Genomic DNA, 142,988 nt, shown 5'->3' on the forward strand with positions numbered 1-142,988 from the left:
GACTCAAGGGGATGAATTGCTAGTAGTGACTCCTGGGGGTGGCGGGAGATATTCTGGGAGGAAAAACCAGTCAAATTATACCACCAAGGGGGTGGCCCACTTTGCTTGTCACTGAGACTGGCACTGATTACCATACTACATGGTATTTACTCACTCACCACATTTATGTTTTGGTCTGTAGAGCATGGTCATGCCATTGAAAGCTAATATAACATTAGCTAAAACTACTGTTTATATAAATATATGCTGCATATCCTTGACTCATTTAACTTTCACTGGAGAATAATTATTCTGATTGTAACTGATCTGTTATTTCTCAAGAATAGACATTTTTACTTCGTGTAAATTCATGGCAATATTTTTGACATGTTACTGAACTGGTACACTACCCTTGTTATTCTATTGCAATACTTTATCAGTGATATGCAGAGTTTTCTAATCCCCAATTTAACATATCCAAATATAGAAAATAAACTAAATACGCAGCTTGAACAATTTTTTTTCACAACATTCTTTAAAGAAAATGCTGAAAGACAGAACCTAGGAAATGCCATATTTTACCTTAATTTTAGGTGAAATTATAAAATAGAAATTCATTAATTTATATAAATAAAAATAATATCCCATCAAAAAGACCTTACCACGTTTATACATAATAGTGCAAATTAAATAATTACACAATTATAATAGCCTCAAAATTGTATCTCATTCATTACTCAATTCTAATATCTTCTCGTGGTTTTATAATTATTCTGGAAAGGCTGAAATTTATAAATTCTATTAAAATCAGAGGCCTTCCAGCACACTAAAATAATACTGAGACCATTATAATTTCTTACGAATAATTGTTGTTTTAAATATCTTTGAGTCTTCACATAAAGGATTATGAAAATTAACTCAGAATAAAAATATGCTAATCCTATAATTCATTAAATGAAAAATACAGTGAGCCAGGCCAGTCAGTTTTCTGAAGACCAGTTCCGTTAACGTACTCAAGAGCACTTTCCTTCTTCACTAGGATAGGAAAGTGAAGCAAAATCAGCATCTTACTCCATGACAGAACGTTTACAGCACTTCTAAATGCTTCACTATCTCCAAAAATACACTTCTCACTGTTTTAGAATGCACAAACATTTTATATCTGTGGGTTAGCGTAGTGATTTTTCTTCTTGAGAAGACATTACAAAATGAAGCACTGAAATGAACAAAACCTCACAGGCAAAATTTCAGGAAATCTGAAATCATCTTGCCTGGGTCATAATTCAAAGACAGTAATAAGTGTTTTTAGTCAGTGGGAAAAAAAATCAGTAGAAATATAAAATATGAAAAGTATTTAAAATACAGACAGCAAATATAAAAACAGACAGACTTATGTGAAAGCTGGGAAAGATATTTAAAGAAATGAGGTATGATGGCGTCATAGTGCTACAATATATCTCAAGGTATTACGTTAATAACCTATACCCCAAAGTTGCAAAGTCAGCAAATCATAAAGTATTTGCTGCTGTGTTCACATGACCTTTCTGATCAGATGTTTAATAGTCACTAGTAAATACATTTAAAAGAAGCATTAAGCTAACTGCATGATCATATGGTGAGCATAGATGCCTCTGAAGAAGGCAAGTTTTAAGTAAAAATGTAAGCAATTTTGTATTAATAATAAATACAGCTTCAAGCATTTAACATTATCAATATTTTAAAAATTTAAATAATAAATGCAACTATTTTATACAGAACTGTACCATTTATTATACACACAAGTATATCAGTTCCCTTTGTTTACAAAGGCTGGTTATAGATAATATGGAATGTTACAGTACCATCTTGCATAAAATTTTAGTACAATTTTGTACTTGAAAAAGAGCGCAAAAACACCAGCCTAATAAATCTAACTGAATGAAATATCTTTTCTCTCTTTTTAAAAAGTACATCATTAATACATACACCACAAACTGTACATAAGCTCACTTTTAAATCACAATTGAAGACATGGTAGCAGGTATGTTGTAGTATGAAGCATCTCTCCCATCAGTTTAACTGATTAAAGGCTTGCACTGCTACTATTCAGGAGCCTTGTTGCCGCGTAAGCTTGTCATATGAAGTACTGAACTTAGGTAAGTACAACTGAAAGGAGATCAACAGCAGCTGCCAAGAATTATTGGTAGTAAGAACTGTCCTTCTCAGAGAAGACTCACTGCAGAGCAAACATTCTTTACATATATTTCTTCTTTAATTTTGTTGTAGCTGGTCAAGATTCTCCATTTTGAACTTTGGATGCTGGTGGTTGCATGAAATCCTTAAAGGGAACTAGAGCCTCTTTAAGTGCAGAGGAGACTTCTGAAGATGAGCAGGTGATGCATTCTACTAAAGTTGGGTATAAGGCAATTACTTGTGCCCAGGTATTTCCATCAACTGCAATGCAAAAAGTATAAAACCTTAAAAAAGGGTGGATTTAAATAGCAGAAGTTATCCAATTAACATAAACACAATCCTTTTCCTTTGCATAAACACAATGCAAAGAAAAAACTTTCAAAATATGGAGATTCCACAAGCTTGTACCTTTTCTTTTTTTAATCTTTGGAAGACTTACTACAATACTTAATAAGATATGAGGGAAAAATATATGGTCAGTGCACAGTCAACAATACCAACAAATTTGATAAAGTACATTTTAAATGATACTTCAATTTGTGAAGGCCTTGGAAGCTAACAAAGTAACTTAGAATAATTCAAACCTTTGTCATTTTCAGTATAATTGCCAGAGAACGTAGTGTACATTTCAAGAACAGTTAGAAAATAATTCAATTTTTATGCAGTTGTATGCTAAAAATATATATATCTTAAATGATTTCCCCAGTAATGTCCTTGATGTTAATTTCAAATGACCACACATAGATCCATTCTTCTCTTGTATTGTTTGCTAATCTTTATTGTATAACACTAGATTTAAACTGTAGAGGGGAGGGACATGTCTGCCTTCCTCACCCCTATCATGAACAACTAGTACAGCTGAATGCTATTTGATGAATGGGCAGAAAGTGTTATATTCCAATTAGTTTGTAATTTCCTTATACTCTGAGATAACATATTATATTTCTATTTTACTATAGGAACTGTGCATATTGTTGAGTGCAACACACGATAAAACCTGCTGACAGATTTCTCTTAGGATATGTATATGACACTTTGTGGAACAAATCCGGGAGGCAGTATAGTATAAAGAAATTCATATTACATTAGACTATGCATAAGGAGCCTTGATTCTATTTTTCACTCTAATTTACTGAGTGTCAACTAAGTGCCTAAAAACCTTTCTGAAACAATTAGTGCTGGGTGTCCCTGATTAAGTCATATAATTTTTCTTTATCTCAACTTCTGCAGTAGGATAAAGGAATGAGTTTCTCAAACTAGTATTCTTCAAGTTACCTCTTAAAAAAAAAATCATGGTCAAGTAAATTTGGTAAATGTTGTATATATTATCTTCTCTTTTGGAGATTCATAATTTACATGACTTTATTAAAGTCTTGTAGTAAAAGAACAGGTTTAACGTCATCTAATCCAGAGTTTCCAAAATTAATTTTATTATGGAATTTTTTTCCATGCAATATCTACTGACATCAGTCATCATCATTAATATTCATTCCTTAGCACCTATCTTGGAAAATGCTGAGCTGTTCATTTAATCCCTTCCCCACCCAAACAGGGGCTTCCTCAGTGCAGGGGTGGGAAGAAGAAAAGGGGAGTGGGGCTGATGGGTATCGGTGAGGGAGGGAATGTTAGGCCAGAGCTCTTCTGATTTTATCTGTTTTATATGTTGGGAATCCATATCAGATTTCATTTGTAAAAAGAATTTTGCTGCTTAACAGAAAACAAACAAGAAGTTTAAAAAACACTGGTCTAAGAAGTCTTAAACAGTCTGCTCCAGCTATCTTCTTCGAAACTTTCCACTCATCTTTAACAAAAGATTGCATAGGAGGACTCTGGGAAAATGGCAGTGTAGGAAGCACCAGGAATCTGTCTCCCCACCTAGACAACAACTGCACTGGCAGAATCTGTTTGATGCAACTATTTTGGAACTCTGGAGCCTACTGAAGGCTTGCAACTTCCAGAGGAAGACTGGGGCAGTATACTGCGGTTAACTTTGGTCAATTTCAGCTCTTAGCACAGTAGCAGCGACCCACCCCTCACCCCTAGCCCTGTGGTAGGCGGTTGTGCATGTGTTCCTGGAGCAGCCTGCACGCAGCCTGTGGGAGGCCATTAGGCAAAAGGGACCCTGTCCTCCACATATCAAGGTCTGTGCTCTGATCGCTGCTTCTGATCACAGAGGTGCAGACAAAGAGGCTTCAACAACAAAAAGACAACTTGATTCAAAAATGGGCAAAAGACTTGAATAGACACTTCTCCAAAGGAGATATACAAACGGCCAATAAAGCAGTGAAAAGATGCTCAATATCACTAATCATTAGGGAAATAATACATCAATACTACACAAATCATTACATCAATACTACAATGATTTACTACCTCATACTCATTAGAATGGCTACTAATAAAAAAACCATTGGTGAGGATGTGGAGAAACGGGAACGCTTGTTCACTGCTGGTGGGAATGCAAAATGGTACAGCCACTGTGGAAAACAGTATGGTGGTTCCTCAAAAAATAAAAAATAGAATTACCATATGATCCAGCAATGAGATTTCTGGGTATATACCCAAAAGAACTGAAAGCAGGGTCTCAAAGAGATATCTGTACATCCATGTTCATAGAAGCATTAACCACAATAGCTAAAATGTGGAAGCAACCCAAGTGTCCACCAACGGATGAATGGATAAGGAAAATGTGGTATATACATACATACATACACACATCATGGAATATTATTCAGCCTTAAAAAGGAAATTCTGGAGTATGCTACAATATGGATCAACCTTAAAGTGAAATAAGCCAGTCACAAAAAGACAAATACTGTATGATTCAACTTATACGAGGTACTTAGAGTAGGCAAAATCATAGAGACAGAAAGTAGAGTGGTGGCTGCCAGAGGCTGGGAGGAGTAGGGAATGGGGAGAGATTGTTTAATGAACATAGAGTTTCAGTTACAAGATGAAAAGAGTTATGGAGATGCATGGTGGTAATGGTTGCACAACATTATGAATGTATTTAATACCACTGAATTGTACACTTAAAAATGGTTAAGATGGTAAATTTTATGTTATTTTACCACAATAAAAAAATTTGGAAAAAAAAAAAGATTGCATGGATTGAAATCTACCTAGATTGCCCCAGATGGAGAGTCAACTGACCAAACTAATTCTTGGTTTACTACAAGAAAACACAGAAATACATTATTTTTTGTTTTGTTTTTTGGTTTTTTTTAGCAATACATTATTTAAGATAAAATCAAACTCAGAGGAAGCTACTCAAATTTCTTAAATTAAAATATTTTTTTAAAAACCCACCATAGATCTTGGTGGATACTTGGGACTTGACTATCAAAAAAAATGAAAACACTGCATGTATTTGATATAGAAGAATCTCCATGATATTTTATGAAGTGGAAAAAAATAGAGTGTACAGAACAGTAAGTATAATATGGAGCTATTATGCATTTCATTTGTGTTAAAAACTGGAGGCATAATGGAGTATATATTTTGTATTTACATAATAAACTTATGAGAAAGATTGAGAAACTAATAAAAATGGCTGCCTATGGTTTAAGGTAAGAACTTGGCAGATACAGAATAGGAGAAAGATCATCTTAAAACTTTTCCATATATATCTTTTTATATTTTTGAATTTTTGAACCATGGGTATGTTTACTACCTATTCAAAATTTTAAATAAGGATCGAGAAAAATGATAAAAACAAAATTCCTCCAAACTAAAAATAAGTCCAAGAAATGACTCCTCTCCCACCAGAAAACCCTAAAACAAATAAATGTTCTAAACAGATGTTGAGTGTACACTGGTTCCAAACCTTGTAGTGATCCTCCTGAATTAATTTCAGACTAGCTATGAGCACTCCAACATATTTATGCTGGGAAGGCCTGGCTTTCTCTAAGTTATCTTCTTTTTTTCTGTTTCTTAATGAAGCTAATCATACCTTTCTAATATGTTATAATATCATCATCATTATTTATGGTTATATTTAATTTAAATTTTCATTTCATATGCCCAGAGGCATAATTCAAACTCTCTTAAAAAATTTTTAACATTAATTTAGTTAGATCATCTATCATTACTACACGGCCCTACCCACGGCCCATGGCTTTGTGAAAAAAAAAAAGTTACTGAGTTTTCCTTCCCGTTTCTTCCTTTATACAAATTCTGGTTAAATTCTTGACAGCTGTCTAAAGATCATACAAAATAATGCAAGATCTATGCATTGAAATATACTGACTACGTTTAATATATCTATAGCAATAAGGCGGGAAATAGAGAACTTCCTGTTTATGTCTTAAGTATAATATATTTTAAGAATGAAATCCTATCCTGTGATCTAATAAAGATTTTACTGGTTTCTAGGAAGTCAGTGCATAGTTTCCCTCTCTGAAAAATCAACCAGAATATTTTTTCTAAGCGAACTCATATTTGAACTTGATGGGATGAATTCAGGACACTGCCCTAGGATTTTTCTTAGAAATTCCACCCCTCTCTTTGGATTGAATAAATACAAGTCCACTGCCTCTTAAGATTTAGTATAATACTCAACCTTTCTAGGCCAATGTACAAACAGGTGGATTTTGAAAAATGAAAAATATGCATTTACTTGAATTATATAATAACTGACAGGAACAAATATCCTGTGACTCATTTATTAGGCATTTATTAGGAACCTCCTTTTTTCTTGGGTATTAAAATTAATGCTGCCTAAAGTGCCAGTCTGCTAAGGTGTTTGTGCCAGAACGTAAATCAACACACTTCCTTCTTTAACAAAGTCTTGTAAAAAACTGTCAGCTGAACCAATATGTTTAGTGACACAATTGACTAATATTTTGGTGCCAGGTCTTTATCTTGTCCTGGACCAGTAACAAACTCTTAAGACCTGTGGCTGGTCCAATAAACCACATTTTGTGCAGTAATGTCGTGGAGGATTCAAAATAGAATGAAACATGGTCCAAAAAGCCTCTCAAGAAGTTTACAATTTAAGGGGAGTGAGTCATGCACACGTATAACTAATACAAATAGAGTAATAGACAAAGGAACACATAAAAGTGCTACGAATTCAACGAAAAGAGAAATGACTCACCTTTAAGGATTAAAAACAAGGCTTAAAATGAAGTGGTATTTGAACTAGGTGGATATAGGCAGGAGAATGGAATAAGCAAAGGGGTAGACTGAGTTTGCTGGGAGAGTGGGGAACATGAAGTCTACTGGGAAATAAAGCATGAAGAGAATAGAGTCAGACAGTGGTACTCTTGGCATTTGGTAGGTAACCGTACATGAAAAACATTTTGTTTTGTTTTGTTTTATAAAGTTGGGAAAAAGAATGATCAAAGCTGCACATTTAGAAAAATCTTTTCTGGCAATAATGTAAAGAATGGGTTGGATAGGAATGAGTAACAGAAAGGGGAAACAAATGAGAAAAGGCTATAAAAATGATTCAAAGTTATTTATACAGTTTATACAGTAAATCAGTACAAATGCAACATGGAAGCCTCCCCCCACCCAAAAAGTCAGTGATGTTCTACATTAAAAATATATGAAATATGAATTGTCCATGCAACACCCTGAATTCAGACCAAAAAAAAAGTCAGCCAAACTGTTGTTTAACATAAAGAGGATAAAATATTACATATTAATTTTACTTAATTGACATCTTAATGGATTTGATGCTTTGCTGTCATAACGACTGGAGAAAAGAAAGTCTAATAGCTGTTATGCTCCTAAAATTCAGTTAACTTAACAATAATACAAAAGTACATCACAAATAGAATATAAATACTATGAGCTTAGAATAACTGAGTTTCTAAGCACTTACCATTCTCAGGCTGAGTTTTCTTAAGCGAATCAATGAGAGTACTGACTGCTTTTAAAACAAATATGATTTCAGTTACTTGTTGCCTAAAAGAGAAGGGAAATTATTTCCATCAAGATTTTAAGATATACCATGTGTATTTTTTACTAGGATAATACAAATAGATATATTTTGGAAAAATACTGAACACAATACAATGCGAAGTTAATGTCAGCTTTAAATTCTTATAAAAGAAAAATCATTTTATTTACATGTACTTCAGTGTGCAAATAAGATTTATAGTTATTCTTACCATAAGTTATCAATTTAAAAAAACGGGGGAAGGCAATCTATTCATGCAAATCTAAATTTATTTGTAAGATATTTCATATAACTACTTAAAATTAAAACATAACATATGCTTTTAGAACTTCTCAACAAAAAGTGGGTTTTTTTTTCTTTTCTTTTTAATTAATTAGTACTAAAAGGGATTTGCCAAAGCTTAAATGGGAATAAAGACTACTATTACCTCCTGACACATATTTTATCATGCTGCTAAAAGTACATTTAAAATTACAATAGTACTTATTTAACTTTCTAATACAACAAATTAGAAACATGCTCAAAATCAATCCTCAAGTGGCACTATCTGGAGACATTAGCAATGAAGAATGAACCTGGAGCAAAGGATCAGCAAGAGCAGCTCGATTCCCTTCTTTCTCCTGCCAATAAAGCTCTTCTGCTGTCCAGTGTCCCCCGCCCTATTCCTGGTATGACTCTCTGTTATTATTTTACAGATAAGATTTTCCTAATACTATGACAGGGTCCTATTTCAAGCCTCCCTATGTAAACACAGAAGTATTTTATTGTGTTGCAATGTAGCTTTTTAGAAAATAATATAATGAGAGTGCAAATATAGGATGATACAATATAACACTTCGGAGGACAACTAAAAATAAGACTCAGTTTAAAAGCAATAAACAAAACATAAAAAATGAAGAAAAAGTTGCTTTCTGAAATCAAATAATTTGTTATAATCTAATAAATAAAGATTCTAAGCAAAGCAACTTTATTACTGCTTTTCCAAGTATACTTCAGACATCAATTTTGATAAATCAATTTTCAATCATGCCCATAATCAAATTACTTAACACCTGCCTTTGGAATGTTTTTGTACATAAATCTGAATATGGGGAGGTATAACTCATGTTCTAGAAATTAAAAAACAGTGGATCCTAAAAGTAGTAAAACAACCATTGGTATTAAAAACAAGCAAACTACTATGTATTTTTCATTCATCAAATTTAAAAAGAAAAAAATGATAAACTGGTAAATAATTTTAAAATGCTAAAAATTGAGAAAAAGGATATTCATATACTCCTGGGAGAATGTAAATTGGTATAAATCTCTGGTAGGCAATTTGTAACACACATCAAAAGCTTTTAAAATGTCTATATATCTTTTGACAGGTCAATTCCAACTCCAGAAAGGTCAATTTCAACTCTAGAAATTTATTATAAGTAAATAAGAATGTGCACACATTAGCTCAGGGCTAATCTTCCTCACCAAACAAAAACAAAAACAAAAACAAAACAGATTGGCAACATAACCCTTTTTTACGATTGCATTTTTTGATGAATTCTGATCTATACACCAACTCTGATTAGCCTTGACTTAGCAGAAAGGCCTAGAGTCCCTTCCACTAGCATGTCTTGGCTAAATGAGAAGCAAATCAATTTAGGTACAAGCACTTAATTAAGCAAATTAGATGAAAAGAGCATCTCAGATATGGCTAGCTGACTTACAGAGAAACCTAGAAATGACTGTAAAACAAACTAGGAAGTTCCTAGAGTATGATTTATCTATTATTTTCTCTGTCTCTCTCTCTCTCTCTCTCTCTCTCTCTCTCTCTCTCCAGTGCTCACAGAGATCCACAAGTCCTTATCCAGAAATCCTTAAAAGAAGATATATTTTAGAATTCAAATATTTTTTCAAATTCAAAAAGCTAATTTGAAAAATCATATTTATTTAACCTCCATGAGGAGTCTGAAAAAGCATCCCATAATAAAACACATTAATATATTTGCAGCAAAACTTACGAATATTTACATTGTATGGGATAAATAAAATTATAAACAGCCTCAGCTTAAGTTCCGATCACTTATAAAAACACTTGGTTTTCAGAGCTTTTTTTGTTATTACTATGATAGTGTTTTTCCTTCTTCAATAAAATAAAATATATACCTTGGAAGAGGGCATTTACCACTTAATCTTTCATCCTCTATATAGCGATGTAGTACATCTTGAGATCTCTTCAAAAGCACTGAGAGTGCCATTCGTGAGATGTAGCCTTCTTGAGGGGTTGTGACTTTATTACTGAAGGAAAACTGGAGTAATGTTTCGAAACACATTTTAGAAAATTCCTCTCTCAAACGAATATCAATCTCTGCTTCTGTAAAATTAACAATTTTTCATGGTTAATAAAAGGTTAAATTAATACACCTTAATGATTGACAACTCTTAGCAAACTAGGAATAGAAGGAAATTCTTAAACTGATGAAAGGCGTCTATGAAAAACCTATAGATAACAGCTTATATATATAAAACAGATTTACTATATATATATAACTCTCTATATATAAATATATTGAGAGTTACTATTCTACACTCATACTTGGCCAACAGTGTACCTAGGTATGAAACTCCTTATTAAAAATCCTTTCCACTTATAACTCTGAAACTACTGCCTCAATGTCTTTTAGCATCCGATGTTGCTACTGAAAATTCCAAAGTCATTTTGATACAAATTTTTTGTGTTGAACTTTTTTTCCTTTCCGAAATCTTTTAGAGTCTTCTCTTTATCTCCAATATTTTGATATGGCATGGCTGCATGTCTTTCTTTGGGTCTTTTTCCTTTCACTGCTCTGGGTACTGAGTAACCATTTTAATCTGGAGATTTATTTCTTCAGTATGTTTCTTTGCAAATTCCTCTCCTAGCTTTTCTCTATTCTCTCTTTCTGGAAGACCTATTGTCAGATGTCATCAGACCCCTTGGATTTAGTTTTTCTTTCTTCTCATACCGTCTACTTTTTTGTCTTTGCTCTATTTTCTAAGTTATTTCCTTAATGTTTGCTTCCAACTCTTCACTGAACTTGGTATTTTAGCTGCCACATTTTTAGTTTCTATAAGCTCCTTCTTGTTCTGATTGTTCCTTTTTAACAGCAGTTTTTCTTGTTTCATGGATGTGAAATCCTTTTGCTCTTTGAGCATCCTAATCATAATTGTGCTTTTTTTAAAAAAATGTTTTCTATGGCTCTGCATTTTATCTTTTTCCTTCCAGTTTCTTTTATTCCCTCTTCATTTGTTTTGGTCTTTCTGTGTTGGAGGATTTCCTCAAATGTCAGTGAGCTTTGGCTGTCAGATCATACTTAAAAAGCAGGAGACCAAAAATGATCACTGGAACCTCTGTGTTTATAGGTTGTCTTGTTTAGCAAGGAAGGCTTTGTACGTATATGTGTAAAGAAAACTCCAAGTTAAAACTGCGAAGTTTGTGTCCTATGGCAAAGTCACTGGAAGAATGTCCTTATACCTTCTTTATCTTGGTACATTTATAATTTTATTTATTTATTTATTTTTTCCCCCAAAGCCCCAGTACATAGTTGTATGTCATAGCTGCACATCCTTCTAGTTGCTGGATGTGGGACGCGGCCTCAGCATGGCCAGAGAAGCGGTGCGTCGGTGCACGCCCGGGATCCGAACCCGGGCCGCCAGTAGCGGAGCGCGCGCACTTAACCGCTAAGCCACGGGGCCGGCCCAATACATTTAATACTATGAATGGCAGGAGATATCATCAGAAAACTGCTAGAAAAAGTATACATGGTAACTCAGTAGTCCTTATTTAGCTTAGAACATTTATATCTAATTATAAATATTATTCTTAACATGTATTTTATAAAAATTTACCTTTAATTTTTTATATACTCTTAATAATAAAAAGTTGACTACATTAAGATACTGTAAGTGAACTTCAAAATTTTTTTCTCTGAGGTTCTCATGTTTGTTAAATTTGCACTTTACCAGATCAGTTTTAAAAATTGGGCTTGGAAAAAGAAATAATTTGTAAAGTAAGCAGCATAAGAGACATCTAGTGGTCAAACTGTGCGCATAAATGCTCTTTAAAGTGTTCAGCCCAGCTTAGTAAAAGTTAGTCACGGCTCCGGTAAATTCTGGGGATTAAGGATATGCATGACACAAATCTACAATTTTTTAATCATCTCACAGAAAAATCACATTTTGATGCCATAATTACATTTAATACTTGAGCACAGGTTGATAAAAAGAGAAATAATAGCAAAAAGTAACTTATATATCATCTCCCAGTAAGGTAGCATGATATAATCAAAAGAAGCAGGTAGTTCTTTTTAAGGATGAATTTTGCCCTCCAGCCTTAAGATTGTGGGCAATTTTTTCAACCTTTCGAAACCTATTTCCCCTTCTGTAATAGGATGGAACCTATCCTCACAGAAATGTCGTGAGGAATGAGATTAATATTCTGGCATAATACCCTGCACATAGTAGGTATTCACTAAATGTTAATACCCTTAACAAATTTTAAAGCATCTTGTTTTTTTTTAATGGATTAACTCTGCAATTTATAGTCCTGAGAGGCTGCTATTAATATCTTCATTTTACAGATGACAAAATCAAGACTCAGAGAAGTTAACCAACTACTAAGTGGCAGAACTCACTGTCATGACTGCCCAATAATCCATGACTTCACAAAACTGGTAACCTGTGTCAGCCTGCAATGACTCAAGCAGATTCCATAAGTGCCTTGCAATTTAATTCATCCCACATAATTCACAGAGTTTACCACATTTTCCTCTTGTAAAGCTTAATGTTCTGTATCACATTCTTAAAAATTACCTTACCATTCTCCCGTTTACATTTACCACAATCATAGGAGTAAACATTTCTACAGTCATCTTCTTGAAAACTACTTCAATACTTACTAATATTTTTAAAAAAATCATTGAAATAACCTACCTGTAAATGAAGACGACTGAGAATGTATTGAGCCCTTATTAAGCATAGTCATTATCTGACCAACAAATTCCTTAGGAATAAAATTGGCATAAGGTAGTATCTCAGTGCTGATTAGCTGAACTACCTAAAACAAAAGAGGCAACTTCAAATGCATTTTTTTTCTTGAAAGAGACTGACCCAAATGATAATTTCTAGAGTAAAATTTAAATTTTATTTTAAAAGAAAATCAGTTAAAGAATCTTCCTTAATAGAAGTATACAAACATTTTAATGTTAATATACAGGATGACTAGTCTGTTTCCCTCACCTGTCTTAGTAAATAACTTTATTACAAAACAGTCAATACTGTAGTCAATAGTATAAATTGTTTACTATGCAATAATTTTAATAAATGTTCATCTTCAACATGGTAAACGCAAATAGTGCTAATTTATCCATGTTAGAATAAAATATCCAAAACAGAATTAAGAATAAGATTTAAATCACCTTTTAGAACCATAAACATGAGCTATGAGAGAAGGCAAAGTTATTTTATTCATTTTTGTTAAGTAGCTTATTTCTAACACAATATATTATTTTGCCTTTTGAAGAAAAGTTTGAAGGTACAAGAGTTTTAATATAGTAATGGGACAAAAGGCAATATTTTGTATCTGTATGATGACGCCTATGTTTTTTACGTGCACTTTATTTTTTTTAAGTTTTTTTTAAATTTTATTTATTTTTTTCCCCCAAAGCCCCAGTAGATAGCTGTACATCATAGTTGCACATCCTTCTAGCTGCTGTATGTGGGACGCGGCCTCAGCATGGCCAGAGAAACGGTGCGTTGCTGTGCGCCTGGGATCCGAACCCAGGCTGCCAGCGGCAGAGCGAGCGCACTTAACCACTAAGCCACGGAGCTGGCCCTACGTGCACTTTAAAGTAACTGATTTGATTTGATTTGCTTAAAAGTTTTCTATCCTACTTACAGGAAAAAAAAATAAAAACCACCCACCCCAAGAAAAAATCCATAACCAAATACTACTTCTTTAACTCCATTTATAATCAACAAAATATATTCTTTAAAAAATACTCATTATTTGCTTCAAGAATTCTAGAGGCCATATCTATAGCTGATTAAAAACAGAAAAATCTAAGCAACTTACTAATTTGAACAACAAACATCTGATTTGTCAAACCGTAGAGTAAGCTCTTGAATATATGCTTTCACTGACTGATGGATTTACTTTATTGAATCAAGGGCTTTTTTAAGTTTTTTTTTTTTTTTTTAATTTACCATCTTAACCATTTATTTATTTATTTATTTGTGAGGAAGATCAGCCCTGAGCTAACATCCATGCCAATCCTCCTCTTTTTGCCGATGAAGACTGGCCCTGAGCTAATATCCGTGCCCATCTTCCTCCACTTTATGTGGGACGCTGCCACAGCAGGGCCTGACAAGCGGTGCGTTGGTACGTGCCCGGCATCCGAACCCGGGCCGCCAACAGCAGAGTGCGTGCACTTAGCCGCTACGCCACGGGCGGGGCTGGCCCCTTTTTTAAGTTATTAAATGGACACGACTAAGTATCTAGACAACATGCACACAGCACAAATCTAAAAAATACAAAGAAGTAATTTTTAAAACGTCAGTGCTTTAAAAATTAACCTCTGTGAGAGTTTAACTCTTTTAGGTTCAAGCTTAACCTATTTATTCTTTCAGCAATTTTATAGTTTCAATATTTCTACTATTTGTTTTTCACATATGGTCATCACAGGAAAATGTTTTAAATAGCTTCCTCACCTCAACATCAATACTTTCATTTCTTTGAAATTCTTGAATAGAGAGGTTATCTGGAGGTATGCTAAAAAAAAGAATAAATAAATAAATAACTTGATTTTTAAAGTTAAAATTAGCCCCTGGAAATTCAAACAGAAAATAAACAAGCAGTATTCAAATGACTAAAAATTATATTTTCTCACCGAGGTTGGGACATTACCATTTATTTAAAAGAACAGTAATTTAAATAAAAGTCATGAATATAAACGATTAAGCTAATTTCAAACATAAAATTCCAGCTACAAAAATACTTGGTCCAATCCTGAACGAAATAAAATCTGTAGAACTAAATTTCTGTCATTACTATGAATGAAAAGACAAGGAAAAGTAAAGATACTATCATCTGCAGCTATGACAAAATTTACCACGCTGACAATACCTGAATTCACTTATATTGCCAGTGATTTAAGAGAGTCTTGGTCAAGTTGCTGAATTATTCACTGAGACAACCCATTAATCAATAACTTGCAATAAATACAATATAGTAAAGATTTTTACAATAAAAGATAGAGAACATCAGAAAAGAGGAGGACTGATTCACACTTTTTTCTAAAGCAGAAAATTGTTCCAGCAAGATCAGAAAAAATCAATGGTTCTGAGAGAACCAAGGTGAATTCTAGACCCTGTGGCTCTTAATAAGAATGAGCAGTAAAATGGTATTAAACTTATGAAACAGTGAACTATTACCTACTTAAAAACAGCTGAGAATAGGATGGTAACGATTATTACAATAATAATGACAGCTAAAATTAGAGAGTCAGCCACATACTAAGAGCTTTATTTGTATCATTTCTTATGTTCCCACAATAACCACGTGTAATATTATTATCATGTAATTGACAGAGGGGAAACTGAAGCTTAGAAGGGCTAGTAATATGACCAAGAACACACTGTAAATAAATGACAAGGCCATAATTTGCACCTAGACTTATCTGATATTTGAGCCTACATTCTTCTCTTTTATGTTCTAAACGTAAAAACAGTATTATCATATTTAGGTTTAGAGGTATAGTATACGGTTTTGTTTCTAAGGCTATTTTTGCTCTACTTAGTATTATTTGGTTTATCTATTTTCAGGTATTAAAATATACAAACACAAAGAGACAAATACCAATTGGCTGACTATCAATTAAAAAAAGCTTATTAGGAATATACACTAATAATATTAATATTATTGGGATCATATATCAGAAACACTGAACTGTATTTTTAAAACCTCTTAAAATGAGGGAAGAGAGCAGCATACAAAGCTAAAAACTGAGAGGTTCACTCCTCCTAATCCTAATGATCAAGAAAACCAGGAAATTATTCAATTGTGCTCAGGTTGAGTATTCTGATCTCAGAACCCAAACTAATGGGTATTTATTTTAATTTATAGTTAATATCCCTAATAGATGCTTTGAGCCTATCAAAAAACATTGGTTGAGCTTTAATGCTGATGGTTAACAGAATTTACCTATAAATTATAAGCAGAGATGGTCCATATTGCAGGTACAAACGAGCCATGTAAGATCTTTACATTCTCTAAGTTTGAAAAGTACAGTAGTTAGTGATTTTTTAAAAATTCTTTTCATGAATCTTTTCATGAAATAAGAGAGTCTTCAAACTGATAGTATCATTTGTAATTTTTGTCGGTTTTCTCTGCATGGTACATTAAAATTTTTTTTATTGAGATATAATTCATACATAAAATTCACCCTTTTAAAGTGTCTAATTCAGCGCTTTTCAGTATATTCACAATGTGCAATGATCACCACTTCTAATTCTAGAATATTTTCATCACTCATTAGCAGTCACTCCTCACTCTCCCCTCCTCCCACCTCTGACAACCATTAATCTATTTTCTTTCTCCAAGGATTTGCCTAATCTGGATATATCACATAAATAATATCATATTATACATGGCCTTTTGTGTCTGGTTTCTTTCACTTAGCATAATGTTTTCAAAATTCATCTATGATGCATCAGTATTTCATTCCTTTTTATGGCGGAATAGTCCACTGTACAGATACATCACACTTAACTTACCCATTCATCAGCTGATGAGCAACTGCATTGTTTTCATTTTTTTGGCTATTATGATAATGCTGCTATGCACATTAATATACAAGTTTTTGTGTGAACATGTTTCATTTCAATTCTTTTGGGTAGTAGTTAGCAAATTCTAACTTAAGGTCCACAGACCATTAATTGTATGAATTCTCACTAGCCCATGTGTCTTCTAGAGGACCAGTACCATATTTTGGTACTCAAAGGTTGACTGAATGAATACCTAACAGACCTCAAGTGTCTACTAGATTATAGTCCTTATGTTTTTCATCTTTGTGTTTTCCTTTACTCATTTAAACTATTTACTTATAATAGTCCTCAATGATGTCCAAAGCCTTTTGTTGCTTCTAGTTGATGGTGATTTTATTTGTATTTTCTTTGTTATTGTACTGCCTCGCCAAAGCAGCTTACAGACCAAAAACAGTTGGGAAACATCACAGAGAAAGGTATGGTTATTCATAGTCTTAGAGCATATATTAACTAGGTTAAGAGACTTATAAATGTTCCAATATAAAAGATACTCAAATATTAGTATTATCTAAAAACCTAAGTCTTGCTGTTCCAAGCAACATTCTGAAACACTCTTCCTACGGTTCAAATACTACTGATAGACTTCAGTTATAGAACACAGTATATATGTGGCACAAAACGAAATTTAAAATCTAACAGTTTGTGATTTCCAAAGAAATCAATTATTTGGAAAACAAAAACAAACACAAAACCTTGTCATGAAACTGAAAATGTGCATGGTTTTTAAGTTCTGTTTGCACGCACTACATTTTCAGCAACAACTAACTAATGAAAGCTTTCAATTTGAGCCTTAAAGTATTTCTGGACTATGAAATAAAAACTTAACTGGCTTTATCTATATAAGCTCTTCAGTTAAAAACATGGATAAAACATTAATCAAAATATATAAAATAACCATAGACTTTTACAACTAGTGTAATCAATTAATTTCATCTTATAATTGAGGAAAAGGATGCCTAGTGAGGGGAAATGACCAGTTCAAACTCAACAGAAAGTAGGTAGCAGAGTCAAGAGTAGGCCACAGGTCTCCTGACACTCAATATAAGGTATGTTTCTACTACTCCATGTAGTAGAAGTCTTAAATCTGTAACTAGAATAACCACAACTTAGAACACCGATTCTGTGTTACTTGATAACAGAATTTAGTAACTTTATTTTTTTCTATCCATTAAAAACAACTCCAAATTTAGAGGTAAATTTCCTGGTTCCGGTTATTTAGAGTTTTGGTCTTTAAATTTTTAGTTTAAAATATAGCTGTTTCATGGGAAAGAATATGGATAATGTCAGTTTCTCTTAAGAGAAAGAAAGATAATGAGGATAATGGTGGTAGCAAGAATTTTAAAAGCACTTACATTCCAGGCTCTATTCTAAGCATTCATTTATTTTAAGTGATTTAATCCTCACAATAACCCTATGAGTTAGGTAGCTTTATTATTCCTATTAAACAGATGAGGAAAATGAGTCACTGAAAGGTAAAATAATTTGTCCAAAACATCAGTTACAGAGTAGTACAGTTGGGATTTGGATCCAGGTGTCTAGCTCCTGAGTCAGCGCCCTTAGCCATGATGCTAGCTGCTGCTTCAACAATGTGATTTTTCAACATACCCAACATACTCAAACCTTTAATGTAAGTAGGGCCTCAGTCACGCAAAACATTGTAAAGAAATTATACTATAAATGCATTACTACAAAATTCCATAAAATGTATCTATTATTAGGCCCTTGGTTCCATTGTATACTTTTCTGTACAAAAAAAAAAATACTTCAGAAAACTGAATTTAATAAACTAAGAACAAAGTCTGGAAAATGAAGAATATTCAACAAGAAACTCGAGAATAAGTAAGATGGTAGAAAGACTCAGCCATAGGAAAAGAAATTCTTAAAGACGTTTCATTCATTGCAAAAAACTGATCTACAAGCTTACTTTATTAATAGGGCAACATGCATATACCGATAATTGGGAAAGAAAAAGAAAAGTTTAAACTTCTAAATCTATTTGCTTCATACAAATTAACATAGTGACTTGGGCAATGAAGTCCACAAAGGAACTCAAATTTTCAAGGTTATTTTAAAGATGAACACATAATTTGTTTGAATATGCTTTGTGAGTCCCTATAATTTTCCTACAAATACAAACAGTATGCTTGCATTGGCATCAATAAAATTTCTAGAGGAGAGAAATACATAAGAAAGCAAAACAAAGTCTGACCACCTGTGGAAACAGAAATTTAGGATCACATGCCATTACTTTTGATTCTGAAATATCAGATAAACTTTCATAGAGAAAAAGGTAAGTTAACTCTTCTGTACTCTATAATTTTTCTTTACTGAATAACTAACCGCATCAGAAAGATAGACAGAATCTCTTCAGTTAAATCATTCTGTTGTGGACTCATCTGATCATTATCAATGTGCCAATGTAGGTTTTTTCCTTCAAGCATCTCAAATTCATAATTTAAATGGTTTCAAACTAATAATTTTAAATGGTTACATAGCAGTGCATGGTATGTTTATCATTCTGTAGTTTTAGAAAATGATTAATGGATATAATAATAGAAAAAGTGTAAGGAAAATTAGATTATAGGAGGACCAAAGGATCAGTGCTGCCCAATAGGACTTTCTGTGATCACAGAAATGTTCAGTACTCTGCACTGCCAATATGGCAGCCACTAGCCACACACGGCAATGAGAATTTGAAACATGGCTAGTGAGACTGAAGAACTGAAATTTTTAATTTACTTTCTTAATTAAAAATTTAAATTAATTGTAGCTAGTGACTACTGTATTGGATAGTACAGCTCTAGATGGACTGCAGCAGACTCCTCATTGAAAAAATTTAGTCTGTGTTCCAACTATCCTACTCTCATCCAGTGAGGAGTCAAAATAGCATCCTTCACATAAGCCCTCAGTTGGATAGCATACAATGAAAATTCCATTCTTCTTAGCCAAACTTAGATATCTTAAAAAGCTGATCATTATCGCCACTGATCTTACTTATTCTGGTAAAACACTGACTTCCTGAAATTGTTTTCCTCTTGTAATGCCAAATGGGCACCAGATTTTAAAAAACGGATCTTCTTAGCTTCATCTAGTTAAAACCATGATTCCTTAATTGTGATGCATTCATATGGTCTTGTATATAGACTTCTGTCTTACAACCAAAAACACTGTAAAGAGCAAAAGTCTCCATTGCTCACAGATAATGTACCCAGTGGACAAATGCCTAACCCATTTATGCTTTGTATATAATCTAGCAATCTTACTCACCAAATACTTTGTTAATCAATAACGAGAAATATTTTTAGAGCAAGTACAGGTATAATGTGCACTTCTTGAAAGACTCTCTTAATTATAAAAATGAATGAGCTGACCTTTTAGTAAAGAGAAAGTCTTCAAAAGTATTGGCTAGTTCTGGCCACATACTGTCAAATTTTCCAGAAGAAGCGTGCTGCCGGGCAACAGGTAGCCCAATAGAAAGAACTTTGAGAAGAGAAGATACTGCTAGTTTCCATGTGCTTTCAGAAGGGCAGGAATACTTCAAACTGAGAGGAACCCTAAGTGTCTGTGAAAATAGAGACAGTTCAAGATAAGTATTAATTAAAACGTACACACACAACTTTAACTCTAGCAGAAAGAAAAAAATAATAGCACAGATATTTTCATTTAAAAAAAGATGTTATTTTCTAGAAAGACCAATTCTCAGACATGGTCCTCAAATCCTAATGCCTAGAAAGATATACTTTTAAATCCTGTCTCCATTCTGTAAATGACAACCTTGAATAAGCAGTAACGTTTTTCAACCTCAGTTTCTCATGATAAAAAATAGGGATGTTATCTAAAAAGTTAAGAGTAAAAAGTAGGAAACCTACAGTTTTGTAGCTTCTCTCAACTCATGTCATGGAATTAGAATATTCTGCCATAGTTCTCTTAGCAGAAAAGAATTTGACTGATGGGGTTCTCTCCCATCCAACAGAGATCAATACTGCTTACATTTTTTCACTAATGGTTAGGTAAACATAGCCTAAAGCATCATTGCTTTGAAGTCTTATGTTTTATCTCTAAAATTCTTTGAATTTTATATTCTAACATTTTAATGTAGTTTTTTTCCTTTCCAACTATTTCAGTAAAATTGATTTTTCAAGAAGATAGTTCATTTTATCTTTAACCCTTGAGGATACAGGAGTGAACCATCTGAGCAATGTATAGTGACTAAGATATTGAGACTAACTTTTTAACTGATCAACTTTTGAGACAGGTTGCTGTTAACCATTAAAGAACTAATTTGCTGGTTCAGAATGGTTCAGAATGGACTCTGGTCATAGTTCTATTTAGCAACTAGAAGCCTAGATTGACCAAACGACCACAGTGAGCTATCCCAGGGTACCATCAACAAATAGTTTCAACATACGGTCAGTTAATTTGCATTACAGTGAAAAGTCTGCTTTTACATAAAAATTCTGGTCTGAGAAAGATAAAGACTAGAAAAGATGAATTCATATTTCAAAGTTATGGAGTGAATATAAAACCTAATTTCATCATCTTCCACACAAATTATAATTGAGTACTCACATAGTGGGCATATGAACCAATACCTGTTAGCATGAAATGGGCCTCCACTCAGTCAACCCAGAATCTATTTATCCCTTTCCTCTCCCTACATCCAGGTGGGAATTAGAGTAAGGAGATGGTCAGCTTATTAAGCCAATCAATCTATTCCATTTCCCTGGCCACAGTCATTGGTTGAAGACTGGGCATGGGAATAAAGCTGGTCCACTTAAGGCTAATTTTAAGAACTTAAGAAGAACAAAGTGACAGAAGCACAAGAGGGCGCACGTGCACACACACACACACCCCTCCTACCATACATATAACCCCTTTATTGGCCTACAACTATGAGGAGAAACATAGTCAGGATGCAGTCAACCCTTGGAAAGCAGACTAGAGAAAAAAAAATTTGGTTTTTGGTGATACTGCTGAATCACTGATCAACCAATCCTAAAGCAATTCCCTCTATCTCTGAATTTTCCAATAAGCACGCCGATAAATCTTCTTTATTGTTAAAGCTTGTCAGAGCCTGAATGGAAGTCAAATGCAAATGAAGGAATGTTAAATTATACAAGGGCCACTCTGAGTTAACATTTTATAACTCAAGGTTAGATAAAGGAAAAGTATGGTTTACTACTACAGTCAATATTTTACTGAAATCAAGGGAACATTAAGCACAACAGATCTATTTGATTTAGACATTTTATTTTTAAAAATATTTAAGCAACCAATACAAGGATTGGCATATAGTATACACTCTGTAACTGTAAGTGGAACTGAGAAATTCAGTTCTTGCTGTCACACAGCTCACGATTTTTGAGAAAGGAAGAGCCCTGTCCAATTAACCACAATACAATGTAGTAAGTGGCATCAACAAAGTATTTGGGAGTACAGAAAAGAGATTACTTACAAACTGATTCATGTCACTCCTTAATGTTCAACCCTTCAATGGTTAAAGAAAAAAGCCTGATTCCTTATGATGGCTTCTAAGACCCATAGCTACTTTTTCGGACTTATTCCAGGCCCTGTCACCTCCCTAAATGGAATTTCTCAACATTTCTTGAAAATATACCATGATCTTTTTTTTTTTTCTTTTGCTGAGGAAGATTGGCCTTGAGCTAACACCTGTTGCCAATCTTCCTCTTTTTGCTTGAGGAAGACTTGCCCTGAGGTAATATCTGTGCCAATCTTCCTCTATTTTTTTGTATGTGGGTCGCCGCCACAGCATGGCCGCCGACAAGTGGTGTAGGTCTGCGCCCAGGAACTGAACCAGGGCTGCAGAAGTGGAGTGTGCCGAACTTAACCACCAGGGCACAGGGCCAGCCCCCGACCGTGACCTTTTACATTACTTAATTTATCTATAATACTTCCCTCTCCCTTTTTACCTAACAAACTCTATTACTCCTTCTTCAAGGGTTACTTCTGTTAATCCTTGCCAAAATCCCCTGGCAGTTTAGGTATTTCCTTGTCTGTGGGGGAACTAACTTTTTATTCAGCACTGACTACTTGGCAAGTATCATTAAATGGTGTATCTCAACTGATTCTCTTAATAGTTAAGACGTGTAAGTGGTATTGGTATTATCCTGCTTTTACAGATGAGAAACTCTCAGGCAAGTTCGTTTGCCCAAAATGACAGAGTGGCAAGAAAACAGCAGTGCACTATTCTAAGCCAGGTCTATCTGAATGCAAAGCTGCCTCCACTCTGTGGTCTTCACTTAGCACTTAACATACGGTACTATTTGTTTGCCTTTCTATGTTCCCTTTATTGAATTATTAAATGTAAGAATTATCTTATTCATGTTTAATCTCTACTATTTAATTAGCAACTGGCTTAAAAGAGGTGCTTAAAAATATTCTCAATAAATGAGGAGAGAGAGGACAGCTATGATGGGATGAGTGGTGAAGGGCAGAAAGAAGTACGACAAAAGTCAAGGGAAGAAAGAGTTTTAAGAAGGCAAGGGCAGTACCATGTTATAGGGGAAATAAAGAATTAGAAAAGGGCTCAAGATTTGAAGATTTGGTCTTCTGTAACTTTGAGTAAGTAGTTTCTGTAGCACAATATGGAAGTAAGCCAGCATGCAGTAGGTTAAGAGTGAGTGGTGACGAGGTGAAGGCCATAAGCTGTTTAAAGGAGTCTAGAAGTAAAGGAAAGCTGAAAGAGGATGGTAATTTGAGTAGGAAGTAAATTGAGAGAAAGTTCTTGTATAAAAGGTTTAATGATCTTTCCAGGATAAAGTATAAGAGGCTGAAAGGAAAATGAAAGAATCACCAATGAAGAAAGGTGGGAAGAAGAAAGGATGAACACAAAGAGAAGGATGAGCCTTGGAACAGAGAAAGGCCTTCTTCTCTGAGAGAAGACGGTTCATATTGGCTTGTATTTATTTGTTCAGTAAATAAAAGGCACATCCACATGCTAGAGGAAGAGCAAGGTTTAGGTGTGTCCTTCAAAATAGAGGAAAAAATAAGAAATAAGGTTTGGAGGAATGGGACCCAGTCAACAAGAGATAAATTTTAAAAATGGTTGTCCACGTACTAAGGAACTGGCTTTAAACACAAGACAGTATGCATGATCAGTTAAATCGATGGGCTGCATTGTAAATTTCTCCCTGAATGTTTGTCAACCTCAAAGTATGAGAAACACTGTCCTAAGAAACAGGATCCTCATTGTCTTATGTAGCAAAATGTAAGAGTTGTAAAAAATCTAATATACACTTACTTTAAAATATTTTTCATTAAAAATACCTTCTCATACTTTAGAAAAACGGCTTCTTAAATATCATCCATGAATGCTGAAGAAAAGACGCTATAAATAATAATATAAATCATATTTTCCATTTATCTCAATATAGTCATGCTCCACATAACAATGTTTTGGTCAACGACAGACCACATATACAACAGTGGTCCCATTAGATTAGTACCAGATAGTCTCGGTGTGCCATAGGCTATACCATCCAGGTTTGTGTAAGTACACTCTACGATGTGCGCACAATGAAGAAATCGCCTAATGAAGCATTTCTCAGAACGTATCCCCATTCTTAAGCGATGTATGACTGTAAATGATAATACATTATTACCTAAATAGTAATTTCAATAATGCTGCCATCATCAAATAAAACTATAGAAATTAAAAAAAAGATACCTTTATAATATTCTGGAGTACTTTCTCATTCACCACTGCTTTGTGACAGGCTGTTTTTTGGTATAAATCCACAACTACTTCTAAAGACCTTTCAGCAAATGGTACATAATTCAAGGCTACCCATTCCGCCTAGAAAGTAATATTTTCACATGGAGTTAAAGATAAAGGAGATTAAATGAAATCACATTGTTTTCAAAGAGTAAGCTTCTTTGTCTTAAAGTTCAGGCCTTGGTTTTAGGTCAGATTATATTACATGCAAAGTTTTCAAAGAGATACATACTCATGAAAGAATAATTTTCAGCCAGGCAAAAATTAAAACTATTGGAAAAAGCACATAGAGCATTCTATCAAGAACTGGAAAAGATGTACTTTATTTGTTGCCAATAGGTTAGGACAATTTGAGGAAATTTAACTCACCGGTGCAAATAGTTGGATCTATTGTGATTCCATTGTGTTGCAAGACAAATAGAATGAGAAAAGTTAATACACATTAAAACTACTTTTCGGACCATGTAAAATTATAATTTTTATGTTGAGTGAACAAAATCAGCATGTGCATGCATTCAGAAATTTACTTTTCCCCTAAGCCAAAAAGAAGTTAAGATTTGCCAACTATGGCTATAAAAATCTTTTATGTAAAATCCAACTAAATTTCACACCAGTAGTAGACAACTTCTTATTAAGTACACACAGATTTCTTCATTTTGCATTGCAGGTATCTATTGTAGATAAGATTAGGCTTAGGGATTCAGAGGCCATTTTGTAGTGGGATGGGACAGCCAAGAAAGGAACTTTGAAGAAAGATGTATTACAGAGTAACATGAAAGGCCAAACTTTCTGGAGAACCACTTGGGAAAGGAAAGTCATGAACAAGAAAAAAAGGAACACAGAAAAGGTTTTCCAAGTAGTGTTTCTTTTCAGCTTAACTGTTAACAGACACATGAAAGTTTAACTGTAAATGAAAAATTTCTGAGATAATCAGAGTCCATCTTAAATGGAACTGAGTGTATTTATAAGCCATGAAGTCTTACTGAGTAAATATAATTTATAGTAAGTTACCTGATTATATTTTGCATTTGCGATGTGCTTTGTTTCCAGCTGTCCATACTGTGGGGGTTTACAGGAAAATTCTACAAATGCCAGTAACTGGTCAAATATAGCTGGATACATTATCTGCATGTTTTCTGGTCCTACACAGATGGCCTATAAAAGCAAAATATGAACAGGAGAATGTGTAATCTGAACTCCATCAAGTTCTTTACTGTATATGCATTTGTTTAACCAAGGACTCTTAAAGACTGTCCTATTTTATGTATTACACAATCTCTTATAAGCCCTAAAGGACATTTAAGCTATTTTAAACCATTACTGAATAAAGTGCAGGCTAAATGTGTTAATCAGCTAAAAATGTTTTTTAATAAAAAGTGTGATTTATTACTTAGACTGGAAAAAGGGCAAGCACTTAAAGAGAAGTCCCAGGCAGTCCTGAGGTTCTATAATCTGATCATTTGTTCAGTAATACAGATATTAGAGATTAAGATTGCTTCACTGACCAAGATGATTCTGACTTCTACTTAAGTAATGATATTAATTCACTGAAATGACAGCTGACTTCTGTACCATGCCTGGTCCACTGACTTGAACAAAAAATCATGTGCATTACAGTTGGGAAAATAAGTTATGTATGAAAATTTGTGTCTAGAAGAAATGTATGTATTAATTTTTAACAGGACAGTGAATATTTAATGTCCACTGTATCTGAATATACAGACTTGACTTAAAACAAGAAAGTTAAAAATTTTTAATAGAAATTAAACTTACTGCTACAAATAATTTGATAAAACAAAAAATCAAATGCATATCCTGGCATTACACGTTTTAATTACATTTCAATTACATTTAATTCAAATATGTTGAAAGTACTTAAAATCTTATATCTTAAAATCTTATGTTTTTATTTTTTTCTAGCCGTAAATGTGTTTTCTCTTCTCATTCCTTCATATTTTCTTCTTTCAGTGTTTATTTTTCTCTGTGGGAAAATATTTAATGATATTTATGGAGTGTCTAAAATATACTTGTACTTTACAAAACAAAAAGCACAATCACTCTACACTTGAGGAAACTTCAAAATACTAAATCACAATTTAAAGCATTTCAAATTCCTAAGGAATTTCTTTAAAAAGATGTGCAGAAATCTGTATTTTTATGCCATCCGTGGCTTTTTTAACCTGCCAGATTTGCCTAGTTTTGTTTTCCTTCGGAGAGGATGTATCCATCTAGCTTAACTCAAGTTTTAGACATAACTATCTTGAGATATAAAGTAGATAAGCAAAGTGTTGCCCATCTCTAAGCTAGATCATCTTATAATTACAATGTAAAAAAGGAGAATAAAGATATCTAATACTATCTCTCAGTATTTATTTTTCTCAGAAACAATAAATGGAGAACTTGAATGGTATACGGCCTAAAAAAATTCTCTCTACTGACTGCTTCTAATAGTTTCACTTTCTTCTTTATCAATCTCTTGCTGAATCTTAACTCTTAGAAGTAAACAAGTAGTAATTGCTGTTGAAAAGAGATAATTTATCCTAAGTGGATTCGTCTATTTTCAATGACTGAAAAAGGAGAAAAATCCTGTGTGGATATCTTAGAAAACTAAGTACCACACTTTCTCTGAAAATATCTTAGCATTGAATAATGACTTTGACTATACATTTTGATTTTCAGTAGTTCTTTAAAAAAAAAACATACTAACAGTGCTATAGTTGACTTATAAAGCAATTTGGGGATCTTAAAATGCTTAATATGCAACTGCTTTTTTTTTTTTTACAATGAACTCCATCTAATAAAAAGTTATTATTGACTTTTCTTCAGTATTCAAAGCGTGTATATCAGAATAACCTATAGTAAGAACCTGACAACAGATTTTAGTCCAAAAGCTGAGAATCAATAAGCAATCTGGACAGTATTTCCTATTAGTTCTTAAAAACTGTGTATGCGGAAACAAGAAAAGAAACTGAACATCTAACCTATGGCATGGTTCAAGGTTTCTCTTATTAAGTCATTAATAACTCATTCAGTGCCTACCAAGTACTAAGGCCTTTGCTAGAGAACTTGATAATGAAGATAGTAACAGCTAACATTTACTGAATGTTTAACCGTGCCAGGCACTACTGCCTTATAAATAGTATCCCTTTTTAACAGGAAAAAATTTTAGATTTATTATTTTCATTTTATAGATGAGGAAGCTGAAGTACAGAGAATCAGAAACTTGCCCTAATAAGCAGAAGACAGGGCTTCACTGCACAACTCCAAGGGCACCACTCACACACAATGTGATGCTGTCTCCTGGAGGACCACTCCAGCAGCCTTGGTGATGGAGGCAGAGACAGCATCCGGCCATCTGACTTTAGGAGGTTTAGCAATAAATAAGACAGATGCACTCTCCTGATCTCAGAACTTAGGGAAAGCATATAATCAAATTCTTAGGTCCTCCATGCATACCAAGATATCTTGGCCAAAAAAATCAACTAGCATAAGTAACTAAGTCAATTTGGTTGGGAACTAGTGATTTGAAAGCCAAGAGAAGACAGTGACCCTGAAGCCCTAAACAATAATGGTAAACATGAAATCAGAAATGAGTTTTTCCTTTAGGAAGGAAAACAGCTTTTAATCAATAAAATGTTTTGCAGGATGGCTATTAGGTTATGGATAAATTCCCAAAGAAAGTAAATTTGCTTGTGAAAAAACTTTCTGACACCTGGAGGGGAAAATATAAAAACACTCTTACTGATAATGAAATGTTAATTTTTCTCTGTCAGGAAATATTAAAGACACCAAATGTTTGAATGACATTCAAGTATTATAAAACATCACTTAGATACTCACATAAGTAATAAACAATGGCTAGAGTGAAAATCAGTAATGCAAAATGATATCAATTTGGTATAAATGAACAACAATAAAGCTTCCTAAGTTTCAGATTGAAGGTATATGTTGTTTTCAAAACCATTAGAAGCTCAGAACAAACGTCTAGTCGTTGGGATGAATGATTCTATTTGTTCTCTTAATTGCTAACGCAGAGTTTTTAAAAATAAAATTACATACTTTTTTTCCTTGAAAAGAATTTTTGGTTTTTGTTGTTTCTTGGTTTATTATCCTCTACACATATATGAAAGCTTGAATTAAACAGCTGAATGAGAGTTCTAGATTTATGGGCACCCCACGAGGCCTGCGCTTTGCTTTGCTTTTCTGACAGAATAACTTTTCCATTCCCTCTAGGGCAGTCTATAAAGGAACTTGTGTGCCTGGTCAATCAGGGGGGAAAATGTAATTATTGACAGGCTACCTTTTTTCCCCACTGAAAATAAAAACAGCTATTTTGATTTTAATTGTGGAAAATAGATATCCCTACAATAAATTTTTCTACATGCCAGAGTCTCTTAAATTTTAAGTTTCTACACAATTTGTTTCCCTGCACAATGCAGCTAGGGTTAAAGAGATCAAAGAACTACTGCGCAGCTAGACTTCCTCCAGAGGCAATTAAGAGGTATTACGTGTGGTAGAAACCATCATTCTTACTGTGAAAGTTTCCATCATTCCAGCTGGATATAAGCAATCAGCTAATCAGAAAACATGATTTGCAGTACACAAACGGCTACTGATAACACGTGTACTCAGGATCTAGTTCCATTCTACTTTTGTTAGAATGTCATAGCTATTCTGTTGGAATTGCTGGCTCTTCAGTTGGCATCTTTTTGTTTAGCAATTTGGTTGCTATGAATCGTGTTAACAATTACCTTGAAAGGTTAAACAGTTCTTTGATTTTGATCTGGTCTTGCTTGCTAATCAGGATTTGCTCAATGATTTTTAGATGCTTGTTTTAATAATTTTTTTTCTAGTAACAAAACGCAGAGATAAAAATATATCTTTTTAAAATTTCTATGAGAAAAATACTTTATGAATTTATACTTACTTCTTTTTAATATAGGCTTCCAACAATTCCAGAGCTAAATTTAAGTACAGATAATAAAAACCAATATGCAATCCCATTTCTTACTAATTTTCTAATTATAGAAGTACTTGACTAAAGTTGTCATTCCAAAAAGTATACCCTCTTTTGAAGAGTTGCATGAACAAACCAAAAAATTCTGGTGAATAGAAACAAGAGGACACAAGTAGTTTCTTAAAGATTCTCAAAACCAGAATTATCCTTTTAAGTATATCAGAAAAACACAAGTTTTTAAAAGAACTGGATCTTTACAATCCTGAATTTATCCCGAAGTATGCATACACAACAATCTTGATGATCCAGAATTTACCCCAAAAAATATACAGCAAAGTAGAAAAATTCCAGAGAACCGTCCGCCTTACTGCTTAGACAGCCACTAAAATTCTATTACCTTTTGGAGAACATCTAGAGCTGTAAGTACAGCTTCTTGTAAACTTGTCAAAACTGCTTCAGTATAAGATGGAAGAATGAAAGGGGATGCATCTGAACTTATTGGGACTGAAACAGCACTGTGCAATATGACTCCCAACTTTTGCAAGTCATCCATGTTGAAACCAGTTTTTATGTGTTGGTAGAGAGGTGGAAAGATCTGAATTAAAGCTGTAAGAAAAGGCTGGCTGGGAATGAAAGTCAGTTTATCAAAAGTAATAGGAGGCTTAGTGCTTTCCGATCCAATTCTATACCAGGTATTCCACGCAGCCCACCAGAGATTCAAATCTTCAAGCTCATCAGTAACTACGGGTGGCTCAGAGCTACTGTATCTTCCAAGTCTTTCTCCAATGGAATCTGTTCTTACAAACGGCCTGCTCAGGCCAGGGCCTGATATGGACCCTATAAGGACAGGCACAGGTACATTAACTACAGGCAGTGTCTCAGGCTTATCTGAGTCTCTGACAGGGGACACAATCTGTAAAATTTCCTGGAAGCTTTTCAGTGCAGCCAGAGATACTTCATTGTTTTTGCTGAGTGCTGCTGATTGTATGTGGTCAAGAAGAACATCCCACGCTCTTGAAAAATCTCCTGTATTAGGAAGAGGAAAAAAAATCTATCACCATAAAAGTGATCAAATTTACTCTTACTATTAGACACTTGAAAGTCTATTTGCTTTATCTTTCTGCTTAAATTCCTATAGTTAAGTACTAATAATGTGAATTAAAATCATTACAACCCAAAAATCTAGTAAAAAATTTTTTTCAGATATAGGAACAAAGGGCACCAAGAAGAGGATAATGAGTATAGCAAACAATGTTTTGGTCTTGAAAACAAAACTCTGGAAATGTATGTATACATGTTTATACTATTTCCTAGTACTTCTGCCTAAGAAGAACAGAATAAAAGCTAGTGAGGGTGAAAATAAACTTTTCAGTAATATCTTCAGTCTATCCATCTACTTTTATTAATGATGAAGTAAGATGTTCTCATTTTTAAGCATATTGGAAAAGTTATAACAGTACGATAAATGTTTTTTATAGGTCTAAATGTTTAAAATAAACCGTATGTAGTACTCTATAAAATCTTAACTTTATACTTCGGTTTTCATATTAAATAATTTTATAGTTGCAGAAATTTTCTTAAACACTTTTTTCCCCATAACGGTTAGTGAGTTACCAGGAGAAAATGCACCACAAAGAATAGACCGTCCTTTTACATGGAGTCTAAACTTATTTCTGCCATGGAAAACTTAGTCTGCTGATCCACCATCAGCAGAGTATGAGGTAAATGGTAGCTGCTCATTGCCACTGATCAATTCAATCTCTTGCTCTACTCCTGTGACCAACTAAATACGTTTATAATGAAGCTCTCTATGGCCAGGTGTAGTTTGTTTCTATGAAGCCCAGCAAAAATGATCTTGTTCCTACAGCAATCTATCCCAATGGCTTTGTTAACAGCATGGATTATTACCCACATACTTTGATTTAAATAATGCAAAAATCAGAGGAATAGATATTTTCCAAAGCAGGGTAACATAACTAGGCTATGAAACATATAAATATTTGAGGTTTAAAGACTTTCAATTCATAAAGGGCACAAACGACTAGTTTTTTTTAAAGAAGGGATAAACTCATATGCCTGAGGAAGCATTCAGTTAACAGGAAAGCAGGAAGTAGGTTTGGCATGAAACAGTAAGTACTACTCTGTCTATCTGGGACAAACTACAGAACACCTGCCCAGTTACACGCCTCTTCCTCTCTATACTCTTTTTAATTAAAAACTGAGGTATAATTTACATACAATAAAAAACATTTTTCAAACTGTTCAAAGAGTTGTGACAACTTACACTTAAAAACTATCAAAACAGCAAAACAAAATACTTCTGCTCGTTGCCATCCCAGTTCAAAGCTCAGTGAAACATTACATTTGCCAACCAGAATGGGGACCTAATCTCAGATTCAGAATATTCCATGTCATGGGGGGAAAAACCCCTGCGACTGCTCCATTAATATCGTCTATGTCTAGGAAGAGATCCTCTTTCTAAAAGACTAGGTGTAATTATATATTGCACATGGTTATATTAAAAATATGAACCTTATTCTAAAATAATAATAAAAACCATTTCCTAGTGTTCAAATTATAAAAAATTATCAAAGCTACATGAACTGCCTTATGTTTCATTTAAAAAAATCTGAATCTATATCTACTAGTTCTTAATTTTTAAAATAAAGTAACTATCATGAGGGTATTTAAAAATGATGCTTTTTTTATCAAAACTCAGCAAGTGTACAGTTAAGATTGGAGCATTTCATTGTATGCTAATTTTATATGTATGAAAAAAAAAACTAAGGTTTTAAAAATATACATATAAATATAGAGAGAGAGAGCCCTAAAGCGCAGGTGAAACCACCACACAAAATGCCTATGGGAAGAATAAACACGCTTATGCTTTAACATAAAGAGGAAAAAAAAAAAGCCAAACATAAAATAACAAATTAATAAAATAATATGTACAGCATGTTCATAATTATGTACCAAAGTTATTTCTGTTCCCTTTTCTCTACCACCCCCCTCACCACCCCCAGAACTGAAGGTATTATAATCTACACCAGGGCTTCTCAGACTCAGTGCTACTGACTTTGGGTTGGATAATTCTTTGTTGTGGGGGCTATCCTATGTGTTGTTAAGACGTGTAGCAGCATTCCTCGTCTCTACTCCCCAGATGCCAGGAGCACATGTCCCTCCCCAGGTGTGACAACCAAAAATGTCTCCAGACATTCCCTAATGTCCTGCAGGGAGGGAGTGGGGGGCAAACTTGGCTCTGGTTGAGAACCACTGATCTGCACCACCAACAGCTTCCTAACTAGTCAAGTATCCTGCCATCCTTCCTTGCTGCCATTCCATGCCACACATCCCATCCAAAGTGATCTTTCTGAACTGCTCATCTGATAACGCCACCATCAGGGATTAAACCTTTTTGGCGCTTTTCACTGCTCTTAGGATGAAGTCCTAACTTTTGAACGTGACCTACAAAGTTTTGCATGGCCTGGCCTCTCTCTGCCTCTACAGCCTCATCTGGCACCACACACTTCTTTGTTCTCTTCATTCCAGACCTTCAAACAAGCTAGGGTCCTCACTTTCCCCTTCTCCTCCATCTTCTCCCATCTGGTTCACATGTTCTCTTTGCCTGTTAGGCTCTTCCCATTTCAGCTTACCCATGCCCGACGAACTACTACTTACTTCAGAGCTCAGGGAGAACGTCACTTTCTCAGGGAAGCCTGTCTGGACCCCACTGACCTGGTCAAATATCTATTATAAGCTCCCAATGCACCACTCTTTTGCAGTATTTATCATGGTGGCAATTTTGCATTTATTTATGTAATTATAGTTTCTCTCTCACACCCATGGTAGCAAGGATAGTGTGTATTTTGCGCATCATTGTATCCCCTAGAGACTAGCTCACAGGAGGTACACATTACATATTTTCTCAATGAAACAAATGAAAACGTGCATGCTCGTGCAGACACCACACATAAACACAGACTGGCAGTTAGGATGGATTATTCTTGGGAAATAGCATTGTATATGAATTTTAAAAGAATATTCTGTATTTTCCAAATTTCCTTTAACATGAATTATTTGTATAACCAGAAAAAAATGTATATATATACCTAAAGGTTGCAGTAAATATCTTCTAGTGTTGAAGATTCTTGCTACTCCGGCCAAAGTTAAAACCCACGTCTCAGCCCATTGCTTCTCTGCTGTGTCCCTTGAATGATGAATGAGAATATTGCCACCTCCAGACTCAATCTTTTCTTTGTCTGCAGTGGTAGAAGACTCTCGAACTCGGTCCAACAGATGAAAGAGAACCTGAATATTTATAAAAATGCATATAAAAAGTACTGATAACATAGCTTAAGTAACAGCATAGGAAATTAGGAATTGTTATAAAAAATTATACCTGACAGTCTGATCAATCCCCATATATTTGAAGAAACTGACCAACAGAGGTATCTTTATATTCTTAGGTTTATCCTTAAGGTCATGGAATATGAAAAATTAAAATAAATTGGATAGTATATTGTCTAAGACTTGTTGAGTTGAGGTGTCAATGGAGCATCTACGGGGTAATGCACAAGAAGGGAACAAAGCTAGAGAAAGGGGTCCAGGAAAAAAATATAACTATGGGAGACATCTGGATAGAGGTCACAACTGCAGCCTCAGCACTACAGAGGGTGCTTGCAAAAATCAAGCAGAAAGCAGTTGGGACTTGGGGAATGTTTACATTTAAAGGGTAGATTCAGGAGAAGGAATAGGAGCAAATAAAATAAACATTGAATAGAAAAGCAGATGCACGCTGTGAAACAAAAGCCAAGGGAAGAGAAATTTCAAGGAGAAAATAATCAACAGTTTTAATTGCTACAAAAAAATGAGTAGGATAAAGGACTGAGCATAGCGCAAAGACTTGGCAATCAGAAGACTACCTGTAGCCTACGAACAATTTCTGTGGTTCTCAAAATATGGGCTCAGAAACAGCAGCATCAGCATCACCTGGGAGCTTTATAGACATGCAAATTCTCAGGCCCCAAGCTGGGGGGGGGGCGGAAATCAGAAACCCTGGGGGCACAGAGGGTTGCAGCTCAGCAATCTGTGCTTTAACAAGTACTCTAGGTGATTCTTTACAAACCAATGGTTAAGAGACTCTGAAGTAGAATAATCTGGAAATCAATTTACAAGGGATAAGAAAATGCAGAGGAGGTAAGAAAGAAAAAAATCACCAAGAATTAGGCAACAAGCTTAACAATGAAGCTCTTTGAAAGGAAAACAGGAATCAAAGAAAGTATCAGTTTGTTTTTTAAAACAGTAAGGGACTCTTAAGCATGTTTCTGATGAGGAGGAGTTAAGGGATAGGGTTGAAACAGAAGAAAGAGGGGACCAAGGCTTTCAATTACTTTTATTAGGGAACATACATAATAAATTTTTTAAAAAGACATTTTGGGGTCTTTTCTATTAAATTGAAAACATTGTTAAATACAATTAAGGTTTTCCTATGCTGCCTACTGTCAAACTTACTGGTTTCAAAAATTCACAAAAGCAGTGAAACAATTATAAATAGAATTTTATTAAAATGGAACAGATGGAATAAAAAAAGAGAGCATTTTAGCAAAGAGGAGATGCTCAATAATAGGCTGTTGATGTTGTAAGAAAGTTTAAAAAGAGGATAAAAAAGAAAAATTAAAAAATGAAATTGTATATTTAACAAACAAACATACAATTTACCAATTGGAGGTTACTTCTGTTTGGTGAGTCTGCAAGCAAATTTCATTATTGTTGATATTCTTTTATTCATAAAAATCTCTTTGATTACATTATATTTGAATTACATGTAGTGGTTTAGCAACTTCTGGTTTTACAACTTGGGAAAACGGGACAAAAGAGAAGGGCTAAGGCAGAAATCAGAGACAGATAAAAAGACGAAGTTTTTAATATTTAATTTGTTCTGTGTGAGGTACAATTTAAAATATGACAAATCTAACATTTTCTGTTTTGTCAAATGCAGAAATGCATGCAAATTCTTCTTTAAAAACTAATAGGAATAATTTTAATTTAAAAAGTATATAAGCGTGTATTTCAATTAAAAGTTGATAACCCAAGCTATTTTACAATACCTTCCAAATAACAGTGTGCCACGTTGAATGCTGTAATAAAGTTCCATGTGCACCAATTGTCGAAAACAGAGTTTGCCCTGCACTCTTCCTGACAGCAGGACGGGGGTCCACACACAGTTCACCCAATTTTGCATAAAGACAAAGCCACAAGCAATCGAACGGTGGTGCAGGATGGAATGGCCGATTTAAAACCACTCCTTTCTCTTCTGCCTGCTTTTGCTGTGCTGCCTCTTCCTTATTTAATTCTTTTTCAATAATTTCTCCTCTTTGAAAAAAATAATCTGAAATATTCCACTAAAAAGCAAAGCAGAAAAATATCACTGTATTCATAGACTTTATTTCAAACACATAAATAAATACAAAAAACACGGTTGTTTTACCTTTCAGAATAAAATTTTTTTAAAAAAGCACTTCAAAAATCCCTAGTAGAATGAATTTGAAAATATCTCTTCCTCTGTCAAGTGTCTCTATCTGATTTCAGGAGAACTGGAGGGAACAATCTTGTGCTAAGTAATATTTTTTAAAATTCTCATTATGAAAAATTTCAAGAACATACAGAAAAACAGGGAGAATCTCTCAATATACTGATATACACACCGATTATTGACATTTTGTCGTATTTACTTCAAGCCTATTTTATAATCTGTACCAGATTAAGGCTTTAAAAAACATAACCATGATACCATTATCACCCCAACAAAATTATTCACAATTTCTTAATATCACTTAATATTTGTCATTTATACAAGAGCAATTACTATCTCCAAACAGATCTTCTGACTTCATTCTCAACCACAGTAAGGGTGTATGTGAATTAATGAGAATTATGTCAATGGTAAAAATGTAGAGGATCCAATACCTGTGAACACAAATATAAAATAAAGGAGGTGATATCTAGCAGTAATTTAATAAACATTGAATTAACCAACTACTCTTTGGGAGCACTTATATACACAGTATGCTTATGTTTTTCCCGTGATTAAGTTTTTATAGTAAAATACTAACTTATCTAGCTCGTAAGGGAGATTTAAGTTTGACTTTAAAAAGTTCTGAGTTATGATATACATTTAACAGAATCTAAATAATTGCCTTTAAATAAATTTATATTGGGAACAGCTGTCTATATGTTTACTTCATGTAATATTAATAATACTCTAACTTAAATTTTATTACTTCTACATTCAAGATGAGAAAATGAGTTTGAGGTCAATAATTTAACAATTAACAAGAGGCAGACAGAATTAAAATACATGTATAGGGCCGGCCCCGTGGCTTAGCGGTTAAGTGCGCGCACTCCGCTGCTGGCGGCCCGGGTTCGGAACCCCGGGCGCGCACCGACGCACCGCTTCTCCGGCCATGCTGAGGCCGCCTCCCACATACAGCAACTAGAAGGATGTGCAGCTATGACATACAACTATCTACTGGGGCTTCGGGGGAAAAAAATAAATAAGTAAAGTTAAAAAAAAAAAAAAATTAAAAAAAAAAAGAATCATAATTTAAAAATAAAATAAAATAAAATAAAATAAAATAAAATAAAATAAAATACATGTATACCTGTTTCCACAGTCTAGGCTCTTCCACTATCATATGCCATCTCCTAATAGCTAATAAAGTGGTACTAAAAAACTACAGGACTATGAAATGGTAAAGCCTTTTATTGATGCTTTATTTACTAAATAAGTAGCACATGAAAATGTTCCTATTAAAATAATATTGAAAACCAATTAATCTTCAAACTAGAGTCAACTGAATATTTCCATGTACTATTATTTTTTTATTTTTATTTTTTTATTTTTTTGGTAAGGAAGATGGTCCCTGAGCTAACATCTGTGCCAACCTTCTTCTATTTTTTGTGTATGTGGGATGCTGCCAAAGCATGGCTTGATGAGTGGTGTGTAGGTCCACGCCTGGGATCCAAACCCGCAAACCCCAGGCCCCCGAACCAGAGCTTGCGAACTTCACCACTATGCCAATGGGCCGGCCCCTATGTCCTATTATTTTTTTACTAAATCCTCTCATGAGAAACCTTGTAAAAGCCAAATTTTCGCTCAATATATCAAAATTATTCCAAATAATCAGCTATTAATGAATTATTTCTTAAATGATGTCATTAAATCCTTCATGCAAGATTTAAGTGTCATAATTAAAAGTCATTTAAACAACTCCTAAAGAGCCAAAAGCATATTCGCTTAGCATTTACTCTCAAAGGCGTAATAGTGATTCCTAAATATTATCGTAAGAAAGGCAATGAGACTTACTAATAAACCTATTGAAGTTAAACTAATATTGAGTTCTTGGTTATGAAGTCCAAAGCTGCCAGCAACATCTACAACTATCTGCAGGCAAGTGCAAGGCATTGTGGGTAGAAAATCTGTCACAACCAACTGAAGACACTGGAATGCAGTTCGTATCAAGGATTCTCTGAAAATACAAAAGAAAAGAAATTTATACTCATGCATTTAAAAGACATGTAAGTAAAAATACATACCTTACAATAATCTGAACCAAGCAAAATTTATTTTAAAATTAGAACAAGAAAATCTTTCCTAACATAGATCCAGAACTTCAACATTTACATAAATGTAAAAAAGATATGCATACTTAAAAAATTAACAAATAAAAATCAAGAAAGAACCTCTGGTATAAGAAATAAAATCAGTAACTAAAAAAAGGAAAAGAGAATATGTATTAATGCCATATTATTTGTATTTATATTTTGCATCAAGTAACCTGACAGAACCTAGACACTGAATGAGAAAGGGAAATTGGCTACAGCTACTTTCTCACCACTGCATCCCCAATTAACTAGGATGGTGCACAGCACATGTGAATGCACACAATTTACTGCATCCCCAATTAACTAGGATGGTGCACAGCACATGTGAATGCACACAATTTACTCACTGAATGAAAATCAGTTTCTCATTCTTTTACATTTATATCTTATTTAAAATTCTACATCTAGTCTATAAAAGAAAAGAGTAAATTTTGAATTTCAAATAAAGAGAATAAGAAGTATTTGGCTTTGGAGAAAATCTGGTGGTGAAAAATAATAATGAAAAAGAATTATAATAGCTAACCCTTATTGAGTGTTTACTATGCCATGTACTTTCTAAGTGTTTTACAGGTATTAATTAATTTCATCCTTATAACAAAGCTCTATTTTATACATTGCATTGTAGGTGGGAGAAGAAACCTCAGCTTGATCTAAGCCATGGCTGATCTCTATTTTAAGCATCTCAATATTTTGTAGTATTTAAGGAAATTTATTACTGCAAATACTTAAGAAAAATTAATTTGCCATAATAGTCACAAGCATCTCAATCATGTAAAACTCCTAGTCATCCAAACAAGACGGTATGGGTCCTGCTGCAGAATTCTAGACAAATATAACCAAACGTCTGCTAAATCTCTCTATTGCAATGTCCTAACTTAAATTTTTAAAGTCCATACATTTCCCCCAAATTTACTCTTCCTTCTGTATTCTCTACTTAATTCATAATACCACCATCCATTAAGCTGCCTAAGTCAGAAATCTGGGAGTCATCCCTGATTCTATTTCCTAATTCCCCCTTTGCCCCAGTAGTCAATCTGTTAAGTAGCTCAAATCATCTCCTCTTCTCTATTTCTAGAAAGCACTGCAGACTCTCTCATTTCCCATCTGCCCATGCTGCTGCCACAGTGATACATTTCAAATACATATCAGCTCACATCATTCCTCTGCTTAAAATCCTAAAATGCCTCCCAAATGAATTGAGGATAAATTCCAATAGTTTATAGAAGCATATAAGGTTCTTCATAATTTTGGCTCTGCCCCACTCCAGGGGCATATGCCTCTCCCACTGCAGTCCTACTCTTTTGCAGCAGAACAAACTACTCTCTTACTAGGCTCCTACTATAGAGCTTGTTCCTTTTCCATAGGATTCTGTTTTTAGAGCAGGAGCTATTTATCTGTGTAATCAGCATAACTAGCAAGCATAGTATTTGGAATACACTAGGCACAGAATCAATGTTTACTAAATGAAGAAACAAATGAAAAAAGTCTGTTAAAAGCAATTTCTTAGACTTCCTAATATATGCAGAGAAGTCAAGTCCTAGATGTTAATTCACATCTTACCAAATATTTAACAAAACAAAACCCAATCTTTGGATGTGTTACAAAATTTGTTAGCTTGGCACATTTATTTTATTACAAGTGAGAACTTTGTATTCTTGTATAAACGTCAAATAGACAGCAATTTTTCCATCCTTCCAAAACAAAGGTGAGCACTACTAATTCACTATAGCCACTTGGGGGCAGGGTTAAGAAAAACTATTCTAGATCTTAGACTTAAGCAGGAAGGGCATATATAAAAAATAAACACAACTGCAAGATTATAGGATGAATTCTCTTTTTATCTTTTATCAGTTTTCGGATGTTAATTTTAAACACTTACCCTTGATCATTTCTAATCGCTCCCATGACTCCAAGCACTAACGGCCATCCAGGCCCAAGACTGTCTCCCTGACTCTGCAGGATCTGCAGCACACACTCTAATTGCTTGAGTCGGATATCTGGATGATTAATACTGGACATCTCCTTTAATGGGTTCAGTAAAAGCAATTGCAGCCTCTGAAAGGGGGTAAGAAACTAATTAGGAAGAGAAGCCCCAAAAGACAGGAAGGCTTTGCTGTTGCTTTTTAAGTTTACATTTATCTCCACTCAGACTGTAATGGTAAACAGAAATTTTTCTATTAAAATAAACATTGAATATGCTTTCTCTAACAGTAATCATGAGAGATTTATTTTGTCATCCATGTCTTTTTTTAAAATAAGAGAAAATAAAAATCTTTAACATGTTAGATTTCAGGATAAATGGAGAGTGACTTTATGTCAAAAGATATTAATTATAGACCCATACGGAAATGAATCTCACTAAAGGAAATATACATATATATATCTAGCTATATTTGCAGAGAAGGAAACAATCCCCAATTTCTAAAATTACCTTTCACATGTATTTAATGTACATCACAAATATTTAAATTTAAAATTCTCAATACTCCTAAAAAGTGAAAAAGTATGTTAGACATTAACAAAGATGACATAAAACCACAAAATCTGTCGGAGAGTAAAAAAGCACTCCATTCTATTCCTTTCAGCATCTGAAAGCACTTGCTTCATTTTTTTTTTTCCTGAGGAAGATTTGCCCTGAGCTAACATCTGTTGTCAATTTTCCTTTTTTTTTTTTTTCTTGCTTGAGGAAGATTAGCCCTGAGCTAGCATCTGTGCTAGTCTTCCTCTACTTTGTATGGGGCTCGCTGCCACAGCATGGCTGACAAGTGGTGTAGGTCTGTGCCCAGGATCTGAACCTGCAAACCTAGGCTGCGCCGAACTTAACCACTATGTCACAAGGCCAGCCCCAGAAAGCACCTGCTTCATTTATTAACTTTCTTCTAAGGATTAATTTACTTGGCTCATTGATTGAACAAACATTTATTAAGCTCTCACTATGTGCCAGGTATTAAGCTGGAACACTGAGGATATGGACAAGGGTTTCCTTTTCAAAAAACTTAAATTGTTATTGGAAAAAATATGAACTCACTAAAATTTAAGCTCTATAAGAACAAAGATCTTTTCTGTCTTGTTCATCATTCTATTCCATTCTATTCTATTTTTTTATTCTATTCTATTTTCTCTTTTGAAAAAACAAGTTTTTTTTTACCTGGTTTTGTGAAAGTGGAGGATCATGGTTAAATGTTAATCCTGCTTTAATAAGTGAAGTTAAAGCTTCTGCTCCCCATTCTCTCATTCGAGAGTTTGGATGCTGGCAGACCTGAAGGTACATACATACAATGAACAAAAATTAAATACCTGATTTGTATACTTAACCCCTGTATCATACATCAATTTGAGAAAAGAAAAATTAAAACATTACATTTTCTGTTCTTTCACATTTTAAAAATTATATCAAATGTTCATCAATAAGAGTTGTAGAAAAAATTATATCCAAAATGTAAGTAAGCTTACCTTCTGAACAAGGGGCAAGAGGAAGCAATAGAGAGACAGAAGACAAAAGATGAAACCACACAAGTCACAGAAGAGAAAGGACTTCATAAAAGTAAATGATATCATCAGGGGAAACAAAAGAAGCAAGCTGACGCTAAGGTTCCCAATTAGGTCTACCCTCATAATCAAATACTGCACTAAAATTTTAAAAATCTATTTTTTTGCCATTTGATGAGAATGTCCATAATAAAGAAATCTGCATATATCCTTTAATAACTCATAAACGTAATCCCAATAAAATGGATAAGAAAAGAAAAACACAAGCAGATTTATTTTTCTTAAGAATAATACCTTTCTCAGGTTACTAAAATAATACAAAATGATCATGGTAACCTAAACTGCATCTAAACATGTATACTGACAGAAGCAGCTGTTAGTAAGCAGCACCTAATTATTAGGAATCATTCCAACCTGAGTACAAGCGAATTCAAATCCAGAAAAATTCCCTGGCACTATCTGTAATTAGTGCTAGCAAACAGGTTTTTCTCTCTGCAGAAGAGCTGCCGCCTAACCACAGGAAAGGCTGTGAAGGAGCAGTGTTGAGTGCTAACTCAGCCCCAGCCGCCTTCAAGTTTCAGAAGTAGCTGAAACTGAGGGGATCAAGAGACTGTAAAATAACAGAAAGGGGTCCCAAGCTAACAGCTGAAGGAGACGTCACCCATCTTCAGCCATAAAAAGCAACCTATTCCTTCACCAAAGCAATTACTATAAAACTTTAGTCTCTGAATAAATATACAGATATGAGGAAAAAAAGTTAATGCTGATTTTTCATATGGTTATCCAGAATCATTAGTTCATCATGCATGTCTTTGTTCTTAACAAAAATGTAAATATAATAATTAAGAAAAAAAGGTTACCTCAAGTAGATGGCCAGTTAGAGGTCTCCACAGAATTTCTATTCGGTGCATGTTAACTAGACCAGTTTCTAACAATTTGGCAACAGCAAAAAGAGATGGTTCCTAGAGAGAAACATACTGCATTTTGATACTATAAGGAGAATTTGAGTAGTTCAACTGTAAATAAAACTGAGAATACTCTGAAGAGCATGACTATAATTAATATATGATTAGTTAGTATAGAGTTAGCAAGAAATATAAGAAAACTTCAGTTATCATGAGACAAGCTTTTCTGCCCACCTTCAAGTATCCAAAATCACTCTTAATTGGAAAATTTGGTTAGGAAGAGAACGCTTTAGTGGGGAAAGGGTGAAAATTCAAAAATTATAACAGAAACGCAGAATGGCTAGTCTTCTGACCAGAAGGAAAGGAGAATTGTGGTATGGACTGACTTGTGTTCTCCTAAAATTCGTATGTTGAAACCCTACCCCCAATATGATGGTATCTGGAGATATGGCCTATAAGGAGGTAATTAATGTTAAATGAGGTCATAAGGGTGGTGCCCTGAGATATGGTAGAATTAGTGTCCTTATAAGAAGAGACACCAGAAAGCTTGCCAGCACTCTCTTTCCCTCTCCCTGCCATGTGAGGACAGGTAAAGAAGGCAGCCACCTTTTAAGCCAGGAACAGAGTCCTCACCAGAACCAACCATGCGGTCACCCTGATCTTCGACTTTCAGCTTCCAGAACTGTTAGAAAATTAATTTCTGTAGTTTAAGCCACCCAGTCTATGGTATTTTGTTATGGCAGCCTGAGCCGACTAATAAACATTCTTATTAGTGAAGTCTTCCAACGTCCAGGTTTTATGTGTGAATGTCAAGAAGTATGAAAAAAAAACAGAAAGGAGATAGAGACCTAGAAAAAGAAGTATGAAGTCAAGAGTATGGCAGAGATCAGGGCTGTCAGTTGAGACACTAAGTGAAAACTTGCAGAGACAGAAGACAAACCCCTCTCCTCAGCTGCTGGCATTTCAACAACCAGAAGGGAAATCAGTGTACCTCATATATGGTTAAATTAGAGTACTTCGTTCGTATGTTATAAGAGCAGGTTCAGTGAAAAGATTAAAGGGCAACTATCTCTAATCCAATATTAACAGAGGTGGTAAAATACGCTTAAATGCAAACTCAGCTGACCAAAACCATGAGAACTTTCTGATGGGTGGCTGGGATATTTCTAATGGAGACACTGCATTAGAAAAAAGAAAGGGCAACTGAAATTTAAAAAGCAAATAATGAGCATAATAATTTTATAATTTTTAAAGAAAAATATTTTTTTTATCATTCTAAACTCTTTAACATTTTTACAATGCTGATAAAAATTTAATACAGGAATGTTTGATAATATTTTTCTTTCCTAGCAGAAGCCAGTGAACCAAGTAACTAGGGTTTTAAGACAAATACAGTCAGGTCGACCCTTCCTGCATGTGCTAATGTTGTAGGCATCCTAAAAATTTTGGTGTAGAAAAATTCATCATTCTAAAGACAATATGATGGAGTGGTTAATACTGATGCCTGTGAAGTTTTAACTGTCTGGGATCTCATCTCAACTCTAGCACATAATAGCTACATAAACTTAAGTAAGTTACTACTTCTACTAAATTTTTTTTAATTTATAAAATGAAGTGTACAGAAATGACCTCATGTTAGAAAGTGCCTGGCACATAAGTCTCCATAAATGATGTTTAGTATTATTTCCTCCCCCTCTTCTTCCTCCTTCTTCTTATTCTAACAAGGATGTACACAGAAATCGTGTAGTGTTTAAAAGAATGTATACGTGTCCAGGCCTCATATCCAAAGATTTTTATTCAGGAAGCCTAGAACGTGGCCTCCACATTCGTATTTTGTAAAAACTCCATAGCTGACCTTGATGCACATAAAAGTTAGAGCCACTAGTGAAGTGGTTAAGAACGGAGCTCTGGAATGAGACATTTGTTGTTAGTGCCCTCGAGTGGATTCCAACTCCTAGTGACCCTGTGGACAGCAGAGCAGAACACCGTCCGGTCTTTTTGTGCCACCTTTTCACCTTCCGGTGCTATATCAGTGCTCCGCAGCTAATTCAAAGGGATTTCATGGCCAATATCTTCAGAAGTGAGTGGCCAGGTCCTTCTTCCTAGTCTGTCTTAGTCTGGAAGCTCCGCTGAAACCTGTCTACCATGGGTGACCCTGCTGGTGTTTGGATTATCGGTGGCATAGCTTTCAGCATCACAGGAATACCCAGCCACCACAGTATAACAACTGATAGATGGGTGGTGTGGTTCCCTAACTGGGAAATGAACCCAGGCTGCAGCCATGAGAGGGCTGCATCTTAACCACTAGACCACCAGGGCTGCCTGGAATGAGACATGTGGGTTCAAATTCAAGCTCTACCAAATATTTAATAGGTGACCCCAGGCAGGTTACTTATTTTCATATTTTGTCTGGGATACTACTACTGAACCTTACAGAGTTGTTTTAAATAATTAAATAAAATAATACAAGTTAGTGCCTGGCATACAGTAAACAATTACTAACCAACTTTTTGTTGTTGTTATACTGAGCTTGGTTATATGCCTGCACAAGTATCATTAACATCACTTCCATCTAAGAAAGCATTTCCAAGCTTTACCATCACTACTTTCTCAACACATTAGCACAAATTCCTAAAACAAGGACTAAAAATGAGATGATTGGTCACTTTAAAGCCATACCTAAAGAACGCTGATATACACATCTTTAATCCCTAGAATATTTAACTCACTCAGAAGAGCTGACATTGATAAACTATTTTTTAATGCAGAAAAATATAAAAGTTTATACTTATTTTTATATCTCCATATTTATGATAATTTATAGAAAGCACAACTGAATAATAAAGTGTTTTATGCCTCCATCTTAAAATATTACTTAATAAAATTTATACTTGAATACTTTCACAAACTTTTATTTCCATTCCATATTTACCACTTCACTTTACAAAATTAAATCCTAAAATGGAGAGGTGTAAACCCATTCTCAGAGAAGTCACCTCCATTCCGATGTTTCCATTTTCTCAACACTTGTTCTCTCCAAGCCTCCCTGAAATCTGCTCCCACCACTCTCTTGAAATTGTACTCTTCAAACTTAACAATAAACCAATAATAATCAAGTCTCTTATTTTTTTCTTAATCCTCATTGATCTTCACTTTTTGTAACATTTTTCTCTTCTGATTTCCATGAACCTGTCCTTTCCTATTTCAATCCTACCATTCCTTCGACATCCAGCTCCAATCACACCCATTCATCTTGATCAATCTTAATTCATTTTAGTAGAAATATGTACTAAAAACATCTTATGTAACTAAGGATTCAGAGAATAAGTCTCATATTACTTAATATCTATACTATTTATGTAGACTCTTATACCACCTTAAATGCCACTTAACCATGAGCCAAGTAGTTTATATGCTCTTTGAAAGCAGAAATCTTATATTTCCTTTATATTTGTTAGCAGAGTGCCATGTACATAGTAAACATACCATGCTTGTTGAGTGAATACATAAATTCTCAAGACATTACCATATATAAGTTGCTCAGATTTCATTAAGGTACTCTATTAAAAATACTATAATTTTGTGTTAAGAATTAATCTTAAAGATGTAGGATGATTGAAGACATCAAGAAATTGATTACTTCCCTATATTTACTATCATCCTTGCCTTGATTTGCAGTAAACTATAATACATATTTTAAAATAGCTGCATGTTCAGGTAATTCTCTAGCAACATGCTATACTATACAAACTTTGCCCTTGTAGAACCTTATTGGCTAATTTTTAAATAAGTCACATGAGTCAAGATGACAAGCCACAGTACACAGAATTAAGGACCAGGCAGACAACATAATTTTGGATCCTACAGTTAGATGTTAAACAAGTTACAAAGCAGCATTCTCTGTTTTTTAAGAATGTTCTCAGTGTCTTCACTTATTTGTAAATGGTCAAACTATATTTATTCATTTTAAAATATAGAAAGCATTTTAAAAAAATCGTTTCTAAACTATAAATAAACCCAAATACTCCTGTGCTTTCCAAGTGTAGCAGAAAATAATATTTTGACTACAGAAAGAAGTGTTTTTGAACATCAATATTCAAAAGTATTGTTCTAGTCATTTAGTCAATGAACAAAGCAAAAATTTAATTTTCAAGGTAGGGAAAACTATTACCTCCATACAGAAATGATTAGCTCCTTATTTTCTATCCCAATGAAGGCACGAGAAACTGAAACATATATTCCTTGATTTAAATCTTGTCTTGTCCCAATCATAAATGGTAATTTTAAGTATCATCATGACATTTTATGGAACTCATTTATAAATGTGGTGTTGCATTATTCTTTATAAAAGTATTTTTTTAAATATTCAGTATAAGAGAAATGGACACAATTTAAAATCATAATAGATATTGGGACATATCACAAGCCAAATTATGTCTTCTTCACTCCCCCTTCAACAAATAACAACCATAAATGGTAAAAACCCAAGAGAGTAAAGGTTAGCCTCCAAGGTGAGTATTAGTCTCACGGGTAAAACACTAAGATCATAACAAGCATACACCTTCTTTAACTAAATGATGCACCATATTCAAAACAGAAAGGGAGGATATCACACCTTATTATTTCCATAGGCCATATCCATTGCTTCTAGGGATAAGGAGCAAAGCGCATTTATTAAATGATGCAATGATACGTCATCAAGATACCTAAAATAAAAATGAAGGAATAAGACACTCTTATCTAAAATATATAGCCAATAATAATGTTTCTATCAATTTAAAAAACTGACTCTTACTGTGAGCTTTCAAATAATCTTGAAAGTATATTGGAAATCACTGGTAAATCTGTCATCACTGCTGTTGTTAGAACCTAAGAGAAGAATAAAATTAAATGTAATACATGAACACTTTCGGAAGCACTACGAATGACTAAGAATTGACTAAGAATGACTAGAACTTACTGTACTGGGTCCTTCTACAGCTCTCCCAGGTTTCAAGGCACCACCACTACTAGGCTTTAATCCCAGAATCCATACAAGATGCTATTAAAAAAAAAATCAAAACAAAGAAATTTATAAAACTATAAAAATTCTAATAACTAAAATCAAAAATCAGTAGTAGGGATAACTAAAATAATAACTAAAAACAAAATCAGTGGTAGGTTTCTAATAACTAAATTTATATTAATTAATATTCACATAAAATACTTATTACACCAAGCATAGGTAGAACTTAGGCCATTAGGAGAAACATTCCACCACTTCGCACAATATGAGCCACGTCTTTTTTCCTTCCCAACTTCTCCTTTGTCATACTTACCGTCTATTCCTTAGGCCTGCCCAAAGACCAATAGGCACTGCTTAGTTTGACTGTGAGCACTAAGATATAAAAACAACACTGACCTCTGACCCAGAGACTACAGCATACCTGTAGAGTTGCCAAGACAAGTTGCCATGATGTTCCAAGAACAGCTCCATGGCAGTGTGCCAAGTTAAGTAAAGTCCGCATACACTGGATATTTTTGGAAGTTAGCTATATTAAAAAAGAATATTTGCAAGAAGTGATATGCATTCTTGAAAATTAAAAGCTTGTAAAGCAACATTATTGTATTCAAATTTTTTAAAATAAAAAACAAAAATATTAAAAAAATAGGTTTAGATGTTTTTATATAGAACAAATTCATTTGCTTAAAAGTTGTGTTATCATAGTTGGTTATATAACAATGTCAACTGCATACTTAAATAGCTTCTTCTAAAGGTATCATCCAGGTAAAAGAAAGGAAATAAGTGTAATGATAAATTTTGGCAAACACACAAAAAAAGGTACAAAAGGTTTCCTTAACAGTTAATTGGTAACCAAGAAAAGAACAAGTCCCTTACCATTACTGTTCCCTGAGGCTGGACTGCTAGCGGTTGACCCACTGCCACAACTTGCTGGTGAGATTCACTTGACGGACTTATCATCATAACACTTTGGCCCTGAATAGAATATGCTAGAATACAAAGGAAAATCTAAATAATTAAAATATACTTTTCATGTTGCATTCAAAGTAATGTTATATTTTAAACAATAATTTGATTAAACTAAGCTCAGTTATGACACTTATTTAGTTATCTAAAATCTATATGCAAACACTTTAAAATCTTATGAGGTGCAAAAACCAAGACAAATTAAGCAAATATTAAGTAATTTTCTATATAACTTTTTAAAATAATAAAACTCCAGTAAATTTCTTCATAAGCAAAACAGAATTAGGACACTCAGCATTTTAAACATGTATTGTCAGTAAACTTTTCTAATTAAAGCAGAGACCTATACTCATACTTTCAGTTTGAAAAATGAATATCACATTGAAATGCATTTATATTACATGTAACAAACTTGAATGCTTTCAAAGTATTCAACAAGAAAAAAACATTTTGAATGTCAACTTAATACAAGTAGTTGCAAATATTACTGTTCTACTAGTTCCATTAAAAAAAATTAACCACTACTATTTCAACAGTATATTATAGTTTACAAAGGACTTCTTGATTTATCTTCTTTTATCCTCACACTTATTGTTTAAAATCGGTATTATTCTCCCCCCACCCCACTGTTTAAACGAGAGAGAAGAAATTGAGGCTCAGGGACATTAACTTCTCACAGAGGTCACAGAGGCAGTGAGTGGAACAGCAGAGGCTTGAACTCAGAACTTCTACAATCTTTTCTCTATACCATGTCCCCCTACCAGATGAACAGAACTTTGAGTAAGTTTGAGCCTTACATTTGTTGGAAAGTGTGGCTGCAGTGGTGGTATTCAATACAGTAAGAGCATAATGGGGAGGCAGGGAACCTTTGCATATTGCAGTTATGAAGGCATCTCTTGAAGTTACAAGGCCTAGTCTTCCACAAAGAGCAGCCATAGTCAGCTCAGCTTTTAAAATATTCTCAGTGGCAGCTTCATCTGTACTGAAAAGATTAAGTATTTTATTTAATATGATTAATTTATTTTTACTTATACTGTAAACATGATGTGGAAATACATATTCAGTTAAGTTTTAAGAACAGCTATACAAAAATATCAGATGTTCACTTAAGAAGGAATTTTAACTAACATAATATCTGAAAATCTGAACTGGGTATAAGCAATGTACAATATATATATTCACTACTGAAGAAAATGGTTAAGAACTCAAAGATTTAACTTAAAATATTGAGCATTTTAAAATCAGTAAATTCTGCAATTCTGAGGAAAAACATCAAAGAAACTGAATAATATAATCATCATCACTGAATAAGTAGTCAGGCTTCAAACAAAAAGACATTCTGCAATTTCAGGACTGTATTTTCCATTAAAACACGGTGACAACAATTCTTGTGGGGAGCAGGGCAAGGACAGGATAGGGAAGGTGGACAGCAGAAAAAGAATAATGTTCTACACACATAAAAAACTAATATTAGGAAATAATTCTTAGGACAAATTTTTTTTTTTAATTTTATTTATGTATTTTTCCCCCAAAGCCCCAGTAGATAGTTGTATGTCATAGCTGCACATCCTTCTAGTTGCTGTATGTGGGACGTGGCCTCAGCATGGCCGGAGAAGCGGTGCGTCAGTGTGCGACCAGGATCCGAACCCGGGCCACCAGTAGCGGAGTGCGCACACTTAACCGCTAAGCCACGGGGCTGGCCCCTTAGGACAAATTTAAGTAAATCATTTTTATGTTTGGTTTTCTGTAACTGCCACATGCAACATAAAACTTAGAAAAGACTGAATACCTGGCATCGAGGAGGAGCGAGAGGGCAGCAAGGAGACCACACCAGCAGGCATTCACCATCTCTTCCCAAACAGCTCTACTAACTGAAAGGACAAAAACATGCAATACTTAATCATAGATGTCATGGTATTTGACAATATGTTACATTCTAAAATCTCCCTGGTCATTTTATAATATATCAAATCATCAAAAACTCAATTATTAAATACGAGAGCTCTAATATTCAAAATAGATTTGAATAAATGAAAACTTAAAAACCACATTATAGTTTCAAAATTCAAGAAGTCTTAAAACTAAGTTGTTTTCAAATATGAATGGTAAGATCCTTCTACACAAAAGTTAACTGACTGATATCTTTTTTTTTTAAATATATAATATTAGTCCCTATTCCCTTCCCCTTTACTGGGCCAAACTTTTGGTCTATGTGACCAGCTGGCTCAGCCAGAAGATTGTTACATATACTGGGAATTGAGCAAATAGGTAAATATATTGAGTAAAATGAGATTAGGTTTTCCACTGTTGGAGAAGTGAATTACAAATACAGAAAGTCAAAAATAAACCTCGTGATATTAAACAGGAATTGGAGAAACTGGTGTGAGCTCATGGTGTTTAATACAAAGAGATGTTTATATTTCTTATTGAAGTAGCAAGAAGCACACCTAGTGCCCACGTGCTAGCTTCTAAATACTATTCTCCAAAAAACGAACTAGGGCTCCTTGGAAAAATAACTGACTCCTCGCTGGGCAAGAAAAATCCAAGAGCTTGGAACATTTTGTTGTACCAGATAATAAGGAAGTGTTCAGAAAATGTCAAAAGGACATGGGGATATGTTAAAAAGGACACAGGAGCTGGCTTGAAAGGGGTCCCACCAGCCATGTCACAGAAAATCTGAGTGTCAAATCAAATAATGATAATCATAGATTGTAGCCCTTTGAATAAAATAGGAATCCATGAATTCATATCAATATAAATAAATGAAAAACAATAAATGGGAGAAAAGAGAAAGCTCTCTTTCACAGAAGAGGTTTCAAAGTATTTCTCCACAAAAAGTTAATAACTAACTTTGCACTGAAGAAACCAGGCAGACATCATATTAATCAAGTAATAAAAGTTAACATCACCGCTAATGAGACATATTGACGTTGTAGGCCTTCTGATGTGTTGATACACTAAGTATAGCACAGCAATATTTCTGTGGTAGCCCTGACAAAAATGAATACATTGCATCTAATTATGAGGAAACAAGACAAACCCAAAGTGACTGGCCCATACTCTTAAAAAATGTCAAGATCATATAAAATAAGGAAAACTAAGGAACTGTTTCAGACTGAAGGAGAGTATAGAGACATGGACTAAATACAACACGTGACCATAAAGGACATCACTGGTGCAACTGGCAAAATTTCAGTGGGGTCTGGGATTAGATGCTAAACATCTGATGGCAACTGTGCTATGGTTACGTAGGAAACTGTCCTTATTTTTAGAAAATATACACTGAAGTATTAAGGAGGAATGGGGCATCATGTCTGCAACTTATTATCAAAAATAGTTCAGAAAAAAAGTATAGTGACATGTACAGAGAGAATGATAAGGCAAATATGGTAAAATGTTAACAATTGGGAAATCAGGGTGAAAGATATATGGAAACTCTATTATTTTTGCAACTTCTCTGTAAATTTCAAATTACTTCAAAATAAAAATAGAAAATACACAATCATAATAATATACCTATTTCCTTATCCATTTGGTCTGATGTTGACTGTAATTCTTGCTGTTCTGACGACTGTGTTGGTGAAGAAGCTGCTTCAGTGGTAGTCTGACATTCTGTTTCAACCTCTCCTAACTCTCCTTCAATCATACTGGTGATTCCACGTACAAGGTCCAGCAGACAATGGAATGCCACAGACATGGCATATCCCTCTGGTATAGTCGGGGGCTCAACTTTATCCAACATCTCTAGACTGAAATTATGAAAAAATCAGAATTTTAACAAAAAGTCACAATGATGAAAATATTTAGAACTATTTTAATAATTTATAGACCATAGAAATTAAGATTAACAGAATAGCAAGAGTAAGTAGACATTACTGAGTTTGTTTCATTTGGAAGAGAGATCCCTTCATGGTAGTCTAAGAAACTGATTAGAAAAATTAAGGCCTGACCACTCTCATAACAAATTATTTTAATAACTTACTTTTTCCCTCTCCCCTCAGCAAAAGGAGGAGGATTGGCAACAGACGTTAGCTCAGGGCTAATCTTTCTCACAAAAAAAAAAAAAAAAAATTGAAACCTGTCAAGATAATTTAATGGTAAAAGAATAATGCTATAAGAAAAGAATTAATGGTGCTGGAACAACTGGATATTCACATGTGAAAAAGTGATGTTGGACCCCTACCTCACCCCATATACAAAATTTAACTCAAAATGAATCAATGACCTAAATGTAAGAACTAAAACTACAAAATTCTTAGAAGAAAACATAGGCAAAAATCCTCATGACCTGAGATTAGGCAACGGTTTATTAGATATGATACCAAAGTACAAACAACAGAAGAAAAAATAGATAAATTGGATTCATTAAAATTGAAAACTACTGTGCTAAAAAGGACATCATCAAGAAAATGAAAAGACAATCCATAGAATGGGAGAAAATTTTTGCAAATCATATAACTGATAAGAGACTAGATCCAGAATACATAAGAATTCTTACAATTAACTAATAAAAAGACATATAACCTAATTAAAAAGAGCTAAGAATCTGAACAGAAATTTCTCCCAAGATATATAAATTGATAATAAGCACATGAATGAGATGCTCAATGTCACCAGTCATTAGAGAGATGCAAACTGAAACACAGTAAGATACCACTTCACACACACTAGGATAGCTATGACCAAAAGGTGGACAATAACAAGTATTGCTGAGGACGTGGAGAAATCTGAACCCTCATACATTGTTGGTGGGAATGTAAAACGGTGCAGTCGCTTAGGAAATCAGTTTGCCAGTTCTTCAAAAAGTTAAACATTGAGTAACTATATGACCCAGCAATTCCACTCGTAGGTATATATCCAAGAGAAATGAAAACATACGTCTACACAGAAACTTATAGACAAATGCTCACAGGAGCATTATTCATAATAGCCAAAAAGCAGAAACAACTCAAATACCCATCAATTGATGAAGAGATCAACAAAATGCGGTAACTTCAAAACATTATGCTGAGTCAAAGAAGCCTGACTCAAAAGAATATTTATTGTATGATTCCATTTATATGAAATATCCAGAATAGGCAAATCAAAAGAGACAGAAAGCAGATTAGTGGTTGCAAGGGGGTGGGGAAAGGGAGATTAGGGAATTACTGCTGATAGGTATAGGGTTTCTTTCTGGGATGATGAAAAAGTTCTGGAATAAGATGGTGGTTATGGTAGCATAACTTTTGAATATAATAAAACCATGAGTTGTAAACTGTAAAAAGGTGAATTTTATAGTAGGTGAACTATGGTTCAAAACTGAAATTACAAAAGATTACAATAAGAAAAGCTAATACAAATATTTCCTATCTCAAATTCTAAAAGTCCCTGATTCATTTTTAAGACTAGATAAGGAAGGTCATTTATAAAGAAATGTAAAACTCAGAATAAATAATGAAAACACCACATATAGCTATCATTTACGGAGCAATTACTCTCAGCCTGGAACTCTAACGGTTTTTTAATATATATTACCTCATTTAACTCCCACAAAAACCCTAAGAGATATAGATGATGAAACTGAGGACTAAGGTGACACAGTTACTAAATCAGCAGTTTTTAATCCAAGTCTGACTCTAAAGCCTATAAATTTAACCTCAAACATGTGCCAACTCTGAACATTTTAAAATGTAGGTAATCAATCAAAATATATTTATATTATTGATCAAGAAATCTAAGCTCAAATGTGGAGGTAAAGAATGTTTACTTTGCCAGGCCAATTAGCCTTACAGAGCCACCTACTATCCCAATGAATGCTAAGCACCTTGTTAGACAAAACCCTGTTTTCAAAGAGCATATGATCTATTGGATAATGCATCTAAAACAGATAAAAATAATCCTAAACATCAGAAACACTGATTCTCAAAAATTCAACGGTACAGACTTTTAAGCACTAGAACAGTTAAGAGAAAATGTAATTTATACTTATTTTTACTTTATACCACGAACATAAAACAAAGCCGACGGCTTCTTACCTCGCTGTTTCAGCGCTATTTTATTAGAATTACTACATAAATTCCACTTTTAGATAAAATGCATCCCATTTATTTAAATATTTTAAATTTAAGGTCAAGTTGCAAAACCGTCGCTAGCTCAACTTTGAAGGGAGCCATAGTGTAATAAATCTGAAAGAATATAATGCCACCAATACTTATGTCAAAACTACTTCTGTCTATACATGACTTAAGTTTTCAAATTATTACATACTTAAGAAGTCAATAAAAGAACAGAATATACAATCAAGATTTATATGTATGCCTTCAAAGAAAATAGTGAAAATTATTTTATACTGAACCTCACAGCAAATGAATGAATGAAAGATGCCAAATCAACAGGGAAGCTCCAATGTGGACACACTAACTCATGTACAAAAGAACACAATATCTTCTGGTTATTTATGATTTCAGAAGTGAGTAATCTCAGTATGTACAGTGCAAAAAAAAATCTATTTATATGTTCCTTTAGAGAGTTAGTCCTAACCTTGTCTTAAAGACAAGAAAATTAAAATCAAGTGAAATCAAGTGCTGTACTCAAAATTACAGTATTTAGTAGCATAACTAATTAAAACCTAAGTCTTTTAATTGACAAGGATTAAATTATCAATAAACAATTTGTTCTTAGACTTTTATTTTATTAATAAAAAAGCAGTTCTTACAACTTGGCCAGTATCTCCTCTCTGATCATTTGTTTTACTTATTCTTCCTCAAGCACACACCTTCACCCTCTCCCTTTAATCATGCATTAGCTCAACCTTATTTCCTCAGAGACCCTTTCTGACCCATCTTCACCTTGGTCACTCTCCAGCCCCTTAACTTGCTTCTTCGTCAAAGAATCAACCACTACCCAACGTGATATTATATGTTTATTGGTGTCTTTATTTATTGACTATCTCACTCACTAAAATGTAAGCTCCACGAGGAAAGCAATTTTGTTCTGTGTTGGGGTTTTTTCAATGTATAAAATGAGGTGGGGAGGTGAATGAGATAATTATTAATGTCTCCTTCAGTGCTAGAAATCTAATTCTTTTCACAACTTGATACTGTAGTATACTCAAGTCATTAGCATTTGTAGCAAGGCAAAGGGTAGGTATCTTTAATATTTTTTAAATGCTTAAGAATAACAATGAATCTTAGTTAAATATTTCAGTCCTCTTTGACTCTATGCTTAGAATTTTAGGCAAAATAAAGCTGCGCAGCAAAATATCATTATGATGATACAATGCAGACTGACATACCACATAAATTTATGATTTAAACCAGTCAGAGATTCAGAGAATTATTGTTTTTAGTCTTGATTTACTGTCATCAGAACGGTGTTTTAATTATACATACCAATCACTCAAAATAATTAGTTAACTGCTTTGCAGTAACTGTAGCAATGTTAAACCTATGGAGTATTTTTTTTTTTTTTTGGCTAAGGAAGACTGGCCGTGAGCTAACATCTGTGCCAATCTTCCTCTATTTTGAGGTTGCTGCCACAGCATGGCCGACGAGTAGTGTAGGCCCATGACTGGGATCCGAACGCCACGGGGCCAGCCCCTAAACCTATGTAGTATTGATTGCTTTATCTCTGTAAGCACTACATTTCACCAAGACTTAAGAAAAAATCAACAATACACTGCTGAATATGTATTTGTTAAGTTGAAATGGTTAAGGACAATTAAAAAATAACATATATGGAATCCATTAAATACTTTTAATTAATTAAACTAAAAGTACCATGTTAAATCCTAATAATGTGATTAGCTAAACACTTAAAATAACTTGTCTCACCTATAGAATCCTGAAAGGTAAATATATCACTATTCCCATTTTACAGGTAAGGAAACTGAGATTTTAAAAAGGTTAACTAATTTGCTGAAGGTAACTCAGTATTAGAAAACCTTAGTCCAAGGGGTCTGAAATCAAGCCATATACTTAAATCAAAAAGCCATATAGAACAGCTGAATAGGTCCTTAGGTAAAGAAACCACATTTTTTTTCATAACGCTGTTAACAGAAAACAAATAGTACAAAAGAAAATAAATGAAATCCAGTCCTAGATAAAATTCTCAAAATACGACAAAAGAAAATTAGTTCTAAAATGTGTTAGAAACACTAGGTCTAAAATTTAAAATATAATGCAGAGAGAAACATTTTAGGATAAAATATCACCCCCGACAATATTATTCCTTACAAAATAATGCTACTAGTACTTACTAGGTGGCTTTAGCACTGCCTTGTACTGTTATAGTCAGAATAGGTATCCAAGTTCCTCTATATTCAAACGCTGGTAGCAGAGTAACACCTCCACCAATCCCCAACATTCCTGAGCTGGCTGGTGTTGAGACGGGGCCGCCCGAGTTATTATTTCCTATTAGACAAGGGGAAGAAAGCAAAGATAATTTACTATTTAATTACAAATCAATAATATTCAAACACCTGGTCAATTAAAGAAAATTTTCTGCTATAGGAATGGATATTGCACAAATAAATGAAATTTATCAATTCTATTTTGGCTATCAGAGAGTCTCTCTGTTTCCTCAAAACACCATTTCCTTTTCTATATAAAAGGTAAGTTAAATTACTGACAAACTTTGTAATATACCTTCCGTTAGACCACTTTTTATAAGAGATGGGAATAAAGAATTAAAAGACTACTAATCAGATAGTAAAAAGTGGAAGAGAAAGAAAGTAAAAGGAAACAAGAAGACATATATTGATTTCCAAACAAACTTAAATCAGGTTCACCCATCTTGTTAAAAGAGGGACTAGTAGAATTCCTAAGGTAGTAAAGAGAGGCACCAAATGAAGATTCTTCTAAAATGAAGATGAGCATCTAAACTTTTGTTCTTATGGAGGAACTGAAAGTATATCAGAGAAGAAAACACATTCTGGAAAGAAATAAACACAGCTGCCTCAGTGAGATCAAATTATTCTTTAAGTGTTAAGTCTTTACTATCAATATATTTAAGTAATCCAAATTTCTCTAGTCACAGGATTTCTACAAAATATCTTATCAGAATAGGGAATATTGTAAATCATGACAGAATATAAAAACCAAAATATGAGTAAGCCTTTACCAGTTTGGTTTGTTGTAGCAGGATTTCCAGTAGGAGGGACAAGAAACAACGACTGGATAAAAGATCCTAGTGCATTCACAATATCACGGAAAACCTTGGTGGAATGCTGTTTCATGTCATAGGACTGACAAAATGACCTGTAAAATAATTGTAAATGTTTCTGGGAAAAATATTTGAAGATATTAAAAATTTTAAACATTTTTAACAGCACATAATATTGATAAATCAGTCTCAATGCTATACTTCAAACCTCTTCACCACACCTGAGGGATTTTACTAATTTAGGAGAAAGGTTCAGATAGAGGTCAACGTTCTCAAAAATTATCTTGGCCATATTCAGATTGATGGCAATCACTAACCACACTTTTTGCCCATCTCCCAATCGTTCGGCACAAACACTAACTTAATCATTTAACAAAATATTGCTGAGGTTTTACCTTAATAGTTGAGGCTGCACACAGAGTCTATGTATTGATTCTACAGCAACAGCTCGTAGCCACTGTGGTTTATCTGCATCCAGAAATTTCACCAGAAGTGATAGAAATATCTCACATTCAGTTACCTAAAACATATAAGATTTTTTATAATATTTCTTTAAGTCTAAGATAAGAATTGTAAATTGCATTCTTGTTCTTAACTTAGTGCTATGGACAAACCAATATAATCTTTCAATTTTAAATAAATTAAAATTCTTAATGGGGAGTAGAGAAAAAGGAAAAGTAGTTATATATGGAAAAGCTAACAGTAAAAATAATCAGTGTCTCTCTAAATACATCCCTGAAAACTCACTCTAGTGATCTGCTAACATGACTGATCTTTTGTCCTTATCCTTTAGACAGTACTATGCACCATCCTCATTCCCAGCAGGCAGCCTCTATCTTGTAAACTGCTGACAGGATGTGTGCTCTCCCTTCAGTAATACCACAACAGTTTTCCATACATTCTTTTGCTGCTTAAGAAAGAAGCAATAAGCCAAAGGATGTTTAGTATACATTTTCTAGTAGGAAAACAAGAAGGAACCTGTAGCAGCTGCCAGGTATAAGATATATAAAGTACTTAGAACAAGGCATGGTACATAGTTTTGCTTTATTATTAGTTATTACTATTGTTATTAATATAAACCATCTCCTCTGCAAGCTCTCTGTAAATAAATAATAATGTTTAAAGCATGTTCTTAACATTACTCATTAAATGTCTGATGACTTGAATGAATGAACAAACAAAAAGTAACGAGTTTATTCAAAAGTCAATGGGTTGCAGAAGTTATACATTAGTTGAGGACAGAGCGAGACCTCTGGGAGGTAAGAATTAAGCTGACATTGTAATTACTAGGCCAAACGGAAGCTTCCTTCTACACCAGGTGCAGCACGTTATTGGCTATTTTAGCTGAGGGTGCCCCAAAATGAGTGAACATAACATGAGGTAAGGAATTTGGGGAATATAGTAACCTTCAGGATTTTAGCCCAGTCTTAGCAGCTGGTATTTTCTAATGCCATTCAGTATCTTTAACTGGATGCTTACAAGTAGGACATAATCATGAGGATAAAGTAGGAGGGATAACTAAAAACAACTTTATCCTTAGACTGCCCATGACTGGGGAAATCGTAAGTCAGAGGTTTGTCACTGTCCTAAGTATGATATAGTCGAAAAGCACGAGATCAGAAATCACTGGCTCAGCTTCTTTATCCACCAACTTTGTGGATGACAACAAGCTAGGTAATCTTCTTATAAAGGATAAAAGTACCTACAGCTTCTTCAGAAATCAAATGAGAAAAATGTAAGAATAAAAAATGTCCCTTAAATATGATAAAATGCCATGCAAACACAGAAAGCATTATTATTTCTACTAAACAAGATGATCGCTTTTTAGATAAAAAACTGAAAAAGAATGAATCACGCTAGTGTCACTAGGCAGCAGCTGTATTTAGCGAAGAGTTTTAACATTAGTAGGTCCTTCAAACTGTGCCCTATCTGCTTTAGAATGGAAGTGGAACATAAACGTGATGCTAGACTTGAAGGCTCATCAGCTAGGTTTTGAGGCCAGAAAAGAAAGCTCTTAGAAACATCAAGTATATCACAGCCAAACGAATTATTAATATTATAAAACTTGCCTTGAAGAGCATACCATTTTCTCTTCTGTGGTAGAGTGACTACTGTACAGATCAATTACTTAATTTATACCACGGCCACTAAAATCCTGCAATTTGGGTAAAAGAGAGTGCCTCTCTCCTGAGGTCGGGAACTTTGCTCTCCCTTCTTCCTTCCTTGCCAGTGTGAAAGTCTGATCAGAGAATTAGTGTTGAGGACCCTGAATTCTCAGGGCATCAATGTTCTCATGGCCATCAATGGAGGGTGCCTACTATGAATCTGTTAAGCCTTTCCCCAAGAGGCTGCACTCATAGGGAAACAGGTATTAAGATTAGTAGCTACTGCCTAAGTCCAATTCTAGTGGTATACACATACTTCATGAACTCCATTATTCTAGCATGAAGGGAGATGAATGTTTCTGAACTCCTATAGTCCTTTGGACTGGCTAATAGTCAAGAGACAACTGATGCTTAGGATGAATCCAAGTTATCTGGTGGGAATTCTAATCATGATTTCACACAGACCTCTGATAAGGAATCATGTACATAACTGATCGGCTTAGGAGTCAATGAACAAAGTCTGGTAGAATATTTAAATGCAGGAGTCTATTTCTCAGGGGCTGGTTAGAGTTGACCATCTTACAGCTAAAGGATTTGTTAGTGATAGGATCCTTTGTTAGAGAAATGTCTGTGAAGAAGTAGAAAAATTAAGAAGCCACTTTAACTCCATTCATTCCTTTCTAAAAGCAGTAAGTCAAATGTAGAAGAGAGATACGCTAGCCACTTACAATGAAGTTTCATAAATTCCTTAAAGATTATCTTCCTAAAAAAGATATGTGGGCATGGAGCCTAAGTGATTCAGAGGACAGAGAAGCACCTAGCTCAGATGGTAAAGAGGGGAAAGAACATATTATACTAGCCATAGTATATCTCTACCTGAATGACTGGGGTATTCTAATTTCTTCTAGTCACTCTAGATATACTAACAGAACTAACCTATTAAGATTAGTTATCTCACCCCTGAGGTACTTGAACGAACAAGGTAAGCTGGTGAATACTGGGGGGAAATAACTGATTCTATAGTGCAGTGGTTCCCAAAGTGTGGTGCCTGGAGCCCTGGGGGGTCCCTGAGACCATTTCAGGGGGTCTGCGAGGTCACAATTATTTTCATAATAATACTAAGATATTACTTGCCATTTTCAATATTGACATTGGTACTGATGGTGCAAAAGCAATGGCAGGTAAAACAGTTGGTGCTTTAGCAAGAATCAAAGCAGTAACACCAAACTGTACTAGTGTCATTGTCTTCACTGCCACACACAATAAAAAAAAAAAGTCTGCTTCACTTAAGAACCACAATGAACAAAAATAAAATGAACATAAATAAAAAATACAAATTATTGATTTTATTAAATCTGACCTATAAGTGCATGTCTTTTTAATTTTCTTGTGACAGAATGGGAAGGTATACACAAAGCACTTTTTCTGTGTATCAAAATATGATGGCTGTCTGGAAGACATGCACAGTTGTGAACTGACCTAGTCACTTTTTTTCCCTACGGAACACCATTTTAACCGAAAGAGCAAATGGCAAACTATGACTATTTAGACTTGTGTATACTGCAGACATTTTCTCAAAAATGAAAAGTAAGCCTGGGGAAACAACTGACAGTATTTGTTGCCAATGATAAGATTCAAGCTTTCAAACAAAAAATAAAACTTTGGAAAACTTGTATCTGTCACTGTGACCTTGACAGCTTCTTCGTAACAGAAGACTTTTCTGATAAATGGGTGGTGATATTAACATACGTGATTTTTGGTATTGCATAAAGTGTTAACATTTGGAATATTTCCACAACTAAAACACGTGATTTACAAAATCATGCATGGGTAAAAGATACACAGAAGCACAAGATGAATCAATGAATTTTAATGCAACATAGTATGAAAACGTCACTAATATGGTTTCAGATTCTACACCTTTAAGAAAGCATCACTGGTCCAGTTTGATGTAGTATCAAAGAAGAATATCGACCATTATCTGAAAAGGTCATTAGATAATTCTGCCTTTTCCAACTACCTATCTTTGTGAGGCCAGATTTTCTTCATATTCTTCAACCCAAACAACATATCTCAATAGAATGAAAACAGAAGACATGAGAATCCAGCTATCCTCTATTAAGCCAGTCATTACAGAGATTTGCAAAAAATGTAAAACAATGCCTTTTTTTCCTTTGGAAAATATAGGTTTTTTTAAAAAATAAGGTTTTATGTTAACATGTAATGGGTTTAGTATCATCTCTGACAATTTTTAATATAGTAAACAATGACAGAAATAATCCACATAAACAAAAGCTTCTCAATATTTTTTAATAGTTTATTATAAAAGGGTCTTAAGACTAAAAAGTATAAGAATTACTATTCTAGTACATCCTCTAGGAGATGTATCATTTCCAGGTTTATGTAAAGAAAACAAGAGAAATAAGAGAGAAGCATTCCACATCTATCACACATCTCACCCCACCACTACCATACCTCTAACTTTTGCCCTTGGGGAAACTGCAGAATGTCTGAATTTTCCCATACAAATAAGTCCCAATGTAACAAATTATATCATTGAAGAATTAATATCCTATATACATCTGAAGAATACACCTTTGCAAACACAGTCCTATAGCTGCTTTATTGGGAAGCAAAATTTTATCAGTTGGTAGGCCTTTTTCTTCTTTTAGGCAGTTACATTCAATCTCTTCTATAGCTGGCTGTGCTGTTCTCTCTCCCCTTTCTCTCCCCCAAATCAATGAGACCAAGGTCAAAATATAGAGAATGGTATAAGAGCAGTACAAGAAACTTGGCACCTGCAGCTTTGGAGAGGAAAAGAAATGAGGACTAAGAAAACAGTGAAGTAGTAAAATGCAGTGAGGTTAAGAGGGGTGGGTGTTGGGGTCTAAAAGAATTAGTTAACATCCCAGCTCTGCAGCTTATAAACCATATTATTTCAGGAAAATTACATAAATATCCTGAGCCTCATTTTCTAGCTGTAAAACAGAAATATAAATGCTTGCTTTATGATAGGGTTATAGTAAAGTCTAAATGAATTAATATATGTAAAGGACTTTGTACAGTGTCCAGAATATATGCATTCAATAACAGCAATTTTATCTAAAGCTGAAATTAATGAGGAATAAGGTATCTGTATCTCTGAAAAAGTCACTGAATAAATTGCTAGATAACAGAAGTGGTGGACAGAAACCAAGTCTCAGTCTGCTCAGGCTGCCATAACAAAATACATAGACTGGGTGGCTTAAATAACAAATTTATTTCCCACACTCCTGAAGGCTAAAAGCCCGAGATCACGGTGCCAACATAATTTGGTTCTAGTGAAAGGTCTTTTCCTAGCTTACAGACAGCTACCTTATCACTGTGTTCTCACATGGCAGACAGCGAGAGCAAGTAAGCTCTCTAGCATCTCTTCTTATAAGGTCAGTAATCCTATCATAAGGGCCCTAGTCTCATGACCTCATCTAAACCTAATTAATTCCCAAAGATCCCATCTCCAAATACCATTGCACTGGGGGTTCACACTTCAACATATGAATTTTGGCGGGACACAATTCAGCATCAAGTTTTATAAAAATGAAAGATAAATAAGTTGGTAAATCTTGGTTTGGGATCAGAAACAAAATGTGAATTCTCCATTTGTTATGATGAAGATGCAAGCATGCTGCATTACTGTGGAGAAGAGAAGAAGAATGACTTGGTCCTCCATGACTAACTAGGGGATATGAAAAGAAAAAGGAGGAATGTCTTCTCTTCCTTTGGCTTTATCTTAATTTAATGTAGTTAAACCAGCATTTTAGAGAGAAAAGAGGGAGACAGCCTCCTAAAACAACTCTGATAATATTTAGGGAATAAGTAAGGAACTGGTACATATTGGGCCTAGTCACAGGTAATGAACTTTTTCAGCTTTTGTTTAGCTAGAAAGTCTTAATTTCTCCTTCATTTCTAAGGAAAAGTTTTGCTGGATATAGTATTCTAGGTTGGCAGGGTTTTTTTGCTTTCAGTACTTCGAATATATCATCTCATTCCCTTCTGGCCTGCAAGGTTTCTGCTGAGAAATCTGCTGACAATCTTAAGAGAGCTCGCTTAACACCTGACCAGTTGCTTTTCTTTTGCTGCTTTAAAGATTCTCTCTGTGACTTCTGACAGCTTGATTATAATGAGTCTTGATGTAGGTCTCTTCAGATTAATCCTAGTTGGAATTTTTCAAGCTTCATGTATGCTTCCTGTATGCCCATTTCCTTCTTCAAATTTGGGAAGTTTTCAGCCATTACTTCTTCAAATAGGCTCTCTGCCCCTTTCTCTGATTGTCTGAGACTCTGACAGTACATTGTGAAATAATAAGAAATATATATATATTGGTATCTGCCCTCAGTTCCTAAAATCTCTGTTAAGTAGGGATGCTAGAAACAAGTTTTGTTCTAATATTTGGTCTTTGACCCCAGTTCCTGACACAGATCTCCTAAAAACTGTGTAATTTCCTGAGTGATAGGAGCATGTGACACAGAGCTCCTAAATCCCTTGGAATTTCCTCGATGATAGGATCATCTTTTGTTCTAAAGAAGCAACTCTTGGTGAGCTCCAGGATAGCAGCTGGTTACCAGAAAAACGGAGCCATGATTAGAAGCTTAGCACTTTCAGCCCCATCACCCATTCCCTGGAGAGGAGAGAGAGGCTGGAAACTGAGTTAATAATCAATCACGCCCACATGATGAAACCTCCATAAAAATCCCCAAAGTACAGGGTTCAGGGAGCTTCCAGGTTGGTGAACACATTTACATGCCAGGAGAGTGGCACACCCCACCTTCACAGGGACAGAAGCTCCTGATCTTTGGACCCTTCCAGACCTTGTCCTATATATCTCTTCATCTGCTTATTCACTAGTATCCTTTAAAATATCCTCTGTAATAATTGGCAATAGTAAGTAAACTGTTTTCCTGAGTTCTGTGAGCCACTCTAGCAAATTATTGTACTGAAGGAGGGAGTCCTAGGAAGCTCCAATTTATAGCCAAGTTAGACAGAAGTTGTGAGTAACCTGAGGACCCACTACTTGTGATTGGCATCTGAAATGAGGAGCAGTCTTGTGGGACTGTGCCCTTAACCCATGGGGTCTGCACTAACTCTGCTTAGTGTCAGAATTGAATTGAAATGTAGGACACTCAGCTGTCAGAGAATTGGTCAGTGTAGGGGAAAAAATACACATATCTGGTGTCAGAAGTATTGTGAGTTTGAAAGTGAAACAGTGCATTTTTCACAGACATGCATATATTGTCTGCTTGATGATATCACATCAAGTCCCTTAAGGTCTCTTTATTCTTTTCTTTTTGCTCCTCTGACTTGAAAATTTCAAATGACCTGTCTTCAAGTTCACTGATTCTTTTTTCTGCTTGATCTAGTTTGTTGTTGATCCTCTCTAGTGAAGTTTTCATTTCAGTCATTGTATTCTTCAGCTCCAGAATTTGTTGGGTTCTTTTTTATAGTCTCTATCTTTTTTTGTTGATATTTTCATTTTATTCATAAACCATTTTCCTGATTTTGTTTAGTTGTCTGTGTTCTCTTGCAGCTTATTGAATATCTTTATGACAGTTATTTTGAATTCTTTGTCAAGTAACTCATTGATCTCCATTTCTTTTGGTCAGTTTCTGGACATTTATTTTGTTTCTTTGATTTGGTCATGTTTCCCAGTTTCTTTGCACGCTTTGTTATTTTTTGTTGAAATTTGGGCACCTGAGGAAACAGCCTACTCTTTCCATCTTCATGAACTGGCTTTGTACAGGGAAAGATCTTCACCAATCAGCCCGGCTACAGGTTTTGGGGTCCTCTCAAACCTTTCCTGTCAATGTTTCTTCTCTGAGCCTGTGTGTGTAATTTCCCAGCTGAAGAGGTTTGCCTGTTTCTGCTCAGAAGGTCCCCCTGGTATCTGTCTGTGGTACTGCAATCTCTCTGGTGGTGTAGCAAGGCCTTTGTTCTCAGCAGGCCCCCAGGCATCCAAGTATGCTGCCACCTTACCTGTCAGTGCTCCAGGAGTCAGGCAAGACAGAAACCAGTCCCCCGGGCAGTACCCTGAAGAGTCAAAATGCTGGATGTATCTTACACTCCTCTTTCCCACCTGAAGGAAAAGCCACAAGTTGGGAGTTTTATCCCAATCGCACCACGCTATGCTGTGCAGGGAGTGGAATGAGGTACAGCAGGTGAGCATAACAGGCTTTCCTACCCACTCTAATGCACCTCTTCTTGGTCTGGCACTCGCCTGGGTGCAGTAACCTCTCAACTGGTTTCTGAGGTTCTCACAAAGGCAATCTGGTCTGTATATTGTTATTAAGTCAGTGTCTTCATGGGGGATGGAGGGCCTGGAACTTCCTATTCCACCATCTTGCTGATGTCACTCTTGTTTACATTTTTTAAAAGTTTCTTTGAGGATTGAAACAGACTATAAGTAAATACAATACAGAAAATTTTAACAGCTGATAAGTAAAAGCTTTCCATCTTTGCAGAAACTAAGCTACTTTTCATTTATTTTCAGCAAATGCCAACTGACCTTTCAAAACTTCTAAAAGTTAATCAATGTAAAGACTCACAGAATTCCCCCCATTTTAACTTGTATAATAAAACAACAAAGTCTTGGTTTTTGAATTAAATATAATTATTGGAAATTACGTCAAATATCTTACATGTTGCAAGAAACACTGATCATAATTTTTTAAAAAGTTAATGCTTACAGAGAAAGATGGAGCTATGAACTAAAGTTAGTTCATAAACTTATGTACCTGAATGTTCATTTATATATTATTAATTCTGGTAGAACAAAAAAGTCCAAGCCAACAATTATGGGCATACCAAAGGACTCTTAAACATCTGGCACCAAATTCTGATAGCTTACAGTATCCCTAAATAGCAACACATCCTGAAATAATTTGATTTCCTACAGGTATTTTCAAGGAATGCATTAAATACATCAATGTGTATTAAAGACATAGCTTGTATGGCCAGAAACAACTACAGTGCTCAGAAAGATTATTTCTGAATGAATTTTGCATAAATGGATTTGGACTATGAAAAGAAAATCTATGATAAGTGTATTATAAATATAGAAAAAAACTTTATTTTAAAAAGCTCTCCATAGAATTTAGTACAAACTATTTATACTATCTATTAGTTCATGAGGTTGCTGTATATCTCTAATATTTAGCACACTGCTCACAACAGGTGATCAACAACCAATTATTTTTGTTAATTAGTAAATGCTAAAAAAGCATACAATGCTGAATCTGACAACATAAAATTAAAAAGAAATATAATACACCGTTTTCTCTCAAAAATATTATTAAAATCTTTAAGAGTAAACAATTACATTGACAGAATTATGATCAGTAATATCAAAACATACTCCGCATCTATAAATTTATGCAAAATAGATACAATATTGAACTGGAAGTCAAAATAATTGATTTCTAATCCTAGAGTTCACCAAATCTTTAACTTCTTTGCTTTAATCTGTAAGATATATGAAATAGTAGAAATAAAAGCAGAATAAATTGAAGATACTATAATTTTAACTATCCTTCAAATGAGATGTAATTAGCTAAGAAGGTAAATTCCCAAGCCACAAATCCTATGCTGCCTTCAGAAAACAGGCAATGACTCTCCTTGACATACATTAAAAATACTATTTAAACATAAGAAAGATTCAAGAAAGGATAGAATGAACCTTTAGAGTATGTATGAGAATACCTATAGGTACTCAAAAAGAAATCTGCTGAACAGAAGTGAAAAAGCTAAATATACTATACTAGATCATCTTGTAAAATCAGCACTGCATGCGATTACATACCACACACGTAGGAAAATTTGTACTTACCAAAAGACTGTAAAACTGCTTAATCAGAACAGACACTACTCTCAGCAAACGCATGCAGATAGGAAAATATGGTTTTTCAACTGGTGCTGGAGAAGATGAAGTGCTGGAACCTTGTCTGAACTTTATATTTGGAGAAAAGAGCTTTATCACAAGAGGACACACCCTTTCTTTGAGGAGGAAACTAAATTCCTGGTGCTATTTACAAAGATAAAAAAAAAGAAGAAAGAAAGAAGAATTAACTTAGTTTGTACTTAATGCTTCTAAAACTTAGTCTCACTAATAAGTAAAACTTTTTAATAACCAGTATGGATAATTCAGCTTTATTATAAGTGTATATAGTTTATTATTTTACAGTTCACACACAATTCTGAAATTAGTATTGCTTTTCGAGAGTATAAGATCAAAATGATGATATTTCAAGAAGTTTTAAAAAGAATCTAAATTAAAAAGGAACGTTTAATGATATTAGAATTAAGTGATGCTTATTACTAGGAATTTTAATTTTAGGAGGACACCAGCAATTAAAAACACAAAAAACAGAAGAAAGAAAATAGATAACACAAATTCAAACAGATAGAGCATTTAAAATAGGCAGCTGAGGAGAGAAAACTTTAATAAAGTATAATAATTATAAAATTTACTGATTTTATTTTGCAAAGATAAAAATTCCATTTAAACATAGAAGATTTAAAAATTAACTGAATATTTTGTTCTACTTAGACTGCTTGAACAGAATACAATGAGCTGATAAAAAACCCAATAACAAATAAGCATTATTATTTTAAAGTCTGAGGAATCCTGCAAAGAATTCTTAAATGTTACTTACAGTCATGGGACATTATGCAGAAAACCTTCCTTAACCTGTTAATTCTCTGCCTATTTTAGCCAAAGTAGTCTCATTTTACTGACAATATAAGGCCCAGACTACCTTTAATATGTAACCTCAAATATATATTATTTTGTTGTTTTAATCATCCAAATTTCACTGAGGCTGAGAACAAAGAATCATAAAAATCATCCAATCTAATCCTTTAATCTTACAAAAAAGGAAAAATAAGGCACAGAGCAGTTTATTTGCTCAGAATCACAAAAATTTTTTAATTTATCTTTTAAAAAATCAGATTCATTAGAGAAAAAAAGAAAATACAGATAAGTGAAAAGCTAAAAATAAAAGCCTTGCCTAATCTCACCTCCTGGAGATAAGGTAGTGTCATTGTTAACTCCGAATGTATATCTTTCTAGACTTTTATATGCACTTTAATGTACTTTTTAATTCTTTCCCTCAATAATGGGATCTTAAGAGTTAAGTCATTTGAAATTCTACTCTCATATCTACAGTTAGATTCTTTGACCGCCAACATGAAAAGCAGTTAAGCCTGTTTTCACACTTTACTAAATAATGTTATGCATTGGTTAACTTATTAATATTACAGACAACCCTTAAAAGTTTATCTATTCACTTTTCCCCCCTCACAACTCAACTGACTGATTATACCTGGGTTTCCTCCACAATCATTATCAACCACCCCAAGTCCACTGAAAATACTCTCATTATACTCATCATGATCTCTGGGGATGAAGCAAACATTGCCTTTCGGTCGTCATCTTACCAGATCTCTTTGAAGCACCTGACATAACTGATTACTTGGTTTATCCTGAAGCTTTGTTTGCTGTTATCTTTTATTATGTCACATTCTCTCATTCATTCCTGCCTTTCTGGCCTCATGTTCTTAGTCTCTTGTATGCTCATCTTTTCATGCTCAACCACTTAATGTTGAGGTTCCTTAGAGCTCCAGAGTACAGGACCTCATTTCCTACACTATGCTAGCACCACAGGTGATCTCATTCACTCTCATACCTTCAATTAACAACTATATGCCAGCGATGTTTAAATTTACAACCTCAGCTCAAAATCTTACTTCTGAGCTCAAGATGCATAAATTCAACCGTTTTGCATGTACTCAAATACCTCAAAATGAGTATGTTCAAAACTGAATAATCTATCCTTTGTAATAAAAATTCTGCCCATAGAGCAGTTCACTGCTCAAGCCAGAAAGCTCGAAGTCATCTTTGATTAATGAGGTATAATAAGTTATATAATTTGCTGATTTTCTTTTGAAGAAGGCAAAAATACTGCCTTTTCCCTCACCTACTACAACATTTCATTGATTTATTCAGCAATTACTGACTGCTTAATATGTACCAGGCACTGTGCTAGGGAAAGGGATTCAGGGTTAGGTACAATTTTGTGCTTGCTCTACATTATAGAGTTTATTTTCTAGATGAGAAGACAGAGCCTTTCTCAGGGTCACTGCTCTAGAGTCTTCTTTTCCTATTCTACCTATTCTTTCAATTACCTACTCTTCATCCTTCAGGTAGAAGCTTCATGCCCTTGATTCATCACCAACTCTCCACCAGGTTTCGAACCTATGTTATTCATTTCCATAGCATTTTTTATACTTTTCCTTTCCAGCATTAATCACATCTTATCATTCGGTTAACATTTTTCTCCCCATTAGACTTGTTAAGTGCCATAAGGGCAGGAATTTTATCAGTTTGATTTAAATTCTGTATCCTTGCCACTGAACACAAAGATCAGCACACTCTAAGAGATAGGTAAATTTTGGTTGAATGAGTGAATAATGAGTAAAAGAAAACAAATACTTATTTCCCAAAGAAACGTTGTAAGAGTGAATTCTAGGGTCTTACACAGAATAATTTTTTTTTTTTTCCCTCTGTACTACAGCAGGAAAAATAGAGTAGGAATTTTGTGGGTACAGTAAATCTACAAAAAATTTTTCAAATCTTTTCCCACAAAATCAGAAAATGCCATCCCCACTATAGAAATTTTTAATTCAAATTCATCTACCAATTCATTCCTTCATTCAGTATTTATCGAACATCTGCCACATGCCAGGCACTACATGCAGCAGGCATCTGTACAACAGTGAAGGAAGTCCCCGCCTCATAGAGCTTTCTTTCCTGTGTGTCAGGAGATAGTAAGTGCTAGAAAGATAAATGAAGAGGGGTAGGAGAGGTAAGGGTGCTGGCGTGAAGAAGCTGCCATTTGACACAAAGTGGTCGGGGAAGCTTGTCTGGTAAGGTCACCATGGAGCAAAGACCTCAAAGGAGTAAGAGAGCAAGCCAAAGGGGAGAAAAGCATTCCAGGCCCAGCACACAGTAAGCACAAAGGCCAGGAAGCAGAGGTCATTTAAGGGACAGCAAGAAGGACAATGTGGCTAAAGAGTGAGAGCAAGGGGAAGAGTAAAAAGAGACAAAGGAATATCGGGGACTAGATCATGGAAAGTTCCAGAGATCATAACTAGGACATCATCTTTTACTCTAGGTAAAGAGGACATCTACTGAAGCACTTTTACAAAAGACTGAAAATATCTGACTTGTTTTAAAGGCCATTCAGGATATGGTGTGACAAGCAACTGTAAGAGGATATGGCAGGTATAGATGCAAGGAGAACAGCTAGGAAGGGAACGCAATAACTCAGGTAACAGGTGATTGTGCCCTGGACTAGAATCATTGTGGCATGAGTGGTATGAAGTGACTATATCTTGGATATATTTTGAAGGTGATGGTTGGGATGTGGGGTATGAATGAAAAAGAGGAGATAAGGAGAGAAGATAATTTGAAATCTGGATCAACATGGGTTCAAATCCCAACTCTGCCATTTGCAAACCACAAAACCTTAGACAAATTACCTAACCCTCTGAAAGTTTTAGCCTCCTTGTGTGTAACGTAGGAATCACCGGTACTTCTCAGGCATTTGTGATTAAAGACTATGTGAAATGTAAGGAAACTGGCACAATCATAGCATGTAGTAGGCAGTCAAAAAGTGGTAGCTCCTATGACTATCATTTTATACAAGACCATTAGACAAGTTATATCTAAATACTGCTTATCCTATTATAGTACAAGAAAGGGAATCATCAGTTAATATTGTTTATTATCACCAAAAGCATTTAACAGTTGCCTAATGCATACCAAAAATTATAAGCTATATAAAAATAATTTCAGTCCTAACTCCTAGGCTAAAGGATCTTGCACTACTGTGGCTCTTGATTCACACATTTTGTATGTAAGAGAATGGATAAAACAGATGTCTTAGGGAGGCAGCTTGGTAGGGGAAGGAGCTAGATTAGATTAGAGGTTGAAAGATGTAAATTTTACTTTAAGATCTGCTAATAACTAAGGAACCCTATGTAAATCACTGAATCAATTTTGGACTTTCACTTCTTCTAAGTAAAATGAAAGCCTTGAATTCTTGCTTACTTTTTCCCCTATTAACGTTCTGCTTTGAAATATTTTGTATTGCATGTTAAATTTATTTATTTAATAAATATATCAAGCATTTACTGCTTCTTTCTTCCATTTAAATTATCCAAAAGCACATACCTACATATAAACAAGTAAAAATCATTAACAATTTCTGTAAGCTGTTAAATATTATAAAAATAGCTCACATACCATATTTCCCTCATACACCCATAGGTTGGGAGATGCCTGACTAGATAGTCTCTAGAGATTCCCCCTGATGTTAAAATTTCAAAATGCTAGGGCACTACACAAATGTAAGATAACACTAAATTGTTATATGTTTAAAGTCTGAGGCTATAATTCTTTGCACCTTTTAATGTGGAAACAAAATACATGTTGCTTTCTTGAAAAATATCTGTGAAAATAATTAAAGATTAATTTTATCGCAAGATACTACAAATGGCTTACTTGTAAAAAGACTTGTGGAAAATCATTCAGGACTGACTCAAGTAACTCGAGGCCAAATGTTCGAGTCATTTCTGTCATGCCCACTAACCAGTAAGGAGCATCAGCATTAACCAACTGACAAAGGTCCTGGGAAAATATAAGTCAAACAATAAATAAAAAATAAATAACACGTTCACATTCTGGAATGAAATGTGCTTTTCAAAACTCACAGTTCATAAAATTTTTAAAAATTCTCTTTTCTTATGTAGTTGTTTTTACTCCTTAGAAACTAAGCATTGGTAATTCAAATTTTGACAAATTGTATGTCTGACTAATGTCAACTCCTAAAGACTCATGTAACTATTGACAATATATAGAGTGTACAGATAAATGGCTAATCTAACATTCTTTTAATGAAAAACCATTTAAAATAACTCTTTAGGGAGCCAGCCTGGTGGCGTAGTGGTTAAGTTCGTGTGCTCCGCACCAGCGGCCTAGGATTCGCAGGTTCGGATCCCAGGCACCGACCTACACACTGCTCATCAAGCCATGCTGTGGCGGTGTCCTACGTACAAAATAGAGGAGGATGGGCATGGATGTTAGCTCAGGGCCAATCTTCCTCGCCAAAAAAAAATTAATAAATTAATACAAGGTAATCCTTCAATCAAAATTAATAAGATTTTTAGTGCAGATGAATCTTACTTAAAAGATTTGTTCATGTTAAGTAATGTAAAAATCAGGTATTTATATAACAAATTATATTAAATAGACCAAGGTTTATCATTTAAATTTTTCTTGTTAAAGGAATTATTTAGTATAACTAGGCATCCCTATTATATCTATTTTCTAGTTCTGGGTTTAATTAACTTTATTTCCTTAAAGTGAAACATAACATTTTATCATGTTAATTAGCTATAGAGGCTCTCTAATGTTTGAGAACTTTGTAAAAATACTACTTTTGACACATTTTAAACAATTGGCACATTACAAAAATTAAATCAGACATAAAATGACAAAATCAAAAATGCACACAAAACTATATTCCATAATAAAAATTATTTTTATCAAGTGAAATACCTGGAAAAGCATATATGCATCTTTAGCACAAGGTTTGAGGGTACTGACAGATCTTCTGTTACTATTTCCTTGAACCAGTACTGGTTGTTCTATAGTATCTGCAATCAAAATAAGATGGGTTTTAGGAGTTCATAATGACCATTAATAAATCATATATACTATTTAAAAAGTATGTTTAAAATAAACACTTGTTTATAGAATTATAAACTTTATTTATAAGTTTGGAACTATGCCTCCAAAGTGAAAAAAATAATGGGAATCTATTTTTATACAAAATGCCATAAAAAATCACTCTTTACTATCTTATATTCACTTTGATAAGCTTAGTATCTTTGTCCATACATTTGATTTTCCCAGTCTCCCATTCTCCAGCTCCTTTATTTCATGCATTTGAAATTCACATGATCTTTGAATGTGCCTTTAAATATCAAACAAACATATAATAAGTTTACCATATGGTTAATTCCTATATCATCTCACCATCTTCAAGAGAATTAACTGCTTGGTCTACCACAACTACTATGTCAGTTACAGGTACTGACTAGCTAGGAAGTAGCTAGAATGATGCTTCCCAACTCAGCATTTCTCTGAATACTAATAAGATACCATCCTCTATAAATTATGACAGGCTGCTTAAATACATGTTGACAATAACTACTTGAAAAGAAAGAGGTTCTACGTATTTCCTACCTTATTAGAAAGTATTTAATCAGATATTAGTCTTTAGAGACACACAGCTAAAATTACCAATCCAGGAATTATATTGAGGTTATGAATATATAAGACATTCCAATTTTTAACTGCCCTCTTTCATACTATAAGTTTAATTCCTTAATATTTCAAACTGCTAGAATTCCACCTGCATTTCCCCTAGGAAAAATGCAGAAAAATCAATAAACCAAAGTCAGTGAAAATATTCTAATAAACTGACAGATTAAGAATGCCTGAAATGAACGTGAAAAATTTGACCAATGGTTAATTTCAGGAAAAGTGAAATAATTACTAGAGTAGGCAGCACTATCATTACTTACTAGTATTGCCATTTTTTACCAGTATTACCAAAAGAATATCAAATGAAATGAAAAATTGCATCAAATCAAGAGTTTAGGAAAAGAAAAACTACATACGGGGAAAAACAGTTTAATTTTTTGTCTCTTGACTATATAAAACAGGTTGCTCATGATGATAGCACCTTCTGAACTTTTCAACTAATCAAAGGAAAAAATTTACTTTTTATAAAATAAGGATAAATGAAAAAAATGTAATTTCTATAGCTAAAAGTTATCAAATTATAAAACTTGTAAAAGAAACAGAGTATATCTGCTCTCTGAAAGGACAAGTTTCTAAGTTTTGGGGACATTTTTTAAATCACAAAGAAAAAGATGTTAAAAATTACAATAAACAGGGGGCCAGACCGGTGGCGCAAGCGGTTAAGTGCGCGCGCTCCGCTGCGGCGGCCCGGGGTTCGCTGGTTCGGATCCCGGGCGCGCACTGACGCACTGCTTGGCAAGCCATGCTGTGGCGGCGTCCCATATAAAGTGGAGGAAGATGGGCACAGATGTTAGCCCAGGGCCGTCTTCCTCAGCAAAAAAAGAGGAGGATTGGCGGATGTTAGCACAGGGCTGATCTCCTCACAAAAAAAAAAAAAAAAAAAATTACAATAAACAGTATTTGACGAAAATATGAAAAGATTAATCATAAATTATATAAATATTCTTGATTAACACATGTTAATAGGCACAGGCAAAAATTCACATGAGGGAAGCCCACCCTTGGAATTTTACCCTAAGAGAAGCAATTCAAATGGAAAAAATACATGTAGGAAGACACTCAAAACAGTACTAAAATATTGAACACAGTGTAAGTGTCCAAGAGACTAGTTCATTAAATATAGAATAGCCACAAAATATAATGCAACCATTAAAATTGAAATTACAAAATGAAAGAATAACACGAAAAATTCATATAATGTAATGTTTGGCTAAAAATACATATAACACAATATTTGGTTTAAAATGTGAAATTATCATCCTTAATATGAAATTGTGCACATATTAGAAATAAACATGGAAAATAAAGAGTCGACTTCTTAGGGTGATAAAATTGAGGGGGATTTATTTTTTTGAATTGCCATTATTAATATAATAATGTCAAAATAAATATATTTTTTAAAGTAGTTCACAGAGCAAAGGCTGAAGATCAGTAAAAGAGAAATCATGGACATAAGAACTACCCACTGTCAAAAGGAAATAACTTTTATCATTTCACCTCTGTGTCGTTCATCCTCAGCAACCATCCTCTCAAAAACCACAGTAACAACTTGTCGCACTGTAGCAGCAGCTGTATTATTTGTAATATTATCTTTTGTGAAGTGTAGTCGAAAACATAGAACGATTGCCTAAAAAAGCAATTTTCATTTAGTGTGAAATAAGATTTAAGAACATGGCTATTACCTTTATTTTATCTGACATAACCCAAAATTAAATAATTTATGTTTGGCTCTTTCAATCACAAACACTAACAATCCCACCCTTTTATACACTAAAACTACAAAATTCCTTAGATTCTGAAATAATTCAACTCTCAGTAAATACCTAGCCACATGAGATTAGCTAAGGTAATGTGAAATACATCTTTCATAATATGGTTCTTTTAACATGTATATAATAATGTGCTGTGCTTTTATTTCCCCATAGTTTGTCACATCACTAATCATCTGGAGAAACACTATATAAATTCGCTAAGCATATAAACAAATAAAAATTCTTTTAAATCAACTTTATTAAGGAGTAATTTATAAACGTACAATAACCTGTATCCCTTTGAAGTATGTAATTTGATGAGTTCTGATAGTTATAGTCACCCATGAAACTACTGCCACAATTGAGATACAAGACATTCCATCACCCTAAGTTTCCTTGTGCTCTTTTGCAGTCCATTCTTCCCTCTGCCCTTGGCCCAGGGTAACCACCCACCTGCTTATTTCACTACAGATTAGCTGGCATTTTCTACAAATAGAATCATTCAGTATGTACTGTTTTATGTCTAGTTTCTTTCACTTATAATATTTGTGAAATTCATCCATGTTGTTCTTTGTATCAGTAGTTTGTACTTTTTTCTTTCTGAGTAGTATTCCATGGTTTAGGTATACCACATTTTGCTTATCCATTTACCTGCTGATGGACATTTGGGTTATTTCCAGGTTTGGGCTACTGTGAATAAAACTGCTATGAACATTCATATACAAGTCTCTGTGAGGACATGTGTTTTCATTTACCTTGGGTAAATAAACACCTAGAAGTGAAATGGCAGGATCATATGGTAAGTATAGGTTAAACTTTTTAAGAAACGGCTAGTTTTCTAAATTGGCTTTACAATTTTATGTTCCTGCCAGCAGTATGTATGAGTTCAGAACTATTCCACATCCTCAACAACACTTGAAATGGTGAGTCTTTTTTAATTTTAGCTATTCTAATGGATGTGTAATGATATCTCCTTGTCATTTTAATTTGCTCTTTCCTGATAACTAATGATCCTAAGCCACTTTCTATGTAATTCATTAGCCATTTGAATATCTTATTTTGTGAAGTGTCTTGTTGAAATCATTTGTCCATTTTTTATTGAGTTGTTTGTCTTATGAATGAGTTGTAAGAGCTTTTTTTAATAAATTCTAGATAAAAATCCTTGGTCAGATATTTTTGAATATTTTCACCCATTCTGTAACTTCTTTTATGGTTCATGGATTTTGTGCCCTACCTAAGACATCTCTGCCTACCCCAAAGTCCCAAAGATTTTCTCCTATGTGTCCTTCTAGAAGTTTTACAGTTTTAAAAGAAGACATTCTTGGAAAAAAACATAATGGTAGTTTAAATTCTATACCTTATATCATATTAAAAATTTTAAGGGAAACAAACCTTTGATACCACTATTACTCTTTAAATTTCAGCATAAAGGAAAGGTACTTGTTATGTAAAAGCTTTCATATGACTCAATTTTGTATTACTTCTTTATACTTCATTTCTCATCCCAAAATATTACATTTCCAAATTAACCAACACACTAAAATAAATCCTATAATTATTTATGGAACTATAATCAGTTCTTATTGTTTGGGAAGGTCAAATGCTAACATTTTATAAAATTTTAAATATATGTATCAGAACAATAACTTGATGGCCAGAAACCAAGAGGAACTCCATACAACAAAAGTATATATAAAAATACATAAAATATTTTATAAAGCAGGTATGAGCTTAAAAGCATAAGCTATTGGCAATTACGTAAAATCTCATTATGACCTAAGAACGTCAAAAGAATAACTTGAAAAGACAGACAGATATACTTTCTAGAGACAGTACACATAGCTTAATGCGACAGTATCCTTTTCTACTTTATAAGCCATCCATCCTTAAAGGCATGCAAATTATAATACAACTATTATTGCAAGTCCAACAGGTTCCTTAAACAACGAACCATTAATTAAAGGCTGTTCTTTATATTACTCTCTATACTTTTTATTCTTTAGAAACATTTCATAATTTAAAAAAACTTTTTAGAGACTGAAATAAATAATAGAAGAGCTGTTACATGTTCCAAAGAGGGCAAGAATGAGAAAGAAATGAGAAATAGCTATCATATAAGCAGCTTATCTAGTATAAACACCAAAAGGACAATTTTCCAGCTACTTGAAGGACAGATTTAAACTCTCTGGCTTATATGTCATATACATGTGAAATTATTTTTAAAAAAGAGGAAGCGAGGGCTCTTACAGGCAATATCCAAGGCAATTGTGGAGAATAGTGATGACTCAAAACGCACTTGTTTCTCTCACTTTCCTCTTCCTCTATTCCTACTCTTCTGCTACTTTTCTTTTTCCATTTCCTATTCATAACTAAGCCTGTCAGCTATACCCAAGTGGCTTCGCTTAATGACTCTAACCTGACTTCAACTCTAATCTGGGGAAAATAAGGCACCGAGAGTTTTTAACGTGCAATGTCCATTATCACAATAGCTACAGGGAAGCTGCTTTTGGTTCAAGCAGCACTAGGCTTTTCTCTTTCAGCCAGTTTATTCAAATGCTGTCTCAAAGTACTTACGAACTTTGGCAAACAGGTTTCCTACCTTAGAGAGTGCCTCGTCATGAACTACTGTATTGGTTGTCAAAAGAACAAGAACTGTTTGAAGTAGCTTAAGTTCTTCCAGACTATTTTCCATTAGCTGCCAAAGCATGTTAATTATATTTCCAGCTGCAGTCTGTAAAATAATTAAATTATTGTCAACAAATAAAATATAGGTGTTCAGGTCCCTAAATAAGAAAAGGTATAGAAATACTACCACACCTGGAAAAAATTTCTTGATCACAAAACCCATGCTTCTATATAGATCTAAATACATGTCCCTCAACCAATTTGAGGCTTACAACCAATTAATTTTCTTCTCAAAAAAATAGATTTCTTTAAAATATAAAATACCATTTGAATATATGCAAATAATACAGTTCTGAAATACCTCAAAATCAAAGCTCACTTCTACAATAATATGAGTATATTTCTTTTGGACATTTATGAATATGGACATATACAAATTATGAGTCTGCTACTGTTTCTTATATATTATCCCACTTACAATATGTTATAGAAAAAACAAAATGTAATTTAAATTAACAACACATTTATAAACTCAATTAAATCTGACATTGTTTAGAATGGTATACTAAAGACAAAAGAATTTACCCCTTCTATTAAAGCACCTTATGGAGTACAAAGTTAAGGTAACACCATTACATGTGAAAGCAGGTGCAGCTTCATAGTGATGAAATATTTTTCCCTGTTTTATCATCATAAGGTTAGATACCAATGATACACTTCGGTCAATGAACAACAAATTATCACTTCAGATAATCCAGGAAACAGTCATGATTTTCCCTCCTACCTTTTTTTTTTTTTTTTTTTTATAATTTTATTTATTTATTTATTTCTCCCAAAGCCCCAGTAGATAGTTGTATGTCATAGCTGCACATTCTTCTAGTTGCTCTATGTGGGACTCGGCCTCAGCATGGCCGGAGAAGCGGTGCGTCGGTGCGCACCCGGGATCCGAACCCAGGCTGCCAGCAGCGGAGCCCGAGCACTTAACCGCTAAGCCACGGGGCGGCCCCTACCTTTTTTTTTTTTAAATTATGAATTATAGTCTCTTCAATGATATTGAAAATTTGCTTGGCTCTCAAAATTATCTGTATTACTGAACTGTGACGGCTTAGATTACAAATGACTTGACAAAATGCACTTCATTTTTATTTATTATTTATGAGTGTTTAATAATGAGACAATTTGTTAATCTTTTAAAATTAAGCCATGCCCTTCAAGCACATTGCTATTCATAAAACTGTTTACATTAAATATCAGGTATGCTTCATTCTCCTCTTCTGAAAACTCCTGATTTTATTCTTAGGTGCACAATTCAGATAAAATCTTCCCATTACCTCAGACACAACTTCGTGTGACATGAGTCTCTGAATGGCGGCCAAACACAGCTGAGTGATCTTCGGTTCCTTGGTTCCACAACCCATCAGAAAAGGCTGAACAACCTCTGAGCTGTGCTCTCTCAATGCTTTATTTAGAACACATATAAAATGATTATTAAATCTAATTCATATATAGCAATATATTTTTTATATAATTACAACCAGTAATGACAATCTCAATAAAAACCACTTTACGTAAAATAAACACCAAAGTAAAAATCAAGTAGTAAGAGTTAAAATACTTTTGACAGATACTACAGACTCTATCTAAACTACACCCCTGAACTACAGCTTTCCCATGCCTTTCTCCTGACACTCTGTATTTTAGTTCTCCTCTATCTGCTGCTATAAACTCTTTAAGGACAACTTCTTACAAGTTCCATCCTGCCTCAGAGGAGCACTCTACTTGTTCAACAGTGCAGAAGGGAAAACATGAATAAGAACTCTAGAGCACAAAAAGTAATTAAAAATAGAATACCCATCATCCCTACCACACTTCTGAATGAATATTCAGAAACTCCCTAGAATTTTATCATATGCCTTGAATTTACATAGCCCTCATTTCTTCTTCAAGAAATAAACGCATTAAAAACAATATTACTTCTCTTATCACTGAAGCATTACTTTAACTGAATGCACATGCTGTAATTCCAAATCTTAATTTAACCCCTTCTACCAATCCAATTCTTTCAGAAGTTTTAAAGTGGCAACAAAAATGTAAAAGGTTAGAAAATGTACAAACTTAATTATACATAATTAAATTTACAAAACAAAATTGAATCATTACACAAAGATGAATAAGACAGGTTTGTCATCCTCAGCAAATTTGAAAAAATAGCATGGAATTTTGAGTCAAAAGAACATTAACCTAATGTGTTTGGAATATGTTTTCAAAGGTACCACACCCATTAAGTATTTTTTGAGTTTAAGACTTGTAATAACACACAATTCTGAGTTTTAACATGGTTTTCAAAAGAAATTGTGAGAAAGTCATCCAGAATCACCATTAAAAGTATAAAACCAGTGTTCACAATAATTTTGTCATTTAAATCCCCACCTTTCTTCTCCCAAAGCTCCCTCCAGGTATGGTAAATGAAGACTACAATTTCCTACAGCACGCTCTGCAGAGGCCCTCAGCCCGCCAGCATACATTACTACAGCACAGCTAAGAGACAGCAAATCTGACTGGCAAAGAAAACAGTGTTTCCAAAAGGGCTCCCTTGCCTTACTTCCTGGCTTGCTGGCGCATAAAGGTTCTGATTCAAACCCAGAGATATAAATTTCTGATAACAATGTCTCAAAACATTGAAATAAATGGTTAAAAGATAACAATAAAGCTCAAAAAATACCATTCTGTAGCAGTAAATATCCTACCATATTTAACCCTGCCCGAATCACTGAAGTATGAGGCTACCCCTAATTCTGCTAAATTCCCAATTATTAAATGTTGTTCAGGCAAATAAAAATTTTCAATAGTAACAAATTGCATTCATAATTTTTGTGACGTTAACGTGCTTCTCATTTGTGTTATATAGATAATAATCTATATAATCATATAGAGTTTACAGGGCATGATGTGGCCCATGTGACACAATAATTAAGTGGCAAAGCCAGAATTTGAAAATGTCTTCTAACTCCTGATTCACTATTCCTCCCACAACATTATGCTGCCACTCTTCAAGGTTAAACAGCACTTGATGCAAATGAAAGTCAGAAGAGTTAAAAATATCTAAGAGGAACCAATGATCCGCACTTTAAAGTGGTCTGCCTGAAATCTTCAGATAAATGAAGGAAAAGGATTCTGTCTTCATAGAAGGAAACATAACGTACTTTCAAAGAATCTCTGAAGACAATGATTTTAAACACACCCATTGTATCACACAGAAACAAAATCAGTGCCAGTTAAACTATGATACAATGCTTTCTAATCACTTAGAATTTTTCCTCATAATTTCATCCTCTAGGCCATTCAGGGCATTGGGGATGCCTCAGTCTTCGAAAGAGTACTTCACTACTGCCTCTGAGATTTTCTCCTAAGCTGATGGCACCCATGCTGCACGTTTTGATGCTGGTGCTTTCTGAACTTACCATAAAATATTAACAGAAAGTTTCTGTACAACAACTAGTGTGACATTTTAAATAGCAATTAAACTTATGTGATATCAACAATGCATGTAACTCACCTGATGTGATAATAATATGAACAACTACGTACAAACTCACAAACACACCGAAAAAGACAGCCACAACACTACCTGGCCCACAGTGATTCTAAGATGCCATCAATTGTAAGATGCATACCAATTTGGGAAATATTCAAATGTGAAAAAACTGTGTCTCATTTGTAAGATGCATACCAATTTGGGAAATATTCAAACGTGAAAAAACTGTGTCCCTTAGAATGAATAAAATAAGGTGAGTTATAGTGAAATGTTGTATACATGTCAGTCACAGTTATCCAAGTCTACCAAGCTGAGATAAGCATAAGGTAGTAACAAAAATAATTTTTAAAAACTTTATTTTAATGTAACTCAAAGAATCAAACATCTCTCTCATCTCCTTCCCACTTGTTTTTCTCCCAGTTTATAGGAGAATATAACGGTCAAAATGAAGTTTCTATATTCTATATTTCTATATTTCATATATTCTATATGATCAACAAAAAAATAAATAAAACCTACTGATCTATTCTGTCTTTCAAAGCACAGTGTGAAAAACAAAAAATATATCCACTGTATCTAGATCACAATACAGTAAGACAAAGATCATATGAAAAAAAGAAGTTATTGATTTTTGTTCTTCTTTTAAAAGTGACAGTAGTCCTAGGAAGCAGAAATTAATCTTGCTCTTCTAATTGAGATACCTGCTCTCTTTTCATATACAGGAATTTTAATGCCATGCTAATTAAGCATAGCTTTATAGAAAAACCTTCCTATGAGTTTAGACTTTAGAAATCATATCAAGGAAAAGCTGTACAGCAATATAAAGACATCTTGTTTTAACCATTTTTTTTTGTCATTTCAGGAAAAAAAGATGAAAAAGTCAACTCTTTTTAATCAAAAATTCTCTATTTCAATTTCCATTAAAATATAAAGATAACTTTTGGAGGTAAGGAAAAAAAGTTTATTTTCTACCTAAGTCCCTTAATAAGCATAACTCCTTTAACAGAATAACACTGTGTGTTTGATGAATATACTTTATTTCCAAATGTTATTAACTGTGAGATCAAATGATGCACTTTCACACACCTGGAAGAGGTCCAGCAGGTCCCCATATCCTAGGGGTTTCCTTGCTCTGAGCAGTTTCACTGCATAATTGTAGTTTTTATCCTGGAAAAAAAGAATTAAACTAGGACACCCCACTATGAATCACATTAATAGGGGTTAATAAGTTTTACTATGATAAATTTTAATGGCCATTAAATAACAAATTATAATTCTTATGAAAGAAATAAAATGTGATGTGTACACAACCGCTATCTTCAAAACCCTTAAAAGCTCGTTATGGGAAAGACTGCTATTCCCAACAACATTAAAAAAATTTTAATGGTTGAAAAGGTCTGAAAATATTTTAAATGATTCAAGAATAGGAGGACAAATAAAAATATGGCTGTTTCATGTTAAAAGCACATTATAGGAAAAGGAAGGATTATTCAACAAATGATGGCTATACAACTGGTTAGTAATTTTGCAAAAGAAAAAAAACCTAGGTCCTCACATCACCCCGTAAATTATTAATTAAGAAAAAATCCAACCATAGGAAAACTACTAGAAAATAAAAATGACTATCAAACATATGGAAGGGCTTCCTAACTAGAGAGCAACAAAAGAAATTAAAAAATTAGATTATGTAAAAATGAAAAGCATCTAGATAAAAAATTAAAAGGTAAATGACTTGCAGAAAATATGATATAAACATGATGGGAAGTTAATTTTTCTGTATAAATAGCTCAAACAATTTGATAAGGAAAACACAAAAACCTCAAAAAAATATAAAATGAAAAAAGGAAATAATATGTTTAGAAAAAAATGTTCAACATTAAAAAGAAATGTCAATTAAAATGAGAAGTCATTTGCCTGTTCAATTACAAAAAAGATTTTTAAAAATAATAATCTAGCAAGAATGTTATAAAAATACACTCACATATTATTGGTAAAGGCATAAACTTTTACCTTTTCAGAAAGCAGTGTGGTGACAAATTCCAAGAACAAGTATATACCCTTTAATTTAATAATTTCATTTCTAGAAATTTATCTTAAAAAAATAATCCTAAATACTGAAACATGCCTAACGTAAAGGAATGGTTAAATAAACTACAGTCACTTGCTGAAATACTATGGAGCAATTAAAAAAATCAGAAAAGATGGCATCAAAGAAAAATATTTATGATACAATAAAAGGTAGGACACAAATTAAAATTTTAAAAAGTAAAAAAAAAAAAAAAAAATCCAAGGAAAAAGAATAAGTAAGAACACCCTACGTTGTAGAGAAACTATGTAATCTCTCTGGCCCACTCGATCAACTTGTGAGCACGGCACTAGCCACAGCCCCGTGTCTCCTAGCCTGGATTCTAGGAATTGCCTACCAGCAGACTTCTGCCTCATTGATGGTACAGTGAAGTGTATCTTCCACACTGCTGTCAGAGTAACTTACATAAAAATATGAGCATGCATGTGTTACTCGCTTCCCTAATTCAAACTCTTTCCACCCAGTTGCTCAGGATGCCGCACAAAGGCAGCACGTGAATAGCATATCCCAGCAGACCAAGCCGTTGTACACCGCAGGTACTTAAGCAACCTCCTTTACTTTCCGCTTCTACGCCTTTTTTGTCTGGCTAACTCCTTTCTAAGCTTCAAGTCTCAGCTTCAGATTCCCAGGCTGCGTTTGGTGCCTTCTCTATGTTCCCATAACAAGCCTGTCTATACTACCGTACTGGCATTTACCACACAGTCGTGGAATTCTCTGTTTAGAGTCTGTCTCCTTCATTACTCTGTTATCTGGCTGACATGAACTAAATATGACAAAATTCACGTACTCAAATAATCATAACATGTTAAATTAAAGACAGGCAGAAAAACACATGAGAGGCGGTAATAAGAGACTTCACTTGCATTTTGGAGTGACTCACTTATTAGCCTGCATTTAATGAGGGCTTACTATTTCCCATGCAATGTGCTAAATACTAGCAACATAAGGAAGAACAAGATATTGATCCTGACCTCAGGGAGTATGTCATCTGGAAGGGAAAATTTCTAGCAAAGGATTTCAAAAAGCAAACGGAAGAGCAGGTAAGCTAAACAGAATGAATGACACACACTTTTCAAGCATATTTTTTGTATTTCCATATAGACTATAAGTGAATTATATTACCCATCTTTGTATCTCCCCTAGTGATTCTTACATAACTATTTCCTTATTAAGAATATGTTGTATGATATACTCTATAGATGTTCTTAAAATATAACAAGTATATGTATTGATAAGATAGAATATACTAAATAAAATCAGAGATTTTAATGTCAGAAAAAAATTCCAAAGTACATTTACTTATTGCTTCTTAAATTAGAGACCTTTTAGTAACAAGACCATGTAGATATGAGAGAAATTGTATGAGAAGAGGACACAAATCATACGTAATGATTACCCATGTAAAAATTCTGCATGTATACTGACAGTAGCTGAAAGCAGCCATAGGTAAATGTAACTGTTATGATTTTGAGTAGGGGTTAAATATACAAACTTTATTGACTTCCTTGTTTCAAATATTTATTCTAAAAACAGATTCTCTGCTTATGTAATTTTTGAATAACATAAGCCTTATTAGTCAATTTCAAGTATATTGTAAGCTGAGATAATAAAAACAATTAGTCATATATGGTAGTCAAATGTAAGATTAAGGCATTTTGCCTGTAAATGAAAAACTTGATGCTGCTATCTCTCATTTGCAGAGTTTTATCTTTAAAGAAAAAGGAGATTTGGAGATAACGATCTGTGTATGTGAATCAGTGCTGACATTACCTGGCATAGCATTCCCACTTCTGTCAGCATTCATGACAGCAGTGAAAACAAAGAAAAATAAACATTAAAGGAGGATGCTTAAAAAAATGGGAGATGTAAAGCAAAGATTTATTCTGTAATGTAAATAAAAACTTCCCTTAGAAAATAAATCTAGGAAACTAAAGTTGGCTAGAAATCGATGGTGTGTACCATTAATCAGACCAGTTGATCCTAATCAACGGTTCTAATTTTTATAGCAACCTTTCATATTTTCTGAATATTCAGAGATATCTGAGAATTCAATACCCCATTTCATTTGAGATTCCTCAATTGTTGGATATCTTTAACATCCACTACAGTGCAAAGTGGTAACCTATAGTCTCTAGCACTATGGAGAAGAAAACATTTCTCAGAAAATAAAAAAAAGTTAACTAAAAATTTTTCTCAGTATTAACTGTACTCTAAATTAATTAAGTAGTTTAGAAACTGCATATTGACTAATTTAAACTCTTTGCTTCTCAAGAGCCTCTGATTTTCAAGATGACAGTGGTCTAAAATCTATAAATTTTTAGGTATCAATTGCTATAAATACTTGGTAAAAGATCCTAGGCAAAAGTTTAAATGCTAATATAGCTCCTCAAGTACATGGCTCTGGATAATGTGGATAGTAAAGCATGAACTATTAATTGTTTGTGCATAAAGATTTGTACTAGCTTGATTTGAATAAAGCCAACTGAATTAAAATGAAATTAATAGACCACCTATACATTAAATTCATACTGACTGAGACAAAATTTTTCTTACTCGTCCTTGAGATTAACTAATTAGACATTTTACTTGGTATAGAAGGCTATAACAGACAGTGATCCTCTGAAGAAATCAGTCTTTTTAAAAAATCTTCCATTGACTACAGACCCAATGAAAATGTCTATTATTGGAGAATAATTAAAGACTTATCATGATATCAGCAATGACAGCAGCAAAGGTAAATATTTGTAATGATATTCTAATATGATTGGCCTATGATGTCTCCAACTTCAAAATATCCAGGTCATAATTTATCTTTAAACATTAATTTCCTCAAGGTAGCTAATCCACCCAACACGCATCTTCCATAATCCACTTGACCTCCCCAATCCAACCATACTTAATCTTTGCCTTTACCCCCCACTTTTAAAATACCCTTTCTCAATGTGCACACAGAGCATTATTCAATGCTGTGCATAATGTTATAAAACTATTTGGTGTTTTGACACAATGTTCAAAGTCAGAGAAGCAGCTACGAGAAACAGAAGCACCTTAGGAGAGCTAACTCTAAGGGCAAATTTCCAGCAAAGCTGGCAAGCCTAGGGAAAACCCTCTCTCATCTCCCACCCAGAAACTGCCCCATAAGTCTTCATTTCATTTTGTAATACTCTTTGAAATTCCACCAATTAGGGATTTACTGGTATCCATTTCTAAAAATGTAAAGAGATTTATGAGAGTTAAGGAGATTCTTTACTATTTGGAGTTTGTGTAAATTAACTTAACAGGACTGCTTTTCTCCTACAACTAGCTGAGACCCACAGCACTACTGGAACTGGAAATGCAGACTGAAGGACAGTGAAGCAAGCAACAGTCAGGTATAAACACTTGGGTGGGCATGGCCACCGTGGAAACCTCCAAGTACGGTGGCAGCACACTGCAGCAGGAAGAACATGGGCTCTGAACAGCCCTCAATTTGAATCTCATTCCACCACTTATCATGTGACCTGAGGCAAGTAACTTAATCTCTTTGCATCTCAATTTGCTCTACTATAAAATAAGAATAATCTTTCCCCATAAGGCTGTCTTATACAAGACAGAGTGGCACAAATGCCTCACATGTAACAGATTCTCAAAAAATGCCAGTTTCCGTGTTTTCATTATTGAGGCAAGAACAGAAAGGCACCAAAGAAAAGGAAGAAGGAGACGGAGAATCAAGAGGGTGCCAAAGAGAAACTCTTAAAAATTCCTCCTTTAAAACCAGGTTCAATCAAGAGAATGTAAGAAAACTGTTTTGTTTTCTATTCTCCACCGTACTCCTGTTCTTTCTTTGTGACCATATTGTCCCAGGACTGAAAACACATACAGTACTACTAAATGTATAATACTATATTATGACTTGCTTCTATTATATTAAAGATAAAATAGATCTTAGAAGGCAGACTGAGAACCAATCTCCCATTCAGTTCAATACAACAAATATTAATTGACTGCCTTTTATGGGTAAGGTGTGTCGTAGGTGATTGACAAGAGGTGGAGAAGAAGGTAAAGATGAGTAAGAAAAATTCTTGCCTTTAAGGAGTTAGTACTTTTAAGTTTTCTGATTTCAGAGAATTTTATAGTATTCATCTCTGGGAAGCTCAATTAGTTCATAAGTTAGGGACTTGTACATGTTCTTTATCATTATGAATAGCATGTTAGGGCATAAGGAAGAGATGCTACAGAAAATGGATTTTTTTTTTTAAGATTTTACTTTTACTATTAGTCAAATTTTCATTAATTGTTGAATTTTTAATACAAAAAATTACCTGCCAAAATTTCGGTGTTTCGTGCAGCTATTGTTTTAACTTTTATTATTCCTGATTCAGCAGCCTGCAAGAATAAAAATAATTAGAACATAAAACTTACTATCAACATGAATTACCTAGGGAAAAAAAATCACACATGATAGATAAAATCTCAAGCACGGAGTCAGTCTCTATTATCTTTTTTATTTTCAAAACTTCACATACTAAAGCCTAGTAGTGACAAAGACATTAAATGTAATAAAATATGATTAATTTGATTATTTACATGCAATCTCTGCATTACAACACGTTGCCTTAAGGTGCATCTCGACTACCCTAATCTCTCACGAACTTAAATATTCAGAAAATAAAAAATAATAAACAAAAACAAAGGCTAATGAAAAAAATTAGGTTTCTCTTCCTCATTTCACACCTCCCTCCCCACCATAAAAAAATTGCAAAACACTGAAAAATCAAGTCAAGTCATATATATATAGTCATATATTGGAAGTCATATAACATTTTACACAATGCCATAGAACTGTGCTGTCCAATACGGTGGCCATGGGCTACACGTGGCTGTTGAGCACTTGATATGTAGCTGGTCTGAACTGAGCTGTGCTCCGAGTATAACATACACACTAGATTTTGAAGACTTAGTATGAAAAAAAGAACGTAAACTATCCCCTAAATATTTATATTGATTAAATGTTGAAATGATAATATTTTGAATATATTGAGTTAAATAACGTATACTATTAAAATTAAATGCTTCTGTTTCTTTTCACTCTTTTAATGCAATTTAAAATTACATATATGGATTGCATTTGTGGCCCACATTATATCTCTATTGGATAGTGTTGACATATAATATTGATATATAACTTTCATCAGAGAAACTCAGAACATTTTTACTATCAAGAAACATGCCTATTTTATACTTATACTGATCTCCACACCTCCAAAAATAATACATGAAATACTCATAAGTTAGGGCCGGCCCCGTGGCTTAGCGGTTAAGTGCGCGCACTCCACTGCTGGCAGCCCAGGTTCGGATCCCGGGCGCACACCGTCGCACCGCTTCTCCGGCCATGCTGAGGCCACGTCCCACATACAGCAACTAGAAGGATGTACAGCTATGACATACAACTATCTACGGGGGCTTTGGGGGAAAAAATAAATAAATAAAAATTATAAAAAAAAAAATACTCATAAGTTATATGTCCAAGTTTTCCCATTAATTGGCTTGTTACTTGTTCATTTATCTTGTTATCTCTTACCGCTTGCTAAGGCACAAGTGGTAGCAGTCTCTAAAGGTTTAAAAATAATTGTGGAAGAACATCAGTGTCCTATGGGTTCTAACTTTGAAGACCAGTGGATTAATGCATAAAATAAATAAAACATTATAGGCTACACTATGTGCAGTAGACTTTCGTCATTTTGTCAGGTTCTGAGCATGCGAAGCCCTTACCTGTGTTTGGAGAATTCCCAACTTCATGAGTTCTGATGCAAGATAGAGCCTATCTTCCACTATTAAAAACTGAAAATGCCAGATACTTGCTTTCCCACACGCCCTGGCAGCCTACACTTACCCAGTGAGACACACGGACCAGGGATTCTGAATATGGAGGCTAGTGGCACAGAAAAGCAGAGACAACAGAGAATTCTTTTTTTTTTTTTTGTGAGGAAGATCGGCCCTGAGCTAACATCTGCCAATCCTCCTCTTTTTGCTGAGGAAGACTGGCCCTGGGCTAACATCCGTGCCCATCTTCCTCTACTTTATATGAGACGCTGCCACAGCATGGCTCGACAAGTGGTGCGGCGGTGCGCACCAGGGATCTGAACCGGGGAACCCCGGGCCGCAGCAGCAGAGCGCGCGCACCTAATCGCTTGCGCCACTGGGCTGGCCCCCAGAGAATTCTTTCTGATGACAGCAATAGTGGAGGCAACATCTAGTTTCCAAGGGTATGACGGCAGCAGAACCAGCGGTGGCATGGAGCGGCCAGCACAACTAGTAGTGCAATCCGAGGCATCTCGTCACTGTTCAGCAGACACAGCAGTAATGGTCTCACTGGCAGGATTTTTGCTGTGGTTGTAGCTGTTTGGCCTCCCTTTGTTCCTGTACCTTTTCTAAGGCTGGCTCCATCCAGCCTTCTACCGATTTTGTGAGCCATTCAATAATCTATCAGTAAACTTCATTTCCGCTTAAATCGGCCAGAGTTAGCTTTTATTGCTCACAACTAAGAAGCCTAATGGATATACCAGGACTTAACTTCCACAACTTTAAGAAATGGTAATGTCCCAAATTAAATGAACATGGCTACTAGCAGAAAAATATAGTCAAAATAAATTACTTCAAGGAAAGTTGAGTGATTTTTCTGATCATTCAGGAGAGTGCATAATAGAAACACCAGACACTTAAAAAAAAAATCCTGATGCCCAGGCTGCAATCCATTCCAATTAAATCAGAATGACAGCCAGTGGAAGCCAGGCATCAGTATTTTTAAAAATCTTCAAGCGATTCCAATATGCAGCAAAAATTTAAGAGGCTACTGCAATAATATAAGCAAGAGATGACGGTGGATAGGCCCAAGGTGATAGTCATTGAGATGGTGAGAAGTGGTCAGATTGTGGATATACTTTGAAGATGTACAAACCATAGCAAATTTATTACTGTAAAAATTAAAGAACACAGAAATTATTATGTATATTTTGTTATACTTGCACACACCCCATCTCAAACTCTCTTGGGTAAATTTCTTACTGGGCCAGTTGAAATTAATCTGTGGTCACTGAGATTTCTTCTACCACCATTTTCAAACGTTCAACCTCCCACCCTCTTCACTACAGCCCTGTGTACCCTGCACATTCAGTATTTCATTCTGCTTCAGTGTCACCAGAGATTGATCAAACTGAATCATCATAAAAACAAACATAATTTGTCCTGACTCTCTGAATTCTAGTCAGTCTGACCTTCTTAAGTTTCCAAAATCAGTCCCGTAGCATGCTAGATGCCAGATGTCAGCAAGGGATTTCAAATTTGCCAAATTTGCCAGACACTATTTTTGATTTTCTGAGATAAATAAGAGTTGACCCATGTACATGTCGTAAATAAGTTATAAGTAAGTATAAAATATGTTTAACAAATACTTTTACAAATATACACAATAAAGACAGGGAATAATGAGTGTTTTTTTAAAAACAGTTTCAAAGTAGTAAGTGCTTTAAAAGACATATAACCAGGGGCCCGCCCCGTGGTGTAGCTGTTAGTATGCGAGCTCCGCTGCTGGCGGCCTGGGTTTGGATCCCGGGCGTGCACCAATGCACCGCTTGTCAGGCCATGCTGTGGTGGCGTCCCATATAAAGTGGAGGAAGATGGGCACGGATATTAGCCCAGGACCAGTCTTCCTCAGTAACAGAGAGGAGGATTGCTATGAATGTTAGCTCAAGGCTGATCTTCCTCTCACACACACACACACACACACACACACAAAAAGACATATAACCAGTATTTTCAATCCTCAACTCAAGAAATCACCAAAAGGACTGTTTGTTGCCTTAGAAATAATTAGACCTATCTCAAAGTTCCTTAATTTTTACATCCAAGTTTCTACTGTCAAACTTTACTCTCACAGGCACCCTGTGTTGCTGGAAAGTTTCACTATCAAAGTTTATTGACCACACCTGTATATCAGGGTCCCCCTAACCCCTACAGTCTTCCTTCACACCAAGGCCTAGCCTACATCTTCAAGAGTGTCATATTTCAATGGAGGTATTCAGACTCCGACTTCCTTTTATTTATCAAAGATTGTCTGAGTGAAGAAGAGTCATTACCTTCTTGCTTACTCTGATCAGATACTTTGCATATCTATAGGGGAACAATTGTAACATAGTTACTTTTTCCTGAATTGGCCCTTATGCAAAAAAAAAAAAAAAAAAAAAAAAAGTTGCCAGTTCTACAGACTTGGGTAGGAATGATACAGGTTAAGGTCGGTAGTCTAATATCTCTCTATTGCTAAGGGCAATCTGTTAAATTGGAAAAGAAAGCCAAAAGTCTTAAATACGCTGCATTTAATACTTGTTACTCTTCAAATTAATCTCTCTCAAGAAGTATTTTTTCTCTTTCTCAATATTCTTTGCTTACCCAAATAGACACACCCACCAAGCAGGGATTTTGAACATGGAGGCTAGTGGCACAGAAAACCAGAGACGGGAGAATGCTGACTCCTCTTCCAATACCATCTAGAATATCCTCGGCCTCACTTCTCACTCAGACTCTTCCTGGTCAATCTCATAATTCCATGGTTTCAATTGCTTTCTAAATGCTGAAGACTCCTAAATTATATTCCTGTCCCTTACCTGTCTCCTAAACTATAGGACTTACTAACCTAGATGTTTAAAAGGCATCTTAAATTCAAGATATTCAAAACTGATGTCATCATCTCACACCCCCTCCCCAACGCCCACCTCAGCCCCAGAAAACCCTGTTTCTTCTTCCTATAATCTCTATTTTTCTGGGCCGGCCCCGTGGCTTAGCGGTTAAGTGTGCACGCTCCGCTACTGGCGGCCCGGGTTCGGATCCCAGGCGCGCACCAACACATCGCTTCTCGGGCCATGCTGAGGCCGCGTCCCACATACAGCAACTAGAAGGATGTGCAGCTACGACATACAACTATCTACTGGGGCTTTGGGGGAAAAAATAAATAAATAAAATTATTTAAAAAAAAAATCTCTATTTTTCTGAACAGCAGCAGCATCCATCCAGTCACTGACCCAGACATCTGGAGTTTCTCTCTCATCCCACAAACCTAACCAGCCACAAAGTTTATGCAGTCAACATATCTTGTACTCGTTTTTTTTTTTTTTTTTTTTAATAAAATCCCACTTCTACACCTTAGTTCAAATTTCTCATTATCAATCTAAACTAAGAGATTTCTCTACTTACAATCTTATCCTCCCTCCATCCACTGTCCCAACTCTTCAGTGGTTCCCCAGCACTCAATCCTACTAGTGTTTCTCAAAATTGAGTAGTGTAAGGACATTTTTTAAAAGGAAAAAAAAAAAAAATCTCATGGATCTACCCAGTCAGTGACAAATTTAAGTATGTATAAATAAAATTAGGAATAAACTCTTTATCTTTATAGCTCTAAAATTATAAAGCCAACAAATTCACAAATTAAATACAAACCCAAATTAACATTAATTTAAAGTGACAAATAATGCTTTGCTGACATTAAACCACTGCTAATCCCATGAAGACAGCGGGAGACTCATGGTTCAGGCTCTCCTGAGTTGGGCACTCTTACATCACCATAAGCAGCACCAGAAATCATTTCTTCCAGCACTTTTTTCTATAGCAACTATAGAAAAGCCTTTCCATCTTTGTGGGCTGTCTATGGTTTGTACCTGTAACACTTTATTCCATTCATCTTATTATATGTCTATTTCTATTCTATTCTAGAATGTCTCCATTCTAGCTGTAAGCCCCAGGAGGATAAGAAACCTATTTCATTCATCTCTTTGTATCACTAATGCCTACCACAGTGCCTAGCATACAGCAGCTACACAATAAATGTTTCTAAACAAACAAATGAAAAGTTCTAAATAGAGGGAGAGACGTGACTGCCCACTAATTGAAAAATCCAGAGGAAATCTGATCCAGATTCACAATGCCATCAGAGCTGCAGTGTCACTTCTCTGTGATTCTCTTCGTTCTGTCCTGTTCCATGGGTAGGTAGGCTGCTTCGAATCTTGGCAACAAAAATAGCTGCAGCCATTCTGCACCTCACAATTTCATATGACGTATCTAGAAGGAGAGAAAGGTCTCTTGAGGAAGAAAGGGGAAACTTTCCTTTTCCAGAATCACTCACTGGCATTACATGACTTGAGCAGAAATGAAGGTGGAGGTGGTGGGGGTGGGGAAGGTTTCAACTAGATTAAACTAATCAAGAACTCTGGAGCAAGGAATGAGGTTAATGCATCCAAATCCAACAAGTTGAAAATAAAGGAAGAGTGCAGCCGACCATTAAAGGAAGCAAGAGGGAATGGACAAATGTCCACTACTAGAACTGTGCACAAATTTACCAAAAAAAAAAAAAAAAAAAATTTAAACGCTGCTTCCCTTCACCAAAGTTCCTATGTTGTGTTTCTGTTTTTTTAAAAACATATATTTTTCACAACATCTATAAGAGTAGAGCCTCAAAATTAGAACAAAGTTACCACAGGTCCAAATTAATTATTTACAGGACATAGCATGAAACAAGAGCTAAAGAAGAAATGTGAAATTCAAGTTAATGGCAACTTATATAGAATAATGTATTCATGAGACACCAGGAAGGTATGAAGCTGCCTGAAGACTTATGATTTTAGACGTCAGGTAAAATCAAAAGACCTACAGTCAAGTCCATACCTGAGAATACTTAACAGATCTAGAACATTCCCTACAGGACAATATCCTCATAAAACAATTACTACATTGCAACCAATAAGATTTTCCTGTGTAACGAGCAATTAATCTACAATCCCAAAGCTTTGGAAAATATATACTTACATGGCATCCTATTCAAAACTTCTGAACTAAAAAAGAAACCAAAAAATCTCGGGCTTCTAGGAAACAAAAAATTTTTCTCTAACATATCAAATGAAAGACTGAAACGCAGATTATATGTGGATAGCTAAAAATATATACGTGGTATGCTTATATATATGGTATCCCTTTTCTTTCTTTTTTAAAAATTTAGTCTCCAACAAGTATATAATTAGCACGTCCCAGATATACAAATGTTTTGCACTACAGTGGACAGAAGGATAAACAAGATGCAAAACTGACCCTTAAGGAGTTGTTTAGAAAAGAAAATATACTAAAATAACTGTAACAGAAGGTAATATATAAGAGCTATAAGAAAATATCTTATAAAATAAGCTTAAATGAAAGTTAAGAAAGCAGAGCAAAACATATTAGCTTGAAAATCCTGGGCAGGAGCTGCAACTATTTTCGCTCTAGCAACTAGCTAGTACATGGCACACAGTAAGTATTCAAAAATTATTTCACGAACAAATGAATGAGTGAATGAGGAAAGAAATTAGACAACTATCTGTAAAGTTGGTTTATCCGTGCAACAAATGGATAAGCAATACTTAAAGTGGGATTAAATGAAAGTTAGGATTTTAATTTTTAAAAAAAGATGAGAGGAGGTGATTCCAGGCAGCAAAAGAAACCTCAGAAACCATGGCATAGAAGAAGGAAGCAGTAGGGCATATTTGGAGAATAAATGCAGCAATACAGTTCCACTGAAATACAAAGGTAGAAGGAAAAGGTGAAGGTGATGAAGCTAGAAAGGAAGGCTGGGAAGATCAAGAGGATCTTATGCTATGCTAAGGAGTTCTCTAAGTACAGAGAAGCTACTACTGAAGGTTTCTGAGCTGTTTAAGTATACTAATCTGGTGGTAACAAATAGAATGGTTTGTCTTTTGTGCCATTAATGCCTATCAAAGGCCAGGCATAAGATTGAAACCTGGAACTAGAATAATAGCTGAGAAAATAGAAAAAAGGAGAGTTATGTTAGAAATACAGAGCTAGAAGGAACAGCTGACAATGAATAAAGAGAGCTGAGGGAGAGAAGATAGCCAAATAGGACCAAGGTAAGTAACAGTGATAAATACCATTAACAGAACAAGTGAAGTGGGGGAAAAGGACAAGTTTTGAGGAAAATAAGTTCAATTACAAGAAGTTCTGTGGCCAGCCCCGTGGCCAAGTGGTTCAAGTTCCGTGCGTTCCACTTCGGTGGCCCAAGTTCAGCGGTTTGGACGTCAGGCGCAGACCTACTCCAGTCGTCAGCCATGCTGTGGCGGCATCCCACATACAAAACAGAGTAAGACTGGCACATTTGTTGGCTCAGGACTGATCCTCCTCAAGCAAAAAAAGAGGAGGATTGGGAAGAGATGTTAGCTCAAGGTGAAGCTTCCTCACCAAAAAAAAACACCAAGAAGTTCTATCTGAAGTATGTGAAAGATATTCTGGCAGATGTGTCCAACAGACAGCTGGAAACAGGTCAAAGCTCAATAAAGAGAGCAGAGTAAGTGACGTAGAGTTAGGAGTCATCAGCGTCCTGATAAGGCCAGAAGCAATGGGAGTAGATGACAGTGCTAAGGGGATGAGCACGGAGAAAGAAGAGGGCTGAAGACATAACTTGGGATACACTTATATGCAAAGAAAAGGAGAAGGAATACTGAGAGAGAGAGAGGAGAAATACAAGAGTAGAGTGTCACAAAAGTCAAAATGAGAGAATTCCAAGATGGAAAGAATGACGAATAGTTAACAAATAATGAAGCAGGGCAGACGAATGGGACAATGATGAAAACAAGTTAAGCATGTTTTAAAGGCATCTGCAGCATGATATAATGGAAAGAAGGAGAGGAGTTAGAGATGGATGCACATGGATTCACATCCCAGTTCTTCCACTTTCTAGCTTTACGATCTTATGCAAGTGACTGAATCTCTCTAAACTATTGTTTCCTCATCTGTAAAACTGAAATGGCATATTGCAATAGTCATTGGATGCAAAGTTCCAAGTCTAGTGGAAAGACAATATTTTACTCAACCTTGAGTTAACTTCATGAAGACAAAGGCAGTTTCTCATTCATTTTTGCATTTCCTGACACACTTAAGACTGAGGAAACTAATAAATTTCTATTAAATTATAAGAGTAATAGCAAAACCCAATATTTTGTACATGGTTGAAAATAAGCTATACTTATTTAAAAGAAAAAAAGAAAAATAATTCTATTTTTGAAGTATGTCTTCCTTTTTGGTTTATAAGCCAAGAACAATGTCTTTGATTTCTTTCACATCACCAAAATACAGTGCTAAGAAGCTAATACATTCTTTTTGACTAAAATATGTTTTCACTTTTGCCCTCTACTCATTGTCTACATGAAAATAAAAATACGTTGCTCAAAAACTTAGCAAAAAATAAACTATTACGTTTTATACTTTAACAATAAATTTCAGTGGTTCTGGTACTAACTTTCATAAATAAATAAAATATGTTATAGACTAATCAAAAGCTTTTTAAAGAACTCTCATTGTAAAATGCTCTTAGGACAATGCAATAAGCTAGTAAAATTTTCCTAGAAGTCTTAATGAAAAAGTTACTGCTTATATTACTCTTGAAGTTAACGTCTAAAATATTTATCAGAAGAAAATGAATTTAACGAGACCTTAGAAATCTAATGTACCTTTTCTGGCATAAAATCAACAGCAGCATAAAAAGAAAGAGCAGAGTCAAAAACAAAGGTCACTTGCATGTCTATGCAATTATCTAAAATTGCTTTGTATAGGAAAGTAAGTCTTGACCAAAATGACTTATAACTCCTTACCACTCTTGTCATATTGTTCTGACTAGTATTGGCAAGTTTTTTTTGAATAAACTATGAAAACTAATTTATGTCAGTATATAAAACATGGATTTATTTTATTATGCTTACGAGGGAAGGACTACAATTGGTTCTATCATGAGCAAATTTCTCTGACCAATGTAAAATAGGTAAAAAACTATATAGTTCATTATGAAATACTAAATGAAAACAGCTCCCAATTAAGCATGTAAACATTATCCAGACTCATTCTTCATTGTCATAAGTTCCTGAAAATGAGATCTTCTCTCTACTAGAAGAGCCAACTGACTTGGGCCTCAGTCCCCAAAGAGCTGGTTAAAGGGAGAATCCTGTTATGGTAAGTAGAAGGCATCTCTTTCACCAAGTAACCCTCAGCTAGCTCACGCATAAAAACACTGGACACTGAGGAACTCTACACAGGAACCTTTGCTTTTTTAGGCAAAAATCCCTGCCAAGCAACTTCTATCAGGCCTGAACAGGCAAGAGGAAACTTAAAGCACACAGCCTAGGAAGACTATCTGCACTTTATTATTTACACCCTTACTGATTCCACTTTATTAAAAATGAGAAAAAAATCCATCCAAAACCCTAATTCTGACCACCTCAACTCAAATGACTTTCATCCTCTTCTATCACCCACTCCCTGGACTTCATCATCCTCTAGTGCGGCAGCACTTGGCAATCTGTAATCCAATATCCCCACTATTGTCCCAACCCCTATCCTTCTAGCTCTCTCACTCCAGCTCCACTGCTCTTTGATTAAACTGGTGCTCCTAGGCCCTTAGCCCTTCTACCTTCTTCCAATCAATCCAAGTTCCGTTGGATTTCCTTCTTTGGGAATCCAATCTAGATCACGCGATCCATCATCATTTCAATCACTTTTCCTGCAAAGACTCCTAAGTGTTCCAAGTCGATTTCTCCTCCACTGCTCCCCTCAAACTTCCTACACATCACTTCTTTCATCACCAGTTAATCCTAGCACTAAGCTTGTTTCTTATCTTACAAAGAAAACGGAGGCCATAGGCCAAACCGTGCACAACTTCCTCTCTCTCCTTTCCCATATACTTAACCTTAGTCTGTCCAGCTGCCTTTCCCTTTAATGCTATTTCCCAAAGTTTCTTCTTTAGCCCTGATATTCTCACTCTATACACTCTTCCTGGAGCATCTTATCCACTCCTGTGGCTTCTACTATCATGTATAAACTGATACTCCTAAATCTGAAATTCTAGACCTCCCTACTGGTCAGTTCCACTTGGATGCCACCCATAAATCTTAAACTTAATATATTCATGACTATTCTTTTTCCCCAAAAACATTTCCTTCTCCTATATTTCTTCTCTTAGTGATCCACCCAGTTTCCCAATCCAGAAACCTGGGAGGCATCACAGATTTCTCTCTCTACATTACATAAAATGTCACTATGCCCTGGTAATTTTACCTGTTTAATCTCTTTTTAATCCATACTTGCTCTTTCACTCATGTCTCCCACAACGCAAGTAACCTCCTGTCTACCTCTACTGTTACCTCAATGCAGGCAATCATTACTTTTTAAAATTTGATCTCTTTGCCTCAATCTCAGTCCCCTCTAATTCTTCCCACCATTACTGTTACAGTAATGCTACTAAACACAAAATTGATACTACCACCCCCGCTCTTAAAAAGTTTTAATGGCTCCCAATCACCTTCAGCATGAAATTTATTTTACACGGAATACAAACATGTGCTATTTCCTCTGCCTAGAACGATCCCACCTCCCCTTCTTCTGTTGGCTAGCTTCTACTCATCCTATTAAGACTCAGCTCAAGAATTACAAACTGTCTCTGCCCACGTTTCCAGGCTCAGTTAGATCCCCCTCATCTGTTTCCACAGAGTAGTGCCTGCAAATAGAAAACAACCAAAAAGTGTTTATTCATTAAATACATAAACATAAAGCTTCAGAGGTTACTGCCTCCTAAGGCCACTGAATATCAACTATATAGAAGTGATATATAATTATATACAAAGCTTTAAAGTAATTTTTAGAACAAAGAAAAAATTTTTCACACAAATATTCCAGACAAATTAGCTAGTACACTTGTGCTAAAAACAAGTTGCACTGAAGCATGAATATTTATATTTAAGGACTAAGAAAAATAAACATGAAAAAAAGAGGAAGGAATTTATTGCTGTTATTATTTATTGTCTTTATTATAAAATGATAGAATGCAATTACAGCCACTATAAAAACAATTTAATATGCAAAGCATAGATTTATAAATGAAAACAAGATGGAGAAAATCCAAAGGTAAGAAGTAGATATCAGTAAATAAGGCACTATCCTTTATGAATACTCTTCTGTTTTTCTAACAGATTTGAAATCTTTAAAAATCCAGCTTAATTAAAAAAACAATTATAGCCAAGTATATAGCCAAAAAAGTAGAAATTACTAAAAACTTAAAATAAAGACTAAATATAAAATATTTCCCTTCATTCTACTTTGTTTAAAAAGTATTGGGGAAGGAGACATTCCTTCCAAAACATATATGCAATTAGCACTGCACTGTATTAAGTTCTTGAGTAGCCTTATAGGTAGTTCAGAATGAGTATTTTTCACAGGTAATACCTGTGAAGATACTGGGAGAGTGTTAACTAGCACACCAGTATACAGATGAAAAAGCTTTTACACTTAGAAAGGGTCTACCAAGCACCCCTCAAAAAATAAAACTAAAAACTTACCAGGTCTTTAAAGAACAAAAGCCAAAATTTGGCATTGCTATTAAATTACCAGGGAAAATATAATTCAACCAAAATATTTCTTGAAAGTCAGGCTCTCTCCTAAAAAATCACCACTATTAGGCTAACTACTTTATTCTTGTTTTAAACTTGTGACACAGTCAAGGTCATTTTTCAATTCCATCTAATATACCTAAGCATATTAGAAGTGCCATTGGGTTAGGAGTCAAAGTTCTTAAAGCCAACAAATTCTTATAAAGCGTGCACGATACATGAAATTATGTACCAGAGATAATCACACCAGGAATTACTTTTGCCATTATCTCAAAGACTGGGTGCAATTACTAAATATCTCTTTAGCCAATGTTTAAGGAAAAAAAGCTAATGAGCTTTATTGCAAGTTCCTAGATTAGAAATGGACTGAGTTCCAGAACCTTGTAAGTTACCTGTTTGGAACTGTGAATGCATTTTCCAACAGAAATAATGTAATAAATGGCAATTAAATTCTCAAGCTAGCCCACAAAGACCTATAATATAGAGGAATCATAGTTTTTATATGAATTATAAGAACTGGGAACAGTCAGTTCTATACATTATTGTTAAAATTACAAAATAGGATTTAACATTTTTAAATGAGAGCATTTCTCTTACAATTAGAACAGACTGATTCATTAAAATTCTTTAAAACAGCTTAATTCTTTAAAATTACTTGTTTTAACTTTCAACATGATATAGAGAAAATAATGAAAATCAATATCAAAACATTCTATTGAATATAGGACATAAAACATATCATAATAGTCATCTTTTCCCAAAAAGGCATATCTAGTTTCCATCACTCAGTGACACTTGCTTACTTTATTAAAGACATACTAGACGGAGTTTGTTGAAGACTGAGACCAAAGCACTTACAGAAAAGTTAAGGCTCCTTGGAAGCCTACAGTCCAAACTTTATTGGGTCAGTTCAATTACAGAATCTTTATAATAATAAAAACAAAACATTTAAGTAAGTATGAAACTATTTCAAAATTCCTTGGTGAACTTTTAGGGCAAATAGTAAACGAAATTGCAGGTACCGAACTACGCTAAATGAGAAGAAACAAAATAATTGCTTTTACAAAAACACCGCTGAAATATCTTATTTCAGAAATGAGAAAAGAAATGGAGCAGCATTTTTGAAAAGTTTAAGAGAAATAAAATGGCATCTTAAGAGAAAAAGGCAATACTGACTAAATGTTAAAAAATTTCAATTCAGAAAATACTTGGAGAATTTAATTTGTATATATTATCAAGCCTCTTTAATAACACCCTTTTTGCTCTGACGACTTGCCCACCATAATCTAACAAATCCACCCTTTAACCCTATTTTACATCTGAAAGAAAACCAAAGCTCAAAGAGGTTAAATAAAATGTATAGCTAGCACTTAAATTCGAGTGAATTCCACTCGACTCTAAGCCCAAATTTCCCATCACAGTACTGCTCATAACAAGGCTGAACATGGTTACTGACGGGCTTCAACATTTGTCGTAAGTTAGGCGTCTCTGGATAATGTATTAATCCTTCATGGGACTGACACGGAGTTAAGCTGCACGACCCAGGACAAGAAGGAAAGCTACTTCCGATCCGGTGGTATATCCTATAAACGTGAGGAGCGTAGATTTCACCACAAGGGTGGACACCAGCTCTTAGAAGCAACAAACCTAAGTTTTACAGTTCTGGCTTGGCTCGCCTAGAGTTTGAAAAAAGCCCGAAGAGGCGAGGGTACAATACACCCAGCCGAATTCGCCGAATCGGCTCCCTGCGCGAACTTCTCCCCTAAACCCGGGGACAGGGGAGTGGAGAAAATCAGGGCGCCTCAGACCTCTCCAAGGAAACGGTAAAGAGCGCTCGCAAACCCGGGACGCGGCGGGACTGGGGACGCGGCGCAGGGCCGGCTCTGACAGGACAGGCGGCCCCCGCCCCCTCCCGCCGCCGGCCGCGGCTTACCTCCTTGACAGGTGGGAACTTCTTCTTGCATTCCAGGGACAAGGCCCGCAGGTCGCTCTGCATGTTCTCCAGCAGCTTCTTCACCGCCTCGGGGCTGTTGGTGCCGGACATGATCCCCCGAGCTCCGAGCCAATTTCCGAGCGGCGTAAACGAACTCCGGCGCTGGCAGCTCCTCAGGGCGCCAGGAGGCTCCCTCCCGGCGGCGCCGACCCTGCGGCAGCCGGCCCCTCGGGCTCCGCGGGGGCTCGGCCGGGCCTGGGCTGCGGGCCCGGAGCGAGCCCGAGCGCCCCCCGCAGCCTCCTCGCAACTCCCCGGCTCCTCTCCGCGGCGCCCCCGCAGGCGCTCCGCCCCACCAGGCTCCGCCGGCGCTGCCCGAGGAGCCCACCAGGCGGGCAGGTCTCTCCCGCTGCCGCCGGGCCTGGCCACCCCGGTCGTCACCGGCCAACCTGGCAAGACGCTTCAGCACTGGCCCCCCGGGCAGCCCAGACTCGCCGACGCCATTAGCCGAGTCGCCCACAATTCCGAGCGCGGCCGGGACACGTCAGCCGCACTTCCGGGGCCGCGGCCGCCGCCCCCGCAGCAGCCAACCAGGCGGCGAGCCGCAGGCGGGGCGGGGCCGGGGGCGGGGCCACGCTCGGGGCAAGCCCGGTTCCGGGCGGGGCGCTTCCCCCGCCGCGGTACGGTTAGGGCGTGGGCCGTTCTCGTCGTCCAGATTAGCTTCTTTCTCGGTGACAAGGGTCTGAGCGGAGCCCCGGGTACTCCTTGGCGTGTCTCCTGGCGTATGTTTGTGTTAAATTGTGTTTCAGTGCAAACAGCTCGCTTCCTTTTGGATTAATCTTCATTTGTCCTGTCCCTCTTCATTCCTGCCGCTCGAATCTCAGGGCCAGTGGCCCCAAATCAACACCTACCTCCTGTTAATCCCGCCCCCCACCCCCGCACCTAAATTGCTGTTCTTCCCTGGAGTTGTACAGAGCGTCCTGGTGCACTTCCTGCGGAGTAGTCACTTATTTTCCTAACCTATGAAATGGGAGATGAAACTGCTCTGTGTTCCAAACCCTCCGCTGGCTTTCCCATTTCGCCCGGAGCGAAAGCCGGAATCCCTCGGTTCACCCCCGGCGCCGCGCCACCTGCCCGCCCCCTGGGCCGCCTGCCTGTCCCTCCGCTGAAAGGAAAGGTTCAGAAGCGCTGGGTTGTTTGGTTGTTTTTTTTCCCCCCTGTTTTTTTCCCTGCTGTATCTCCAGCGCCTACAGCAGTGCTTGGCACACAGTAGATAATCAATAAATATTTGTGGGGTGAAGGAATACCCTACTAAAAACAGAGTTTTGATGCTCAAATAAGGAACTGATATTAAAGCCTTCATTACGTCTAAAGTGCCAAATACGTGTGAGGCAAAGATAAAGAGAACAAAATCATCTGTGCGTCTCTGAAGATCCAGGTCGGTATACTTTTGTCCAAAACGTTTCACAGCTACTGAAGAGGACGCAGAGAGCGGTGGAGGGAAAGCCTGAAGCAGGGTGGAGGTAGGAGATGAAGCAATGAACACCTTCAGACAGCTGAGCTGATCACACCTTTCCGGGGTGGAAGACTGAACTATGGGATTGTCAGCGGCAGCAGTGTTTGGCTATAAAATAAGAAGGCGTTGCACCACAAGACTTTATAAACTAAATAATTTCCTTTTTTTTTTTTTGTTTTTCCTTCTGAGGAGAAGCAAAGCAAGGAGGTGGCAGATGAGTTAATGGTAGGGAGCTTCTGGAACAGTAGTTGGGATCATTTGTGCCTATTACACCACTTCTGGGAAATTTGACAGCTCCTATGGTATAAGCTTTATGTATTAAAAGCTGTGAATTGAGCAAAAAAAAAAAAGCTTAGGTGGAATATGTGGCAGACATTATTCTTGGGGTCCCAGGGAGCTTTTAAGAATGATCCTCTAATAAATGGCCAAGTAAGCTAGGATCAAAGGCCTGCTCAGTGCCTTTCCTATGTAGCCAATTTTTCTTTTGAAATTTAATTTTTTTATTAGTAACTTTGGCATGCTTGACTCAGTCATCTTCCTTAGAGTTTTTTACATCTCTATTATATATAGTTGAGGGAATGCAATTGAAATTCATTAATTAAAAACAATACCACTATTTGAAAAACCACAATTTTCTTAATTTTCTTTAAAAAAAAAACAAAAACTAATAGTTTTCTACAAACATATGCCCCATGAGATTGTACTGCCTGAGAAACAATGCATGGCTTTATGCCAAGATCAAGCAAGTTTACAGAGGTAAAAGTAATATGTGATTCTACAAGTTAAGATATCAGCTAAACTCAGGAGTCGGCATTCTGAAAAACAGAATCATTTCTCTTTTAATATAAAAACCAAATTATTCAAATACGTATTATTCTAAAATACCTCAGGAAGTACTTTCAAAATTGTAGCATGCCTATAAATGTTGGTATGAGTATAAAATGGTTTTCTGTGGCTACAAAATCTGTCTTCATTGAAAATTACATTAACAAAGGCCTGATCAATTTAACCATTTATTACCATAAGTAATGCTTTCACAGCATTATCAAGTAGTGGTTAAACCTCAGGCTCTGAAGTCAAAAAGCCCTAGGTTGGAATCTCAGCCTTGTTAGTTACTCCCTGGGTGACTTGAGGAAATTACCAAACCTCTCTAATTGTCAGTTTTCACATCTTTGAAAGAAGAAAATACAAGTGCCTTCCTCTTGTGGTAGTTCTAATATCTTGCTGAGATATTGCAGGTAAAGTGCAATCCCTGGCACACAGTAAGTATTGAGGACATATTTTCAATAGGGAGTAGAGAATGGTAGCGCTTTTGTGCTCATTACTCATGCTAAGTCTTTTATTAACTTATAAATAGACTGAATTATCAGCAAGTTCTAACCTTCTAGTTGAAAATTAGGAAACCCATGTCTTTTTCTGAGCCTTTGTTATGATTCTTTTAGAAAATTTATCTATTTAACAATAAGTATGTATTCATGTGTAACAAGAAAACTTGTCTAATATCATTCGGAAATATCTGTCTCAGTTTAATGATGAAATACAAATATTACTCAATCTACCTTTCTATGTTCAATCCCTCAGCTTTCACCATCATTCTTTATTGTCCTCTTGGACTTTTCTCTCTTCCACCTACTCCTTGTCTATTAGTGTTTCCCAGAATCCTGTGCTCTCTCTTCTTCTTAATTTATTCTCCCCAAGTGATCTTATGCACGCCAATGACTTTGATTACTACCAATCTATTGATATCACCCTGTATAACCTCCATATTGACAAATACTAATAGAATGTCTAGATTAACAGAAATAACACAATAGAGACACCACTTGGGTTTACTTATCTAAGGGATACAGAAAGGAATGTAGTTGCAATATCAGCTATAAGATGAAAGTACAAGCTTTTAAACTTTCCAAATACTCAGACCTTCTGGAATGCATAACATCAGACCTTCTGGAAACATCACATCTCCTTCCAGTCCTAGGCTTATATACATAAAACTAGACTGGTCCTGTACATAGCCTTCTCTAGAGACCACCTCACCTAAGCAAGGTAGCCCATTAGTCTCAGAGTTGTACAACGCACAACATGATAGCTAAGGTACAGTACAGAGGATATTCAGACATGAACAAATTCTTTATTCTCAGCCTCCCTAGGCTAACACAGCCCAGTGCAAGTACATTGCTGAATTTAGTGCTATGGAAATAAAACAAGAAAACCTGGATATCTCTGAAAGTCATGATATCAAGCCCTTATACACAAACTTACAATTCCAGAGCTCTTGTGCGAGATCCCGACATGAATATTCCACTGCTTACGGGACATCTTTACCCAGAAGTCTCGTTGGCACCTAACACTCCTCCCCAAAAAGGAGTTGGTCTTCTTCACACATTATCTTTCTCAGTCAAAGGCACCCCTATCCATCTGGTTGCCCAGACCAGGAAACTAAGAATTAAACTTGACTCTTCCTGCTCCCGCATCTACTACACCTCAGCTGAATCAAATTCTGCGCAAGCATCCCCCCTTCGTAACTCTCCAGTTCACCCACTTTTCTCCATTCTCACTAGCTTGGTTGAGGCCATCGTCATCTCTCCCTGGTGTAAAACGACAGTTTCCAAAGTATAATCCCTACCTCCAGTCCATTTTCAATTTATTTTCCGGTCCCAGGGTCTTCTTTCTAAAATGAAAATATGAAGCCCTTTTATGATTTTCTATTGTTTTAACATTAAAGTCTAAACTCCTTTGCATGGAGTGCTGGTTAGATCCTTTTACATACCTCAAGCAGTAGGGGTTCAAAGAAATAATGCATGTGCAAATAAGAGAGAAAGGAATTTCAGCCACAAAGCCAGGCCATACGGGAATATAGGAAAAGGGTGGCTTCACGGAGCCTGGAATGTAGTTTGGGAACTAGAAAACCATTTGGCATCCATAACTGCTTGATTAATCTCAGCAGCAGACGTGTTCTGCTTCCTTCTCCCTCCTCTACTGCTTGAGTGTTACCAAGAACCGTCTACTCTGTGTCTCTGCTAGTGTTTCTCCTGCTCCTGCCAACCGGTTGCCTCAGTCCCAATTCTGTATTGCATTGAGATTCCCTTCCTCATAGCTTCTGTGTCCTCATGTCTCCTGCTCCCTCATGGCCTCTGCTGCTCTTCTTTGTCTGTGTCTATTTAGCTTCTGTCTCACTACCCTACCAACTATAGACTTTCTCTTTATGTGTCACATTCAAATTTATAAAGAGAAAGAACCCAGTAGTTCAGCAAATCGAATAGTATAGATGGTGTATTCCGATTTTGCTATGCTTTTTGCTGTCCCAGGTCACTGGAAAGGAATACAGAACAACTGTCCTGGGAGCAGGGCGACACCCCTGGCTCAAACAGCTGTGGTCAAGGGTGATTGGCTTATGTGGTCAGGGTAAGGTGTTCACATGGTTCAGAACATGGGCATCCATGCTGAAGAAAACGTATCAGAGATCTGGTAGGTGAATGAATTAATAAGAAACTTTGTTTGCAAATGTGTTTGTAAATGCTTTCTTGCCCACTTTTTATCAGTAATTATATTTTAAGTAGTCTCATGCTACTATTTTTTCCTTTGTCATCATTAATTCTCTCTCTGAATTCCTTTTCCTGAAATTAATTCATTTTTACAGTTTCTTTTTCAAAGAATTTTACTTAGCCCAAAATGATTCGTCTTTAATGCCTCTTGGTACATGCTATGTATTTCTTAAAACATATTCTCAAAGAATCCCTTAAGCTTTAATTCTCAGAATTAAAAATTATAACTTACTGACTGGTCTAAATTACATACTGACTGAAGAACACAGATGATTTCTTTACGGAATAAAGAAATGATTACAAAAGACAAATTATGAGTACAGAACCTATAATTTACTGTTTCAAACACTATATTCCTAGATGTAAGGATAAGTTGCTTGTATCTTTCTTATGGTTACTCTCCAAAATTATTTTTTAAACATTTTATTTTCTGTCTTTTTTGCAAATGCTTTTAGAACACAAAAATGATTCTTTTTTTTTTTTTCAGGAAGATTAGCCCGAGCTAACATCTGTTGCCAATCTTCCTCTTTTTTGCTGAGGAAGATTGGCCCTGGGCTAACATCTATGCCCATCTTCCTCTACTTTAATGGGACGCCGCCACAGCGTGGCTTGATAAGCAGTGCCTGAGATCCAAACTCGCAAACCCCGGGCTGCCAAAGCGGAGCCCATGAACCTAACTACTACGCCACTGGGCTGGCCCCTAAAAGTGATTCTTAAATATGGTACATCAAAGTTTGGTCGGTGTTTGTGGAATGGCAGTAACAATGAAGTAACAATAAAGGAATAGGTTTTTAACAAGACAGCCACCTTTACTACAAGACGTCTTTTAGCTGGTCCTTCCCTAACTCACTGTATCCATCAGCTACTGGAGTGCACATGGTGCAGAAATAGTTCTGGTCTGAAAAAGCAGAAGCAGCAGTCACTCCTGATTGGTGGCCTCCACTCCCAGCAGCTCACAGAATGTTCTCACCAGCAAAGGGAGGAGGGGGCAGGAGACAGATTTGCTAGGTCTTTCTGTGTTACAGAAGTAGAGATTGAAATACTCCACTGCAGTATTTTCATAGTCCAGAGGATTACAGACTCCTTCATTCTGTGGTTGTGATGAAATCTGTGGAGATATTTAATATTAACAAGGAATGGTTTTAGAGGTGTTTTTTCTAATAGTTCTGTTATTTTTGTACCACCTTATGACCTTGTGCTTTATTCTTGCTTTCAGCCTTGTTCCTGAGACCAAGACCACACTGCCTGGTCATCCTCTACTCCTTTAAATCACCTCTCTCATTGCCTCGTCTCACACAGGAAGCCACATCAATGGGGGCTTCAGACGTGTCATTCGTAGTCTTCCTTCTGAACTGCTCTCCTGGGCTTGTTTCTCTCACCTGACTCTGTCCTTCGACTCCAGCCTTACTGGCTGAATTGAGCTGCGTTCCCTGGGAGTAGGCCTTAAGGAGAGATTTGCGTGCCTGTGATTTATTACTGATGTGAGCTCAGAAGAAACCAATAGAGAACAGGGCAAGCAGGGAGGTAGAAGAGGCCAGTCAGACAAAGCTCTGGGGAGGGCAGGGGAATCTAGGAGACCAGCTCACAGGGGAGCTCCCTCACACACATCTCTCCCAGGTCCTCTGGCTCTCCATGAACGTGGGGCAAAGAAACTGCAGAAACTCAGGGCCAGTCCTATGAAGGCAAAAACATGCTGAAAAACGGGGAGCAGAGAAGACAGGACTACACAGAAATGATAAAAGGGACAGGGATCTGGACAGAATGCTCCCTACGCAGGTCTTCCTGGGCCACCTTCAGTCATTACCTCTTCTAGACCAACTCATCTCTGAGACCCTCTTGCCTCAGCCTCCATGTTGGACAGCGCTCTTGCCAGGCACACTCCAGCCCAGGGGTTCTCAACTGGGGGCGATTTTCCTCCCTCCCTGCCCCGGGACATTTGGTAATGTCTGGAGACATTTTTGATTGTCCAACTTGGGGCGGGGATACGAATGGCATCTCCTGGGTAGAGGCCAAGGCTGATGGTAAACATCTTATAATGTACGGGTCACCCCCATCCCCCCACCCCTACAACAAAGAATTATCCAGAACAAATTGTCAACAGTGCTGAGGTTGAGACACCTTGCCTCTGGCCTCAGTTCTGGTGGTTATATCACTGTTTTGTTCTGTTTGAAACCCTGACTTGTAACCTGTCTGGTACCTCAGTTCTTTAGGGTTATTCTCATGAATCCCCAGACCCCTCCTCGGACTGAGAGTTAGTGCCTGAGCCCAGCCCCATGTCATGCCCACCTGCCTGGACCTCAGAGTATTGCCTGCTCCCAGGTGCCTGTATGGAGGAGCTTTGTCTGCCCACATGCCTGGACAACCAGTTCCTCTGGCTGGATCTCGTTGAAGTCAGTTATCCACCCTGAATATTAATGTTGTGTGTTGTTGGTTAAGCTGTTCTTGGATATCAAATGCCACCTTCCTGTCTACACTTCTTCCTCTGGCCTCCGGTTCTTCCTACTTCCCAACCTACTGCTCTTTGACCAAATGGGCACATATGGTTTCATCCTCCCATTTTTCCTGGTTGGCCCAACCTCGTTGCAGTGACCATGTCTGTGTCCAGCTGCTTGACTAGACACCTCAAAATGTGCTTTAGAGTTGTAAGACCTGTCCCATAAAGCCAGTTATAAAGGTAGGAAATCATGTTGGTTTAGCTCATCCAGATGAGGTTTGTCCTCTAAGTCCTCCTCTAAGTCTGAAGAGAGATAATAGTTACCATTTATGGAGCAGCTGTGTGGGAAGCTCTATACTAAATGCATTTACAATCTCATTTAATTTAACCTTTGCAAAAAATCCTGTGGATTCAGACTGACTGTTTCTACTTTATAGATGAGGAAACAGGCTCAAAGGTATTAATTCACTTACTGGAGGTCCTCTAGCTAGTAAGCAGTGAGTCAAGATTCCAACACAGGGGTTTTGACTGTAAAACTTTTGCTTCTACTTCATTTGTATTTCAGAAGTAACATGTTGTCCCATGAAAACTCTGGTAAAGCTTGAATGAGGCCTGTCTCCTCCCTTAATCTATTTCCTGAACATCTTATTGATTGGAACTTTCTTTTTAAATAAATTATTTGTGTAGGAAGAAAGAGCTTTCGATTTGTCATAGCATTCAATACATCTCCCTGTAGGGAATAACATATGCCCCATATAATTATAAGGTTATTTTTCTGTCTCCCCACCCTACTACAGGTTCTTCAGTGGAAAGGCCCTTGTGTTACTCACAGCTGTACTCCGGGCAACTGGCATATATATACTACGTTTCAATAAATATTTGTTTTAATTATATGGATCCTTATCCTCAATCATAGAGGAACAAAGGTACTGAGAAAGTTATCAAGGCAAGAATTCAAGCACAGGAAAACAAAATAAGGGACTAAGGTATACACACTGTGCAATGACTGGAATAAATCTTGTGGAAGTGAGGGCCACCCTGTACCTGCCGCCGTACATCTTTTCCCAAATAGCTCCTTCCTTCCCTCAAGAAATGTTTGTTGAGTGAGTGAATGAGTGAGTGAGTGAGTAAATGAATGCTGCTAGTGGGATGAGATTTCTTTCTTCAGATTTTAGGACCTCAACTGTAAAAATGCCTGGCCATTGTGAAAACAACCGTATGTGGCATACGGCGTGTGCCAGAAGTAAATATCTCAAAACTTTGAAATAAAACTTGAGTAACAACTGAGAATTCTTCTTGAGATCAGTGAAAACAAGGTAGATTCTTGACCAAGACTTGGTGACTCTGCACGCAAGGATGGATGACTTTCGTGACTATAGTGCTATGCCTGACATTTGATAAATCTTTTCTTTTATAAATTACTGTATTACAAGGTGAGTGACTTTACATTTCTAAAACTAGTGTTACAAAAATAAAAATTACACCAACAGCAGGAATACCAAAACATCCACATTCCCACCATCTTATTAAATTGTTGGTCTTCATTTTTCTGTTTCCTCGTAGTTCCCGTCTATGTTGATGCCTAATTTTTACACATTATTGTATTAGCATCCATTTGAGTCTTTTCAACACACCGTGCTGCCTCAGCATCATTACTAATGTGATTTGATTCTTCCAGGCTTCAAGCTATGGTGTCCGTCTCACTACTTTACCAACCAACCTCTTGGCAAGAGGTGCCTGCAGCGTCCCATCATCGCTCGCTGCACCCCACGTTGGCTGTGTCCTCTTCTCCCTCATTTTCCCCTTTTCTCATTCCACCCTTATTTCACAACAGCCTATGTCCTTACATCTTGGCTTTCATGTCCATGACTGGCCTTAATCCTAACACGAGTAGCTCCTCTGACACTGGCCCCACATTCTCTCTCCCATTTTTCCCATTGATGGCCTTATCTCCTCTGCCTCAAAGGTATCCCTTGCCATGTAGCTCTGTTCTTTTTTTACTTATTATCTCCTCCACCAGTTGTCTTATCTTTGCCACCAGAGTCCTCTCTGTCATTAGACCCTGACTCTCCCCACCTCTCCCTTTTCTCATTCTCTGATCTGGGCTCCTCTCTGTCACCAGTGCATTTGTTGCCTCTGGACCTAGCCACCCCTCACTTTCTTTGCTTTTCTCCTTACCTCTGGGCACCTCTCTTACAGCAGAGTGCTTTTTGCCCTGGATTCTACAACAGACTTTCATTTACCCCCACAGCTTGCTTTTTCCCCTCTCCCATGAAAGCACACTCAGATTCTTGGCCCCCTTCCCTTACCAGACCTCACTTTGTCTCTGGACTATGTCTCCTCACCTGACCACACCCTCTCTCAGGACAGAAACATCTACCAATCGTGGCCCAACCCATGAATCCCAGTGATTCATTGGTCTTTCACCCCCACCACCAATCCTCTCTACGTCACCACCACCAGCCTCTGCTTGCACCGTGACTCATTCTGAGTCAATCCTCCATGTCCCATGGAGGTCAACTCCAGGCAACCCTTCCTGACTGGCCTCTTCTCTCCCAACCAACAGGCACTGAGGGCTTAAGCTTGCTCCTTTCAGCCTCACCAAGAAAGGGGAACATCCCCTCTGAGCTCAGATTTCATGTCTGGAAGAAGTTGGTGAAGATGGCTTTAGATAGTTCTACCATGGTCAAATCATCCTGGAAAAAAGACCCCCAAGTTCCTCAACCACAATCAGGAGACATCCCAAGAGTTAATGAGCTGGAAAACTCAAAAAAAAAAAGAAAAAGAAGTTCTGGGTATATAGAAGGTTCAGAGAACTGAGAACTGTCCCTCACCTCAAAGACTGTGGGCTTACCAAGGTCCAGGACAGCCATGTCTCCACAAACATCTGACCTGCTTCTTCGGGGGGAAAAAAAATGTAAGCAATGAATTTAGGGATCTGAGGGGTCAAAGAGACCAGGGAAATGGTCATGTCCAAATAGCCTCTTGCTTCACAACAACTATCAGGAGACTTTGTAAGAACTAGTGACCTGGGAAATTATCATATGGTAGATAGGAATGTAGTCCTGGTGGTCTAGTGGTTAAGATTTGGCTCAGGTTCATTTCCCAGTCAGGGAACTACACGACCCCTCTGTCAGTTGTTGTGCTATGGCAGCTGTGTGCTGCTGTGATGCTGAAAGCTATGCCACCAGGATTTCAAACATCCGCAGGGCCACCATGGTGGACAGGTTTCAGTGGAGCTTCTAGGCAGAAGGACGTGGCCACTCACTTCCAAAAAAATTGGCCATGAAAAGCCTATGAGTAGCAGTGGAGCGTTGTCTGATACAACACTGGAAGGAGAGGATGGCGCAAAAAGACCAGACAGGGTTCCATCCTGCTGTACACGGGGTCACTAGGAGTCAGAGTTGACTCGATGACACTAACAACAAGATAGGCATCTATGTGGTCTAGGGGCTTCAGTAGGCAAGGAATGCCCCGTACCACTAAACATGTTGATTGCTCAAGGTCCAGATCCAGGATACCCATGCTTTAAAGAGCAGTTTCCTGGTAACATTAGACAAAGAGCCCGAGAACCAGCCAGGCCTGTTTGCATTGCCCCTAGCCTCAGACAGCCCGACTTCTGGGTCTGTGAGTGTCCCAGAGCAGGTCACAAAGATATATCTCCTGCATAGTTTTCTATAATCTTTATGAAGTTACTTTTTACATTTAGTCTTTAATATATTTAGGGTCCACATCCAACTATCACGTTAGGAAGGAATACCATTTTACTTTTCTCCATACGGTAATCTAGTTTTCCCAAAACCATCCATAAAAAAGTTTGTCCTTTCTCTGTTTCTCAAATATATGTGGGTCTATCTCTGAACTCTCCATTCTGTTCCAGCATGTATTTTTCTGTTCCTGTACTGCAGTTTATTTCTCTGGCTTTGTAGTATGTCCTAATACCTACTCCTCCCCATTTGACACTTCTTTTACAACTGAAAACATCTAGAAAACTATGGACCGTTGTTCTTTCAAATAACTTTTGACTATTTGTTGAGTTTCCAAAAAAAAAAAAAAAAAAACCCAATACAGCTGGAATTCTTATTGAGATTGCATAGAATTTATGGATTAATTTGGAGAGACTAGATATCTTTATAATAATATCTCATTAAACAAACAACATAATGTTTAATGTTATTTCATTAAACATACAAAACATCTTTCCATTTATTCGAATATTTCCCTACATCTTTTAATAGAGTTTAAAATACTTTTGCATAGATAATTTCTACATTATTTGATAAATTAAATTTTTAGATACTCATTTTTGTTTAAATTATATTTTCCAGTTGATTATTACTCATCTAGAGAAATGTTATTGATTTGTATCAATTCATCCTGTATCTGGTGCTCATTCTGAATACTCTCATTCATGCTAATAGTTTGCTTGTTGATTCTAAAGTTTACTAGATAGATGATCATGTCATCTGGAAATAGTGAGAGCTTTATCTTCTTTTTCCAATTCTTACATCTCGTTTCTTTTTCTTTTCTTATACAGCTTACTAGGTCCTGCAGAACCATGTAAAATAGTGCCAATGAATGTGAGCAACCTTGTGTTTTCCTGATCTTAAAGAGAATGCATCTGAATTTTTTCCAATAAGTAAAAAGTTTGCTCTAAGTTTTTAGTAGTAAGCCTTTATCAAGAAAAGAGAGAAGGGGGAGGGAGAAGAGCAAAAGGGATGATTAGGCACATGTGTGTGGTGATGGATTGTAATTAGTATTTGGGTGGTGAACATGATTCGATCTATGCAGAAATAGAAGTATAATGACGTACACCTGAAATTTACACAATGTTATAAACCAATGTTACCACAATGAAAAAAAAGAAAAAGGGACTTTCCTTCTATTTCATGTTTGTTAAGGGTTTTATAAAAATCTTAGCATAAGTGGTAATCATGATAAAGTCTTCTGAGTTGATCATATGATATTCTCTCTAGAATATTAGGGAGGAATTATATTGCTAGACTTTTCTGATAGGGATTATGCTTACATTCTTAGGATAAACTGGATTGTGATTTTTTTTTTTTTTTTTTACTGAACTATTGGACTTCCTTAGTATAGGCGTTTCCTTTTAATGTCATTAATCCATTTTTGAAAATAAGATGTCAGGGGTGAAGTCACTGGCCAGTAAAAGTTAGAATGCATTCCACATCGACCCAAAACCCCAAATAAATATCCTAAAACATAAGAAAATTCATAAGAAGCCTGTAAGTAACAAACAGTACTGTAAAAATATAAAATGCTTAACACATCACTTCCTGATCTCCTGAAAGTTAAGTGGAAGGTGATAGGTAGGACGTTGGCAAACCTCAGCTGAGGTGTTGTCTCAGCCCTTCTGTTTTTGCTTCTGTTTCTTACCTGGAAAGCAGCTTTGCTGGCTGAACTTTCAAGCAGCCACTTTGCGACGTTAACGTTGGAAGCCTCATGCTAAGAGTGGTGGAGAAGAACGCCTGGCTCCTTTACGGCTCTGTAGAGCGACTTTATCGGCCTTTGACTGACTGTTTCCCTGGACTTCCATTATGTGGGGAAATGAGCTCTTCTATGTCACTGTGGATGTGTCTCTGTTTCTAGCAGGAACTGGACACAGTTCTTAGCTGACCCAGGTACCTTGTTATTGAGGCGCGTGAGCTCATGTTCCTGGAGCTGGCAGCTACCTGGCCCCATCTTGTGCACTGCAGGAGGCACCAAAGCTCTGCCCTGGTTTTTATTCTTCCTGGTGAAGTCAAGCTGAGGGGAAGGGGAGGGAGGAAAGGGGGATGCGCCCCCGGGCAGAAGGTCCCTGGTTGCTGACTATTCCCTTTTCCTGCCACTTCTTCAGACAACTCTTCAGAGACTCTCACATCTTGAAAAGAAGCAGCGCAAGAAGGTGATTTCCTTACACTGCAATACAGTAGTCCCCCCTTACCTGCGATGGATACGTTCCAAGACCCCCACTGGATGCCTGAGACCGGGATAGTACTGAACCTCAAAATACTGCTTTTTCCTATACATACACACCTATGATAAAGTTTAATTTATAAATTAGGCACAGTAAGAGATTAACAATAACAACTAATGATAAAATAGTACAATTATAACAATGTACTGTAATGAAAGTTGTGTGAACGTGGTCTCTCTCAAAATATCTTATTGTACTGTACTCACTCTTCTCGTGATGATGTGAGATGAAGCAATTCCTATGTGATGAGATGAAATGAGGTGAATGACGTAGGCATTGGGACCTAGGTTAGGCTACCATATTGACTTTCTAATCATATGTCAGAAGGAGGATCATCTGCCTCCGCACTGCGTGGCTGCGGGTAACTGGAACCGTGGATGAGGGAGGAGTACAGCACACAGGTTCTGAGGATTAGAAAGAGAGAGAATCGTTTGCAGCCTAGTGTCATAAAGGATGCCAGGCCTGGCCACACTCTCTCAGCTCATTCTCTGCACCACCAGCACTACATCTGACAGTTGCTATATTGAAAATTTGGCTGGAGCATCCTTGGAAAATAGCTTGTTTCATGTAATGTCACAGAAACAGCAAAATCTCTCTGGTAGGTAAAGTTTCACGCACTTATTTCATATCCTAAGTCCTATTTGTATATCCCAGCAACTATTTTGCCATCTCTTTGAGGTCATTACTCCAATGCTACTTTCTCACTAAAGCTTTCCCTGACCATCCAATCTAAAATTGCACTCTTTCCGGCTCCCCCATATCTCTTCCCTGCTTTATGTTTCCTTCATAACATCTAACATAAGGTACGTATTTTATTTATTCTGTTCATCATGTGTCTCCTCCACCTGCATAGAGGTCCATTAGCACAGGGGGATTTGTTTTTTTTTTGTTGCTGTAGCCCATGTGCCTGGCGCATAACATATGCTCAATAATTATTTATTGAATAAACGAATTCCAAGGTGTTACACAGACATCTCCTTATATCAAGGGTGGCTGTGTTCCTTTAAATCAAAAACTAAATCTTATTATTCAGAAGCACCTCCCAATGCCCCAGGCCACCGCTGACCTCCTCAGGCTCATAAGGAATTCCCTTGGTAGACGATATATTCCTTAGTTTGAGTGACATATTAATCAGGAGACAAGCAAGAGATGGATGGCATTCTTAAAGGGGGTATTTGAGGATTGCTTAATAAAGGGGCTGTTTACAAAGGTTTGGGAAGTCTTCAAAGAATCCTTAAGGGAAGGTGAAACAACCTGGCCTAAAAACCTCAAGGAGCTATCTTCCTCCCACCCACCTGAGGAGACAAGGAGGAGGCCAGGTACCGGAACCTGGAGAGAGAAGTTGTAATCATAGACCGTGTAGACCGAGTACCTCGGTGTAGACCGAGGTAGCCCACAGTGAGCCTGCAGGGAGGCAGCTGGAGGAATAATGCCTTCCCTCACTCTCTTCACTCCTTCTGCCTTCCTGCCAGTGCCTCCCGTTTGGCCAAACCCAACAGGAATTCCAAGGTATGGAAGCCTAGTGATGCCGTCCATTCAGTTCAATTTCCTAGAGTACAGAGAAGGGAGGGAAACAGTGGAGAGTGGATTCGGAAGAGAAAAAAGAAAATATTCAGCACAAGTGGTAATCCTTCACTGGTCAATTATGCAATCTGTAACTTTTCTTTCTGTAAAATTCTTTCGTGCCACTGCTGAAGCCCCAAATAGATAGATTCCAGAAGGCCAACTGCGTGTGACCCTGATAGTTTTCATCAGCATGTCTACTACGCATTAACTGCTACCTGGATCTGCTGCACTTCAGCACACTCAGTACCTCCGTCTACAATCTATGGGATCCACCTGTTCTCAGCAGTAACTGTGGGTAGCATGCCCCCTTTGATTAAGAACAGATTTTAACCACCGTCCACCCCTTTACTGAATGCATGGGTACTTCATGTACTTTCTGCCTTCAGGCCCTATGTCAGAGGACACTGATGGCCAATGGCAGAGTTAATAGTATTCTGTATTCTTTTCTTAGCACGCTGAGGGCCTCTGATATCATCTTCTTCTAACTGAACCAAAGCATCATCTTTCTAATGTTGACCTAGATTGCTACATACACTTGGGAAATTTTATGGCAATTAGGCATTCCTCAGGATTAAGCAATCAATCAATATATCTCCCTCAGCACCTGCCCCTGCAGGTTGTCGTTATATCAGATGGTTCCAATTGCTACATAGGGTGATCTCTCCATCATAGGTGGTGTCCAGGTTTATGGTCACAAACTAGGAATATCCATATCGACTAAGTCTCACCCTGCTCTGGATCATTAAAACACAGTCCCTTTGCTCAGATCACAAATTCAAACCCTTGCTCTTCAGAGGCATCAGATTAAAATAGGCAATTCTCCCAGGCTTTCCATCCCTGTCTCTTATGCTCATTCCTCCCAAATCAAAATATGATAGGAACTTGATTCACAAATCTCCTGCAGTAAGTATGGCTATTTGGGTATCCTGGTATGGGTATCCAACACAGTTGGGTATCCAACTGTATGACACCCTAGCACATGACCAACTTTCCTGGAATTTCATAGGTGTGCGTGGTAGACAGAAAAATGGTCCCCAAAGATGTCCACATCCTACACCCTGGAACCTATGAACATGCTACCTTACATAGCAAAAGGGATTTTGCAGATATGATTGAATTAAGGATATTCAGATGGGAAGATCATCCTGGATTATCCAGGTGGGCCCAGTGTAATCACAGGGTCCTTATAAGAGAGATGCATGAGAGTCAGAGTCGCAGAAGGAGATGTGACTACAGAAGCATAAGTATGTGAGAGAGAAAAATTTGAAGATGTTATGCTGCTGGCCTTAAAGAAGGAGAAACAGACCATGAGCCAAGGAATGCAGATGGCCTTTAGAAGCTGGAAAGACAAGGAAACAAATTCTCCCCTAGAGCCTCCAGAAGGAACATAGCTCTGCTAAAACCTTGACTTTCTGACATTTATCTCCAGAACTTTAAGACAATAAACTTGTCTTGTTTTAAGCCACTAAATGTGTGGTAATGGTGTTACAGGAAATTAATACTGGTGACACCCCCCTTGGGGGGTGATGGAATGACAGTGGTTCCAGCACAGCACAATAATAACAGGAGAGGACAGGCCTGTGGTCTCTCTGCCTTTTAACTCAACTTTGTATATGCAATAACTTTAGATTTACAGAAAAATTGTAAAGATAGTACAGGGAATTTCAGTATACGCCCCTCTCCATGCAGTGGTGCCAGGGGCCAGGGGTGGAGGAAGATATTGTCTAAAAAAGGGCATGTGGGACGTTTTTGGGGTGAAATGTTGTATATTATGATTGTGGTAATGGTTATAGAACTGTATACATTTGTTAAAAGTAACTGAACATTTAAAATTGGTTAATTTTTATATGTAAATTATACTTCAATAAAATTGATTTAAAAATAGAATGGCCAAAAAATTACAAGATTTTATGTTTGTATTTATTTAAATAATCCTTGCTAAGTATATTATTTTTATAATTATTTTATTTTTACACTCAACTCCTTAATTAAAAAGAAACTATATAGTGAAAATAACTTGTGAGAAAAGTGGAAGATAGAGTTGAGAAATCTCTCAGAAAGTAGAACAAAAAACACAACATCCTACAAAAAAGACACATATCACAGCATGGATGAAACATGAGGACATTATGCTATGTGAAATAGGTCAGTTACCAAAAGACAAATGCTGTGTGATTCCACTTATATGACAGCTCTAAAGTAATCAAATTTATAGAAACAGAAAGTTGAATAGTGGTTGCCAGGGACTGGAGGGAGAGGGAAATGCAGAGTTGTCTTTTAATGGATACAGAGTTTCAATTTTGCAAGATGAAAAATTTCTGGAGATCTGTTGCACAATAATGTGAATATACTTAACACTACTGAAATGTGCACTTAAAAATGGTTAAGATGATCTGTTTTATCTTATGTGTTTTTTACTACAGTTAAAAATAATTTCTTTAAATCAAGAAAACAGAAATATCCTTTACCCCAACAACTCCATTTGTAGAACTTGAACAAGCTCAAGGTTGCCCAGCAGGTGAGGCGGATGTCTTGAGAGTGTATGTTTTTCCCTCTATCCCTGTCCCCAGTGGAGATTATCTACTGAATGTAAAGGCAGAAAATTTTATTTGGAGGTCTAAGGAGAGGCCAAATCTTTGTGGGGAAACAAAATTGAGGGTCACAAACAGTAGAAACTTATTCCAATTTACACGTTTTAACATGACAATAACAATAGTCATTTTTACTATGTACCAATTATACAGCTTAAAAATTAAAAGATCCCACACATCAAATTGGAACCACTTTAATGTAGGTCTTGGGAGATCAGAATAACTGGAATGATTTATACAGTCGACACTCCTGCCCCTGCTGGCTAGAATTGACTGCAACCAGACTATCTCCGGCTAACTGTGCTGACATAGTAATACTTGAAATCTGTCCACTTTTCTAGTAGAAGATAGCCAGTTCTTCCTGTACTTGGGGAAATTTCTTAGTTTATTTCCTTTAAAAGGCATTCACACACAGGGAAATGCAAATCAAAACAACACTAAGATACCACCTCACGCCTGTTAGAATGGCTATAATCACCAAGACAAAAAACAACAAATGTTGGAGAGGATGTGGAGAAACAGGAACCCTCATACACAGCTGGTGGGAATGCAAATTGGTGCAGCCATTATGGAAAACAGTATGAAGAGTCCTCAAAGAATTAAAAATAGAGATGCCCTATGATCCAGCCATCCCACTACTGGGAATCCATCCAACGCACCTGAAATCAACAATCCAAAGAGGCTTATGCACCCCTATGTTCATTGCAGCATTATTCACCACAGCCAAGAAGTGGAAGCAACCTAAGTGTCCCTCGACTGACAAGTGGATTAAGAAAATGTGATATATATATACAATGGAATACTACTCAGCCATAAAAAAAGACAAAATCGTCCCATTTGCAACAATATGGATGGGCCTGGAGCATATTATGTTAAGTGAAATAAGCCAGAAAGAGAAAGACAAACACTGTATGATCTCACTCATATGTGGAATATAAACCAACACATGGACAGAGAAAACTGGACTGTGGTTACCAGGGGCAGTGGGGGTGGGGGGTGGGCACAAGGGGTGAAGGGAGTCATATATATGGTGATGGACAAACAAAAATGTACAACCCAAAATTTCACAATGTTAGAAACCATTAAAACATCAATAAAAACAAACAAAAAAAGGCATTCACACAGAGAGACAGAGAGAGAAAGAGGGACAGAGACAGACAGAAACAGAGAGAGACAGAAAGAGAAACATAAAGACAGAGTAGACAGACACAGAATACCTTGCATTTCTGCCTTCCTCTTCCCTCTCTCTGCCTTATTGCATTGTAATAGCCTGCTCCAGTACTGATTTGTTTCATTATACTGTAAGAAGACAGGGACAATGCTTTTCTGATTCAAAATATAATCACCAGCCTAAAATCATGCCTGGTACATAGAAGGTTCTGAATAAATGTTTGTTAAGTGAATGAGAGGCAGCCAGAGTTGGAGAGGGATTGAGAGAGAGGAAGAAGAGAAACAAGACCTACTCTTTCAAGGGCTCTTCCCACCTCTATTTGAGAGAAAGATTTATTTCAGGAATACTAATATCACACTTGCACATTCCAGGCATAGGAAACAGGAACCCAATTAAATTGGCACTCATAGGCATTGACCTAAGCATTTTACAAATATTCTTATATAGTCCTTACAATAATCCTATAAAATACACACTACTATATCCGTTTTACAGATGAGGAGACTCAAGCAGGAAGAAGTTAAGTTAAATTTCCCAAGACTAAGCGGTGGGGCTGGGATTTGAACCCAGGAAGCTTGGCTCCACAGTTCACACTTCTAACCTGCAGCATGGTGCCTCTCCAAAGGATGCGAAGAAGAGGAGACAGCATACATAGAGGAGAAAAATAGCTTCAGGAGTATTGTACCAACCTTTCCCTGTAAGTCATCTGCCTGCTGGAACATAATTATATCAGAGACGACATCACCATAGCTAGAGAACCAACTTTGTCAATCCAATGCTTCTCACACTCAATTGGGGGAACCAAGAGCAGAGGTGGGTAAAGCATACATGGAATGGTTTAGAGGACCCAAAACAGTCTCAGGGGAGAAATTTCTTAGTAGTTTTCTATTATAGCTTAAAAATTCATTAAATCTTCCCACGTTCAACAATGGATAGATCGTCCAGATAGAAAAAGCAATATGGAGACATCGGACTTAAACTACATGTTAGATCAGATGAACCTAACAGACATTTATAGAACATTCCATCCAAGAGTAGCAGAACGCACATTCTTCTCAAACACACATGGAATATTCTCTAGGATAGATCATATGTTAGACCACAAAGCAAATCTTAATAAATTTAAGAAGACTGAAATAATATCAAGTATCTTTTCTGACCACAGTGGTATAAAACTAGAAATTAATTATAAGTGGAAAACGGGAAAACTCACAAATATATGGAGATTAAACAACGTGCTCCTGAATAACCAATGGATCAAAGAAGAAATCAAAGGAAAAATAAAAAAAATCTTAAGACAAATGAAAATGAAAACACAATATATTAAGACTTATGGGATGCAGCAAAAGCAGTTCTAAGAGGGATGAATGCCTTCATTAAGAAAAGGAAAGATGTCAAATAAACAACCCAACTTTACACTTCAAGGAACTAAAAAAAGAACAAACTAAGCCCAAAGTTAGAAGGATGGAAATAAAGATCAAAGTGGAAATAAGTAAAATAGAGACTAAAAAGACAATAGAAAAGATCAATGAAACTAAGAGTTGGTTCTTTGAAAAGATAAATAAAATTGAAAAACCTTTATCTAGACTCACCAAGAAAAAAAGAGAGGACTCAAATAAATAAAACCAGAAATGAAAGAGGAGACATTACAACTGATACCACAGAAATACTAAAGATCATAAGAAACTACTGTGAGAAATTATATGCCAAAAAATTAGAAAACCTTGAATAAATAAATAAATTCCTAGAAATATACAACCTACCAAGACTGAATCATGAAGAATTAGAAAATCTGAGCAGATGAGTTACTAGTAAGGAGACTGAATTACGTGTGAGTCTATTTCTAGACTCTGTTCTGTTCCATAACTATAAAGCATAATGACAGAAGTAAGTCCTTCCTTATCAGTAATAACCTTAAATGTAAACTCTCCGATTAAAAGGACAGAGATTGGCACGATGGATAAAAACACCATCCATCTATATGCTGAGTTGGAGGCTCACTTGAAAGCCAGAGACGCAAACAGGCTGAGAGTGAAAGGAATGAAAAAGATATTCCATGCAAATAGTAACCAAAAGAGAGCAGGGGTGGCTATGCTAACATCAGACAAAATAGACAAATCAAAAAAGGCTACAAGAGACAAAGAAGGACATTGTATATTAATAAAGATTCAACACAGCAGGAAGATATAACTTATAAATATTTGCACACCTAATGACAGATCATCAAAATATATGTGAAGCAAATTGTTCTGTAACAGATCTCTAAAACTTTTTCAATTTGCAAAATTAAAACTCTATATCCATCGAACAACAACTCATTGATTTTTGAACTAACCTTGCAATTCTGGGATAAACCCCACTTAGTCGTGATGTATTATTCTTTTCATAAATTGCTGGATTCCTATGATAACCTTTTTGTGTGTGTGTGAGGATTTCTGCATCTATGTTTATTGAATTTGACAAGTTTTAGTATCAAGTTTATGCTGGCCTCATGAAACAAATTGGGGAGTGTTCCCTTTATTTTCTGGAAGAGTTTGTGCAAGATTAGTGTTATTTCTTCCTTAAGTGTGTGATAGATAGACTTCAATGGTGAAACTTCAAGGATTTTTTTTGGTCAGGGGTGGTTTTTTTTTAATCTAGGTATAATTTACATACGGTAAAATTAACTTTTTTTTTAGTGTACAGTACTATGAGTTCTATGAACCTATGAATTAAATAGGTTTTCATTTCTCTCGGGTAAATACCTGGAAGTGGGATTGGGGATTTGTATGGTGAGTGTATATTTTAACTTCGTAAGAAATGGTCAGACTGTTTTCCAAAGTGGCTATACCATGTTGCATTCCCACTAGTAATGTTTGAGAGTTCCAGTTGCTCTGCATCCTCACTAAAACGTGGTATTGTCCGTATTTTTTAAAAAATTTTAGCCATTCCAATAGGTCTATAGTGGTATCACTTTGTGGTTTTAATTTGCATGTCTCTAATGACTTATGATGGTGAACATCATTTCATCTATTTATGTGCCATCCATGGATCTTCTTTGCTGAAATGCCTGTTCAAATCTCTTGCCCAGTTTTTTAAATTGAGTTGTTTGTTACCTTATTGTTAAGTTTTGAGAGTTCTTTTTATATATTGAGTACAAGTCCTTTACCAGATACATCAGTTGCAAAGATTTTCTGTCAGTCTGTGGCTTGCCTTTTCATTCTTTAACAGTGTCTTTCGCAGAGCAGAAGTTTTGCAATTTTTATAAAGTCTAATTTATTAATTTTTTTCATGTTTGTAGCATGCTTTTAGTGTCATAACTATGATATCTTGGCCTAACTCATAGTCACCAAGATTTTCTCCTGGTTTTTTTCCTAGAAATTTATAGTTTTAGATTTTTGCCTTTTGATCTATGATTCATTGTGAGCTAATTTTTGCATGAAGTGTCAGGTAGGGGTTGGGGTGCACTGTTTTGCATAGGGATATTCACTTGTTCCAGCACTGTTGGTTGAGATGACCATCTGTTCTCCATTGACTTGCCCTTGCACTTATGTAAAAAGTCAATTGATCATATATGTGGGGGTCTATTTCTGGACTCTGTTCTGTTCCATTGATCTATGTGTCTATCTTTGCACCCGTACTACACTGATTACTGTAGTTTTACAGTAAGTTTTACAATCAGGTTGTATGAGTTCTCCAACTTCGTTCTTTTTCAAAATTGCTTTAGGCTATTTCTTTTTATTTTCTATATAAATTTTATAATCATCTTGTCAATTTCTACAAAGTTTTCCTGGGATTTTGAATGAGATTGTATAGATGCTATAGATCTCTTTGGATAACTGACAGCTTAACAATACTGAATCTTCCAATCCATAAACATAATATGGTCCTTTATTTAATTGGGTCATAGATCATCAGTGTTTTGTAGCTTTCATCACATAGATTTGGCACATTCTTTGTGAGATTTATACCTGAATACTTCCTGTTTTTTTGTACTTTTACAAATCATTAAAAAGTGATTTCCAATTGTTCATTGCTTCTATAGAGAAATACAACTGATGTTTTATACTGACCTTGAATCCTGCAATCTTGTTAAATTAGCTAATTACTTCTAGTACTGTTTTTTCAGATTCTTTGGGATTTTTATATGTAGACAATTATGCTCTCTCTGAATATAGACAATATTATCTTCTTTTCCAATCTATATGCCTTTTATTTCTTTTTCATGATTTATTACACTGGCTAGAACCTCTATATGTAGGCACATTGAGAGGTGACATCCTTGCTGTCAAGGAGAACACTGTGCACTAGTTACCAAAGCCAAGAGAGCACTTGGAGGATAGCAAAGATCGTCGCTATGCTAATCACCAGGAATAAAAGTCCAAACACTTCCACCCACCACATCTTGGTATAGGAGTAGCCTAGGAAAACACAACACAGTCAAGCACTGGACAGAAGAGTTTTATTTACACAAAGACAAGACAGAAAGATCAGCTCCAATAGTGTCTTATTAGTTCCTCATGGCCAGTGAGTCCCACCAGGCAGCCAACACAGAGCAATTAGCCTGCAAACACTTCTTTTGTGCTGTAGCAGAAAGACTCTTCCTCCACCTCCATGGAGTCTGAAATACTGAAAGCTGGGGGCGTGCCGGAGGGCCATTGACACAACACGCTTAAGCGGAACAAAGGAGTACATGTTGAGTCTGAAATAGGGGAAGATATTCCCACACAAGGCAGTAAGCCAAGCACTGGCTCTTTGGGCTCCTAATCTCCTGGTAAGGAAGTGTTCCAGGCCCAAGGCCTGTTCTCATGTGACTAGCTGGGGGTCAAAAGACGGTGCACGTTAGCCTGCCTTTCCCAACTTTTGTGTCATTGCTGAGCTTAGGGGGAAAGCATTCAGTCTTTGATCATTAAGTATGACAGTGGCTGTAGGTTTTTTGTAGATGTCCTTTGTAAAATTGAGGAAGTTCCCTTCTCTTACTAGTTTGTTGAGAGTTTTAAACTCATGAATGTGTGCTGAGTTTTGTCAAATGCCTTTTCTGCATTTACTGAGATGGCAATATAATTTTTCTTTTTCAAGTCTGTTAATATGGTGAATTACATTGATTGGTTTTTGAATGTTAGACCAGTCTTGCATTCCCAGAACAAATCCCACTTGGTCATGGTGTATGATAATACATCTTGATGTATTGTTAGATTCAATTTGCTAATATTTTGTTGAGGATATTTGTGTCTATGTACATAAGGGATATTTATCTGTGGTTTTCTTGTATTGTTACATATTTTTCTGTTTCTGGTATCACTATCATTGTGGCCTTGTGAATTAGAATATTTTCTCTTCTATTTTCTGGAAAAGTTTGTGTATAATTAGTATTATTTCTTCCTTAAGTGTTTGGTAGAACTCACTGGTGGAGATATTTGGGCCTGAGATTTTCTTTGTTGGAAAACTTTTAGCTACAAATTCAATTCTTCTAGTAGCTATAGGGCTGTTCAGGTTATCCACTTTGTCTTGAGTAAGCTCTTTTAGTTTTTCTCTTTCAAGAAATTTGTTCTTGGGCCGGCCACGTGGCTTAGCGGTTAAGTGCACGCGCTCCGCTGCTGGCGGCCTGGGTTCGCAACCCCGGGTGCGCACCCACGCACCGCTTCTCCGGCCATGCTGAGGCCGTGTCCCACATACAGCAACTAGAAGGATGTGCAGCTATGACATACGACTATCTACTGGGGCGTTGGGAGAAAAAATAAATAAATAAAATTATAAAAAAAAAAAAGAAATTTGTTCTTTACATCTAAGTTGTTAAATTTATGGTATAAAGTTGTTTGTAATACAGTCAGCCGTCTGTATCCTGCAGGTTACGCATCCCTGGATTCAACCAACCTTGGATTATTATGTTTACAATTTGCAGCTGTTTGGATCTGCAGATGTGGAACCCTTGGATGCAGAAGGCTGGCTAAGGGACTTGAGTATCCATGAATTTTGGTATCTGCAGGGCTCCTGGAACCAATCCCCCGTGGATACTGAGGGACAACTGTATTCCTTTATCCTTTTAATATCTTTATATTCTGGAGTGATGTCAACACTCATTCCTGATATTGGTCATTTTTGTCTTCTATTTGTCTTCATCAGTATGGTTAGAGGTTTATCAATTTTATTGATCTTCTCAAACAATCAGATTTGGCTTTATTTTCTCAATTGTTTTTCTGTTTTTCATTTTATTGATCTCTGCTCTTATCACTATTTCTTTCCTTCTGCTTGCTTTGGGTTTACTTTGCTCTTTTTAACGGTCTCTTAAGGTAGAAACTTAGATTAAGTGCTTTTATAGGCACTTAATGTTATAAATTTCCCCTAAGCACTGCTTTAGCTGCATCACACACATTTTGGTATGTTGCGCTTTTTCATTTCCATCCAATTAAAAATATTTTCTAATTTCCTTTGTGACTGCCTCTTAAACCCTTAGGTTATTTAGAAGTGTGTAATAAAATTTCTAAATATTTAGGTATTTTTCTAGATTTTTTTGTTTTTGGTTTCTAGTTTAATTCTATTATGTTCAAAAAACGTATTGGTATGATTTGTAATTTTAAAAAGTCCCTTAAGGTTGTTTTATGGCCAAGAATATGGTCTATCTTGGTCAGTGTTCCATGTGCACTTGAAAAGAATGTATATTTGGTTGTTGTTAGGTGAAGTGTTCTATAAACATCAATTAGGTCAAGTTTGTTGATAGTGTTATTCGCGTCTTCTATATCCTTATTGATTTTCTGTCTGCTTGTTCTATCAGTTACTGAGGGGTAATGATATCACCAATTATAATTGTAGATTTGTCCACTTTGATATTAATATAGTTACTCCAGTTTTCTTTTGATTAGTGTTTGCACAGCATATCTTTTCCTTTTCATTTACATTTCACCTATCTATGTCTTTATATTTAAAGTAAGCTTCTCATAGGCAGCATATAGTTAGGACTTGATTTATCATCTATAGGTTTATCATTTATGGGTTGAATTCCATCCCCCCCACATTCATGTGTTGACATCCTAACTAGTACCACAGAATGTGACCTTATTTGGAAATAGGGTCATTGCATATATAATTAGTTAGGATGAGGTCATGCTGGTGTAGGATAAGCACCTAATCCAGTATGGCTGGTGTCCTTATAAAAGGGATTAATGAAGAAAGACACACACACAGGAAGAATGCTATGTGAACATGAAGACAGAGCTTGGGGTGATGCAGACAAGCCAAGGAACACCACATTGCCAGCAAACTACCAGAAGCTAGGAGAGAAGCATGGATCAGATTCTTCCTCACAACCCTCAGAAGGACCAACCCTGCTCACACCTTGATGTCAGACTTCTAGCCTCCAGAACTGTGAGAAAATAAATGTCTGTTGTTTCAGCCACTCAGTTTGTGGTACTTTTATACAGCAGACCCAGAAAACTAATAAATCATCTAATCTAACAATCTCTATCTTTTAATTGATATGTTTAGATCATTTACATTTAATGTAATTGTTGATATAGTTGGGTTTAAGTCTCCCACTTTATTTGTTTATTGGTTGCTTCCTCTGTTTTTTGATCCTCTCTTCCATCTTTCTTACATCCTTTTCTATTATTTGAATATGTTTATATTCCATTTTAATTTATTGGTTTTTTTGGCAATGTTTTTGGATTTATTTTCTTAGTGGTTTCTCTATAGATTAAATGATACATACCTAACTTTTCCCATTATATCCAGGTTAATATTTTACCACTTCAAGTGAAATGTAGAAGGCTTACAACCGTATAGGTTGCTTTACCTTCTCCCTTTTTTGTTATAGTTGTCATATGCATTACATCTACATATATTGATATTCCTACCAACCAGTGTTATAATTTTGAGATGAGATTTATTTTACCCAACTTCAGCATGCCACTATTTTATGGATACTGAATACACTAGACTCCTAGGTCATGCACACTAGACTATGTACACTGAACATGTACACTTGATTCCTAGACTCCTAATACTCATGGCAGTAGCAGAGGCCAGAGTGTTAGCATTTTTCTGCTGATTATTTGAGCCCCAAGACCCACAAGGCAATGCATATGGTGGGATGAAGCCTGTACATATAGTGGGTTAGTTGGGCCACAGGAAAGGAACTTTGAGCTTAAGAAGTCTACCACTTTTATGGCAACCATTAAGCAGCTTTTTCTGTGGGGGCAGATATTACCTCACCTCTCAGAATTGCCAGCTGCATAAACAATCCTGAGAAATGACCTGGCTGAAAGAGTGTCAGGGTCTTGCAATCTTTATACACTCAGCAAGATGTGTAAGAGTGAAAGAGACCCACAGTAGACTGCCTCCCAATCATTTTTTGCTTTCATCAGTCATTCATATTTTAAGGAACTTAAGAGGAGAAAAATAGACTGTTATATTTACTCAGATCTTTACCTCTTCTGTTGTTTTTCCTTCATTTTTTAAGTCCTAAGTTTATCTCTGGTATCTATCTTTAGCCTGAATAATTTCCTTTAAGTATTCTTTAAAACTGATCTGCTGATGATGAATTCTCAAAATTTTCTTTCATCTCAGAATGTCTTTATTTCACCTTTATTCTGATGAACATTTTTGTTGGACATAGAATCCTGGGTTGACGATTCTCTTCTTTCAGCACTTTAAAAACGTTCTTCCATTGTCTTTTGGGTTTCATGGCTTCTGATGAGAAATCCAAGGTCATCCAAACCACTGTTTCCTCATATGTAACATTTCATTTTTCTCTGATTCTATTAAAGATTTTTTTAAGATCTTTTTTTTTAAAGTAGTTTTCAGCATTTTCATTATAGTGTGTCTAAAAGTTATTTTGAGTTTATCTTGTTTAGGGTTCATCAAGCTTCTTGTATCTGTAAATTTATGTTTCACTAATTTTGGGATGTTTGGGAGCATTATTCAAATAATTTTTCTGGCCCCAATCTGTTTATCCTCTCCTTCTGGGACCCTGATGGCAAATATATTACATTTCAAAAATATTGTCCCACAAGTCGTTGATGCTCTGTTCTTTTTCTTTCTTTCTTTCTTTTTAAATCTTTTCCCCTCTCTATTCTTCAGATTGTATAATTTCTATCTATCGCCCTTCAGGTTTAAAGGCTTCTTTCTCTTACATCTTTATCCTGCCTATTGAGCCCATCCAGTGATTATATCTTTAATTTTTAAAAACATTTTATTTTGAAATAACTATAGATTCACAAAAAGTTGCAGACAGCACAGAGAAGCACTATGTATCTTTCATCCTGTTTACCCCAATGATTACATCTTATATAATTAGAGCATAATATCAAAACCAGGAAATGACATTGGTACAATGTGTGTATATAGTTCTTTATCATTCAATAACATGCGTAGATTTGTGTAATGACCACTGTAATCAAGACACCAAACTAGTCCATCACCACAAAGACCTGTCTTGTGCTCTTCTTTTTTAGTTACTCTCCCCTACCTTCACCATCTCTAACCTCTGGAAACTATTAATCTGCTTTCCATTTCTATAATTTTTTAATTTTGAGAGTTTTATATATACGAAATCATACAGTATGTGACCTTTTGAAATTTTTTTTTTACTCAGTACAATGACCTTGAAATCCGTTGAAGTCGTTATACATAGAAATAGTTTTTTCCTTCTTATTGCCGTAGTGTGGATATATCAGTTTGTTTAACCATTCACCTATTGTGAGATATTTGGTTGTTTCCAATTTTGGGCTATTACAAATAAAGCTATGAACAATCATGTTCAGGTTTTTATGAAGACATAAGTTTTCCTTTCTCTAGAATAAAGGTCAAGGGTAATCGCTGGGTTGTATGATAAATGTAAGTATGCTTTTTAAAGAAAATGCCAAATTATTTACCAGAGTGGCTGTACCATTCTATATTCCCACCAGCAATGTATGACATCCAGTTTTTCTGTATCCTCACCAGCATTTGTAATTGTCACTGTTTTATTCTCCTATGTTATCTTCTTTTAGTTTTATAGTTTTATGCTTTGCATTTAAATCTATGATTCACTTTGAGTTAACTTCTTATAAGGTGTGAGTTTGAGGTCCAGGCTTATTCTTTTGCTTATGGATATCCACTTGCTCCAGGAGGTTGTTGGAAAGCACTATCACACACTGGATGGCAATTCAGCACACATTGTTGAAAAGACTGTTCTCTCTCCATTGAATTGCTTTTGCAACTTTGTCAAATATCGGCTGGCCGTACTTGTGTGTTGCTATTTTGGGGCTCTCTCTTCTGTTCTGTTGATCTATGTGTTTATCCCTCTGCCAATACTACAGTCTTGATTACCATAGCTATGTCTTGAAATCTGTTGGTTGTCTTTCCCAGTGTGAATTGGTCACACTTTCCTGGTTCTTTCTATGCCAAGTAATTTTGGATTCTATCCTAGAAAATTTGACTGTGATAATGTGTAGACTGTGGGTTCTCTTATAATCTTATGGAGGATGTCAAATTTTTTTTTTTCTTAACTAGTCAATCAACCCAGTTTAGGCTCAGACCAGAAGTTCTGTCTTGCCTTCTGTGGGCAGTGCTTCCAATCTCAGTTCTCTTTTCAAAGCCTTTGCTATTTTGTTTTTGGACTTTCCCACACATCCATCACTCAGGATGTCTGAAATTTGGGCCATGGTTTAAATCTTAGTTCAAGTCATTGAGCCTTTGCTATACTATTTTGGGTCTGTCCTGTACATGTGTTTCTCAGGGCTTAGTATGAGACTGGAGTATGGTCTAAATGTTAAAGGTTATAAAGTTTTAGATTTGCCCTGTCCATGCACAACTGAAGGGTGAGCCTAAGTGATACACTGAATTAGGTAATCCCCTTCCTCAAATCTCTCCTTTTCAGAATTCTTGTTACACTTTCTGGCCTGCAAGTTTCCCCTTTCATGGTTCCTTTAGACAGGAAAACAAGATTCTGTTGGAGGTTAGCCATCTGTGCAATCGCACATTTCTACAACTGAGCCTGCCCTTGGGGACATAGCTATGAGATAAAAGAAACTCAGGAAATTTACCCCTTTATGGATTGCTTTTCCAACTTCCAGCTTCCTTCCACAATCCATCTGTTTTTGTTTACTTCTCAGAACCCTCAGGTAGTTTCTCTATGAATATTCTCAAGAGGTTTTAGTTGTAATTCACAAAAGAAATAAGCTGTAGTGAGCTTTGATACCTTGATGGAACCAAAACCTTCCTTTCATCTCTGTGGGAAGGTTTTTAGTTACAAATTCAATTTATTTAAGATATAGAGCTCTTCAGAGTTTCTATTTCAGTGTTTCGATTATGATAAATTGTATTTTTGTTAAGTTGTGCTCTTGAAGGAAATTGTCCATTTCATCTGTTATTAAATTTATTGTCAAAGTTGCTCATAATGTTCTTTTATTATCCTTCTAATCTTTATAAACTCTATAGTGATGTCCTTGCTTTCATTGCTGATATTGATAATTTATTCTATCAGAGTTACGGGCTGACTGGTGTTCCCCCCAATATGCATATATTGAAGCTCTAACCTCCAGTACCTCAAAATTGACTATGTTTGGAGAAAGGGCTTTCAAAGAGACAATTAAGTTAAAACAAGACCATTAGGGTGGGCCCTAATCCATTACAACTGGTGTCCTTATGAGAAGATTAGAACACACCGAGATGCCAAGGGTACACGGAGTGATGACCATGTGAAGAGGCAGCAAGAGGTGGGCATCTGCAGGCCAAGGAGAGAGGCCTCAGAGGAAACCAACCCTGCCAATACCTTGATCTTGGATTTCTGGCCTCCAGAACGGTGAGAAAACAAATGTCTGTTGTTTAAGCCACTCAATCTGTGGTATTTTGTTATGGAAGCCCTAGCAAATGAATATTAGACTTTTCGAAAACCCATTTTGCTTTGTTGATTTTCTCTATTTTCTGTTTCACTGATTTCTATTCTTACTTTATTTTACTTTCTTTGAATTTAATTTTGCTCTTCTTTTACTAGCTTCTTAAGGTGAATGCTTACATAATTTATTTTAAAACTTCTTTTCTAAAATAAGCACTTCAAGTCACATCTCCCTTGAAGTTCTGTTAGCTTTACACCACAAATTTTCATGTAGTTTTCTTCTTTGACCCATGTTAATTGTCTAGATATCTTGTTTTTTATTTCTAATTTAATTATCTGGTGGTGAGAGAGCATACTCTCTGTATGACATCAATTCTTTGCAGTTTACTGAAGGTTAATTATGGAGCAGCATTTGGTCTATCTTAGAGACTATTCCATGAGCATTTGTTGTGTGTAGTGTTCTATAAGCATCAGCCATCCTATATTAATATAGTCACATTAAAATTCTTACATTAGCTGTTTGCATGGTGATCATTTTCCATCTTTATACTTATAACTATCTGGTCTTTATATTTAAAGTGTGTCTTGGGAAAAGCATGTTGTTGGATCTTTCTTTTTTTGTCCTTTCTTACAGTCTCTGCCTTATTTAGAGAGTTTAGTCCATTACATTTAACTTAATTACTGATATGTTGGGTTTAAATCGACCGTCTTCCTTTGTTTTCTATTTGTTCTTTCTGTTCTTTGTTCCTTGTCTACATTTACCTTTTTTTTTTGTGGGGGGGAGATGGGTGACAATAGTATTTTTTATCATTTCATTTTATTGGATTTTAGTTATGCCTCTTTGGTTCTTTTTATTTTTTGTTCTAGGATTTATAATATACATTCTTACTATATCAAGATCTTTTGCATTAGTATTATACTAATTCACATATAAGAACTTTGTAACAGTATAATTTCACATACACCCCTCTCATCCTTTGTCTATTGTCATATATTTTATTCCCACACATTACAAACCCCACACTACATTGTCATTCATTTTACTTTGAACAACCATTTGATTTTTTTCTAAGAAAGAAAAATTGTTTTTATATTTATCCACATACTCTACTCATCATTTCCGGAGCTTTCATTCCTTCCTGCAGACCTGAATCTCCAGCTGGAAATTCTTCTGGCGTTTCCCTCAGCATTCCTGAAATGTGGGTTACTGGTGGACATATTCTGTTTTTCTTTATCTGAAAATGTTTAATTTGCCTTCAATTTTTTTTTTGGGGGGGTGAGTAAGATTCGCCCTAACACCTGTGCCCATCTTCCTCTATTTTGTATGTTGGTCACCCCCACAGCACGGCTTGATGAGCAGTGCATAGATCTGCGCCCGGGATCCAAACCTGTAAACCCTGGACTGTCGAAGCGGAGTGCGTGAACTTAACCACTATGCCACTGAGCTGGCCCCAGATTTGCCTTCAATTTTGAAAGATATTTTCCTGTGTATTGATCCTAAATTTGACAATTCTCCTGACGCCCCTTAGCACCTCAAAGATGTCATTCCATTTTCTCCTGGACTTCATTGTTTCTAATGAAATGTAGCTGTCAGATAATTTCCTAGCAATGTGACTTTTTACCCCCCATGGCTGCTTTTAAGAATTTTTATCTTGGGTTTTTAGCAGTTTGACTATTAGGGTATGCATGTGGTTTTCTTTTTATTTATCCTACTTGGGGTATGCTGGGTTTCTGGATGAGTTGGTATTTTTGACCAAATTTGGAAAAAACTTCAGCCATCTTTCTTCAATTATTTTTTTCTACTTCATTCTCTCGTTCGTCTCCCATTTGATTCTGTCTCATAGGTTTTTGAGTCCCTGGTAAGAAAAACAAATCTCTGTTTTATTTTTTGACTTATTTTTAAGTTCTGCATTAATCTCATCCAATACATTTTTGATTTATTCTATTCTTTAATTTTTAATATTTTCACTTGGTTATTTTTTACAGTTTTCATATATTTCCTGAAATTCCCTACTTCTTAATCAATCTATCTTTTCCTGCAGATTCTTTAATGTATTTATTATAATTAATGTCTCCGTTTACCAGTTTTAACACCTGGTTATCTTTGGATCTGTTTCCATTGACTATGGGTTATATTTTCCTGTTTCTTTATTTTTTTTTGGGTGAGGGAGATCAGCCCTGAGCTAACATCTGTGCTAATCCTCTTCTTTTTGCTGAGGAAGATCGGCTCTGAGCTAACATCTATTGCCAATCCTCCTCCTTTTTTTTTTTCTTCCCCAAATCCCTAGTAGATAGTTGCATGTCATAGTTGCATATCCTTCTAGTTGCTGTATGTGGGACGTGGCCTCAGCATGGCCGGAGAAGCTGTGCATTGGTGCGCGCCCGGGATCCGAACCTGGGCTGCCAGTAGTGGAGCGCGCACCCAACCGCTAAGCCTCCGGGCGGGCCCCTCCTGTTTCTTTATATTTCTAGTAATTGTGAATGATACATGTTATTTTCTATTTTACAACACATAGAGGCAATGTAGCAATGTCATTGCCTCATCAAAACAACTGAAATGAACATTTTCATGTATATCCTTGGAGTGTATTTCTCTTTTTATGATAAACTAATTTTCATGGGATGATTTTGATCCTGACCTTTTCCAAGAACTTGGTTTTTGTGTATTTGAAATTACATTAAGAAAACAACAACAACATGACAGTTGTGGAAATACAGCGACAAATGATTTACTATAGAAGAACATCCCTGAACCCTGAAGTTAATAGTCTAGTTACAGGCAGTGTAGTCTATTAGTTTTCCTGTGGATTATGGGCAACTTTAGAAGAGGGTGGATCAAGAGAGTCCAAGAAAAGATGCCTTACAGAGACAGAGACAATAAAACAGTAACTTTAAATTTTAGGGGTAAATCCCAACATCACATTTTGACAAATCAAGCCCAGACCACAGAATATGAGCAAACATTAGAGTCTGGACAGATAAACCATGCCCTTGGAGATCCAAGGTAGTCGTGGAAACAGGTAGGAGTGACAGAAAGATGACTAGGTCAAAATCCAAGTTTCCAGAGACACCAGCCAAGTGTAAGGGTACAGACAAATAGGTATAAAAACTTCAAGTGAATAGAAATGTCTCAGAACCTGGAAAGAGTATGTGGGTCCATTGACAGGAGGAGAGAGAATATGGCTATCATCTTCTTTCTCTCTGTCCTGGTTTCAGACTGTCTCACTTTGAGGGCAAAAAGGGCTGTTAGGATTACACTAAACTCTGAAGCTAAATTCTTTATTTGCTAATAATCGTAGTATGAAAGCAGCTTCCAGGGTTCTAATAATTTTACTGGCTCCAAAGAAAATACATGGTCTTAGGACTTTATTGTGAGCCTCATACATATTAAATAGCACCAACACTTCTTTATCACTTATTTCTAGAATATACATCAATTAGATGGAAGGCTATGCACTTCAAAAAGCACATTTTAAACAAGTTAAGCAATTTAATTTTCCTTCTGGGTCTAATTATTGAGGGTTTAAAAATCTTGTTAATGGATTATGTGTACAAGTAATTCTGGTTGGGCTATTTTATTTCTACAATTGGTGTCGTTAAACGGCTCATTTTTCACAAGCCTGTTTATGAAAGTTGGAAAATCCAGGATGTTCCAAGTCTACTTAGTTGTTTAAAGCGAATTTGGGGGGATCCGTCCATGAAAATATTTTCTTTACAGCTTAACTCACCCATGAAATAAAAAGCAATCACAGAAAATCTCTCCTTTTCAACCAAACTTGACTATCTTCTCCTTTCTCAACATTTGGCTCCTTTTGTTTTCAAAATTAATTTATCTTGTTGGGAAACTGAGTCTTGTCTTTGGCCATCAACACAACTCTTTGCCTCAGAAGTGAGGTCTTTTTAAGATGGGAATTCAAAGCTGAAAACTATGGAAACTTCACTCTCCAAATCAGTAATTTGCACACCTATCTTTGTATATTCCAACCAAATGGTCAATATTTTTACTATTTCAGTGTGCTTGGGGGGGATGTAGGGACTTCTATTTAGGGACAGGAGTAATAACTCATCTAGGCAGATTGAAGCCATCATACTATACAAATTGTGTGATACCATGGGGATGGGGTCTCAAGGCAGTGTTTGTTTAAACACAGTACCACTTCACAGGTTGTCTGGAGCAACCACTAGGTAAGCTCTCATTAGCATTTAATAACTCTGCCTTCTCAGAGGAGGCAAGAGAGACTTGGGGACTACATTTTCAGTCAATGCCGAGACAAAAAGAATCTAGACGTTACTCTTGGTAGTTGTTAATTCTCCCGGAAAACCTTGGACTCTTCTCAAATAAAATGGACAATCTTAACAGAAAGCAGGCTTCAGAATGTTGTATATGTGATATTGGCCAAAAGGAGGCAATTATCCTAGTCATAGAATGGTTACTTTGCCATGGAAACCAGATAAAATATGGGTTGGGAGACAGAATTCTTTACAACAAAAATGTCTTTAGAAAATATAAATGAAATGTTGCTAACCTTTTTTTTGTTTTTTTGTGAGGAAGATCAGCCCTGTGCTAACATCTGCCAATCCTCCTCTTTTTTGTTTTTTTGCTGAGGAAGATTGGCCCTGGGCTAACATCTGTGCCCATCTTCCTCCACTTTATATGGGAAGCCGCCACAGCATGGCTTGCCGAGCAGTGTGTTGGTGTGCGCCTGGGATCCAAACCAGCGAACCCTGGGCCGCCACACACACAGCGGAGTGCGGGCACTTAACTGCTTGCACCACCGGGGCCACCCCGAAATGTTCCTATTCTTTACATTTAATTTTGAATATTCCAAATTTCATAAATGATACTGAATTTAGAATGCTACTTTTTTAAATTTGTATTTATTTTTAATGTGCATTCATAAGGCAAAGTTACTTTTAAAGCTTTTAAAATATGTACTAATATGTCAGGGATAAAACAAAATCACAATAAATACAGTGATGCTTCAGATATTGAGAAAATGTCTTCATTTAATAATTATCACACTTAGGAACGCATACTATGCCTTACACCACCTTAACATCTGTGAACGAGATTCTTCCGTGAGATAATTCAGTCTAATGGGGGATGAGAGATCCGTAAATTATAGTCCAAGGTGGCAAGTGATGTGTCAGAAAGCGTATGTTGTGATAGGTCTTGAAGGAGGTGTGTAGGAGTTCGCCAGGTGGGAGTTACGGCAGGCCATGCAGACAGAACAGCATGTGGGGAAGCCCCGAGTTGTCAAATCATCTATGTTTGAGAGAAGTTGAGGAGGTAGATAAGGGCCAATTCTCAACCTTTTCCCTCAAGCACGAATCATGAATGACATTGAATAGTGACAATAATTGCTCTCATTTGTAAAGAGAGAAAAATCATTCCCACACTAGGGCACTTCTTCGTTAGTAATAATACCTGCTGCATTCTTCATAATGATCAAGACACAATTTAAACCTCACAACCACACTCAGTGCCACAAGTGGATGGCTCAGATGGATGCGGAGTTTGGTTTCCTCACAAATAACTATTATTAACAGTCCTCCACCACTAGTAGACCGTACATTCTGAGAAAAATCATATGCTTGCTAAGCAAATATGTCGCTTTAACAGTCTCACACTTCCTTCCGATCAGACTCTTTGACCCAAGCCCTCCTAGATGGAAATGCTGGAGCTGCTCTTGTTTGTAAATTAGGGAAGTGAAGTCAGAGGTGATGACTCGCAGAAAAGTGGGAGGCCCAGAACTCAGGTGGTTTGACTCCTGAGTCTATGCGCCAAACCATTCTTTTAATTCATGGAGGGGTCCGAGGAGGACTTGAAGCTAAAGAGAGGAATAGAATTGGACTTGCTTTTTTTTTTAATAGAGATCACTCCGGCAGCAGGAGAGAGAATGGACTGGTGTGGAAGGGATTGGTGGCCAGGAGACATAATCCTGGTGAGTGGATCTGATTGTACATTCATATTTTCAACAAAGGGATGCTACATCATAGGCTGCTTTGACATGCAGAGTTATTTAATATTGGTTAAATTAAAATACCTATAATTGTTACTAAATGTATCCAAATACCATAAAAGCCATAACCTCTAGAGTCTGGATTATTATCCTCAACTCAAATGATTCTAGATAATAATTAATGAAATTGGGGGAAAAAGACAACATAATCCATGTCTTCTGAAGGCAGAGAAAAGACTCTAAATATAAACGCTGTGAAGTTATGCTCATAAATAGCTTTAAAAGTCATATTTGTTACTATATAACTGGATTCTAGTATCCATGATGAAATTTTAATTTTCAAGCTTACCATCACACTAAGACTTCTGCTCCAAGTCTTTTATAGGAGCAAGGAGAAAAATTTAAAACAAATAATAATTTGACCCATCCTAGTGGTTATTCTTTTGCTAAAAATCTCAACATAAACTTTAACAATAACTCCAAAAGGTGAACTTGGGCCTTCCATAGAAGAAGTCTCTCATGATCATCAGTGGAGCACCCTAGTTGTCCGTAATAGAAAATACTACCTTATTTTTCAAAACCTTGAAGTTTATACCTCCACATCCATTAAGTCACTTAATCCTTGCAAGAAACTGGTAACATTTTATGGTTGAGAAAACTGAAATTCAGAAGCTAATGACTTGTTAGAGTTAGCTATGACGTTACATTCTAAATAGAGAATGTTTCCTATCACATCACTGTCTCTCAACAAACACACTACCCAAGTATCTATGATTACTGATTAGTGTTTGAATCTGCAGTATTACCTCAACTCAAACAATGGATATGTGGTACAAAATTGAAATGTAATTCTGTTTTATAAATTGAAAAGTTTTATTTTACTAAGGTCACTCAGTATTTAAGAGTCCTACAGGAATTCCTTCTCAAATTAAAAAAAATTGTACAATAACTTCTCCATATTTACAAATTATTTTTTGGTTTTCTTAAATGAAGGCGATTCTAAAATAATTCATATTTCTCTGTAGGTTTTGTCTTAAGTAATTTTCAGGACTCTGCTAATTCACCACAGGAATTAGGGAGTTCAGGGGAGGAACAATGACCTGTAAGTCTTGACCTTCTTGTGGGAATGGGTTAAAAGGTCATGATGGGATTAATTCTGATGAACTCAAGAGAATTTTAAAATTGCCCACTTGATATAATGGAAAGATGGTCTCACTATAAAGGAAATGAAACACTTTCACTACTTACAGGAAGAACTCAAGGTCAAAAGAAAGCAGGCCAGATGCAAGAGTGAAGGCACACATGCAGGGCCAGACATAAGCAGAACACTTGAATACACGAGTCTAAATTACTTAAGACCTAGCATACCCAAGAATCAATGAACGGAGGAGTAATAAGGAGTTACAATGTCTGTTAACCTACAGAATTCCTTTATAAAGTTTAAAAGAAAAGCAAATACTGTAAAAAAAAGTTTTAATGAGAGACCTCTGTTTGAAATATTACACAGTCTAAGAATCCTGAAAAATTTTAGCTAAGAATTAAAGAGCAAGGTGATATTTAAGGTTTGAAACAACCATTTGGGAAATGTTAAGAATTTGTAATCACTGAGAAAAATGTAAGAATACACATTATGGGAAAAGACTGTTGGGATGTTTCCATATTTATTGTTTTACTTTTATGTATGTAGATTTAACTCTGGCTAGCAATGGACTTGAAGGTCACAGCAAATGAAACTATTTTTCGTTTCATCAAATGATATAGAACAAGCTACAAGTTCCTGATAGCAGGGAAAATTTTGAGCAAAATGAGCACCAACCTCAACCATGATTTTCTACAGTAGAACACAGTTAATTACCAAAACAATGTAAACATTTATAATATTTGATTTTGTGCATATTGAAAATGTGCAGTCTTATTTTTACAGCATTTCCATTTAAAAGAACAATTTCCAAAGAGATAGCTGTATTTTCAGCTGCTTTGTATAATCACATTCAATAGACATTTCTAGAAAAAAAAAAAAACATCAAAAACCATTTGACTGATTTTTTCTCTGTCCTTTGACACTCTGGTCCAAAATATTAGGTCAATTCTTGATTTTCCTTGAATGGTTTATCCACTTTCTGGATTCCCTTAATCACCCAGAGTCTTTTCCTGTCACTACCCTGGCAATTTCCAGGCTCCCAAAGGCAGAGCTGGGATACAATTAGACCATGGTATGATGTGGGGTCAGTATGTTTACCAATGCATACATTTGCCAAAAATAATTTTTGTACTGTCTGTTTTATATTATTAAAAAATTCTTTACCCCATCATTAGCGCAAATAAGGGATCAATTCTTGAATTTTTACCATGTACATTTTGTCTTCCCATTTCTGATGTTTAAAAACATATTCTATGTAGCTTACAAAAATTTGAATATACTTAACCCAGTTTTAAATGAAAGTTGTTATCTGAGCTGTTTGGAAATTCTTTTGCTTAACGTAGAGTAACTATGAATTAAACACATGAAAAACATACATACTGAATTGAAATGTCCCCCAACCTAGAATAATACTTATAAGAAAAATTATATATATTTCTCATTAGAAAACTCTGATAATGAAACAATATAGTGTAACTCTGCAACTTAACATGTAAGTCAGCAAGGATACAAACTCTCCTTTTCCCTGTCTCTATCCTCTGGCACTTCAAAGAATTATTTGGGAGTTATCAACATAATTATACTTTCAAGAGAAGCTGTTCCAAGGAAAAATATTTTATTATATTGTAGAGTAAAACTATGAACAAAGATTTCCACTATTCTTCTTTGGCTCCAGAAATTAAATTTATTTTCCTTTCCTTCTCACTCCTTTGAGATTTTAGGAGACTTCTGGTTCTTTCCCCTAGTATACAAGAATTCTCCACATTTCTACCTTAAAAACTACTACGGGGAGAATGTGCTCATCTACACTGCACAAGCAAAGATCAGAAGCATACAAGTAGGGAGGGTGGGAAGCAGGCAGCAATGAAATGCACCGTCTGTAAAGAACTTATCTCTAAAAGACTAAAAGTTGGCTTGCTTTTAATCGTCACTGTGCACCAGGGCAGGGGCAGTGACGGTCCACCCCTCCTCTCTGGGGGAAGGCTCCTACTGGCATGCTCCCTACCCCCGCACAACTATGGTAAGCCACTGAAGGAGACTCCCTCGTTTTCTCTTATAGTCTCCTGGCTCATTTCTTGTAAGATGTCCTCACCTCAATGAAATTAGCTGATGAAAAAGCACTGTCCATACACTGTATCAGTGGCTTTGGTACTTACTGATTTTCTTCATGCCCAAATCATTGTTTTGTGTGGTTTTACATCTAGTTGCCAGGAAAGCAAGGATAAATATAGGACTACTAAAAGAACACAGATTATAAGAAAAAGCAAGATATTTAGATAAAGCATCAGGCTGCAGCTTTTTCATAGAGATTAACTAAAACTAAATTATAGGTGAAGGAAAAAAGTCCTGAAAATCAGGGTTGTGTTTGGGGAAATGTAAAGAGCACACTTGAGTTGGATAAACAAGGTAAGGAAAAAAAATGCCATATTACATTTTAAATTTAATTTAAGTTGCAATAAATGTACATAAGTTGAATGAACTTAATTGTAAAAAGGAAAGGTTAGTCAATATTCCAGCAGGTACCTCTCTTGTTCAATACTCAAACACTGAGCTGAAGATACTTTTGGAAGCAAAGTTATTAGACTGAAGAAATCAGTAATGAGTATATCACAGAGTTTATAAAGCATGTTCCCATAAAGTACAT

At 35.8% G+C, this 142,988-nt stretch overlaps 1 protein-coding gene across 6 annotated transcripts; it reads right to left on the reverse strand.

Moving 5' to 3' along the window:
• Positions 1–1,693: 1,693 nt before the first annotated feature.
• On the reverse strand, positions 1,694–103,147 carry MON2 (MON2 homolog, regulator of endosome-to-Golgi trafficking). Of its 6 annotated transcripts, none has more exons than XM_058557739.1 (35): positions 102,653–103,147; positions 88,579–88,642; positions 79,988–80,115; positions 78,631–78,762; positions 75,778–75,907; positions 73,510–73,607; positions 72,454–72,579; positions 67,717–67,911; positions 58,149–58,273; positions 57,712–57,848; positions 56,849–57,002; positions 52,129–52,361; positions 50,402–50,483; positions 49,410–49,594; positions 48,523–48,635; positions 48,071–48,175; positions 47,605–47,685; positions 47,440–47,513; positions 47,260–47,350; positions 42,600–42,701; positions 41,399–41,509; positions 40,130–40,305; positions 37,952–38,114; positions 35,694–35,987; positions 33,696–33,894; positions 29,984–30,612; positions 25,641–25,784; positions 24,999–25,016; positions 24,582–24,710; positions 20,266–20,456; positions 14,780–14,840; positions 13,004–13,127; positions 10,202–10,409; positions 7,982–8,064; positions 1,694–2,412 (listed from the first exon to the last, which is right to left on the reverse strand). In XM_058557739.1, the coding sequence occupies exons 1-35, from the start codon at positions 102,761–102,763 to the stop codon at positions 2,249–2,251; spliced, it is 5,160 nt and encodes a 1,719-aa protein (XP_058413722.1). In that variant the 5' UTR covers positions 102,764–103,147; the 3' UTR covers positions 1,694–2,248. The 6 variants fall into 6 exon arrangements, with proteins under 6 accessions (XP_058413722.1, XP_058413725.1, XP_058413724.1 ...); XM_058557742.1 differs by lacking the exon at positions 102,653–103,147 and adding an exon at positions 83,278–83,358 and having other exon boundaries at positions 88,579–88,621; XM_058557741.1 differs by lacking the exon at positions 88,579–88,642.
• Positions 103,148–142,988: the final 39,841 nt, after the last annotated feature.

This window comes from Diceros bicornis, chromosome 17, assembly GCF_020826845.1.
Source record: "Diceros bicornis minor isolate mBicDic1 chromosome 17, mDicBic1.mat.cur, whole genome shotgun sequence".
NCBI classification, from domain to species: Eukaryota; Metazoa; Chordata; class Mammalia; order Perissodactyla; family Rhinocerotidae; genus Diceros; species Diceros bicornis.

Coding starts and splice junctions, on each gene's coding strand:
- MON2 (XM_058557739.1), bottom strand. CDS start 102,763: ATGTCCGGCACCAACAGCCCCGAGGCGGTGAAGAAGCTGCTGGAGAAC. Junction 42,702..47,259: donor TGGCCTATGGAAATAATAAG/GTGTGATATCCT, acceptor GTTTCTCTCTAG/GAACCATCTCTTTTTGCTGT. Junction 10,410..13,003: donor TCAGTCGTCTTCATTTACAG/GTAGGTTATTTC, acceptor TTAATTTTACAG/AAGCAGAGATTGATATTCGT.